Here is a 144,179-nt window from a genome sequence, read left to right on the forward strand (position 1 = left end):
GCCATAGGAGACACTGAAGAAACACCCTCAAGACACACAAAGACTTTTCACAACACCATTGGCCGATGGGAGAGCCCCAGATGAGTATCTCTCCAATCAGTTTTATTGCCTGCTTTTATTTGCCAAGCTCATACATAATTTATTACAGGGTGTTACAACAGGCGTGTTTAGTGTTTTCCTGCCTTTTTGCCTAGTAACTTTCCACTTCTTTTCTTCTCAAAACCCCTCACCATAAAGCCAAACCATCCAACTCCCATCATCCAGCTTACCTTAAACTGAACTCGCTCCAGGTAAGGCAGCACCATCAGCCTTTTATGACATGCTACAGGTGATTTGAAAATTTCAATTAATAGGTAAATCTTTATGCAGGTACTCCTGAGATGTCTACTGGTTCATATGGTGGATTGTGACAAATTAAATGTACTCTAGAATCACGTCTGCTTCCAAATCTCTTCTTCTGTTGATGTAATGCACTCACAGCATTTTTCTCTTTCCACTTTGCAGAAAAACATCTGCTGAATGAATAAATGTAAATGTAAATCTAAATGTCATTGGAAGGAAAGGTGTAAAAAACAATTATGGAGACATCAAAGCATTTTCCAAATGTCACAACCATGCCCACACATCAACCAGCAGGACCTGGCTTTAATTGGAGCACTTTGCTATAAAGAGCACCATTCCACCACTGCCCAGGTGCATAATCTCACTCGAAACAACCATCCTGCCTGCACTCTCCAACTTGCCTTGCCTTGCTTTTTGCCCAAGTCTTTTACCTCATTGTTCCCAGTCCTGCTCCACATTCCTTGGGAAAACAACCGCCCGCCTTGTCTCCCGGCCACGACTTCTATTCTGATCCTCACCTCTTTCCTGTTCATCGATTGACCTACTCTTCACCCAACCCCGACAACCACAGCATGTCTGATACCTTGGTTCTAAACAAACGATTCTGCATGTGGGTCCAGCCTTCCCCACGTCTTCTATTCTCCATGACACCAAAAGGAATACAAAAGCATGTTACACACACACACACACACACACACACACACACACATTTTCTGAACTGCTTGTCCCATACGGGGTCGCGGGGAACCGGAGCCTAACCCGGCAACACATGGTGCCAGGCTGGAGGGGCAGGGAACACACCCAGGACGGGACGCTAGTCCGTTGCAAGGCGCCCAAAGCAGGACTTGAACCCCACACCCACCCAAGCCCAGTGCACCACCGCACCGCACTGCAAGCACGTTACAAAGATTATTAAATTCCCATGATAATAAACATCACACAAACACACACACACACACACACACACACACACACACACACCATCTGAAACCACTTGTCCCATACGGGGTTGCAGAGAGCTGGAGCCTAACCCAGCAACACAGGGCGCAAGGATGGAGGGGGAGGGGACCCGGGAGGGGCCCACCCAGGACAGGATGCCAGTCGATCACAAGGCACCCCAAGCAGGACTCAAACCCCAGACCCACTAGAAAGCAGAACCCAGTCAAACCCGCTGTGCCACCATCTTGGATCCCCAGCTCAGCATGGAACGTTTGTCATGGCAGATGGACATCATCCTCATCAGCATGGGATTCGTCTGTTACCACTGGCTAGCCTCCTCAGGTCTTATGTAGCAAGGTAGTGCTCAACAATAAGATAGAACAGAGTTAGTAATATGTTACTTAAGTTTAATATGCATTTTTATAAAGGTGATAAACAACTAAGGCAGGTGAAATTACATTTCGAGGTGGAATGCCTGAGTGAATATGTAAGTCTTTAGTCGGGATTTGAAAATAGAAACAGACGGGGCATTTCTGACAGTAACCGGTAGACTTCCACAGTTCAGGTGCTCTATAACTAAAGGCATGACCTCCTACTGAGGTCTTATTGATCACAGGTACTTTAAGGTAACCTGCCTCTAATGAATGGCGATATCGTCCTGGGATATAAGAATTAATGATCTCACAAAAGTAAGCTGGAGCAATGCCATGTACTGCCTTATAGGTCAAAAGAGGGTTTTATAATCAACTCTGTAAGTGACCAGTAGCCAATACAATGACTTAAGTACAGATGTTATATGGTCAAACTTCCTAATTCTAGTGACAATTCTCAGAGCAGCATTTTGTACCAACTGTAGCCTGGATACAGTCTGGTATGGACACCCCTACAATAAAGCATTACAGTAATCCAGCCTCCTGGAAACAAAAGCATGAACCAGTTTCTCAGAATCCTGTCTACATAGGAATCACCGCAATTTAACTATGTTTCTTAACTGAAGGAAGCACAACTTAGTCAAAGCATTTACATGTGATACAAATGACAGTTTTTCATCTAGCAGGACACCCAAATCCTTGACACAATCACTACGCTTGAAGGTAATACCATTTATTGTAAAGATTGGCGTGATTATGTCAAAAGTTTTGGCATCACCACCCACCACAAGTACCTCTGTTTTACTGGCATTTAGAGTTAAAAAACATGTACTCATCCATAAGTTTATACAGGTAAAACAATTAGCTAACGACACCATATGTGATGGATCATCAAGCTTAAACGATACATAAAGCTGTGTGTCATCGGCATACGAATGGAAATTCACATTGTTCTTCTTCAACTTTATTTGGTAAAGTTATCAATAATACACAACCAAAACAGCACATTAAAATCCACAATCCAACAAACCCAATACCATTTTCCTACAGTTGGTCAACAAAGTTGCTAAGCAACCATTATATAAAACACATTGTCAAGACAAAGTCTTTCCCATGACAATCCCTTTCTGACATCAAAAAATATAAGTGACCCATGTCTTCCCCACACCAACATACCCAAATGGACTGTCCCCCAGTAGCAGCTCAGCTGAAGTCATCATCTTAATACATGCTTCCTTCAAAACACATAAAATACTTCTAAATTACAACATAAAACTTGGTCATACCCCTAAAACTAGACAAATAAATACAAAACAAACATACACATAAATAATCAATATAAAACTCAGTGCACAAAAACACATAGTAAAACAAAGCCATTAAAATCTATGAGTAACACTTATACAAATAACCCATATAAGTTAAAAATATTAGTTAAAAGTGCACAAACCCAAACCACTAAAATCTGTGAATAAATACTACACAACTAAAAAACCACACAAACAAATATAAAAAAATAAATATACAAAGGGGTAAGATACAAGAAAGTACAATATGTTTTAAAAGAATGCAGTTCCATAAAGCAAACGTCCATCCTCAGAGCTTCAGACGCATTTATCCACGAGGTCTTTCCATCTGTCTTTTGCCTCGTGGTAGCCCCAGGCAATCCGATCCCGCTTTATTCTGAACTTCAGTTCAGCTCGAATCTTCAAAAAAGCACCATAAGCTCCCATTTTCAACCCCTTTCGGACAAGGTTAATACGTGCATTCCACAATTCTTTCTTTGTCAAACTCACAATCAACCAAATCCTACCAGAGGTTGCCTTACTTGCCTTGGGGGACAGTCTCTTCATGATATTATCAAAAGTCAATGTTATCTCACCGTCTAACTCTCTGCACAAGGGCTCAACCAAAGACCAGACCGTCCCGGCATAACCGCAATCCCAAAAAACGTGCTTAATCGTTTCCGCACCCAAACACTGGGGTCGCAGGCAGTCGGGACGTCCGGTCAACTCGTACCTGTAAAGTTTCTCCATCACGGGTAATCTGTCGTGAAGACACTGCCAGTTTAAGTCCTGCAGCCTATTGTCAAGCCCTTTTGGCTGAATTTGTGCCCAAATATCTTCCCCAAGGCCTAACATCACTCGCGTTCACCTCCCCTCCAACAAGGCATTATATAACACCCTGTGCTTAAGGAGGGTATTTGTGTCAGTGTCTCTCGGAATGATCTTGCTCCATTTCACCATCTGTTTGTAGTGATCCGGCAGGGACTCGGCCTTTGGTCCAGCATTGGACCTGGAATTCACCAAATGACGCAACGAGAAAGACAGCCAGAGGCGAATAAAATGTTGGTACAGGTGCTCCAGGGGAGCTGCCAGACGGAAACAGTGCTGCGCAAAAAAAAGGCAATCAAATTTTAGGGGGAAATCAGGAACCCCCCTTCCTCCCCTGTCCCTCCCTAGATACATCACCTCCCTCCTCACAAACTCATGCCTTCCACCCCATACCAAGCCGAACACATCTTTCACGAATCCTTTCCTTAAATTGCGAGGCATGGGGTAGACATGAGCCAAGTAAAGTAAGGTCGGGAGGACATCAACTTTCAAAATCAATGTTTTACCCAGGAAGGACAGGGACCTTGCCTTCCACAACCCCATCTTCCGCCTAGCTATTGCCAGACGCTCCTCCCAGTTGACCCGGGCTGCTCCTTTTGAGAGAAAACTTACACCCAGCACTCTGAGGGGACCTCTACAAAGCGAAAGGCTGCCAAAAGTGTCTTCTCGCTCTCCCCAGAATCCAAAGTACTTTACCTCTGTCTTCCCGAGGTTGAGCGCCAAACCCGAGGCCCTACCGAACATCTGAGTCAGGCGCAATGCCTGGGTGAGCGAGCGGTCAGAGCACACAAACAGGACTGTATCATCTGCATATTGAGCCAACTTAACAGTCCTGCCACCACCTCCTGGAATATGCAACCCATCTATTCCCGGGTGGGCCCGAATTGCCGCCGCCAACGGCTCCACATACAAAACATAGAGAAGGGGAGACAGCGGGCACCCCTGTCTAACCCCACTCGTCTGGGCAACCACTCCCCGAGAGAGCCGTTAACTATAACCTGGCTACCAACATCATTATAAAGTGTTCGGACCCACCCGAGAAAGGTGGGGCCCAATCCCAATCTGCCCAAAACATTGAACATAAAGGTATGGTCCACACGATCAAACGCCTTCTGCTAGTCCAGACTGACCAGTGCTAGGGGAATATTTCGATCCTCCACCCAGGCGATCGTATCTCTGATAAGATGTAAATTCCAAATTGCAGAGCGCCCGGGAACCCCACACGTCAACTGGAACCCCAGTTGCCCAGGTCGGCTCTATCGCCTTTCTTATGCAACAAGGATAGAACCCCCGACCTCATGCTGTCCGTCAGCTTACCTCGGGTCAGCACTTCTTTGACAACCTCAAAGAAGACAGGGCCCAAGACATCCCAAAATGTGGAATAGAATTCCACCGGCAGTCCGTCCAAGCCTGGGACTTTCCTCCGGTTCATTCTGGAGAGCACGTCGGACAGTTCCCCCAGAGTGATGGGTGCCTCCAGGCAAGCCTGGGACTCAGCCGGGAGGGTCGCTCGCAAATGTTGTAAAAAGGAATCCCCTGTGACAGGGTCAGTTTCCCTTCCCTTAAAAAGAGTTTCATAAAATTCTGTAGCAACCCCAATCATCCCGGCCATATCCTTAACTAGTTCTCCTTGCCCAGTAAGCAGAGAAATAAAACCCCTATCATGTTGAAAGCCCGTCGTTTTATTAAAGAAGAAAGAGGAACATTTTTCACCTTCCTCCAATTCTCTTACTCAGGCTCGTGTGAGGAGCGCGCTAGCTTCCTGGTCATACAGTCGTCTTAATTCTGCCTTTAATTCCGCTTTTCTGTCACTGTTAAAATCCTTTCCATTGTTATGGTGGGCATAGAGCTTTTCCAACTTTTTCTCCACTTTCCGCATTGCTCTGTGAGATCGAGCTCTCCTAAGAACACAGTACTGCCTAGTAATGGTTCGCACCTTCGTTTTGGTGTCTTCCCACCAATCTGAAACCGAGCCACAGAAAGATTTGAGCTCCTGCCATACCTTAAAATGCTTATAAAAAAGGTCCCTATACTCTTTCTCCTTTAAAACATCTACATTCAGTTTCCAATACCCAGGACCATGCAACGGAGCCTCTATGGAAACCGTAGCCTCTACCATCAAGTGGTCCGTCGGCCAATAAGGAGAGAGGTGGACCCGTTTAAAAACAACAGAGTCGGAAGCCAAAATATAATCCAGGCGACTTTGTGCTCCTCTACTATTAGACCAGGTAATGCCTGGATGACTGGGGTTGCATACTTTAAAACCATCAGAAAGACTAAATCTGAGCATAAAATTCTTAAAATGTTTGATGCTGACATCCTCTTTACCTTCCAGATATATATTAAAATCTCCCCCGATTATTAAGTGCCTTCTACAGACACAAAAGGGGGTCAACTCTTCCAAAAGAGATATGCGGGATGCAGCCTCTACCGGAGCATAGACACACATCGCACGGATGTGTTGTCCCCTCCAGGTGGTGTCCACTCCCAATACTCTACCCTGTAGAACTGTGAACGTGCTTACATTCTCAAAACTCCGTTCTCCAAAAAGAATGCCTACACCTGTTGAGTGGACGCCACCCACACTCCAGTATGAGTTACCTTTCCTCCACCCTGAAGAGAAGATGGCCACATCCCGCTGATCTCGAAGGTAAACTTCCTGTAAAAAACATAGCTGGAAGGCAGAGGATGCAAACCTATCAAACATTGCTGCCCTTTTCAAAACGTTCTTCAATCCTCTGACATTTAAGGTTAAAATTCTAAAATCAGCCATAAAAGGGACAAATTAAATAATTAACCAACCATAAGAACAGTAAAATCCTACTAAAATTCATTAAAAACAAATTTAAAAACAAAATCATTCTGCTCCCGACATTTCTGTCATACTCTGGAAATCTACAGCAACATATGGCTGCTCACTGATATCCTCATTCTGGTCTGAATAAAGAGGGGAACTCATCATACTGTAGGGGGGTGCAGTCAAAACCGGCTAATCCATGTGGCTTCCATCCCCTACCAGCAAACATTGATCTCGGTCCTCCTCCATCTTTGCTGCTGGCTTTTCTTCTTTCCTGCTCACCCCGTCCTCTTTTCTGCTCTTCTTGTATTCCTTTGGAGTAGGGCCTTTACTCCTTTTCCTATTTGTATCCTTTGGGGTACTCTGGGCTTTGGTGGGCGTGGTCCTTGGGGTCACAAACGTCAGGTGTTCCTTCTCTACTGCCAACTCTGCATGCACCTGCTCCTCAACAACATCAGGTTGAGCCAACATTTCTCCCTCCCTTTTACCAGACACTCGGCTTCCCGACACGACGTCGGCATAGGTGGGTTTCCTCAGAGAGCAGGCGCGGGCAAGATGGTCTTCTGCCCCGCAGACATTACACCTGCGTGGACCATTACAATCTCTAGCCATGTGACCTTTCTCCAAACAGTTATTGCACCGCATATTGGTGCAATCAGCCCCCGTGTGCCCAAACCCCTGACACGCTCGGCAGAAGAGTGGCTGGTTAGAATAAAATAAATAGCCCTTGCTTGTGCCTAAATTAAAAGCAGCGGGTGGGTGGCAAAACCCATCAAAACCTTGTGGGTCAGGGAGCAAAACCTGAAACTGCCTTTTTCCATTCCAAAAGCCAAGTTCATCCCTCACATCTTTATGACTGGGCAGGACTTCGACATACCTCCGTAAAAATTCTCGTATAGACTCCGCCGTAATAAAAGGGTTAAAAACATGCACAGTCACTATGCGTTGGTTGTTAACCCAACGGTTCTCAACGTCATAAAATTTCAATACAGAATGATCAGCGAGAGTCCTGCAACTCTCAATCATCCTTTTAAAACAAGCTTCTGTAGTCAAAGTGACATCAAAGAACCGCAGCGGGTTATTCCGTTGAATGCAGATAACATCCTCCACAGTAAGGCCCAGGAGACCCAAAATTACCTCTTTTATAAAGGTAAGTCTATCGTGGAAGTCTCTATCTTCCTCCTGGGATCTCCAATAAAAATGGGCTGTGTTTTTCAACGGTCCTCCATCTGCTGCCCACATTCCATTTGGCGGAAAAGAAGTTCTGCCAGTATTCGTTGTTCTCTCCAATGGTCCATCTGCATTCTTCAATGGCGTACCCATCAAAGGTTCCTCCCTTGCAGATGAAATCCTTGGTGAAAGTGTCATATTTCAGCTAACATAAAGCTAAAAGAAGAGATTTAGGAAACAAAAACTCCAGCTCACCCCGTGACAGCAGCGGTCATGCCACCCACTAGACACGCTTTAGGATTGCTGGGCTACCCAAAAGAAAATAAAAGCCTTCCAGAGGATAGAGGCTCACCCCATGCCAGCGGCGGACAAGCCACCTACTGGACATGCACCAGGATCACCCCTATCCTCTCTAAACTACACAGCAGCACCTTGTGGCAAGAATGATCTTAGCCAAAAGGCCGAGAAGCGATACACACAGATACTACACTTGATTTTAGCCAAAAGGCCGAGAAGTGATGAGTGATAGTGAAGTAGGTCCAAAAATATATTTTGAGACTCTTCTTGAATGCTGAAAGGGATCCAGCAGCTCTGAGGGACAGAGGGAGATCATTCCACCACATCACAGCTAAAAAACCAAGAACCTATGGGCTTTTTGATGTTGGACCTCTTGCGCATGAGACCACCAAGGAGCTAGAGGTGGAGGAGTGTAGCAGTCTGGTTGGGGTGTAGTGAGTAATCACATGATGTAGGCATTAGGAAGCTGATCCACTGATGGTTTGTTAGGCCATAACCATAGTCTCGACAGGGACAGCTACAGGAAGCCAATGGAGAGAGACAAGGAGGTATATGCATACAAAAATAGGAATGTTTTGGCATGTCAAACACAACTCATGCAGCGGTATTCTATATCAGCTTGAAAAGGCTGTAATGCAGGACATATCTGCAGGACAGGCTTTGAATTGTTTGGTGAAAAATTCAAAAATATCATCAACTGTAACATATTTAAACCACCTGGATAGGTTCTTGGCAGCATTAATGCACAAAATATTTTATGCTGTAAATTTCATACTCTTTCTCTAATGGCAGATTTTAATTTCCAAGCACTGAACACACCACTATGCTGTCCTTAGGCCATGTCCCCCCCTTTATTGTTTCATCCATTTATAGATATTACCAGATGAATCCATTGAATAAAACCCAGCAATCTGAGAGAGCTGTCCAAGCATGTCTGAGCCAGTGGGTGTTGCTGAGCATCCAAGTTAAATGCAGTCATTGCAGTTGCTGGACCGACGCCAATCCATTCTTCCAAAATTCATCACAAGGGTAGGCCCCAGGTTAGGGAAACTCCAGCCTAGGTTCCTGGCCAGCTGTACCACCGACTATCCTCAAGCATGTGCCCAGATGGAGATTTGCAGAACTTTTCTTCAATGAGGATGGACAGATAAGTCTGAGTTTCTGGCCCTTGAGTTGATGGGCATGAGTCCAGGGCTCCTCCTGCAGCCAGCAAAGGCTGAGCTACTTTCACTCTCTAGAAGATTCACACACCCTCCTTACAGCTGTGTATCATCCAACAGATACAATGGTTTAAAATTTTCTTGTGCTTGGTAAATTTCCACTCTGTTAATTAACCATTTCAGTACTTAATTTAGTAAATATTAACTCTGAGCTCTTCTGTTGAATTATAAGCAGGCATTTCAAGCTGCCTTGAACAAGACTTCAGTTAAATGTATTATTTAAAAATAATTATTATGATCTACTATCAAATCTAAAGGTAGCTACTTGAGTGACATGGATCAGCAAAACAATGGTAAAAGATGAACAAGTGTTTGATAATCCTGTGTCTATAAAGTGTATCTGCTGATCGTGCATTTTTGTTTACTGACTTCTATTTCGTTTTGGAGAAAAATATCTGCTAAATGCATAAATTTAAACAGCAATAATATCAGTAAACTTGTGTGTTACAATGCTACTTAATAAAAATTAATAATAACTTAAATAATTTTGATTTGTGAGATATGGGGATGAAGACATTAGTGTTACTGTTTTTTGACAGAAATTCACATATCTCATTTCTTGAATGTCTGCTATTAACAGACTATTAACGGGGGGCATGGGGGGCAGCTTGGGACCTCTCTCCTGCACATGATGCTCGATACTTCAACTTTTTACACAATGAGGTGAAACCCTCAACTCCTTCATGATCTTTTTTGCTGGTGACATGCAGCACACACAACATTTCAATGTCATCTATTATTTCTTTCAGCTGTGCCTTCGCTCACAAGAGTTTTGAATGTGTTGCTGCAAAAAACATTTAGGATTTTTCCAGTGACTTTAAATGGAAAAAGAGATTTGTCCTCCCACCCTTTTTGTTGAGAGCCCTTATGCTTTGCTTGCTCATGTTTCTGAGCAGAGATGATTGTCAGGACAGGAAGCCATACCAAAGAAGGAAAAAGAGAAAGAGGAAGACATCAAGATTTTCACTGTCCACATGAGGAGGTAGAATGTGTATATCTGCATTTAACGTTGTCATTAAAATAATATCGGAAAAACAGAATAAAGCAGAAAATTGCTTTGAGTTCTCACTTGTGCTGTCATCAGTAAAAAGCCCTGATAGGAGTCCCTATGCAAAGAAGTTTGTGGTCATTTGAGGATGGATCCCCAATGAGACCCTAGAGTCAAGAAAGAAGGGGCTGCAGATTAGTTTTGCACTAAGGTCATGTCTCATGAGTGGAGGTTATTTCTGGGGATTATATCTCAGGCGCAAAGGGGTGCGGTGGCGCAGTGGGTTGGACCACGGTCCTGCTTTCCAGTGGGTCTGGGGTTCGAGTCCCGCTTGGGGTGCCTTGCGATGGACTGGCGTCCCGTCCTGAGTGTGTTCCCTCCGGCCTTACGCCCTGTGTTACCGGGTAGGCTCCGGTTCCCCGTGACCCCGTATGGGACAAGCGGTTCTGAAAATGTGTGTGTGTGTGTATATCTCAGGCAAGGTTGGTAGCCCATATAAAACAGCTACATGATCATCCACAATTTGCCATCCTTACATAGTTCCTCTTGACACACTGAAGAAGTTTAGAAGGCTATAACAGAGTGAGAGCTTTCAAGTCATCATTTACTCACAATTTTTTTCTTGTTGAGCATTGTTTCTCTATGATAAGACCTGAGGAGTCCAGCTGACCATTATACCAGCACCCTATGTTGACTGAAGCTGATGATTGCCTGCCATGATGGACAAGTCATACCTATATGAACTAGGACATCAAGTTAACATCAGGTTAACATCAAATTAAAATATATGCTTTTAGCTTTTACAACTTCATGAATAATGTACTACTCTAGGATATATTTTACTGTCTTATTTGTTTCTTCGTCTTATCCCTTTGTCCAGCACTCAGTGTCACTGTGTGAGAAAAGTGCTCTATGAAAATAAATTGAATTGAATTGAATTGAATAGGCTCCGGTTCCCCCGCGACCCCGTATGAGACAAGCGGTTCTGAAAATGTGTGTGTGTGTGTGTGTGTGTGTGTGTGAATTGAGAGTTTCTTTTGAGCAAGCATGGAGGTGCACCTTTCATATAATAGCTGGCAATTTGCATTGAACTTGAGCAAACAGCTTTTGAAAGTGTAGTGTCTGATGTGAATTGTTACATTGCAAACACAGAAAGACAGAGACACTCCACTTGTAACTGCACCACTACATTTTGTAAGAATAAAATTGCATACCTTTGGGCCCATACATCTTTAATTTGATTTCAACATGTCCAGAACCTGTGAAGTGGGAAGCCTAGGAAGTGCAAGCTTTTCATTTGATGAGTAAACATTCATTGCAGGGTAAAGAGATCAGGGGAGTAAGGAATTCATACCTTATGCACACAAAGCCTTAAGTAAAGCTAGTGCAACTAATTCATGCACAAAGCAATGATACAGGAATGCAAGGCTTTTGAGGCATTTGACTCAAAGGCAAGAAAAGCTTGGGAACGTCATTAATCTTTGTTTGACTGATTTCTTAGTCCAAAACAATTTGCAGTATTAAGTTTTTACACCGGTGCATTGTGATTTGGGCGGTGGTCGGGGCCGAGTGCCCGGCCGACCCAAACCTCGGGCGCCAACTCTGGTTTTTGGTACTTGGAATGTTACCTCACTGGCGGGGAAGGAGCCTGAGCTGGTGCGGGAAGTTGAGAGATACCGTCTACATATAGTTGGGCTCACTTCCACTCACAGCTTGGGTTCTGGAACCACTCTCCTCGATCGAGGGTGGACTCTCCACTATTCTGGCGTTGCCCAAGGTGAGAGGCGGCGGGCTGGTGTGGGCTTATTAATAGCCCCCCAGTTCAGCCGCCATGTGTTGGAGTCTACCCCGGTGAATGAGAGGGTCGTCTCCCTACGCCTTCGGGTCAGGGAACGGTCTCTCACTGTCGTTTGTGCTTACCCTTACACTGAGTACCCGGCCTTTTTAGAGTCCCTGGGGGGCGTGCTGGAAAGCGCTCCCACTGGGGACTCTGTCGTTCTACTGGGGGACTTTAACGCCCACGTGGGCAGCGACAGTGATACCTAGAGGGGCGTGATTGGGAGGAACGGCCTCCCTGATCTGAACCCGAGCGGTGAGTTGTTATTGGATTTCTGTGCTAGTCGCGGTTTATCCATAACGAACACCATGTTCATGCATAAGGGTGTCCATCAGTGCACTTGGCACCAGGACACCCTAGGTCGGTGGTCGATGATCGACTTTGTAGTCGTTTCTTCTGATCTTCGGCCATATGTCTTGGACACTCGGGTGAAGGGAGGGGCTGAGCTGTCAACTGATCACTACCTGGTGGTGAGGTGGATTAGATGGTGGGGGAAAAAGCTGGACAGACCTGGCAGGCCCAAACGCATAGTGAGGGTCTGTTGGGAACGTTTGGCGGAGGCCCCTGTCAGAGAGGTCTTCAACTCCCACCTCCGACAGAGCTTCAACCAGGTCCCGAGGGAGGTGGGGGACATTGAGTCTGAATGGACTATGTTCCGCGCCTCCATTGTCGGGGCGGCGGTTCGGAGCTGCGGCCATAAGGTCTCCGGCGCCTGTCGCGGCGGCAATCCCCGAACACGGTGGTGGACACCGGAAGTAAGGGATGCCGTCAAGCTGAAAAAGGAGTTCTATTGGGCCTGGCTGGCTCATGGGACTCCTGAAGCAGCTGACAGGTACCGACGGGCCAAACGGAGCGCGGCTCTGGCAGTCGCCACGGCAAAAACTCGGGCTTGAGAGGAGTTCGGCGAGGCCATGGAGGAAGACTTTCGGTCGGCCTCAAAGAGATTCTGGCAAACCGTCCGGCGACTCAGAGGGGGGAAGCGGTGTTCCACGAACACTGTTTACAGTGGAAGTGGTGCGCTGCTGACCTCAGCTGAGGATGTTCTCGGGCGGTGGAAGGAGTACTTTGAGGATCTCCTCAATCCCTCTGACACGCCTTCCGTAGAGGAAGCTGAGGCTGGGGACTTGGAAGGGGACTCATCCATTACCCTGGCTGAAGTTGCTGAGGTAGTCAAAAAACTCCTCGGTGGCAAGGCTCCGGGGGTGGATGAGATCCGCCCCGAGTTTCTCAAGTCTCTGGATGTTGTGGGGCTGTCTTGGCTGACACGCCTCTGCAGCATCGCGTGGAGTTCGGGAACGGTGCCTCTGGACTGGAAGACCGGGGTGGTGGTCCCTCTTTTTAAGAAGGGGGACCGGAGATTGTGTTCCAACTACAGGGGGATCACACTCCTTAGCCTCCCTGGGAAAGTCTATGCCAGGGTACTGGAAAGGAGAATCCGACCGATAGTCGAACCTCGGATTCAGGAGGAGCAATGCGGTTTTCGCCCTGGCCGTGGAACACTGGACCAGCTCTATACCCTCACTAGGGTGCTGGAGGGTTCGTGGGAGTTTGCCCAACCAGTCCATATGTGTTTTGTGGACCTGGAGAAGGCATTTGACCGTGTCCCTCGTGGCATCCTGTGGGGGGTACTTCGGGATTATGGGGTTCGGGGCTCTCTGCTACGGGCTGTTCGTTCCCTGTATGACCGGAGCAGGAGCTTGGTTCGCATTGCCGACAGTAAGTCAGACCTGTTCCCGGTGCATGTTGGACTCCGCCAGGGCTGCCCTTTGTCACCGATTCTGTTCATTATCTTTATGGACAGAATTTCTAGGCGCAGTCAGGGAACGGAGGGTGTCTGTTTTGGTGGCCGCGAGATCTCGTCTCTGCATTTTGCGGACGATGTGGTCCTGTTGGCTTCATCAAGTCAAGACTTGCAGCGTGCACTGGGGAGGTTTGCAGCCGAGTGCGAAGCGGCGGGGATGAGAATCAGCACCTCCAAATCCGAGGCCATGGTTCTCAGTCGGAAAAAGGTGGATTGCCCCCTCCGGGTTAGTGGGGAGTTGCTCCCTCAAGTGGAGGAGTTTAAGTATCTCGGGGTCTTGTTCACGAGTGAGGGAAAAATGGAGCGGCAGGTTGACAGACGGATCGGTGCGGCGTCCGCAGTAATGCGGTCATTGTACCGGTCTGTTGTGGTGAAGAGGGAGCTGAGTCGTAAGGCGAAGCTCTCAATTTACCGGTCGATCTACGTTCCTACCCTCACCTATGGTCATGAACTCTGGATCATGACCGAAAGAATGAGATCGCGGATACAAGTGGCAGAAATGAGTTTCCTCCGCAGAGTGGCTGGGCGCACCCTTAGGGATAGGGTGAGGAGCTCGGTCACCCGGGAGGAGCTCGGAGTAGAGCCGCTGCTCCTCCGCATCGAGAGGAGTCAGTTGAGGTGGCTCGGGCATCTGTTCCGGATGCTTCCTGGACGCCTCCCTGGGGAGGTGTTCCGGGCTTGTCCCACTGGGAGGAGGCCTCGGGGCAGACCCAGGACACGTTGGAGAGACTATGTCTCCCGGCTGGCCTGGGAACGCCTTGGGGTTCCCCCAGAGGAACTGGAAGAGGTGTGCGGGGAGAGGGAAGTCTGGAGGACTCTGCTCGGACTGCTGCCCCCGCGACCCGGCCCCGGATAAAAGCGGAGGAAGATGGATGGATGGAAGTTTTTACACTAAGCTACTTTACAGTTTTACACTGCTGGATAATTTTTACTTTATCAATCCATAATAAGTACCTTGATCAAGGGCATTGCAGCAGGAACAGGATTCAAATCAGGACCTTTCGGACTGCAATGTAAGACCCAACTCTTACATAACTCGCTGCCTTTGCTACCTTTTTCCAATGCCTTTTGCCCTTTCTCTTCAGCTTTTTACGAGGCAGTTTGATGATTTGGCTGATGGATGTTTATAGTTAAAAGATATAAAAATCAGTGCCAATGAGATACAAAGCAAACAGGCACTACGCCATCAGAAGCCGTGTATAATTTTACTGACAAATGCTTGATGCTAGATGATCTTCATTTTATTTCTAGACTGAAGCTTTGTTTACACTAGCGGTAAATGTTTTCACAGTAATATAGAGGTTAATACAATAGATTTAGCCGGAAAATAACCAGACACACCACTGAGGGACAAAAAACTTTTGGTTTGAGACACTAAGTGTGTTTCTCGGTTCCAAAATACCTGATACAAGCATTAATCCTGCCGTCCAAAATACAATACTGGTTGCAACAGTAAAAGGGCTTCTTAATCGGTAAAAATGCTGATGTTCAGAATAAAAAGCTTGTATGGAAAAAGGGTGTATGCTTTAATAAGTCCTTACCATGGTTCATTGCTAAATGGAAACGAGTTACAAAAGCATGACTCATAAATAGCAAGTGTACAGTTGTAAAAAAAAGGTTTAAAGGACACATCATTGCACTCTTTAGAGGTCATTGATGTCACACTTCAGAGTCGCTAAGGTTATTTCAGCATAAATGATAAGCAAAGTAGGTCCGTTCAGTTTGGTTGGAGGGGGTGTTTTGATAGGGAGCTGCCTTCATGTCTCTCATCATGGTGAAACAGCAACAGGAAATACTTGACCTTAAGAAGTCTGCTGATAAGGCTGCAATCTTGCAGGCCTGGTTCAGCAGCAAGGAGGAAAACCTGCAGGGTGCTGCTCCACTTTCAGGGACAAAGCCTTTTTGCCTTTGATTTATAGGTCAAAAGACAACACATGAAAGTCATTTAAAAAGAGCTTTGTTTCAAATAGGTCCTGAGCTGCTGAAAGCTCTGTGGGTTCAGCCTTGAATACCACAGTATAGTATTGCTTATTTTTAGTTTTTCCCCAAACTGTATTAGATTTCATAAAGTTAGAAAACAAACAAAAAGAAGATGCTTCATTACATCCACATAATACTTCCATTAAAATCTTTGCCACCTGTACTGTGCACACATAAAATGATTTTTCCAAATACAGACAGTGAATAATATGAGCGGTTAAAAACAACCATCATAAATATAACATTGAGTAAAAACTTGGGAGTTAAAACTCTACAACTGTAAAAGTGTTTTCATAAATGTCACGGCCCATGGGGGTAATGCCCCTCCTGGCCAGAGGCGGCGCCACTCAGTGCCGCTAGTCAACATCCACATACCAGTTCACAGTCTCATAGGCCACAGAGGTATTAAAGGAGCTAGCGGAGCAGGACTGAATGTGAATTCTTAATCAGTGGTTCCATTGTGCTCTCCTGACGATCAGTAGTCTTTTGTTTCCTCAGTTTGTCTCATAGGTGTTTATGTTCCAGTCCCGAGTGCCTGTCCTGTCAGCTCCTGCCTCTTGTTCTCCAGTCCTGGTCCAGTGTTCCAGTCTGGTATTTCGTCACGTCTCTGAGTTCCAGTCATACTCACAGAGTAGCGTTTCACTGTTCACCTTAGTTCGAACATAGTGTGTGTTTCCTTGTCCCGCGTTTCCTGTGTCACTTCCACCGAGTGCTTTCCAGTCTGCATCATGCACTCCTAATATCACTCTGCACGTGGGGTCATTCTACTTTTCGTCTGTGTTTGGACGTAATAGCAACACGCATCCGTGTTGGACTCCCGTCTGGATGCTACAGAAGAGTCTGCCTGCTAACATGACCTATCAGTATGGCGTGAACTGACGGAGCAGATAGAGGCGAACCAAGAACGACTCTCGGTTTGTCAAAATGTCCTTCTCCGCATGACGGATTGCTTGGGATTATTGACATGACTCATCAGTCTCTGTGGTCGTGGTGTCAATCCAACCAGTTCACAAACGCACAGGCAGACATGTCTTCCTGCTGCTGCCTAGTGTCTCAGCACTGAGCATGCAGCTGCCCCGTATGACAGTGAGCTGGCACAAGCATGCAGCACTCTGAACTACGTAACGCTCGAAGAACCATGCGTCAGACAGGGAGCAATCCGGCTCAGTAACAGGCGTTTGACAGAGGAGGAAAGGAGGCACCGTTTCCTGCAACACTTGTGCTTCTACTGTGGAACTGCAGATTACATTCAGGTCTTCTGTCCAGTGCGGCCATCCCGTGGATCCCAACAGACCGACTTACTGGTGAGTGATGTCTCTCTCAGTACCTCCCTGTTGACACTGCCAGTTACATTATCCTGGGGTTCGCAGCTGCAGGAAGTAAGAGCTCTGGTGGACCGTGCTGCTGCGGGGAACTTCATAGATTATGATATTGCTGCATCCTGGGGCTTGCCCTGTGCCCCATGCTCTAAGCCCCTGCCTACTACGGCTATTGATGGAGGTCCAATCAGGTCCAGGCGTGTAGGGCAGCACACAGAACCCGTTACTCTACAGGTAGGCCCACTCCATAGAGAACAGATATGGTTTTATCTGATCAAGTCCCCTGTTTATCCCATTATTCTGGGATATCCGTGGTTAGTCGCCCATGACTAAGGTTATTTCTTGGAGTACTAGGGAACTGCTTTCTTGGGGAAAGCAGTGTCCCAAACACCATCTGGAGATGTCTTGTAGTGCCACATCCATAGAGAGTCCTAATGCAGATCTGGCCCTGCAGATTCTGGGGGAGTATGCAGACCTAGCGGAGGTGTTTAGCAAACGCAAGGCTGTGGAACTGCCCCCTCGTAGACCTTGGGATTGTGCTACAGCTCTTTTGCCTGGAACTACACCCCCTAGGGGGTGGGTTTACCCCTTTTCCCAACCTGAACATCAAGCAATGGAAGTTTATACTGTGGAGGTGCTAGAAGCCGGAATAATCCATCCATCTACTTCTCCAGCTTCTGCTGGCTTTTGCTTTGTTGAAAAAAAAAGGATGGGGGTTTGCGTCCGTGTATTGGTTATTGGGGCTAAATGCAATTACTGTGAAGTACCCTCACCCCTTACCTCTTATCACTTCGGCACTAGAACAGGTCTCAGGAGCTAACATCTTTACAAAACTGGACCTTATGAGCGCGTATAACCTGATTCGTATTAGGGAGGGGGACAAGTGAAAGACTGCCTTTAGTACCACCCTAGGCTATTATGAGTACCTGGTCATGCCATTTGGCCTGGCCAATGCACCTTCTGTGTTCCAGGCTTTTGTTAATGAAGTACTCCGAGAGATGATTAATCAATTGGTGTTGGTTTATTTTGATGATATGCTCCTCATGAAACCGAGAAAAGATGAGGATATTGCGCACATCTGGGTGGTTTTACAAAAGCTGGCAACACATAAGCTCTACGTGAAGGGAGAGAAGTGCCAGTTCCATGTGGAATCTGTGGACTTCCTGGGGTTCATCCTAATACCCAATGGGGTTACAATGGACCCAAAGAAGGTCTCGGCAGTCCTGTCCTGGCCTCAGCCAAAGACCATAAAGGACCCGCAAAGGTTCTTAGGCTTTGCAAATTTCTACAGGCGTTTCATAAGGAACTTCAGTTCCGTTGCAGCTCCTTTGACAGCTTTGTTATAAGGAGCACCCAGGCACCTGACCTGGACTCCTGATGCTATTCAGGCCTTTGAAGACCTGAAGATATGTTTTACCACTGCCCCAATCTTGAAACACCCTGACTCCAAGTTACCCTTCATCGTAGAAGTTGATGTGTCGGAAGTAGGGGTAGGGGTGGTGCTCTCACAGCGCCAGGGAAATCCCCTTAAGGTCTATCCATGTGCCTATTTTTCACACAAATTGTCACCTACGGAAAGGAATTATGATGTGGGAAACAGGGAGCTCTTAGCTATAAAGATGGCCTTGCAGGAGTGGAGACATTGGTTAGAGGGTGCGACTCACCCATTTCTAGTGTTAACTGACCATTGGAACCTGGAGTATCTACAGAAGGCAAAGAGGCTCAACGCCAGACTGGCACGGGGGGCCATGTTATTCACCAGGTTCCGTTTCACGGTGACATATCGCCCCTGCTCCAAGAACGGCAAGGCTGATGCTCTTTCCTGGTTGTTCGAGGTTTCACCTAGGTTCTTGCCACCAGACACCATCTTGCCACCGATGCAGTTTGTAGCTCCCATCCGTTGGGCTTTGTTGGATGACATCAAAGCGGCCCAACTCCAGGAACCCGGTCCCAGCGAGTAGCTACAAGAAAAAGAATATATCCCGTCCATCGTCCAGTCCGAGCTCCTACACTGGGCCCATGATGGTCCTAGTACAGGACACCCTGGAATCAACCGAACGTTGAAACTCCTCTCAGAACGTTTCTGGTGGCAGTCCATGAAACTGGACGTAAGAGATTTCATCCTTGCTTGTACTACATGTGCCCAGGCTAAGGTCCCACGACAACTGCCAGCAGGGCTTCTTGAACCGTTCCCAGTTCCAATCCGTCCATGGTCTCATATGGCAGTTGACTTCATTACTGACTTACCTTGTTCTGACGGAAACACCATCATACTGGTGGTCATAGATCACTTTTCCAAAGCCTGTTGACTGGTCCCACTGAAAGGTCTACCCACAGCCCTGGAAACCGCAGAACTGTTGTTTCAACATATTTTCCGGCTGTACAGCCTGCCAGAGGATATTGCTTCAGACAGAGAACCCCAGTTCACCTCGAGAGTCTGGAAGGCCTTCTTTTCCTGCTTGGGAGTCTTAGTCAGCCTCTCGTCCGGTTATCATCCACAGTCTAATGGGCAAGTGGAGCACCTCAATCAAGAGATCGGACGTTACCTGCGGAGCTACTATAGTCAGAACCAAACCGACTGGAGCAGGTTCCTCCCCTGGGCAGAGTATGCCCAGAACTCCCCTGGTCCATTGTCTGCAGGCCTGACTCCTTTTCAGCGTGTGCTAGGTTACCAGCTTCCACTATTCCTGTAGATGGCAGAAACCAGTGGGCTGCCAGCGGTGGATGACTGGTACAAGAGGAGTGAATCAGTGTGGGAATCTGCACATGTCCATCTCCAGGACACCGTCTCCAGCTAAAAGGAAAAGGCCGACAAGAGACGCAGGATTCTGTTGTACCAACAGGGTCAAAGAGTGTGGCTGTCTACCCAGGACCTCAAACGGCATCTGCCCTCAAGGAAACTCACCCCCCCGTTTCATTGACCCGTTCAAAATACTGAAAAGGATCAGCCCGGTTTCTTACTGCCTACAGTTGCTCCCTCATTACCGTATCTGTTCCACATTTCATGTGTCACGCCTCAAGCCCCACTGTGTTTCCACCCTGGAGAGTCTGGCAGTCTCTTCTCCACCTTTAGATGTGGACGATGCCCCTGCTTACTCCGTCAAGTCCCTCCTAGACTCCAAATGACAAAGGAGCACACTGTACTATCTAGTTGACTGGGAAGGCTATGGGTCAGAGGAGCAATCTTGGGTGCCAGCACGGGACATTTTGGACCCGGCTCTCATTGCAGACTTTCATAGGTGTCACCCGGATCTGTCCGCTCCGCGACAGCGGAAGTGGCCACCTACCTGTCGGCGTCAAGCGGCTGGAGCCGCCCCTGGAGGGGGGGTACTGTCACGGCCCATGGGGGTAATGCCCCTCCTGGCCAGAGGCGGCGCCACTCAGTGCCGCTAGTCAACATCCACATACCAGTTCACAGTCTCATAGGCCACAGAGGTATTAAAGGAGCTAGCGGAGCAGGACCGAATGCGAATTCTTAATCAGCGGTTCCATTGTGCTCTCCTGGTGATCAGTAGTCTTTTGTTTCCTCAGTTTGTCTCATAGGTGTTTATGTTCCAGTCCCGAGTGCCTGTCCTGTCAGCTCCTGCCTCTTGTTCTCCAGTCCTGGTCCAGTGTTCCAGTCTGGTATTTCGTCACGTCTCTGAGTTCCAGTCATACTCACAGAGTAGCGTTTCACTGTTCACCTTAGTTCGAACATAGTGTGTGTTTCCTTGTCCCGCATTTCCTGTGTCACTTCCACCGAATGCTTTCCAGTCTGCACCGTGCACTCTTAATGTCACTCTGCACATGGGGTCATTCTACTTTTCGTCCGTGTTCGGATGTAATAGCAACACGCGTCCGTGTCGGACACCCGTCTGGACGCTACAATCAAAACAATAAAAATGTGTATATAGAAACCCCAAAGGTAAGTACCTAAGCCTAAAACTTAACATTCCAATGTTACTTTATCATTTTATATTTTAAAAACACTGTGGCTACACTGAGGTGCTGTGTAGCATTACTAAGTGAATGTATGAAACCAGATGATCTTCACTTCATTCTAGAATAAGACTTTATCGATGCTAGTGCAGGGGGGTGTGGTAGTGCAGCGGTTTTGGCCGGGTCCCTCTCTCTGGCAGGTCTGGGGTTCAAGTCCCGCTTGGTGTGCCTTGTGACAGACTGGTATTCCGTCCTGGGTGTGTCCCCTCCCCCTCCAGCCTTGTGCCCTGTGTTGCTGGGTTAAGCTCCAGTTTGTCATGACCCCGCTTAAGATAAGCGGTTTCAGCCAGTGTGTGTGTTATGCTAGTGCAAGGATGTTCATGTTATTAACGCTGTTAATATGACTGGAGAGGGGGTGTTTAACCAGGGTCTGGGGTTTGAGCCTTGCTTGAGGTGCCTTGCAATGGACTGGCATCCAGTCCTGGGTGTGTCCCCTCCCCCTTTGGCCTTGCGCCCTGTGTTACCAGGTAAGGTTCTGGCTCACCGCAACCCTGCTTGGGACAAGCAGTTGTTGATAATGGATGGATAAATATGACTCTGGTATTCATGTGCATGAAAAAAGAATACATAAGGAAGGGGGGGGGGGAGCAACTGTGACACACCTTGTACACAATAATGGTAATCATTAACCCTTTATTTAAACTTTTACCAGCAGTAGGTATGTATGCAACCCTGTGAGGGAGACCAGAGAGCATGTCCTTGCCAAAGAGAATCCACTTCCGTGACCAGGTCCTTGCTGTTATCCCTCACTGTTTCTGTAATTACCACAGAATTAACAGCCAAACACAGCCAAAACTTTCATACAAACCTTGAGCCTGTCCTCAGTCCAGCTCCCTAATACAGCCCAGCATGTCAGATTGAATTAAATCATTATCAAGAGTTTATTTTTATAAGAAAAAAGCACCATTTCCTTTACTTAAGCAATGCCCTCACCCAGAACAGCTCCAGTAAAAATTATGACTAATTAACTGTAAGCAGCTTCACACTGTACGTTGCGTTGGAGGGAAACTATTTCAGCTGTAATATGTATTTATATCAATCAGTGGTTGTGTCTGTCTGGGAGTGTTATCTGAACAGAAAGTAGGAAGCAGTTCTTCCATGTACCGTTAGACAAAAAATAATTGTATATGTACAAAAATAAATTTGTTGTGGTACGCCAAGGCGGCTGGGGAAGGGGCGGAGAGAGGGACGGGGTTGCCACAGCTGGGACTAATGAAGCATCCTGTCTTCCCTTGTGCCTGACAGTGAGGGAGAGAGACAAAGAAGGAGAGTGATAGCACGAACATGAGCACAAAGATGGTGTAACAGCGACCAACCCCCGGCCCCCGTCCCGAACAACCCTGGAGAATTCCTACCATATCTGCTCCCAGTTCCCCCTTTTCTTCCCCTTCCTTCCCCGCAACGGGGTAGGGTCGATCCCTGGTGAAACAATCAAATTAAAATAACATACACGAGAGCACCGTACCTGCAGTCTCTGGTATCATCTGTTACAGTGGTGCTGAAACCCGGGATCCTCTCGCACTATGGATGGAGACCATCTGGAGCGCGTCCAGCGGGTGCAGCTCCAGCAGCAGGAGTCGCTTGACACACTGATGATGGCCCAGATGGCAGAGCGCCATGCCTTGGTCGAAGCCCTGGCAGTCCTTGTGGACCGCCCCACCCAGCCAGTGAACATCCCCATCCACCTGTCAAAAATGGCCCTGGAGGATGATCCAGAGACCTTCTTCGAGGTCTTTGAGTGTACCACCCGCGCCTGCCAGTGAGCCCTGTAGGAGTGGGCCCTGTGGCTCACCCCTTTCGTTACGGGCTTGGCCCTGACGGGGACCCTGCAACTCCCTGCAGAGATGGCGGTTGATTATGGAGCCCTCTGGGAGGCCGTCATGGAACGGGTCGGTCTGACGCTGGAGGGACACCGCCAACGCCTGTGGGGCTTGCGGTGGGGTGAGTCAGCCAGGCCATTGCTGTTCGTACAGTGGGTCCTGAATCCCGCCCGGAGGTGGTTACAGGATGGATCGTGGAACAGGTGGCCCTGGAGCAGTTTATGGCAGCCATGCCAGCCTCCACCATGGACTGGCTCCAGTGCCACCGGCCAGAGACCCTCACGGAGATCATCCGCTTGCTGGAAAACCACCTGGCCGCGACCCATGAGGCCCCCCTTGCCGTTGTCCGTCGCGGCCTCTCCTAATACTCTGAAGCTACTCGGGTCCTGGCCCACAGCCCACGCCAGGCCTTCCCCAGCCCCTGGCTGCCCCGCCCCTCTTCTGACACATCTTTCCACTCCCTTGGCCTGCCCCTCCCCGATTGTCCCCCCTCTGTCACGGAAGGCCCCCCCTCTGTCCCTTTAGCCCCTTCTTTTTCCTTTCCCCCGGGGGCCTCCCGGGCGGCCGAAGTGCAGGGACAGGAGTGCTAGCGGTATGGGGAACAAAGCCACCTCCAATGGGAGTTTCCTGTCATGGAAGTCGGCATGGCAGAGGCCGCCAATGACACCCCTGGCACAGACGCTCCCGGTCCAGTTCCTCAATACCGAGTCCCGGTAAGGTTCTGAGGGGGTATCTGCTGGGCATTGTTGGACTCCAGATGCCAGCAAACGATAGTCCATCAAAACCTAGTACCGCTGAGGGCATGACAGACACACTCCACGGTGAAGGTTCAGTGTGTTCACGGGGATGTGCAACATTATCCCACCACGAGGATTACGTTTCAGGTGGGGGGAGCCGAACACATCGTGTCTGGGCCAAGGTCGCACCGCAACCACCCTTTCCGCTAATATTGGGGACCGATTGGGAGGGTTTCAACAGGGCTCTTGTGCAGGCGGAAGCAAAGGAGAACAACTAAGGAGGGGAGGCCCGGTGCCTCCCAGCCATGGCGGGAGCCGGAAATCCGGAGGTTGAAGCGTCGACCCTGGCTGGCACCACACGGTTTGCGGAGGTAAGAGACTTCTCCCTGTAGCTGTTGCGAGATGACACTCTTCAGCATGTGCACAAGCAGGTCGCTAACATTGATGGGGTGCCGGTCTGCCCTCGACAGCTGCTCGCCTATCCATATTTCTGCGTGGTGAATGACCAGTATTACTGCGTAAACCGCGACCTGGATACTATGGAGGAAACCCTCTAGCTGTTAGTTTCCTGTGGCCGCCGGGAAATGTTGTTCCACGCAGCCCATTCAAACCCCATGGCGGGACACATCGGGCAGGATAAAATACTATGGCGATTACAGGCACAGTTTTATTGGCCGGGTATTTGCGGGGATGTTTATCGCTGGTGTGCCGCATGCCCAGAATGTCAGCTGGTGAATCCGCCCGCTGTTCCCCACGCACTGCTGCGTCCACTTTCTCTCATGGAAATCGCATTCGACAAGATAGGGATGGACCTCATTGGCCCCATGGAGCGGAGCGCGCGGGGTTTTTGCTTTGTGCTGGTAATGCCACGTGGTACCCGGAGGCGGTTCCGCTGCAGAATGTGTCGGCTCGCATGGTGGCAGAGGCACTGTTTAAAATATTCACGAGGGTGGGCACCCTGAAGGAAATCCTTATGGATCAGGGCACCACGTTTATGTCACATGCATTTATGAACTTGTACAAACTTTTGGGAGTTCAGCCTGTTAACACCAGCATTTTTCACCCCCAAACAAATGGCTTGGTGGAGTGGTTCAATAAGACATTAAAGATATGATTTCTAAATTCAGTGCTTAAGATCCCAGACACTGGGACCAATTGTTAGACCCCCTGTTATTTGTAGTGCGAGAGGTGCCCCAGACCTCCATAGAGTTCTCCCCTTTTGAGCTACTGCATGGCTGTTGCTCATGGGGCTGTTGGACATCATTAACGAGGCATGGGAGGAGGGGCTCAGCCCCAGTAAAAAAAGAAGTGCAACATGTCCTCGACCTGAGGGCACGCTTACATGCTCTTGGTTGCCTGTCCCAGGAACATCTGCAGTAGGCTCAGGAGAGGCAGGTGCGTGCATACAACAGGGGGACACGGTTACGTCACTTCATCCAGGGTGAAAAGGTACTCGTGTTGCTACTTACGTCGCAGTCTAAATTACTCACCAAGTAGCAAGGGTCCTTTGTGGTCACACGGCGTATAGGAGAGGTCGACTACGAAGTCCTCTGGTCTGACAGATGTGGGACCTGCCAGATATACTACCTTAACCTCCTCAAATGCTGGCAAGACGCGCCAGTCGCCTCCCTAGCCAACACGGTCCCAGGGCGGACAAGTTGGGTCCAGAGCTGCCTGACTTAGGCAGGGACTCCTCCTCCGTCAAATTAGAGCCAGGTCTCTCGGACCTACAGCATAGGGAGGTGACCAGGTGCAGAAGGAGTTTGCCAACATGTTTTCCCCTCTACCGGGTTTGACGACTCTCATATAGTACCACATTCAGCCCCTAGGGGGTGGGGCAGTGTGTAGCTGCCCGTACCGCGTTCCTGTCCATAAGCTCAAAGTGATGCAGGACAAACTTGAAAAAATGCTGTACCTTGGAATAATTGAGGAATCCCACAGCAACTGGAGCAGCCCTGTGGTGTTTGTACCGATGCCAGATGGCTCCATCTGCTTTTGTGTGGATTACCAAAAAGTTAATGCAGTCACAAAGTTCGATGCTCACCCCATGACCCAGGTGGGGTCTGCTCGCTTTAATTCAATCCTGGATCTCACCAAGGGCTACTGGCAGATTCCCTTGTCTCCAGAGTCCAAGGACACCTCGGCTTTCTCCACTCCTTTTGATTTACACCAATTCGTTTCACTCCCGTTTGGTTTGCGTGCGGCCCCAGCCACCTTCCAGAGGCTCATGCACCAGGTCCTCAAGCCCCACGCCAATTATGCCATGGCCTATTTGGATGACGTCATTGTGTACAGCCCTGACTGGCCGTGGCACACAGACCTCTTGAGGGAGGTCCTACAGTTCCTGAGGGAGGCGGGCCTCATAGCCAACCTGGCAAAGTGAGCAACTGGAAGGAGTGAGGTACGGTATCTGGGGTTCCTCTTGGGAGATGGACAGATTCGGCCCCAAATTAACAAAATGGCTGCCATTGCAGCTTGTCCGGTCCCCAAGACCAAAAAAAAAATCACAGGTGCATAGCTTTACTATGCAGCATGTCTTAACGTAGAACTACGTGTGGGTGGTGAGTCTTGACCGACTCAACCAAATATCAGGTTGGTTGCTGCTGAATCCACATACATGGGCTCGTGCTGCACGGCAGTGTTGGGTGTGCAAGAAGTCAATGGTTGAGGCTCCGAGGCTGCCTGAGGCTCCGTGCCGCCTTCTCCTGCGCACACTGCTCACGCTGTCGCTGAGCTGGTGTCTTACTTGGCTGGTATCTGTCGTTTTTCTGCTGGTGCGATACGTGTCCGATAGCGTGGCTCTCTAGCAACGAGCTGACGTGCTGACGTCATCGCTATGACGTGGTTTGAACGTGATGACACGTAGCGCAACGTGAGGCAACTCCATAATAAGCCAAATGAGGGACATTTTCGCAACGTTGCCAGCGAACCAAATGTGGGACATTTTCACAACGGTGCCAGCTCGATCAGGCTGAACCAGTAGCGGCCGTTCATATCTCATTTGATGCGGTGTTCCTTCCTCTGTCCAATGGTATATGCAATATCTCTCTGTGTTTTTTCATTTGCGAGCAGTAGCGACGAGAAGGGTTGCATTTTTTCATGACAGGCAATTCCCAAGTTACCCCTACATATTGAGGAGAAAGATGTAGTTCTACATCAAAACAGGTGAGGTCTCTTTTCTTGGTCAGGGGGCAAATTACTATCATCGGTTTATCATCGGTTTATTCTCCACTTTAACCGCCCCCCTGACGGACCTCACCCGCCAAGGGGCCCCAGATCCGGTCCAGTGGACAGAGCACTGCCAGACTGCTTTCCGAAAAATTAAAGAAATGCTGTGTGGGGGCCCTGTCCTCGACTGTCCTAACTTCTCTTTCCCCTTCCTCCTGCAGACGAACACATTCTATCCTGGCTTGGGGGCGGTCCTCTCCCAGGAGGTAAAGGGGGAGTGGCGGCCCTTACTGTACATTAGCAGCAAATTAGCTCCCCCGGATCACAAATATAGCACAATTGAGAAGGAGTGCCTCGCAATTAAGTGGGTGGTCCACTCCCTCCGCTTTTACCTCCTGGGACAGGAGTTCCAACTGTGCACAGACCACGCACCCTTGCAGTGGCTGTACTCGATGAAGGATTCCAATCCCCTCTTCACCCAGTGGTATTTGGCCTTGGGGCCCTACAGATTCTGGATTGTCTATTGACCAGGTCAGGATCTGGTGGCCAACCTCCTCTCACAGCGGGGGGGGCGTAATGTCCCCGCTGTACCCCCGTGCTGGGAGCCTGGAAGTGGTGGTGGAGGACTGTAGCACGCGGAGGCAGCCAGGGAAGGGGGCAGAGAGAGGGATGGGGTCACTGCAGCTGGGGCTAATGAAGCACCCTATTTATTCCCCTTTGCCTGACAGTGAGGGAGAGAGACGGAGAAGGAGAGCGAGACCATGAGCATGAGCATGTGCACGAGGACGGCGTAGCAGTGACCGACCCCCAGCCCCAGTCTCAAACGACCCTGGAGAATCCCAGCCATACCAGTTCTCAGTTTTTCCTTTTCCTCCCCTTCCTTCCCCGTAAAAGGGGATAGGGTCGATCCCTGGTGAACCAATTGAATAAAATAACCGCACCTGAAGTCTCTAGCATCGTCTGTTATGTTTGTGTTCTGTAACTTTCTCAAATGTTCCTGTTAGTGTTTGTTCCATGTTTACTTTGTGTTGAATGACTGCTTTGAATCAATGACCAGGGATGAGAGCTATGCCAATCACCTACTGTATGTAAGGTTGGCTCCGTGCATGTGGAGTTGGGACAGCTGTTGTATATTTGTCAGGACTGAATGGAAAGCATGTGCTGACTGCATATTGGGTAGAAATGGTATTGTAACAAACAAGAAGTCCAGTATATGAACAAGAGGTATTTTCATAAGTTGTAGCGATTTTTCATAGTATGGGACTCCATTATGAGCTGAGTGTATGTCGATATTATTTAGCTAACACTTTTTTTTCTAGAAAATGATACACAAAACTACTTACAATGATTTATCTATTTATACATCAGTGTCATTTTTACTGTATCAGTTGAAGCTAAGTACCTTACTCGATGGTGCTACAGCAGGAGTTGGGGAATCAAACCCACAATCTTCATTTGAAAGGCAATGGCTCTAATCACTACACCTCCTGCTGTGGATAAATTAACAAAATACACACACTTTCAGAGCCGCTTGTCCCATACGGGGTCGCAGGGAACCGGAGCCTACCCGGTAACACAGGGCATAAGGCCAGAGGGGGAGGGGACACACCAAGGACGGGGCGCCAGTCCATCGCAAGGCACCCCAAGCAGGACTTGAACCCCAGACCCACTGGAGAGCAGAACTGTGGTCCAACCCACTGCGCCACCGCACCCCCTATACTCTAAATAAGTTATGCTAATGTATTTGAATGAAAGTATCCACTGTCAAGCTTTACTGAATTATATCATTGTGAGCTTAACAGGAAAATGTTGAATGGGTTGCAACTTATGGCTGAAAAAGAAAACTTTTCCCTGGCAATAAAAATGATTCCAAAGGGGTATTTAGAACTCAGCAGCTCCTCTAGCCTCCAGTGTAATCAAAGGATAGACATTTGTCCCATACCTTAAACAACCTGACTAGTGTTGTCCTGACACAAGATACGTACACAGTAACATGAGACATGACAGTAGACCACAGATATCCCAAAGAAGGTTGATTGGTATTTCCCACTGCACAGTATGTCTTCAATGAAGTGATATTAACTCTATTCCATGAGACATGAGCATTGGCTTGTTATCAGGGAGCAAGAATCATATCTCTTCTTTGAAGCCTTGTACTCAATGCATTGCGTGCACATACAGAACTCGAAAAATTCAGCAGATGAGTTAAAAGCTGCAAATGCATGACTAACCTTTATCCCACCTAGTCATACAAAGAATGTCTGCTTTCACTGCACTGTTACATGAAGAGTGGATGTGCACGGAGTGCAATCTACCATATTTTAGGGTCAAATCTGAGGGGCCTTGCTGAGGCAGTGTCTGATGGCTGACTCATGCGAGGTGCAAACATTTACACACTGATATTCTTAGAATGTGTGTAGGTGTGAGCAGCAGGAAGGCCCTTCATTCCAACTTTCGTGAAGATGCAGGAAGCTAGTTACTCAAAGACTTCTTCATGAGTTTCTCAGTCCTGCTTTAATGGGTGCATTTCTAGACCTGGTAATACAGAGCTTCTCAGTTAAGGCACCCCACTGTGTTTGTGTTTTCAAGCCAGCATTTTCCAGTCAGGGAATATGGGTGGTGGGGGAGGACTGTGTCTGATGGTAATACATTTAAATGTATTAATTTTGCTGATACTTTTTCTCCAAAGTAACAGTGCATTTCATAACAAACAAAAAGCTTTAGACAGACACGTTTATCAAAGCAGTTTGATAGCATAGTTTTTCTGGTACACATATGAGTCAAATAGCTGTCTGTAGAAGTGAGAGTCATAAAGGAAATACAAAAATGATCGTGATAGATGGTGTGATACAAATTTATGTAGCTCTTAGAATATGACTAGAGAAGCCGGCTTAAAGGAGATATATTTTCACACCCTTCATGTAGTTCTCAGGGTCAAAGGCAGCTCATTCTACAACATTGGAACCAATTCCAAGAACCTACAAACATTCAGTGTTGGAGCCGTTGTAGGTGTGACAATCAAGCATAAAGGAGTAGAGGCATACAGTTGTCTTGCTGAGGTGTACAGATTGACTAAACACTGTAGGCATCAGGGTGCTAAACTTCTGACCATCTTGTAGGGCATTACCAGTGTCTTGAGCTTCATGCAGCTACAGGAAGCCAAATGAGAGAGAGGAGGGGAGATACATGGGAATGCTTTGACTAGTCAAACTGGTGCCCTAGCATCCTGGATCAGACACAGAGGCTTAATGGTAGAGGCTGGAAGATCAGACTAGAAGAAGCTTCAGTAGCCCAAGTGGTATATCACTATAGCCTGAACCAGGAGCTGTGTCGAGTTTGTTCACAGGCTTTGTCAGGTTCTATGAATGCTGTACAGGAGGTATCAGAATAGGGTTACGGCTTCAGCGTGGTGAGAAAAGCAAAGATTTGTCAGCTGTTACTCTCAGGCTCATGAATTATGTGGATGAGATGAGCAATCATTGCAGTTTGACTGAGAGTTCCTAACAGGTTCATGGACCCGCTAGAAGATGGAGGATATCCACCTTGAAAAGGCAGTTGTAGATGGTGGCCAGTTATCTATAAAAAGATGCTGGAGAAGCAAGCTGCAATGTAAGGGGACACATTTACGGCAAAGAGAGGAAGCACCAAGCATCATTACTGTACCAATGACAGGAGAAGCCATGAGAAGCAATGACAGAGCCAAGAGGAATGGTGCAGATAGATAAAAACAAGGGGTCCAGCACCGAGCACCAAGGAACACCAGTTAAGAGAGACTGAAGGGAAGAACGGTAGCCAGGACAAACCACTAATTAAGATTTACCTGATAGGTAAGACTCCACCAATTTCAATTACCAATTTTTTGATTCCAAGGTGTTCTAGAAAGTAAAACAAGAGCTGGTGGTTAACAGTGTAAAATGCTGAGGAGAGGATACAGCTTTTCAGTGTGATAGGCGTATTATATCTGTGTTACTAATCCAGCAGTTCTGACGCTGGCGGAGACAAAGTTTCTGTGTATTTTTGAGTTTAGCGGCCAATGTGTTGGGGGGAAAAGAGGTGTGAAATAAGCGCCGGGGGTGGTGGCAGTGAGTCACGGGAGAGGTGGTAACTAAGGGAAGTGGAAGGATGCTGTTCATTACTCTTTTTATTCATCAAAAGTACCATGTGCAGGAGGGGAAACTGCAGTGTGTCCAGCATTTTATCAATCTGAAATTAGAAAGAGATAAAACATTTGTGGATCCATAATTTATCAGAGGTTGTTGTTTAACCCCAAGGAAAAAACAGCTTACAGTATATATGGTACATTTTAGTAGCTTAAGACACAAGTGGAGGACAGAACATTCTAGAGTCAGTCTCTATGTGGCCACCGAGCTGATGGTGCCACCATAGTGAAGAGTTGAAACCCAGTGGGAAGAGTAATGGAACTTCCAGTATAACTTAGTGAAGTACAAGACAGACTCCACAAACGCACAGGTAGCCGTCCCTGAAACGCCAATAACCCTTTCCATAATTCCAAAATTTTTAGATTTCACTTCCTGTACAGCCAGCCTTTTATTCTATTGTAATAAAACTCATGGAGGAATCTCCTGAATACAATAGGCTTCTTGGGCTCCTACTGCAGTGTATTTTAGCTGACAAAAAGTAAAAAAAAAAAAAAAATCATAGTTAAAAGAGTTGAAACAAGCATTTTGGTGGTATAGTTCTTTCTGAATTATAAAATTTTACACTAATTTGTGTACAGGTCATAAACTAGTTATCTCCTGTCTGCTACCTGTCTGTATATTTTTCAAAAATATTTGGCTGCAGATAGCAGGAACTCTTAGTTAGAGCTCTTGCCTTGCAATCAAAGGACCTGTCCTTATAATCTCACTCCTGCTATAGAAAAATGGTTACACATGAAAGATCTTCCTAAATTTACTGACAATGGAAAAAAATAATTAGTGGATTCCAGAAATTGGCTATGATTTTTTCCACATTACGAGTCAGGAGCTTTCACATATGCTATTTAAAAAATAATTACTCTTAACAAGAAGCCAGCCTAATTGTTGATGATGCTGTTTCCTGGGCTAAATTTTGCAGCCATAACATATTATTCACTTTTCGTTTTGCCTGGGGGGTGCGGTGGTGCAGTGGGTTGGACCGGGTCCTGCTCTCCGGTGGGTCTGGGGTTCAAGTCCTGCTTGGGGTGCCTTGCGACGGACGGGCGTCCCGTCCTGGGTGTGTCCCCTCCCCCTCCAGCCTTACACCCTGAGTTGCCAGGTTAGGCTCCGGCTCCCCGCGACCCCATCTGGGACAAGTGGTTCAGAAAATGTGTGTGTGTGTGTTTTGCCTGAATGTTTCACTGGTACACTCAGCAAGACCCATTTAGACAAAAGGATTCCAGAGTACTGAAATGTCACACACCGCAGAGGATGAGTTTTATTCCTGTAGGAGTGCCCTCTTCCAGGGTAAAAGCCTGTCACCTTGGGTACAGTTAATAATGCAGTTTCAGTTATAGTTTTCCCACAAGTCATTCCGTGTGTCAGCAACCAAATATGCAATTTACACACAAACAGACATGCAAGAGTGACTCACGCTACCCATTTCTTCATTTTTAGCAGAGGACATAGAGCATCATCTGCATCAGTTCTATGCTCGTTTGATTGCTCACATATGAAATCAGGCTGTGGAAATTTGGAACCCAGACTGGCGCCAGTACCAAGGAATACAACTATCAGTTCACTGCACACAGGTGAAAATTACACGCTGTCAAAGCAGCAGAGCATAAGATCAACTGCAAAGAATAATCTGAGAAAAAATTAAAAATTAAAATATGAAAAATATGACAAATAAATAAATAAATACATATGCACAGTTTCCTGTGAAAACTTTATTAGATGTATATGCAGTATTTGTCCACAATTTGTACAGCAGATTATGTACTGGAAATGACAGACGTGTCTCACTTGTTAGAAACATATCCTTTCCTTTCAGGAAACGAGGGAAGGAAATAAAACAAAAGGAAGGAAAAAAGGAAGGAAGGAAGGAAAGTGCGATTCTAACACTGGTCAACAACACATCTGTCAGTCTGTTTGCCTGGGCAGGTGCACCCACCAAATCACACACTGGGGTGGAGGGTTGGGGGGTATGTCCTGTACAATGCCTTATTTACACCATATTTACACGCATCTGTATAGAAGGAGAGACACATCAACCTTGTCAGCATTCACCAAATAAATTAGAGAAAGGGTGAAGATGCGGTACCTGAGGAGCAAGAGGACCCCTGAACTGGTCGCAGTGCAGCAACCCTGTAATTGGCTATTTCTTGCCTGGGTGGGGAGTGGGGGTCGGACAGACCTGGCAGTCCTTTCTAACCTCAACAGTGAGAGCAGAAGATTGTGAATTCAAGCCCACCCCCAGTGGTGCCATCACACTATTACTCCTGAACTGATGTGTACTGACATGGATAACGGTGTAAAACCCGAGGGTGGGGGGCACCTGGATCTGAGCTTGACCAGGAGGCATGTGGCCAGTGACACGTCCACATGTCCCATTTGAATCTGTGCTCAGAGCTCCCTCCACACACTGCACAGGGCACTGTGACACACACATGATTAGGTGGTTAGTAAGGCGCGATCAATACAGGAGTGATGCTATGGCGTAGCACAGACTTACAGCCATACAGGTGGTGGAATGTCCACGAAACACCCATGCAGAGCAGCAGTGATGTAACACACAAATACTGTGTGTGTGTGAGAGAGAGAGAGAGAGAGAGAGAGAGAGAGAGAGAGAGAGGGAGAGACACTTCAGGGACATACTTGGGTATTTGAGTGTAACTGTTGGTGATGCAGCGCAAGATGACCAACATGCACCGATGTGTATGTGTGATTATACACACAAACAGACACACACACATACGCACACGTTTGAATCCTATGGCCATTTTAAGGTGGTTTGTATTACCCCCCCGAAGCAACAGGTGGCTAAATTAACAACATATTAAGGCTCAGTTCATACCAACTAATGAAACCGACATTACTCCACATTAAAATATATTAAAAAGCAGCCCAGAGAGAACGGTGATTAGAGGACCTCTGCCTTAGTTCGAATTTAGTGCTCAAAAGGTTGTCTGCGGGGCAGTGAAAGCAAGAGCAGCAACAAAATAAAAATCTAAATTAAAACATTCCTAGAAATGTGCAACGTTTAGTCTCAAAATAAAACGAATAAATTAAAAAGGGGAAAAACAAAAGACAGTAAAATTGCAACTGGTAACACTTCTTCCATTTTACTCGAAAACTGAACATGTTTTCTTTGCTCTCAGGATGACTGGTAACGGATTGCAAGGTGAGACCCCCCAGCCCAGTGTCAAAAGTCACATCCAGCAAGGCGAACTTCGGTGCCACTCAGCTCCAGCGCTCAACACTAACCTCTAGAGGCAGAGCGTGAAAATTCCACACTCCACACTCCGCACTCCACACACTCCTTGGGTAATTTTTTTTTTTTTTTTTTTTTTTTCTTTTTTTGTTAAACCTGGAGGAAGGTAAAATTTAGACATTCATAAAAATGGAACTCCGATGCGGCGTGGAAATTTGCACGTGAGTATGTCGTTAGACTTCATTAAATATTTTTTTTTGTTTAAAATCCATTTACATTATTTCCCCACTCAATGTTTATTGCCGTTTTCCCCTTAATTAAAAGTTCAAAGTTCTGAAGTAGACAATCATGGATGAGGGTCCAAAGGAGAAGCAGAGGACATTCTTCTTTCTGCTCCATGTGCGCGATTCACTGTGGAGGGTGAAAGTAGCTCTGCCGTTTATTCATGTGCGTACTCGCAGACCACCCCACCCCAGCGTAGGGCAGGATGATCATAACCCCACTCACTTTTGACCTGCTCATTCCATGAAATTGCTCATGTGCAAACATATCACCTATTCCACTACCCACTGTGTAAGCCTAGCCAGGGCGTGGCCTACGGAGGTGTGCACGAAGAGTGGTTGGGGTTTGTAAAAGGAGCGGGTGTAGTCGACAGGTATGCTATGCCTTGTACATGTTCGCGGGGCTGCTAAGAGCGAGCTGGCCGCTGGGGGCCACCTCACCGCCCTCTCCCTCCAGCAGGCCGGAGACATCTGCATTGGGCAGACTGTCATGGTAGCTGCTGAAGCTGATGTTGTCCTCCTTGAGCTCAATGGTCCAAAAAGGGGCATTCAGCTTGCGGTTCCGGTACTCGCGGTACATGTAGACAGCGGCAGCGACGCCCATGAGCAGCACAACAGCCACGATGATCACAGCCAGGATGATGATGTTGAATTGGGCCCAGGAGATGGCGGCCTCAGCGGCTGTTGTGTTGTCTGTGGGGCTGCCCAGGCTGTTGCTCAAAGTTGTGGTCATGGTTGTGGTTGGGGCTGTGGATGTGGTTACAGTGATGGTCGGGGTTATTGATGTTGATGTAAATACAGTTGGGGTCGTGGAAGGGATCGTGCTTTGGGTCACGGTTACGGTTGTACTCGTGATTAGCGGGGTAGTGGACTCTGTGGAGTTGTTGGGGGTGCTGCTTGCCAAGCTGCTATTAGTGGATGGAGTCACGCTGATAGTCGCCACTGTCATTGCCTCCATAGTGTTTTCTGGAAAGGGGAGGAGCCTCACTTCTGAAAGGCAGAAGGTGTTTGGGTTCAGAATTTGTTCATGTAACAAGATTTAAATCAGCAAAGAAAATCCAACTGTAATCCACCAGTCCACCCAGCACCTGCCTCACCTGTTTGGAAGCAGCCTTTGCCCAGGGCATTGCCAAAGTAGCCGGGGGCACAGTACTCGCACCGGGGGCCAGCTGTGTGGTTGGTGCACCTCAGGCAGTTGCCGGTGACTGGGTCACAAAGACGTGGGAATGACAGGGGGTCTGCATTGTCACTGCAGTTACAAGGTAGGCATACGCCTGCTGACATGTAGAAGCCATCTGCACAGTGGTTGCAGTTGGTGCCGTTGTAGCCTGCTTTACATTTGTCACACACTGGGAGGCCGCTGGCTTCTGTAACGGCAAAGAAACAACTGCTCAGTTATGTGTCGCCAAGATGCTGCAGAAATACGTTCAGTCATGACACACGTGCTGAAACTACACTCCTTAACGCAACAACTGCAGAGCACAAGGTGAAAATATAACTTCGGTCACAAGGTGGTGCTATAGCTTCAGAAAAAAAGGCCTAAACACCTTAACCAGCAGCAGAGAACCAATACGACCATTACAGAAGAAATGAAATTTAAATAAAGTGCTGAGATATTTTTTACCAAGCCAGCCAGCTTGATAGCAGTGAATTATAACTGATCTGGAAAAATCCCGTGAAAAATCAGCAATGACAAAAATGAACGGAAAAGCACAATTTCTACACATTTACCACTAACTAATAACTTATCTGACTCAAACATGAGGCCATTGATGACCATTTCAGCAGTATTTTATACTTAGTCATAAATCTCCACTTTTCACCAGTCACTTTTAATTATTATTTATTGTTTCATTTCAGGGGGTGCGGTGGCGCAGTGGGTTGGACCGGGTCCTGCTCTCCGGTGGGTCTGGGGTTTGAGTCCCACTTGGGGTGCCTTGTGACAGACTGGCATCCTGTCCTGGGTGTGTCCCCTCCAGCCTTATGCCCTGTGTTGCCAGGTTGGGCTCTGGCTCCCCGTGACCCCAAATGGGACAAGCGGTTCAGATTGTGTGTGTGTGTCATTTCATTTATTGTTTCATTTAAGGATTACGGAGCAGGGTTTTGAAACTCTATCTTTCAGTTGCAAGGCAACAGCTCTAAACACTATACCATCTGCTGCCTCAGGGCTGACAATCAAACTCTATGGAAGTGACCGTTCAGACCAGTGTCTGTGAGAGTGGTCATGGCACTTTGGCCTTCGCTGTTGGCCTGCGATTTGGCATGGTTGGTAGGAAAGTAGTGCAGCATTGCTTTGTTTTCAGTGTTCCCATTTGAAGGCCCTTGCCTGGGACAGGTACTCTGGAGATAATCATTTTGACCCTCTTGGAGTGTGTTCCTCAGTCAGCGTGGGAAAGAACATATAAACAGCTTGGACCACATTTAAACACAGGGTTTGATAGAAGCATGTGTAATACCACATTTTTACCCCAAAAATAGGATTATACCCCAACACAATGTAATCGCTTCCAAGAAAATCCGATTAACGACAGAATTTCCTGAAAGGACCATTTGATTTCGGCAGGATTTGGATTACGTTGCCTCCGAAAAGCACAGCGAAACAATGTCCGATGGGGCTAAAAAAGTGGAGTATGAAAGAAATGAGCCCAGTGAAAGAAAGGAAAATAACATGATTGTAGTCAGAGCAGTGGGTCTTACCCAGAGTCTAAGCCAGGTGAACACATACCCAAGGCTTGGAGATCCAAACCAGGATGTGTGTGGTGATGCTCAGTAAGGAAAAACAGAGAAACCAGTAACTGGCACTTCAGATTTGAACCCCCAAGATGAAATATGTACCAGTCCTGCAAATGACTGCACTGGTCCTGATCGGTGTAGTCCCAGTGAGCGTGACACCAACGGGTCAAACATGTAACTTATCACAGAACCTCACAGTTGTATAAGCAAATAGGGCTTAAACTAAAACCCTAACAGTTTAGCCATGCAGTAGTGTAAACCTTCGTCAAAAGGGCCCTGTTTTCCTGCCATTTCACTGGATTTACACTCATAAGGAACGGATTTCAACATTCCATCCTTAGGGGCTCATTCAGTACAGTTTGCATAACATGACTCACGGAGAAAGCAGTTGTGTCACTAAAAAAATCACCTTGAACCAACAACCATTTTCATTTGCATGTTGAGAATAGCCCAGCTGCTGCACTAAGCCTCACGCAAAACTGTATCTACTTCCATACATATCCAGCTGTATCCACGGGCAACTGTAAACAACTGCAGCTGGACATGCTGAGCAGCCGTGTGACACATGGACACAGAGGTTTCCCGGGGTGTTGGGACAGACGAGCAGGAGGTGCAAGGTCAATGGCAGTCTCTCTCTACTCTCTTCCCATGTTAGACCACAGGTTGCTGAACATTCAGCCGAACAACCTGTTCTGATGGACCACTGTTACCATGGAACCAATTCAGCTTAGTTTCAGTGGTCAAAGTCAGGTGTGAGCAGTCCAAGAGCAGTAGAACTTTCCAGATTGCTCTCCTTCACAGCTGGAGTCAGATAAATAAGATAAATAAGTGTGTGCCTGATATTTAAGCAATTTTGAAAATTTGGGTCTAAAGCCTGGATTTAATGGTGTCCAAACCAGTCATTTTGAGCATTGTTTCAAATTAGATTTTTTCAGTGTTAATGAGGCATAAATTTAGCATATTTGGTTATTTTTTTCTGTAATACTCATTGTAATCCTTATAATATCAATTCAGAGCAACCACCTTACTTAAGGTTACAGCAGCAAGTGGCAGGATTTGAATCCAAGTTGTTCACATGCAAGGTGACAGCTCTAACCACTTTCCCATCCACTCATCTTTACTACTTTTAGTACCACAGTGGGACTCTTAATGGCACTTGCACAAGCAACCTTCTGGTTGAACTGCCAGTTCCTTAGCCACCTTGCCACCTGAGGCATCATCTGCTTTAGTTTACAGTGATCAGATGTGTAATGTGTCAGTGGCAGTGGTGGAAATGTGTGCACACAAACACACACGAATGCAATATCCAACAAGGGCTCCTTTACTGGACATGTGCCCATGACCACCATGCCTACCTGTTAGTGGTTATGTAGGAGGTGCGAAAGGGGGAAGAGAGGCAAACATAATCTAAATTTTGCCGGCCATAATCATGTAAATTGCTCTCCAGTACTGTTGGGTGTGGAAAAATAAATGAGTGAAAAATAACGTCTCTTTCCATAACAGCACTGCTTAATGATAGAGATAAAACAGTAAATGGAATAGCACACAGCATAAAACACACCTTACTGCATGTGTCCATTCCAATGAGTGCTGACATGTTTCTGTCCATATCAGCAAATCTGCAAATGAGTTATTTCTTTATTCCAGAGTTTCCACAGTAGAGGATAATCCAGCCCAGGCGAGGCGGTGCATGAACACCCTCATGGCTCAGACTCAGTTATGCAACAATATGGAGAGGTGGCAGAACATGTGGGATTTGCATTAGAGAATGTTCCAGAGGTTAGGCGGTGAGCGGTGCGTTGAAAAGCAAGGTGGGGAGCTGGAACCATTTCAGAAGAAATGCTAACAGACTGTGAATGAGGAAACTTGTTTTTTTTTGGACCTGGTCGGCATGTCAACACAGGCCTCACACATTGGTTCTGGGTGCACAGAGACAGAAACCATCTGTTGTATAGGCAGCAGGTGGAGTAGTGGTGAGAGCCATTGTCTTCCCATTGAAGGACCCAAATTTGAATCCCATCACCTGCTATAGTGCCCTTGATCAAGGTATTTACCCTAAATTCAAACACTTAAAATTACTCAGCTGTATAAATGGGTACATCATTGCATGTACTTTAGTGTAAAAAACAGGATAATGCATCTTGAAGACAAGCATCACATAGAGATAAATGTATCTCAGCTTTCAGGGCAGCTTTGTACAAAAGTAACTACGTGGGAAAAAAGTAGCACAGTCAGTAAGTTCTGGCCACTGTTTGCCGCTGCTTTACAGGAATGCCACATGGCAGTCTGTCATACAACTTATTGATTGTACCACATGCAAATACAGCAACAGTCAACAGTACTGAAATGCAGAGACACATAGCCAGCCAATATTCTCTTACATTTCAAAACATTTTATAAAAAGCATCATTTTCCATTTTGACATATATTTTTGTTCGATAAAGACTGACGGACCACACAGAGTGACGTTTCTCACATGCGGGTGAGAAATGCTGCTCATTCCAAGGTAAAACAGATTATTATTATTACTATTATTATTATTATTATTATTATTATTATTATTATTATTATTCATTTCAGTATGTCTCTCTAACATGGCACATTAGCAGATGTTGTCTGGGTGGTCTGTTATACTCACATTTCGCTGACTCTGTAGTGGGAAACCAGGCAAATTTATATTCCACAAAGTCACAGAAGACAGTTTTGTGAATGAACTGTAGGCCATCATGTGGACACTATATCTTTCTGGCTGACAGGTGATTTACCGGTCATGTAGCCAGAAAGTGATGCAGGTTTGAAGAATGCTGTTTTCCATTTCTAGACTGTGACAATACACCTTCCCCTCTACAGACCAAACTGGTGTAACCAAACTAACCTGCACCAGCATGTACTAGTCTTAACCTGATTTGTACTGTCCTGTACTGTCTGGTACTGTCTGGTACTGACCTGTACTCTCCTGTACTGACAGTTTATACCAACCCATATCAGTCTATATGAACCTGTTACAACCTTGACCAACCTGTCCCAAAAGCCCCACTCTCTCTTCACAAGATTGTTAAGAACGAATAACTTAATCACTTGGGGCTTAAACCGACTCTAGACTTTTTGCCATCTTCTCATCCCTTCTGTGTCCTCCACCACTTCCTCCTCCTTCTTCTCTCATTGCTGATGACTCTGCTTTGTTTTTCAGAGACAAAGTCAAAGCAATCACTCAGCAAGTTCTCAGCATCACCCTGCCTGGCTCATGCTGGACCTCCCTGCGAAGCTATGCTCTCCAAATTCAAGCCGCCCTCCGAATCTGAAATCTCCGACCTGATATCGCACAGAGCCACCACCTGCTTGCTTGATCCGATCCCATCATCACTCCTACAGAACACTTCCTTGCAACTCTCCACCTTCATCTGTAAAATTATCAACTCCTCGCTGTCCTCTGGCTGTTTCCCAGCTGCCTTCACTGCTCTCATTTCATCTCTGTTAAAGAAACCCTCCCTGGATCCCAATTTGGTCCAAAACTACAGACCAGTCTCCTTCCTCTCCTTCCTGTCTAAAACTCTAGAGCGGTGGCCTGTGATCAACTGTCTAATTTCTTCATCCGGAACCATCTCCTCGATGGTTATCAGTCTGGTTTCAAAGTTAGTCACTCCACTGAGATGGCCCTTCTGGTAGTGTCTGATGCTCTCCAGTCGACTAGAGCTGCCTCCCTCTCCTCTGTCCTCATCCTCCTCAATCTGTCTGCAGCATTTGACACTGTCATCCACCGGATTCTCCTCTCCTCTCTTTGTCACCTTGGGATCAATCAAAGGAGCAGCACTAAAATGGTTTGAGTCCTACGTATCTGAGAGTTCCTATCAAGTGGTCTGGTGGAGCTCCCATTCTTCTCTTCTGCCTCTCTCAATCGGTGTCCCATAGGGCTCAGTACTAGGTCCTCTTCTCAATCTACACCTCCTCTCTCGACCCAGTCATAGCCTCCCATAGATTCAGATACCACTGCTATGCTGATGATACGCAGCTCTTCCTTTCCTTTCCACCTGGAGCATGAGACATTTCTGCATACATTGCTGCCTGCCTGTCAGACATCTCTGTATGGACGTCTGATCACCACCTCCAACTCAATCTCTCCAAAACAGAGATTCTTCACCTCCCAGCTGGCCTGTCCTGCTGTCACGATCTATCGATCAAACTGGACAACTCACTCATTTTGCCTAGCTCCTTGGCTAAGAGTCTGGGAGTGACATAGACCTGAGTCAATCTTTCTCTCAGCACATTGAAGCCACAACCCGGACCTGCAGATACATCCTGCATAATATCCGCAGGATCTGTCCTTAATCACAACTGACTCTGCCCAACTACTTGTCCAGGCCATGGTGACATCCTGTCTAGACTACTGCAACTCCCTTGTGTGGCCTTCCCGCTACTGCCATCAAACCTCTGCAGCTGATATAGAACGCTGCTGCACAAGTTGTGTTTGATTTGTCAAAGTGTTCCCATGTCTCTCCTCTACTTGTTTCTATGCATTGGCTTCCTATAGCTGCCCGGATCAAATGTAAGACCCTGGTTATTGTCTACAGATGCATCAATAGAACTGCTCCCAGCTATTTACAAGACTTGATCAACCGCTACACCCCAGCCAGACCCCCTCTCTCGTCTACTTCTGCTTGCTTGGTGGTCCCGCGCACGAAAAGTAGAGCACAGAGATTCTCGGTTCTGGCTCCGTTGTGGTGGAACGACCTTCCCCTCTCACTCAGAACTGCAGAAACTCTGTCTGCATTCCAGAAGGATCTGAAAACTCACCTCTTCCGGACTCACTTTGCCCAAGATCCCTCCAGCTCATGTATGGTGTAAATGTTCATGCACCGTAACTGCCACACCCACGCCGCCGAGCCAACGCGGAACACCTGGGGCATGGCAGAGACTGATGCATAAAAGGCAGTGTCAGTCCTGGAGCTGACGTGGAACCTTGTTCAGCCTTGTAGCTTGTGACCTCCTTACCGATACTCTACTCCTCCCTGATCCCTGAGTCCTTTCCCTGTCCCGTAATCCCAGTCCTTAGTCCTCGTACCTCCTTATGATCATCAACCTCTTGCCTGTGTACCGACCTTGCCTTTTGGATTGTCCCTGTAACAACGTTTGAAGACCTCTTTCCTGTCATGTGACAAAGTCTCTCAGATTTCCCTGAATAAAACACGAATTCCACTCTGCACTTGGGTCCGCCACTTCCTTCCGGAACCAGCCATGACAGTAACTTTATGATCATCCCCAGATAAGCCTTTACACAGCTGCTACTCCTGCATTGTATGTAAATGTTTGTGTACCTTAGAAAAAAAAAAAATTCTGCACTTTATGTACCTACTCAAGCGATGAACATCAGTGCATCAAGTGGAAAGTAACAAACTAGGTTTACTTAAGAATCACATGTCTGCAGCTATGTCTCTTTCTCTTAATGTAATGCACAAATTCTATTTTTGTTGAGATGTACGTCGCTTTGGAGAAAAACATCTGCTAAATGAATAAACGCAAATGTAATGTAGATGTAAATTAATAAGTGAAAACTGTTTTTTGTTAAAAAACCATTAATGCATAAAAGAAGAGCAACCCCAAGAGACCATTAAGAAGAACAACAGAAAATGTAATTAAAGACCCAAGAACCTCAGTCAGTTGCCTTAGTGAGATGACTTGGCAAGAGAGGACTGGCAGCTCTCTTAAAAGAGCCACTCATTTCTGTCTGGGATGTTTAACAGACAAAAGCAGAAGACCCCAGAGCCTTAAACCAGGCTTGGTGGGGGGTCTCCACACGATTCTGCCTAGGGTGGTCTTATTTGGACCTTCTTTTCTCTGGGCCTGCTGTCAGGATCCCAACGGTCCTGGCTACCAAGAGATAGAAAGAAAAATGAATTAATTTAACACCTCTCAGAGGCCCTCCGTATGCAAATTAGCATTTTTTTTTTTAGGCTGTGCCCATGTCTCAGTTAATAAATGAGCAACTAAGAGAGGCATCAGGACTTCTTGGTACATCAGAGGTGTGTCAGGATGACCGTGGGATGGTTGATGTTGAGATACCTCAGGTATGGAGCCCTAACCAGCTCCATCGGCCTGGTAACCCATACCATACGGCATACCTGAAGAGAAGATGCAGATCCATTTCTTTGAGCATATATTTGTCACCGTGGAAACGATGCATAGAGCCAAGGAGCGATTTAGTGTGCTATAAATCTGGCAGTGTGAGAGTGAAGGAACACAAACCGGAAGTGGACCTGTGTTCTCTTTGACCTGTGATATGTGCGTGTTAAATTGTGCATGTGTGGTGTGTGTGGAGGGTGCGTGTGGTCAACCACATTACCCACAATCCACCAGGTTCCAAGCAACACCGGCTCTGATGTCTTTCCCTCACTTATCACCGTTGCCAGGGCAACCTCTCCCTCAAGATTATATCTCCACCCCCAACCTCTCCATCTCTCTCCGTTCTATTTTTCTGCCACTTAGCCACTACACACACATACACGCGCACACATGCATACCCCTGGCTGCTCTGGTATGATTCTTTTTTTCTAACTTTCATTTGCTTTCCAACATTTATACAACCCGGAGCCTGCATCCATTGCCTGCTGGTCATCTGATCAAATGGTCACCTGCCTGTGGGAATCTTTCTAACCTTTCACTGAACAAAAAGGGGCAGTGCAGAACTCTAACCCACTCTCTTTCTGATAATCTAACATTTCATATGAGCTCCAAGGAGTCATTCATTTTCAGTGATCAGTGATCAATGATCTTCAGTTATTGAATGACTGATATTTGTGATCTAAAACATGCAAAGGCATCATTTAGTCAGTCTCATTCATGTCCAGCCAATCACTTTTTCCAGTTTTGAACTTTAAGGTCAGCAGGTGACATAGCAATTACAGCAGACACCGTGCAATCAAAGGACCCAGGTTTAAATCCACACTCCTGTTATAGTATTATTGATGAAGGTGCTTACCGTGAATTGGCACAGTAAAAATTAGCCAGTTGTATCAATGGATAAGTACTAATAAATAAATGCTCTGACACAATGTCACTTCAATAGGATTCAATTAAAGATAACTATTTGCCCTTAACAACAACTTTGAGTCACTCTGACAGTAATGCCATTATGCAGATGAAGCCTGAGTCTCCCTACACACCTCTGGGTGTGTTTCCATGACAATGACCTCTAACCCCTCCCACTCTAACAGCTGGATGCCCAACAGGTGTACCAGTACAGAGGGCCAATCATAATCTTACAACACATGGGTACCCTGATTGGTTGTTCATGTCTCAAACACCAGAGAAGAAAAGTCTGTACAAAAACACTCTTTAAATCATAGCACTTAGTAAAGCTGAAGTACAGTGTTGAATTAAAAAAAGGGAAAAAAACTTCGGCAGCAGGTGGCGTAATTGTTAGGGCTGTCACTTTACAACATGAAGATCCTTGACTTCAAGATCCTTGAGTTCAAATCCAGCTCCTGCTGTAGTACCCTTGATGAAAGCACTTACCCTGATTGATACAGTAAAGATACCCTGCTGAATAAGTCCTTTACTCTTCATCAAGGTACTTACTGTAATTAACACAGTGAGAAAATCGCTGTATATCATGGGTTGTAAGTCATGATGGAAAAAGGAGACCTAGGGAAATGACCAGCCCCGGTATCTGACCAACTGAACACAGGATCCCATGCTCCTTGGCTGGCTTTATCATTCACGGATGAGAACTCACCAAAATGGCAGCTGCCTGTGGAGGTGAGGGTCGAGCAGGGACACGGAAGGCAGTTGTTCGTCTGGGCAGCACCAGGTCCGCGGTAGAAACCTGGTTTGCATTCCTCGCAAGCCGGGCCTTGTGTGTTCCCTTGGCACTCCAGGCAGATGCCTGTCAGAAAAGAACAGAAGAGAAAAAAATATAAGAACTCTATATTCAGTATGAAGTTTGCTTCCCGTTCCCTTTAGCAAGAACAAATCCCTTGAATAAAAAGGGTCTGCATCATAAATTAAACATCGAAGAAAAGTGCTTTTTTTCTTTTGTAGGTTAAGAATTTTCAGATGCAAAGCTTTTTATCAGTTTATTTTTTTTTAAATCTGCTTGTCTATTTTCCAAAGATTTGGTTCTCGGCAAGTGATAGCGAGCTGTTTTTGCGTGCTAAGCCAGTGGGTAGCAGTAATGTATACCCCAAACAGAATGGGACTATGGTAGTTTGTCAAGACAAATTACATTTACTTTTAGTCACTATAAATTCGTATAACTTATACTATAGAACTACTATACAATAATTTTAAAATGAATGTAGCTCCATGTTTTAAAAAAGTCAGATTAAAAAGTTTTACAAAGTGTTTCCTACTTATTATAGATTAGCAGAGCTTTTTCAAAGAACATAACAAGTAAATACGTTGAGGTACATCTGTATTATTAAGCTTTTAGTAGTTGTGGCAGGGGATGTGGTGGCACAACAGGTTTGACTAGTGCCTGCTGTGTAGCAGATCTGGGGTTTGAGCCCTGCTTTGTGTGCCTTGCAGCAGACTGGTGTCCAGTCCAGGGTGTGTCCCCTCCACCTTGGGCCTGGTGCTGCTGGGTCAGGCTCCGGCTCGCCATGACCCTGCTTGGGACAAGCGATTGTAGACATTGGGTTGGTTGTGGCTTAACTATAAAAGTGACCCAGGTTGCAGCTGTGTTTCTAAACTAATGAACCACTTTACTGGCAAAGTCACAATGGAAACCAGCTCTCCAACCTACTGGAACTCATGTCATATTCATAGGTAGTTGAATGGAAAAGCTTGAACTGATGGTGTCACACCTCTGTTTTTAACTGATACGCCCTTGACTGAAACATTTTGAACAGTTCAAGTAAAATGATCCAGAGGGGTACATGGGGCATCATGTGGCACAGAGCTGTCACCATCCTGTTAAAAGGAGCTTGGTTCAAATACCAACTCCTTGATCAAGGTACTTACCCTCAACTGGTAGAGTAAAAATTTCCCATTTGCATAAATGAGTAAATCAGAGTAAGTAGATTAACACTGTCAGCTGGTCTGGAGAAAAGTTAGACAAATGAGTAAATGCAACATCACCTCTGAAAAGGAGCAAAAATGGACCTCATTAACACAAATGGTTAACGATGGAGCTGTTGCTCAGTTTTCACAACATACTCATCCTCATTAGCATCAGCAATGAAACGGCACTGGAATAAAGTCGAAATGCCAACGAGAGATCAATATGGAACCATTACTGCAGAGCAAAAGCTTTCTAGGAGATACGGTCCATCGACACTCAATTCATCAGCCAAGCATTAACCGCCTGGCAAAGAAAGGGGGGGAACTAGGAAATCACTGGGAGATGGTAGGCCAGCTGGGGGGGAACTACAGGAGGGGGCCTTTGGGGGCCCTGTGTGTTTGCGTGCGTGTGTGGATGTGCACCCTCTGGCGTGTCCATGGCCACGTCCCACCTATGCTTCCACACAATGAGGAGAGACAGAAGAGGGGTCCTTTGGGGTGGCATGAGCAACCATCTGTATCTGGCTCCCCATCACCGGACAACTGAAAACAGTGCCCTTTGTCTCCTGCTCACCAGGACACATCCATCAAAAACAAGCACAAGTCACATGGTATAACACTACACACCACACCCTGTCACGAGCCCAATAACAGGTGTCTTCGCCTGTTCTGCAGACACACAACTGTGCACCTGTTTGACGAATTTGTAGATTTCATACCAAGACATTAGCATTTCAACACAAAGCAGAGCTTTAATCGTTCTGTGGAAGGACCACAATCAATGCACGCTGACGGACAGGCCATTGCTTCAAAATGAACTATTTAAAAGTGACCAGCCAGTGGTGGTGGGGTTAGAGTCATTACTTTGCCACTGAAGAAACTTAGTTGGAATCCCTGGTCCTGAACCGATACAGTCAAATCTACCCTGCTGTATAAATGGGTAAATCACTATGCCTCAGTATACAAAGCTACCATTGTAAGTTGCTTTAGAAAAAGCAAATGAGTCAAATGACCAGTGCATCGCAGTATTAGTTTAATATGGCACGGTGACACAGTGAGTAGCGCTGCTGTCTCACAGTGCCTGGATGGTGCAAGAGAACATGGGTTCAATCCTATCGCAGTCTGTGTGCAGTTTGCATGTTCTCCCCGTGTCTACCTGGGTGCTCTGGTTTCCTCCCACAGTTCAAAGATATGCTGTTCAGGTTCACTCATAATGTGTGAATGTGTTCCACTGATATATAGATGAGTGACCCATTGTAAGTAGTGTATCTAGCAGTGTAAGTCACCTTGGTGAATAAGGTGTGTGGGCTGATAACACTACATAGAGTTCACTGGAAGTCCTTTGGAGAAAAGTGTCTGATAAATAAATGTAAATATATTTTGAAGAATTTTGTAAAAAATTCAGAAGAGAAAACATGGTTAATCAGTGAAATGACACCTAAATAGTAAAAAAAAAAAAAAAACATCACTTAATTATATTTAAAGTGATCTTCGGACACCCAACTCTAAATACGTAATTTTTTTTTTCACATGCAGAACTGGCAGCATATTCTTGGCAGCACCATTCTCCTTCTCAATAGCATCATCTGTCCTTCTCCCGAGCAGTAGGATATTGAACAATAAGACATTTTATTCACGTATAACAAGATTACTGATATCTCTAAATGATTTTTAAAAAACCTCATGTATGATAAATTGGAATGAGTGGTCAGTGACATGACTGGACTACCCTCCCCCATTAGTCTGGACATACAAGAAGGAGCTGTAAATACAGGTAGTCTTATAATAGAGTTCCATTCTAATGACCTTGTTGTCAACTTCATCATTACACTGCAAACCCACTCATACTGTATTATACTGTCTGCATCTAAGTCTCTGTTTCTGCTGATGTAATGCAGACATTGTATTTTCTGTGAGATGTACGTTGCTTTGGAGAAAAGCGTCTGCTAAATGAATAACTGTAAATGTAAATGTAATGAGTGGGGGTGCGGTGGCGCAGTGGGTTGGACCGCAGTCCTACTCTCCGGTGGGTCTGGGGTTCGAGTCCCGCTTGGGGTGCCTTGCGACGGACTGGCGTCCCGTCCTGGGTGTGTCCCCTTCCCCCACCGGCCTTACGCCCTGTGTTACCGGGTAGGCTCCGGTTCCCCGTGACCCCGTATGGGACAAGCGGTTCTGAAAATGTGTGTGTGTGTGTGTGTGTGTGTGTGTAAATGTAATTATATAAACAGTATAAGGATATACAAGCAATTAACATGTGTGAATGCTACATTGTGAAATAGGGCTTTGGTACATTTTTTCACAGATTCCATTATTCAGGCTAAAATAATACTAAAACAAAATAATAACATAAATACAGTAATTATATTTCTATGCTGCACTATTATTTTAATTCCTAAATCTGCATTCTTTTGCTTTTTCTTTTCTGCACCACCAGAACAATCACATTTTTTCCATTTGCTAGCCAGTTTAAATTAAAAGTAACTTGACAACAATCACAAAAACAAAACATCCTGAAAATAAAAACTGTTTTTGAAAATAAAATGAATTTTGAAAAAAATGAAAACAAATCACTGATAAACACACTGACCGAGTCAACAACAAATACGGTGCCTTATCACAAAACAGATGGAGTGGTCCTTTGCAGATATTACAACCAAACACTGGGACTCGAAAATGATATAATAACGTTAATTGGAGGGGTATCGTGGGTCCAGGTGGTTCTAAGTTGTGTATATCATAAGCGGAAGATCACCTGTAATAATAAAAGGAGATCAGCCATCCTTTACTGTAATTTTCAGCCACCTGCCTGTTTCCACATCCCTCTGATGTCCTTGGCTCCACAGGCTGCCTTCCTATATCCTGAAAAATGCACAGGTTCTGTATGTTGTCCAGGTACCCTGGGAAGGCACCAGACAGCCTGCACATGGGAAGACTTCTCCTAACATCATCGGACCCGCCTGAGGAATAATTAAGCCGCTAACAAGTTGAGGAAGTGGGGAATAATTAGAATGCTGTGCACCGCCACTTAGGATTCACCCGCAGCCTACACTGACAACAGCGACACAGAAACGAGAAACAAAGGCGCATATTACCGCGGTTAATAAGATAACTGAACCGTTAGTCAGACATTTAGGTGCCATTAGGATACCGTGGTGCAAAGCTGATCTTTCGCCTGTGCTGCACTGTCATTGCGCCCCCTGGGAGAAGAGGCGGAGAACTGAATGCTGAATGGAGAGCAAGCAGCTGTGGCCAGAGAGACAGTGGAGAAGGAAAAGCTCAGGGGAGGAAGTTCTTCCTCCTTCTGAAAACAGGTACATGTATCTGCAGTAGCACAGGGACGATGCTGTTCGGTCAGTGGACTGAAGATGGCAGTAGTTAGAGAGTTCAATACAATGTGAGGTAGGGAGCGGGAAGTAGTTGGAATGACTGGGATGAGTATGGTGCAGTATTTGGAGTGGTTAAAGCACTGTGGGGTAGGTAGGGGGCAGTAGTTGGAAAGGCTAGGATGAGTAGAGGGAAGTATTTGGAAAATCTAGGATGGGTAGGGTGCAGTATTTGGAGTGGTTAATGCATTGTGGGGTAGGTAGGGGGCAACAGTTGGAAAGATTATGATGAGTGGGGGGTAGTCGCTGGAGTGGTTAATGCAGTGTGTTGCAGGGAGCGTGCAGGAGTTGGAAAGGCTAGGATGGGTAGAGGGAAGTATTTGAAAAGGGTAGGATGGGTAGGGTGCAGTAGTTGGAGTGGTTAATGCATTGTGGGGTAGGTAAGGAGCAGGAGTTGGAAATGCTAGAATGGGTAGAGGGAAGTATTTGAAAAGGCTAGGATGGCTAAAGGGCAGTTTTTGAAGTGGTTCTATCACTGCAGGGGTAGGTGCTGTTTACTCACCAGACTGCGGGTGGCAGTAGCTCGAGTGGTTGTGACACTGGCAGGGCTGGCACCCCGTGCTACTGAAGCGGAAATAACCCGGCTGGCAGTCATCGCACTGTGGTCCATACACTCCCATCTTACACGTGCACATCCCTGAGCTGCAAAGCGGAGGAGAAGACATGGTAAAGCAACAGTGATGACAAAAATCAGTAATAATCAATCGGTGTCCGAACCCGGAAAAAATCAGTTTGGAAACTTGGTAATAATCAGTGTTTGATCCCAATCACAATTGATCAGAATTTGATCACGGTAATAAACTATCAGCGTTCAAACCCAGGAAAAATCATTGAATGACTGAAATCAGTAATAGTCAATCAGGATTCCAACAAGGCAATAATTGATCAGTGTTTGAACCCAGTAATTATCAATCAGTATTCAACCTGGTAATAATCAGTGTTCAAACCCCCCCCCCACACACACACACACTTTCTGAACCGCTTGTCCCATACAGGGTCACGGGGAACTGGAGCCTAACCCAGCAACTCAGGGTGTAGGGCTAGAGGGGGAGGGGACACACCCAGGACGGGACACCAGTCCATCACAAGGCACCCCAAGCAGGACTTGAACCCCAGACCCACTGGAGAGCAGGACCCGGTCCAACCCACTGCGCCACCGCACCCCCCATTCAAACCCCAGTAATAATCAGTTTTGGAATCCAATAATTATCAATCAGTATTCAAACCCAGGAATAACGGATCAGTGTTTGAACCAAGTAATTATTGATCGGTATTCAAACCTGGTAATCTGACACACTAATTCCCCTAAACACTGGACTGGTCCACCTGAAGGCCGAACACCAGGAACTCCAGAACCCGAACGTGGTGATGGGCAGGGCACCAGGTCTGGGCAGCAACTGCTGCATTCTGGCAAGTTTACACACAGTGCCTCCCACTACCCTCCAGATGCCACACCATGAATTATTCATCAGGGCCACAAACGCAGCACGTGACTGGGGGAGGAGCCAAATCTTCCATTCAAGAAAAAGGAGTGGGCGTGGGGGTACACGGGTATTACCGAGTGACACTGCTCAGCACAGCAAGGGTAACGCCTCAACAAGGGCCTTGCAGTATGGCTTCAGCAGGGCTACAAAAGGGGAGACCATCTTTTTTTGAAAAGTTCAGCATGGAATTTATTATTCTAAAATTAACTATTACTACTTTCATTTATTTGACCCTTTTCTCCAAAATAACTTGCACTGTGAGGTTTGTACATTAAGCCTCTTACAGTGAATAACCCATTTATAGAGCTGAGTGATTTTTGCTGTATCAGTTTAGGGTAAGTATTTTGATCAAGAGTAGTACAGCAAGAACAGGGATTTAAACCTGGCTCCTTCAAGTGCAAGGCTGTAACTACTACATCACCCACTTCTATTTAATTTAGTTTATTTTTACCTGTACAATTAGTTGCATTTTTTGAGTGAGGGCTATACCGTGGTAAAACTGAGGTGAGAGATTTGTGGCTATGCACAGTTTGCTCTTCCTTACACTGTTCACAGCACATTCAAGGCAACTACTCATACACACCCACACATCCAGCAGTTTCCATGGAAACACCCATGAGCATTCTCAACTGGCAGTTATTGGGACAGAAGGGCTAGCAGTATGCAGCATGCATACAAGAACACGCTCGATGGTACTAGTATTGTGTAAAAGATTTCTGTCAGTGTAAAAGATTTTTATGGCTGGAATTGTTGGACTGCTTGGATTTGTCACATTGACACAAAGAACATCATTGTTATTATTATTTATTAATTTAGTGGACACTTTCTCCAAAGCAACTTACAATGTTAAAGTACTTAGAATTATTGACTCATTTACACAGCTGGGTAATTTTTACTGGCACAATTTTAGGATTAAAGCTTTGCTCAAGGGTACTACAGCCAGAGGTGGGAATCAAACCTCTGACCTTAACATCTGAAGCCAGTAGCTCTTACTACTACACTACCAGCTGTCCCCATACATTCATCTAGCTGACACTCTATCTATCGAACAAATAAGTTATGATGGTAGGTTTGTACATTTAAACCCCTTACAGTGACTTACCCTTTTAAACTTCAGGGTAATTTTTTGATCATGAGTCTTTGAGCTGGAGATGGGTTTTAAACCCAAGCCCTTCAATCATCAGACAACAGTTCAAACCACTGCACCATCTGCTGGTGTCTCTTGAAGCCTGGATTGTAGCAGTAACCTCTGGGTATTCAGTTTGGCCTGAAAAATTCATGTAGCCAAAGAGAAAGACAAGACCGGTCGATAACCAAGATCAGGTGCTTTAAACTGAAAGCAGAGAATTACTTGAGATGGGAGATGCAGGCTGCAATCCCGAGGAGAATGTATCTCTGCTATGCTGTAACCAAGCCCCTAAACAGATCCAGTGAGATTATTCATCCACAAAGTGAGTCAGTGGGTTCGTTTCCTTTTATCAAAAGGTGGCTGAGAGAGGAAGCAAGAACAGAAGCGAGAACAACTACTTCCCAGGATGGCAAGGATTGGGACCATTGGATAATGGCCCTATTGCCACAAATTATACCTCTGAGCAGCTAATCTGCGGTTCCGTCCAAAGTCACAGGTTAGCAATGTGAAAAGCTAAGACAGACAGGGAGGGGTGAGAGGCATGGTTCCTTGCAAAGGTATTTTAGCATTTTTACAAGATTGATTAGGGTCACTGTGTGAGGTGAGGCTTCTTGAGAGGTCAGGAGCAAAGCAAGGATGAATCATGGTGAGGAAGGATCTTCAAACCCTGAACAACTTCTGTTGCAAACCTTAGCAGGATCCACTAGAATCCCTAGCAGCTCTTTTGAAGGAGGGCCAGACACAGAGCAGTACATGACGTTGTGGTTAGAGGTGTCACCTGAACTTACTCTGAGCTGCTGCAGTAAAAATCACGCAGTTGTATAAATGGGAAATTCACAAGTATCTTATGTAGAAACTAAACATTTTCCCATTCCACTGCTATAGAAATTCAGACACCATGCAAGTCAATTGACAAGGCATTAGATAAAAAATGTCACAAAATAACGCACAGTCCGAAACTGCTTGTCCCAAGCGGGGTCGCAGCGAACCGGAGCCTAACCCAGCAACACAGGGTGCAAGACTGGGGGGGGGGGGGGGGGGGTATACACACCCAGGACAGGATGCCAGTCTGCTGCAAGGCACCCCAAGCAGGGCTCGAACTCTAGACCCACCAGAGAGCGGGACCTGGCCAAGCCCACCGCACCCCTTCCACAAAGTAATGACAATTTAAAAAGATATATAATAATAATAATAATAATAATAATAATACAATTACATCTATTAATTTAGCAGATACTCTTATCCAAAGCAACTTGCCTTGCTGTAATTACGATGTAGTATGAAGCTGAGAAGTTTACAATATCCAAGGTTACAATATTAGCTACACAGACACCCCATCACTTAGCAGAGGGTGTTGTGGTTAAGAACATGTGACCAAGTTCAAATCCCAGAATCTGGAAATTCAAGTTCTTGGAGTGTGAGTATTGTTGTCGCTTTAAACATGTCAATGTGAGCTCAAGCTGGACCGACACAGCAAAACACCAAGATACACAAACAGAGGAGTCATGTGACTGTCACGTCTGTACATTTTATATATCAACATTAACAGCGATCATATAGAAATAGTCAACAATCACATAGAAAAAGAAAATCCAACCACAGTCAAACATACAGGAGAGCGTAAAACCACCCTGGGAGGGTGGGGTGTTAGTGATGTGTAAACTGAAAAGGGTTAATCAAACCCCCTGTTTATGCCGGTATTTGTTCCAGCTGACCTATCAATTCATCACGCTGATTTGAGCTGCTGGTTGCATTTTAACCACAACTGGACATCATGTCATTCATTTACTGAATATGTGTTTAATGCTGTCTGCTGACCTCTGAAACAATCAAGGCATTAAAATGGTCATCCTTAAAACATGCAAGGTGACTGTAAATAGATGTAAATAGATGCTAGTTCTATAACAGCCTAACTGCACTCAATTGTGAGGAATGAAAACAAGCACCCATGGTGTGCTTCCAGAACAATGGCTCTGGACCATGCTCTTGAGTGTGAAAGAGAAGAAGGCATTGTATTTTTTCTCTCAGATGTATGTTGCTTTGGAGAAAAGCATCTGCTAAATGAATAAATGTAAAGGTAAGACAGTAAGGCAAACGAAAACAACTGTGCTTCAGCAGTTTTTGCCTTGGGATTTGTATTTGCGAACCACCAGATTTCCCACGTTGGACTAGATTGGTACATGGTTAGTACTGAGTTAGCACAAGGCTAGTCCCAAGCCTCCACCATGATGAGTAGGTAACGTGAAGGCCAAGCGATGCAGAAAACAGAGAAAGCGTAACATTGCACAACTTCAGGACATTTCATTGCCGAACAGATCCTGGGGACAATCCCGACAATCAGACTTGGAATTTTATTCTCAGATTTCCTGCACTTCACTTCATCTGTACATAATTTTTAGTCAATTCATCTGCTTTCTATAAAGAGCTCTTATAAAAAGAGTAAGATGACACAGAACAACAAAGCAGACACATAAGTGAAAGTCCTGACAGCAAAGTCAGAACAAAACAGAAGGAAGTTTAATGTACTGATTTAAAACACTCCGTCTTACAACTGAGGAGAGGAAAACAAAAACTTCCAACGTAAAGAAAATGGGAGTAAAACCAACCTCCTGTAGCTGAAAGGAAATGTACCTGCCTATGCTCCAGGGGAAAAAAAATTCCTCTCCCCTTCAAAACAATCTACCCAGATGATAAGCATTTTTCCATAATTTCTGCCACTCTGGGAAGTAGTACTGGAAGTCTTCATTGGTGATGTAAGTTCTGCCATTATATTATTATGGATGCTTGGAATAATTTTTATTCTTGGCAAAAGGAATACAAGACACACGGTACGGGTTGGGTGAAGAGGGAGGGTGTGGAATCTGGAATATTTTATTCCGGTATGAGCTACAGGAAAAGAGTTGATGGGTTCGGTACCATGACAACACTCCTTCACACGCTGCTGGTCCTATTCAAGAATTTTTGGCGGAGAATAAAAAGCTTTAAAAAAAAGGAAATTAAGCTGAAAGGAAGGAGATTTGATAATATTCCAAGTACACTTGGGAAAATTATGTCTGTACCCTTCAAAATAAATGATGTCTTAGAACTTTTTGATCACACCTCAAACATTTGAGGTCCTTGAGCCCACAGTGCCGAGTACAGGCAGTGCACACCATGGTACAGCTGGATCCAGCGCAGGCGCTTCCTCCTCGCTTCCTCATCTCCAGCTGGCTACCAGCTCTGATCACCAGGGACTCCACAAAGAGCAATGGGGGGTGGGGGCACTCCTCCATACTCCTAGCTCCATGACAGATGGGATTCTAATCACTTCCCTTTCCTTTTTTTCCTTTAACTTGGTATGGAGAAAATATACACATCGCAATCTGGCCGGAGTCGTTGCCTAGCAACGGGATGCAGCGCAACGTAGTTCAGCAGAAAATACGACTGCACAGTAAGCTCCTACAAACAAGATATATCCGTGTTTGTGTGTTTATGCTGGGAAGCAAAGAAGGGTGGGTTAGCAATAATCCCCACGTAGTACTTTGTAAAGAGCTTGTGTTGGTACCATCTCATACGAACATGATGTGCAGGCTGTCAAAGTCATAAGAAGGAAAAAGGCACTCTGCTAGACACCCTTCACCCCTCCTGGAATCAATTCTTCAACACAGGGGCAGCTGGTTGAACCTAGACGACCCCAACAAACATGTTTAACCAAAGCAGTCTTTAAAGGCAAAGACCTCCAGAAGTAGGTCTTGCAGAGTCTTATTTGGGACACACTCGCAAACAGATCCTCTGGAGATTCGTCTCAGACTGGAGTGTTCACATGTAACCATGTTTACCCTTTGCTCCCGAAATGCAAGCAACAGCCATGCAGATCATGCAAACTCTCTCCCTCAGGGCTGCTGAATCCCCTTCAAAAGAGATCTCTTTCGGAACCCACTTCTGTTCTGATCTCCTGACAGCTACATTAGTTAGGACTACCCCACCCATCCATTTTTATTTCATATCAATTTGTATACAGCTACTCGTGTGATGGGCACTGGCAAAAACGGTGGTATTTGAGCAACAGAATCTGCTTCCAGAATCACGTTTTCATCTGTACCTCTTTGTCTGTTGGTAAACTGCAAATTTGTTTCTCCTAAATCCTACATTGCTTTTGAGAAAAGAATCTGCTAAATGCAAACAGGCTGGTTTCCCCACCCTCATCTCCAATGCTAACAAGGGCCATGTGATCAGGTGGCATCTCCAGAGCGAGTCACACCCCAACTGTGATCTGCTCCGTGTTTCTCGCAAAGCACACTGGGAGGCCCCTGAGGGTGTGTGGTGGAAAAGGTCGCCGTGGATCAGCAATAGGGTAGTAAGAGCATGCTGGCAGTTCTCCAAGGAATCTTAATTTACAACTCACTTACACTCTTCCAGTTACACCAAGATTTCCAGGCTTGACACTGGGTGACAGTTTGTCCCAGTGTCATGAGGAAGAGATGCAGCCATAAGCTGTGTTTTAGGCTTTGGTTTCTGCAAGATCTTCGAAACAATGCCAGGACGTCTAATGTTTTCTCTGCTGTGCTGTAGACACACCAAATTGCCAACGCGGTCTGCTGACACGTGAGGGTCTACGTATCACAGTGCGTCAGAGGTAAATTGGTACACATGGAGGTGAGGTAATGAGAAACATTTTCACAACAAAGAAATCAAAATCTGGAAGCTGTTAGAGATGTCTGGATCTGCTCCAACCAGCTTAGACATGGAGCCAGACTTAACCAGTCCTGGACCTCACATTGGACTGCTCATGAAATCCACGGGGATGGGATTAGGCAGACTCAAGTGCAATGCTGGCACACCCTCTGCTCACCGGCCATGGAACCAAGGGGCTGGCCTGCCTCACTGCTGAGCCCCCTCCAAACATACTCTCCTCCCTTAACACTGCCTGGTAAGAGGCACCCCGGGCAGACTTGTGATCAGGCACCAGAGGGAGGGGGTCAGGTCATATGACCACATACCAGTGACCTGGAGAGGCAAGGGGCACTCACCAAAAACATGAAGGAATCAGTGGGACCTAGTGACTAGATCCAGAGGCAGAATATGGTGTAACTATTTTACCTATACTACAATAACAGCTTATTAACTAATGTGCATCCTCTAGGTTATTATTTATTGTTATTGCATTAGGGCAGCAGGTAATGTATTGGTTAGAACTGTTGTTTTTGGATCCACAGGTTCGAAACCCAGCTTCAGTACTTTTGAGGAAGGTACGTATCCTAAATTGCTCCAGTAAAACTGCCCAGCTGTATAAACGGGTAAATGATTGTAAATAGTTTTGGAGAAAAGTGTCAAGTAAATGTATTGTGTTACTTATCATAATTTGGAAAAGAGAAAACAAAAACTATAGACCAAGCATTTGCAGTCACCCACAATTATTTATATGTATGTGTTTGTGTGTATTGGATTCAAAGGGATGCTGAATAAAAGCATTGTTGCCAGCTTTTATTATTTCTCCTACAATTCCATATACAGTACATTCACATTTATTTGCTTAGCAGACACTTTTCTCCAAAGCAACTTACAACAAACACTATGTAGTGTTACTAGTCCACACACCTTATTCACCAAGGTGACTTACACTGGGGGGTGCGGTGGCGCAGTGGGTTGGACCACAGTCCTACTCTCCAGTGGGTCTGGGGTTTGAATCCCGCTTGGGGTGCCTTGCGGCGGACTGGCGTCCTGTCCTGGGTGTGTCCCCTCCCCCTCCGGCCTTACGCCCTGTGTTGCCGGGTTAGGCTCCGGTTCCCCGTGACCCCGTAAGGGACAAGCGGTTCTGAAAATGTGTGTGTGTGTGTGTGTGTGACTTACACTGCTAGATATACTACTTACAATGGGTCACTCATCCATACATCAGTGAAACACGCTCTCTCTGTGACACTCACACACTATGGGGGAACCTGAACAGCATGTCATTGGACTGTGGGTGGAAACCGGAGCACCCAGAGGAAACACACGCAGACACAGGGAGAACATGCAAACTCCACACAGACTGAGCGGGGATCAAGATCATGTTCTCTTGCACCACCCAGGCGCTGTGAGACAGCAGCGCTACTTGCTGTGCCACCGTGCCACCCCCAGTATATGTATGTATATATGGATTAAGTCATTTTAAGAAGTATCCACACATTTAATTTAGATGAACTTCTAGTCTGAACTTGTGATTTTTCATTTGTTTAGCAAATACACTGGAAATAATATTAATATACTGGGGACACTGCTTAATCTGAAGCTGTAACCTCCACAAAGGTGCTGACCATACTGTCATAATAACAATATATTTAATATTGACATTTGTCTTCCTAACAACACACAACCCCAATAAGGCAAAACACATCCACCCTACTATCCATGGAAGTACTGCAGCCCCCTTTCCTTAGGCTAACTTTGGTTGCTTCATACTTACAAGCAGACAGGATATAGTCGCTGACCTGTCAATCAGTTCATCTGTCCAACCCCGAAACATCACTCTGATCTACCTCGGGGTTCATTTTTTTTATTTATATATTTCCACTGCCGACGAAACGCCAGACACCTGCCGCCAAACCAAGAGAATCCTGAGTGAATAATGAGGTACTATAATCCTGTTTCACGCCGTCTTGGCATCAAATATTTATGCACTAATGAAACCACGGCAACAGCATCCTTTGACACTTGGCTGTCCTAAGCGTGATGTGCCGTCTACCATCTCTCTGTCCCCTGGGCTTCCATCGCTGCTGCCATGCAGGTTTTCTCTTTCCAGCCCGGCTTCAGGATGCGAACATGACTTGGCCATGGCCAAATCACTCATATGCCAACATTTTTTTTTTAAATTACACACTCAGTTTTTACACTTTTTACACTTTGAAAAACCATGTGAAAGCATTTACACTGAACGACACTGAGGAGCTGCTGAAGAAACAAGGCGTTCACTGACTGCTTCCTACATGTCCACATAAGTATTCTTCTCTATATCTTGTGGGTTTGCTAAACCATTTAACTAACACCTTGCTGTCCTGGGGTTAGGATGGGGTGACAGACAAGAAGGGGGTAGCACGCCACTACAGGGACCTGTCACCACTCCGTGTATCGTTCTACGTGTTTTGAGGTGTATAGCTTGTGGACATGCTATGATGATGGCCAACTCCTACTCCCGGGGTGGAGAATCAGTTTCTTCCCTGGTCATTTCTACGGCCACTTAACCACAGAAATGGCTTCGTTACTTAAAAAAGTGTTAATGAAAAACTAATTTTCATTAGATTTTATGTAGCTTATTACATCTGCTTACTACCGATGTGCAATACAGGTGTACATTTTTATGCATCAGCTTGAAATGCTATGGCAAAGATGACATAAATAATAAAAAGAAAAAACTTCAAAACAGCAATAAATGGGTAAGTGAGAAGCTTGTGGCTAGAGTGTGCCGTCTGCAGTGCTGACATTTAGCTTCACACCAACCTGTCAGATGGCAGTACTCTCCAACACAGACTTCTTGCGATGAAAAATAAACTTTTTTCAACCCTTTTAAATGAATAGTCCAATAAACAATTTTACCACAATGTGTACTCATACAGCAAAAAAATTCCAAAATGTTTACAGCATTATAATTTGACTCATCCAAATAAAAATTGGAAATTAATTTTTAATGAAATGGACCCTTGTAGCCACTGGCCAAAGGGTTGTCCCCCACTGCCCCCTTCCTTGGCATCTCCCTCCTTACGCATACATTCCTTCTACAGCCTTTATGTCAATAATCTCAGTGCTCTTCACTCGAAACAAGTGTGTATGTTAATAGTCTCTAGTGTGTGCTGCTTGGCACTCAGCAATCAGTGTATGTTCTCTGTGCGGTCTGATGCCATGAGTCCGAGGCCCATGGGCTGGGGTCTGTGGGACTGGTCTTCTCCCTCCTCTATGAAAGAGGCCCTCAGAGACGTGACATTCACCAGCACACAAGAAGGGCCCTGTCGTCGGGGTGCAGCTGCACCAGGCTCCAAAGCACTGTGGGAGGGAGTGGGTGACATCAGTGGGACTGCTGGGGCATCAGCAGCACCACAAGGGCCGTCTTTTAGGAGCACTCGAGTGCTGGCCCCTAGGGCAGGAGCGAGGATAAAGAACCGCTAGAGAGTTGATTTGGGTCCAGACTCCCAATGACATTACATCTGAACAACAAGAAGGCGCTGTCCAGCGCTGGACAAGAGGGAGGAGGAGGCGGTCTCCTTGCCGACTGTATAACGTCACAGCGTCCCACAGCCAAGTTAATGGTTTCTTTGTCCTGAGAGACGAAGAGGGTTCGGATCAGCGATGTCTCGGCACACAACGCTGTCTGTCTGACAGAATATTCAGGGTTTTACTGGATCCTGAAGCCCAAACAGGCAGAATCACGCTCTACTCAGAGCAGAACATGGATGTTGGTCTCTGTGCCTGGAGATGTTGTTTCTGAGCTACTTTTCTCTGATGAACCCTGTGAACATCAAAGCTCGGGGCAATTCCACAACCTCCAACAGCACCCTGCTTTTCTTAGTGCCTCGCAGAATCCTGGTCTACCTCCATGGGCCTTTTCCCTTTCTTATTTAAAAATTAACTGAAATGGAGAATCCACACACTGGGATGCTGGGGGCTGAACAAGGCATTGTCCCCATGACAGCGGAGGTGATTAATGGTGGCATGGATGTCCACATGCATGTGCTATGTGAGATTGCTCCTGAACCCAAGACCTCATTCACTGCAGGATCGATCAGGACGTCAGGGACTTACTAGACTGATTAAAAAAAAGGACTTCATCTTCAGCAGGTCTAGATATAGGAGAAACTGAGCAAGAATGAGATGTTTTCCTGTATAAGGCAGTTTCAGGCCCATCCACACACGTTAGGAGCAGTAATATCAGCGGCTAGACCCTGAACTGTCTTATATAACACGGGTTATACAGTACATAGCGTAGTTCTGTGTCAGAGCTCTATTTGTCATTCTTGTCCTATATTCTTTAAAACCAGCCAGCGCTCCCCCCCTCCACCGCACCACCTCAAGGCTAAAGGAAAGTAACTCTTCTTCATTTATTCTGCAATTGCAAGAGTGGACATATGGGGATATAGAGATGGACAGAGGGTTGAAAGAACACAGAACTGCTGTTGTACCTTGGAGAGTGCAAGAAAGTATAAACCTAAAATGGGCAAGATTGGCAGCTTCATAAATAATGTATTTAATGGACAGATCAAGGTCAAGAGCCCAAAGCACTGCTCAGCATGACCGATGAACACAAACAGCACCAGGCTCTTTTCTGGTTTATTAATGAGCAGAACAATTAAAAGGTAGGGACCTCGATGGAGACGGTGCTAGAGGAGACACTCATTAATGTTTCATTGACCTGCAGGCGCTGACCACTGAGATGCAATGTGTAACCACCGCAGAACCATGAGCTGTCTAAGAGGACGGATGACCCATGTTTAGGGCTAACCCTTGGCATGCTTGGAGATCTACATTGAATGAGAGAGCAAGATGATGAACATAACAACCACTAGGCTGATGAAATCATTATGCAATTCTACAATCTCACATTCAACCATACAACACTGGTTAATCAGTATTTATTATTAAAGATCACATTGACAGCATATTGTATTTGGATTAATGGATGGCCATTAGTTGCACTGGATAAATGTGTCAGCACTTATTATTATTATTATTATTATTATTATTATTATTATTATTACAACTCAAGGCTATCGGAATCTGCAGTAAAAGTTTTGCTGGTGAGATGAGGTTGGTTAATGGTGGAAGTTTGATGTAATCAAGATAAAGACGTTCATTTTCAAACGACATCTGGATTCCACAGGAGGTCTTGTTACATGAATTGGATGTTCCTTGCCAATGACTGATGTTTATGTGGCACATCTCTACTAATGGCAGAAGAGTCACTCTTGGTCACATTCACCTCTCGGAGCCCTTTGGCCAAGGAGCAGTTTAATAACACCAGCGAACATGGCTGTACTCTGTACTGAGCCAAAATTTCTCGTTGCGGTGGTTTTACAAAAGCGTTACACAAAAAATCCTGCATTTAAAACTAAATTAAACTAAAACTAAACACACTGTTTGAGTAGAACATAAATCCAAAGCATGGCCTGGTACACACAAAACACAGAAAACACAGAAAACACAGCTAAGCCCTTGTGCCTCAGTTTCTCGCCACACATCCCCCTCAACACACAAGATAAGGAAAAAAGATTTGGCCAAGCTCATATACACATAACTTGACTTTCTGCGAGACACTTACCAGCTAGACAGTGATAAGCTTCTGAGTATTAACTGGTCATTTCTTACTTTGGACCCTCCGCTCCTTGACAAAAAATCCTTGCATGCCTTCTCCAGAAGACAGAGAAGTTGCCATCCCACTTCCATCCTTCCAGAAGCCTGGTATTCGGAATGTCAGCCTGACACTGCAGATGAACATCCTGATACAGCACAGCAGCACAGACAAGTGCCAACAAGTCAGCAGCGTGACTCATCTTTTTCTTAAGGTTTAACTGAAGCTGATTAACCTGGATAAAATGAAGCTGGACAAAACAAAACTATCAAGGAACTTGGAGACAACCAGCATCTACAGGTTTTACTAAATGATGGCCTACTCTGTGAATTTAAGACTTTGTTACAATGCAAATGAAAAAAAAAAGAAGTTTGGGTCAATCAATATTCTAATCATGGGATTGCTCCTAGCTTCACTTTTCAAATGCAAATTAATGGGATGACCAGCAGGCTAAGACTGCCTGAGTGTGAAAGGTAAGCATTTCTACAAAGTCATCAGAATTTTGAAGAGGCAACCTGGAGGACTCCCAGACCCATTCTATTTTTTCACATGTCAACTTCATTTAAGTAGCAGAAGTGTTAAGGTTGAGGCTTGCTGTTGGATGCACCCTTCATCATCATCATCATATTTAATACATCTATGATCTACCAATGTTGGCCTGTAAGTGCTTCCTCAGTTTTAGGATATCTTTTTATGACACCCCAAGAGGCGAGAATCCAATCTATCTCTGTTATATGTAGTCAAACAGGTCCATCACGGCAAATAAATGTAGTAACACTTTATGTTTCCATCTGACTGAAGCTCCCTGCTTCACAGTAAATGTTCTACTTTCAGTGTAGCTCTCTCAAACAGTAGACCAGAAAGCTGCTCACAGTGTGCTTTATACTTTTATATAACAATCTGCACTTGTTTAGATGAGAGCTAGTGTAATCAGCTGAGCTAGAGACCTTCATGTCACCAGCTTCTGGTAGGTGGGGCTAAAGTAGACAGCATGCTAGGAGGTAGAATGTCTGCTTGACAGAATGTAGAGGGTCTAAGGGTTTGGAATTGCCTCCAGGGAAATATGCTACATGTTAAAGTATTTCAACAGCCATGCTCCTTGGCTGACTCATAGCAGCACCTGGTGTGAACAGCCTGTCCACATGTCAGACTCACTGCTTCATTACTCTACAGGGCAAATAGTAAGCACAAATGACAATGTTGCAGGCATAGACTACTGAAGGTCACCCATTCTTGGACTGCTGACCAGGGACATCCATTCCTGAACTACTGAAAATGTAGAAAATTCCAGAAATGCAGATGAAAGACCGGTGACAATGATATTTATTTATTTAGCAGACGCTTTTCTCCAAAGCGACTTCCAATGAACTCTATGTAGTGTTATCAGTCCTCACACCTTATTCACCAAGGTCGCTTACACTGGTAGATACACTACTTACAATGGATCACTCATCCTTACATCAGTGGAATACACTCTCTCTGTCACTCACACGCTATGGGTGAACCTGAACTGCATGTCCTTGGACTGTGGGAAAAAACTAGAGCACACGAAGGAAACCCACAGAGAGAACATGCAAACTCCACACAGACTGAGCGTGGATCAAACTCATATCCTCACGCACTACCCAGCTGCTGTGAGACAGCAGCTCTACTTACTGTGCCACCTGACAGTTCCAGAACCTGTGACAATGGACATCCATTTCAGCACTACTGACCAATGATACCCATTCCAAAACCCCTGACCAAGGACACAGATTCCAGAACTCTGAACTAAGGACACCCATTCAAGAACCCCTGATCAATGATACCTATTCCAGAACCATTTACCAAAGACATCCACTCCAGAAGTGCAGAGGGATAACCTTATAGGCTAGAACCTCTAAAACTCTCAGAAAGGACTGAGAAGTAATTAATCTTCTCCTTCCCTGAGTTCATGTCAAAGCATTTGAAAGCCTTATCTCACAGCAGTCCTTATGTGGCAATGATGCAGCAGAATGCTCTGAAAACCTGTGGTAATTAGGCTACTTCACAGCCAAATGAGAAGTCTACAAATAACTCATTCATAGTACATGGGTTCACTCCACTGTGACTGTCACTGCTCTGAGGAGGTCAGGAGAGACTGCAGGCTAGAACTGTGAATTCAGGAGCACACCATCACCTGGGATACAACAAGCAGTAATTGCTTTAAAAGACATGCTACAGGAAAGACATCTTTTCCAGATGCTACATTCAAAGGTGGGAATGTGTCCAAGATGGGTGCCAACCAAAAGCCTTTCAGTCTGTTTCTTGACCTTAAGGTCTACCTGCTACCATGAACTCAGTTTTTGCATTTCTCAGCCTGCAAATGTCAACCAGCAGACATTTCATACGGAACAGTAGGGATCTCATATGGACCAGAGGGGGTCTTATCTGGATTAGCAAGGGTCTCATGTGACCCACAGGTATCACATACAGACCCCTGAGGTTTTTTGATGACCTGTAGACCTCGCCCCCAGGCAGCCTCACCATTTCTAGCACTGTCACATGTACAAGTCCACATTCACACTCAAACAGAGGAAACTTCAACAACACATTTTGCTTTATTACAACTTATTTTAAACTTTAAAGGGTTCCAATATGTGCCTCTATATTAGCTTTGTAAGCATATTCTTTCTGCTAGCCTTTTGCTCCCTTCCAGCGCTGACAACCCCTCCAGCCCAAGACCCATTATCTACAACAATTCCCTCAAAGCCCCCAAATCCTTCCACCCTCGACCACCCTCCACCCCCACTCCCACCCGTCCAACAATCACTCCTGCCCTCATTTCTTAATTTGCCACCGGCTCTTGTCTCAGTGTTTCCACAGGGGCTACGCACTAGTGTTGCCTAGCAACCACTCCCCTCCGTGCTGTATGTGGATGCCTTCCGCTCCATTCACGCTTTCTCTGCCCTGGTCGAGGAAGCCCCGGAGGAGTCATCAATAGGGATGCTATGTTTCAGCTTACTGTTTCACCCAGACCGTGTTATCCTACTTTTGAACGCCGAAACGAGACGGGCTCATCTGTGAGGCGTGTGCACCCCTCTCCCCAGACACCACACATAAGCCCCTTGTGACAGCAGGGCTTCCCATGACTTCCAAGCCCCCTCCCTATGATAAGATCACGTTAGAGGTTTCCGCTTTATGGACAAAACAGCTGAATGACTGGTAATCCCAGTGACACACATTAGTGGGACACCCAGTTCAAACAGATTGTGTAATTTACTTCATGGGTTCATCTGCTCTGGTTTTGGAATCCATCCAATAAACTCACCGAGATATGGATTGTGTGCATGTTTGTGTGTATGTTATTATGTGAGTGAAAGAAAGTAACGGGATAAGAAACATAAATTTTCTCATTGAATTCATTATTCCATCTAGTACTCAGTGGTGCTCTCAACAGTAGATTTAATAGCTTTAATAGATTTAATACCATGGTGTGGGGTGTGATTCTGGGGAGGACATTGCTGGGCCTTCTTTTGGAGGCCCACTGTAACATTGGACTGACCTCCATTCTGGGAAGGAGACACAACAGAATGACATGAAGGAAATGTGCCAGGAAAGTATATTGGCTGGTGAAGGTCTACAGTTCTCAGTGGTGCAATAAGCAACTGGGTGTTGTGGGGTTCTTCCTCAGACCACAATTTGCAGTCATGAAAGATAGGTCAGATGCTTCAGGTGGGACATTATAGCTCTGATTCATAGCCTGTGATGTGATTCCTCTGAGGAACTGCTGTCGCTGTGCATCATACCCACAGACAAACACCACTGGGGTGGTTATGTGAGAAAGGCTGAGCATTCAGCAGTAACTAAACAGACTGGTATAACCAGAGGGGCTCTGACCTTGTGGGGGAACAATGGGAGCAACGTCTTCACGAGAATGAGGTTGAAGTTTTCTGTGTGCGTGTCTTTGTGACTGTGTGTGAGCTTTTGCTTGTAATTGGGAGTGTCAACCTCTAAAGAATGATTAAAAACCAAAATGGCATTTGTCCTCACATAGAGACATTGTTCAGGTCCAACAGGAAAGGCACAGGGACAAGGCAAAGGTGCAGGTGACCAACAATCTGACACACCTGCCTCATATGGTTCAGAATTGACATGCAGGGGTCCCAAGTCAAAAGAAGCTCCACAAGGAACCTTTTTAAGGGCAACATATATTTCGAGCCTTTCACACAGTGAAATAAAAAACTGCTCAGAATTCTAGCCACACTTTTCTCCTGCTAAACTTGTTCTTCAAAGGATGCGCTGTGCTAAGCACAGTTTACAAGTATTTCTGCTGCGTTAGACATTCAAACAGAGATGGGTTTAGATAGAAACATTTTTAGAGGATTGTTTTGCAAATGGAAGCCCCAGCACCACCATTCCGTGGCCACCTTTTTGGCACCCTGGAGTGTAATTATGGACTAGGGCTTGACTTCTGCTTGGCTTAATTGCCATTCTTTAACACTGCGGGTGGAGCAGGAATGCAGCAGGCTTCCACATCTCCTCAAAACTCTCCTTCACAATCAGCATCAAATTAGTAAACCTTTGTTTATTCCATGGGACACAGCTAGCTTTTTTGGAGAATACCTTTAAATAGTGAAAAGGTGTTGACCACAGACCTTCAAGTATACATTAAACAATTCCTTTTAGGAGATCATCTATGAGAATACTTTTTACGGTTTTCATCATGGAAACATGACAATAAATCTCTCCAGACTGGTAACTGGGAATTCACATTTAAAAAAAAAAAAAAAGAAAAATCAAGAAATTGCCTCCACAGCTTACAAACACAACTGGGACCAGAAGTCTGTTTGTAATTTGTTTGGTTGCAAAGTTACTTTTACTACTAAGTCACAATCAATAAAAGGTTAATAATGCAGGCATCCTTCGATTTATTTGCTAGTAAGGTTCTTTAAAAAACTTAATATATAGAAATAATAAATTTTAAAAACTATGTTAGCTGTTTTGTTAAAGATTTGTATGAATTTTGAGATAGAGTATTAAAACTAATTTAAATGACTGAAAACGAGAGGGAAACTTCTTTCCACAAACCACGGTTTAATGCTCACTGGTCTCATCACGAATGATCTCATTGCAAATATGCAATGTTCATTATCTTGTTTTTGATCACCAACACTCAGAAATGCCAGACATAAGTTCAATTAATTAGGTCTCCACATCCTATTCCGTCTGAGTGCTTGAATCTTTGTAAATCGTAACTCGACTGTTACACGAGGAGCCATTGTACACCGTAACAGAAATTTGTGAGTAATGCAGCATTGACTAAATTTGACAAGGGCTACTCTTTACCCTCAGTCAAGTCAATATCCCATCAAGAGCCCAGACAGAACAGTCCAGACACCAGCTCTTTGACCAGTCCCATGAGCTCTCCTCTCCAGTAACAAATCTCTGTTGGTCTCACCTCCATGCACATTGGACAGGATGAAGTGGATCTGGACTAGAACGCCTACAGTAATCGTCCTGTTGATCATTCCATCAACAGGAAGCCACCAGCATTTGCTGCCAAGCCAGTTCATGATGTAGGATGCAGAAGCTCTTGCAGATGAAACTATCCAGTTTCCACAGCTGCCTCCTCACAAACCAACAAGCTATAATTAGTTTCTCAGGGTACTGATTCAGTTGTGGGGGCGGGACAGTGCTGTCAAACACAAAAACACATGTACAATGTAGTCGTCCTCTCCTCTCTTGTCCCCCTCCAGGCTCTCATTACCCACACAGTAAAACCAAATGTGTCCAGAATGAAAAAGGACTCCCATCGGGAAGTGACCGAAATCACACCACCAACAATGATGGATGAAAATGTTAGATGGTGTGTTCAAAGAGGCCACTTCAGCAGCAAAATCTTTCTGAAATTGAGGATTTATATTTTACCTTCACTTGTGATGTTATGACAGATTGGACTAAATGTGCTTTGCTTTTTACAGTTGAAGTCAGTATAAGCAGCGTGACACTAGTAACCTGCAGTATGAACAATCTTTTCTATAGTCATGGATAGCACACACAAACACACACATTGTCTGAAACCACTTGTCCCAAGTAGCGTCACAGCAAACCGGAGCCTAACCCGGCAACACAGGGAGCAAGGCTGGAGGGGGAGGGGGAGGGGAACACATCAGGACAGGACACTAGTCTGTTGCAAGGCACCCCATGCGGGACTTGAACCCCAGACCCACCAGAGAGCAGGGACAGGCCAAACCCGCTGCGCCATCACACTCCCCTTCTGTCATGAATAGCCTAATAAATAAATAAATGTACAGCCATTCTAACAAATTCAGCATCCCAAGCTGCCAGCTCAAGCAGACTCATACAAAATCTATGAGACAACTTCATTTTAAACTAACTCTTGAGTGAAACACTTTAATCTTTGCTTTACTCCTCCATTAGCAACATCATCACAGGAAGGTGATAACTGACATTTCAGTCATAACCTGGGGGAACTGTGGTTTAAATCCACACAAGGTAGCCAAGTTTAAACATCAGAGGATAGTCCCACAAGGATTCCCTTGTAGGTTCTCAGTGGCAGGAACAGGAACATCCCCCAGACCCCCAGGGATCCCAACCCCCACTGAGCATGCACAGTGAAGGGGATCTTCCCCCTAATCTGTGTAAGCCAGCAGGTCCCCCGTCTGGTGGAGAGAGCCCAGAAGAGCTCAGACAGTCTGAGCAGGAAAGGCCACAGTGGTCGAGGTCGCGAGGTGAGTCTTGCGACCTCTCCCTTCAGCCTATACTGAGTATTGTGGGAGCAAAGGGGAGGAGTGACTTCAGGGTATGAGGCTTAGCTGATTAACTAATTTCTCAATATGCTTAATTGTGCATGAATTAATTTAAGATCAATTAGAGAGCAAGTGTGGGAAACCTGTGTGTTTGCATAGGAATGCACTGGTGTAAAGAATGCATTCTGAATAAGGCACATCCAGAGGTCCCCCTCTGCCTCCTTTAGCTCATGACACCTCATTCTACATGGTTATAGTGCATTCAGTACAGATCAGAATGCAAACATTGAGTGCTAAACCACATCAATATCCCCTGGGGAGCAACATATTGCAGGTCATTCATTTCAAAATCGTGATGGTATCTGGTTTGAGCCTGGGTCACTTTACATCAGATATTTAGAATACCTCACCCACAGCAATTAAGTACAAAATTTCATAAAGATGCTTATTAAAGCTGAATGCGCAGTAAAGCTTTTAGGTGTTAACCTGCGTGTTGTTTTTAACATGAAGACAGTGACTGCTGGCCACATGAATACTTTAAAACAAATGTTCATTTTATTCCATTATTCCTCTTTGCACAATAACAACATTACAATTTATTGTGAAACAACATGCATGAACTGCTCTCCAGATAAAGGCTTTAAGGTAAATTCAGTATTATTATAATCCCAATTACAATGCAAAACATGACTGTAATCGGTACTAAAGGGATGACTCATTGAGTGGTTATACTTCTTTCTTTAACTCTCCCACATTCCATTCACAAACAATTCCTTCAAATGTCCCTGTGAATGTACGCTTGGAATCAGCATTCCCCAAGGACTTAAAAGACTTCAACTGTATTAAAAAATTTACTGACAAACTAACACACTTCTGAGATTTGCTGAAGATGGCCAGACTCATTTCCAAGATCCGCTAAGAGAGCCAGTCTCTTCTCTGAAATTTTCCCAAAAGTTGACTGGACTCATTTCTAAGACTCACTGAGATGACTGGACGTGTTTCTGAGATCCATCAAAGATGACAAGGATTGTTTCTGAGATTTGCCAAAGACGGTACTTTTTTTTGTCAGATTCTCCAAAGACAGCCAGGTTTATTTCTGAGATTCCCCAAAGATGGCTACATTTGTTTCCAAGTTTCAGCAAAGATGGTCAGGATCATTTCTGAGATGTGTCAAAGGTGGAACAGAGCAAAAAGAGGAAATATCTTGTGTGGGAGGGGCAGAGTAACATGTTGAGTCCACATGAGCAGAACAGCGTGAAGGAAAATGCTGGATGTGTGGAATGATGGTCTGGATGTATCTGGGCTCCCAAAATAAAGTGTTCCCCAAATCATAGTGTCTCACATCTAGTCTGTTTTCTACCAAGCAATGGGGAAGAATAGGGATTAAAGTGGAAGGTGGTAAATGAAAACAGGCAAAGCCCATTCAACCCACAGATTTATGACAATGACCAAACTCAATTTCAATATCTGCTCAAGACGGCCATATTCAAGATGCTTCTCAGCTGATGAGTTCAATTCAATTTCTTCATTGTTTATTTCCATTGAAAAGTTTAAGATGACTGTTGATGCATGGAGTTACAAACAGAGGAAGTGGAACATCACAGACTGATCAAATGTTTAGGGAACGCTGCACATGAACTGCATGACTATTATTTTGGGGTGATTCTGGATAGTCTCTACTGTGTCCATCTAGATTCTTCTTGACTGCAAGGCATTGAAACCCTGCAGGTCTTTTTTAACATGAGTTTAATCCTCCCCTCTGCCCTCCCTCTCTCCATTTCCACCATTTGCCATCTCCATCCCTGCTGTTCTGTTGTGCACCAAAAGCTGGTAAAGCAGCAGGATGTCTCTTGACTCAGGGCATTCATAATGTCATCAAAGTAACACTCCCTCTGCTCATTTCCCTTAATGGTCTGCTCTGTCTGTGTCAGGTCAACTGTTAACTGGTGGTCATTAGGAGAAGCACTTGTTTAAGTTCACAAAGATTACTGATGTGTGAACATCAAGGGTATGTAAGATGACTAAGATCAATGTTCACTGCTTTAGTGGAGCTGTGCTGACAGCACTTCCTGCTGGTCCTTCATATGGCCTTAGAGCACCTGGTAACCAGTAAGTCTTTGTTCAATTTTCTAACTCAAACTTCAAACATGTACAGGCACACACTGACACAGAAAGGAACACATCCTGGAAAGTGGGTAACAGAATACAGTTACCTTCCAGCAAAACAGATAACAATTACAATGTCTCCCCTTTTCATTGCTGTTTTTCCTCCTTTTTGTTTTCTATTTATAAGTCCAAACTGTCCCAGCAGAGCTGTGACACACCGCCTGGGGACACAGTGTCACTCCCATCTGGAGAAAAGAGGTGACTACAGGTAAAACAGGTGCACGGAATGGTGCAGGGGATCTGGTTTTGTCGGTGAGACAAAAGGCACTCGTCTGTGAACAGGTGCTATCAAAAGCACGCTTGTTACTGTTGACTCGCACAGCCGAAGGCATACCTTGTTACACCCTGGACTGCCACACAGGAGGACGGTACTGAGTCTAATAGGTCTTCTAAGGGAATAAAAAAATCAAAAGGCGCTGACAGCTGGGAAAGTAGCCAAAGACCAGCAGATGTTGTAGGAAGTGCTCCATCTCAAAACCAGAGACAGATATGGAACAACTCTGGAGAATTACCCAGTCGTGCACTGAACTACAACACAATGTGTTGAATACAGCTTCAAGTCACCAAAGAGGCCCTACTGTTGCACCCTGGCTAATTATCCCATGGAGTAAAGTAATGATCATGTGATCGGCATATGTGGGCCAAATGGACAATGGGTGGCTCTCACCTGTTGCACAAGTGGTCCACGGCACCAAATGAGTCACAGCCACAAGGCAGGCAGCCGGTGGAGCCGTTGTTGAAATAGCCATCCTCGCAGGTGTCACACTGCAGGCCGATGTAGCCTGGCAGGCAGGAGCACTGGCCGGTTGTCCCATCACAGTCCTCGGGGTCCAGAGCTCCCTCACTGCTACAGTTGCAGGGGAATTCAACTGAAACAAGGAAGGAGGCAGGGAGAATGAACATATGGCAACAGCCCAACAAGCAGGTTCACATGTATAAAATCATAGCTATTACAGTTAGGCAGGATGTCAGTCAACAAACAAACTCTTCTTCATTTAACCTGAAGAAAAATAAAATGTGGAAAGTTGTAGAACACACACAGACAGAAACCACTTGTCCCAAGTGCGGTCGCGGCAAACCAGAGCCTAACCCAACAACACAGGGGGTAAGGGACACACCCAGGATGGGATGCCAGTCCGTCAGAAGGCACCCCCAGCGGGACTTGAACCCCAGACACACCAGAGAGCAGGACCCGGTCAAACCTGTTGTGCCACTAGTTGTAGAATGAATGAAATAAAAACATAACTTTAACAGATTCCGTATTAGTCTCAGCCAGAGTGACGCATGCAAGATCTGATATTTGTGGCACTGAGAGGAATTAAACTGAGCTTCAGTCGTTCAATAAATTCATGTATTCCTTTTATCTTGGTGTTGAATATTTCATAGCAGCAAACATTTATGGACAAGTGCACAAAATGGGGCACACAGTCATCACATACTGTTCACACATTTACTTTGCTTCATTTAGCAGACCCTTTTCTCCAAAGCATCTCCCAGTGAAAGCTTTGTAGTATTATTAACCCATCAACCCACACCGTATTCACCCAAGGTGACTTACACTGCTAGATACACTAATTGCAATGAGTCATTCATCCATAAACCAGTGACACACACTCTTTCTATCACTCACACCCTATTGGTGATTTAGAGTCCCCAGTCCACTTGAACAGCATGTAACTGGACTGTGAGAGGAAACCCACAGAGAAACAGGGAGAATGCACAGACTGAGCGGTGAGCGGTGAGTCCTCTCACACCACCCAGGTGCTGTCCCAACGCTACTTGCTGTGCCACTATGCCACTCCATTTCCATATTTATGCATATTAATAGAAATAATTGAACAAATGTAATGAAAAAACGCACATTCACTCTCAGTGGATGTGAAGTACGAATCTTGCATGGATACCCATGGAAACATATCGTTAAAGGCAGGGAGGTCAAATGGCTTTATCCACAGCATTACATGTGGGTGAAATTCCACTGATTTACTTACAGACATTTTTCCCTGCCTAACTGGCTTGAGCAAATCTGCAAAATCACCGTTTAGCAGGGAACTGTTATACAGTTGTCAAATTATCATTAATGGAAAAAAACGTTCACGAACCCAAAGTTGCTGTTGAAAATGAATTAATCAGGAAAATAAATATATAATAGAAATAAAAAGTGCATGTTTTATTATATATATGCATAGTAACAATTTATTTGTATTTTTAAAGAGTACAGCTAACGCACAGCATGCTGAGGTCTGAGCTGAGTTTAAGTTGCTGCTTAATATCTCGTAACACCTCAGTATATTGGTAAAAACAGCTCATATAACAGGGAACAGTACAACCAGACAGCCTTTTAGCCCCAGAGATTAGATCCTTAATCAGAACCGCATGTGGCTTATCTCCTATCTCATGGTTACCTGTGATGGGCACTCTTAGAAATGTTTCCAATGCAGAAGATGCGCTTCTGTCATTCAGTTGCAAATCAGTTTCCCCTGATTTTAATTAGAGTAGTAAATCTCGACAGCAAACATGACACCAGCAGAGACGCCTATCAGAGCATGCTGGGCTTCTTAATTGCTTATTAAATATTAAAAGCATTCAGTGCCATCATCCTGCTTTGTTATAATCACTGACCTTGAAGTGGTGGTGAACTGGGTAACATCACCAATTGGGTCTATTTACCCCGCAGCTCAAAATATCAAGGAAAACATTGTTATGAAGCATTAACTGTTCCTCAGAAGCAAAGGACGCTTTCTTTTTTATTAGTTCCTCATATGATTTGGGATCAGCGTAAGGCAGTTGGAGAAGGAGCAGATTAACCAAGACAGAACCAATTTTGCTGCAAGCTCAGAAACACAACGTTTGAAGTCCACCAATCTTGGTTGTAATCTATTTTCTGGTTCTTGATAAAAAAAACTGAATATGGTCACAAGGACAAAGGATATCTGAGGCTTTGGCATAGAATGTAGAGAGCTCATCTCCACTGGCCCATGGGCAGGTAGTATTTGGCCCCACATTGTACTCAGGATCCTCCTCTCCTCGCTGGTCTCGAGTCTCTAGAGTCATAGCTGAACAGTCCCAGCTTACTGTTCAGCATCTGTACTCACCTAGGTAGCAGCAGAAAGATTCCATTCATACAGTTTCAGGATATATTCGTGAGACTGCATCAGACTGTAGATAGATAGATAGATAGATAGATAGATAGATAGATAGATAGATAGATAGATAGATAGATAGATACTTTTTAAGCAGATTTAGTAATTTATTTCACAGAGGAAATTTCACAAAGAACTGCAGCGGATGACTGGTATCAGTATATCACTGAGTGAAACAACAGTGGAACAGCGTTCTTGTGAAAACCTGGTTTCTCCCCTCCGAGCTCAAGATGACCGGACTTTTCCAAAACACAAGAAGAGAAGGATGAAAATATGATTATCATCACTGCATGAGCAGAAGCAACAAAGGCAACAGCAATCTTCTGCTTGCTTTATACTTGCATGACCTCTGACAGGGGAGGCTGCTGCAGAAGTATCATCTCAAACAGCTTCCCAGCTGCAACAAGACGGAAGGACATAACGCAATGATGGCAAAAAAAAAAAACAATCAGTTTATAGGATTGCCCATCTTACTGTGATGGCAGGTGACTCAGGGAGCTTTTTTCAGCTTTAAATTAACAGATGACATGTGCCAATAATGTTAGTTTGCTGTCTATGTCCAGGGACCTCATGATGACCCATACATACACATAAAAACAATTCTTAAATATCCATAAAATAAGATCACAAAAAGCAGTATGGGGTGATGTGAAAGCTACAACAGACTTTGGAATGTACAAGCTGTAGTGGTGTATGCTGGAGTTGAAATTATTCTTCTCACAATGACTGCAGTCCAGCTCCAGATGAGGTTACTTAAAATAGCACTTACTTTAACTAGGAGAGCCTCAAAGAATTGGGCCAGGCATCCCCTCTCTAAGGAGCCCTGTAGTACTTCTCACATGTACCTGTACCACTTAAAGGCTTAACAGAAGAAGAATCAGCCCACTTCCCCTCTTAGACCTAAGTCAACACCACAACTTAAAAAGACAAAACATTTTGAGGCCCTGTGGTCAACCACCATACAAGACTATGACTGGTTGAAGTGATCCGTTGACATAACTCAACAAAAGGCATTTATTATACACCAATGAGAAGAAAAATGGGACACAATGGGTATAATTAGCACCAGTGGATCAGCCCTTGTCATTCACACCAGTGATCTGGGAAAATGACTTCACCTTGCCAGCCATTATGTTACACTGCAGTGAACCCAAAAAAATCCACCTAAATTGTGATGCCCAATTGTGTTAACTCCAGTACTGACAAACGAGTTAAGTACAGTAATACCTCGCTCTACGTCGTTAATTGGTTCCAAAGGGCGCGACTTAAGTCGAAAAACAACGGAAAACGAAATTACCCCTAAAAAACTGATTTAGACCCCCTCTAAACCCCTAATAAGCATTCCCCTTAAGTGTATACACTTAAATTAATGCTAAAGTAAAGAAAAAACAAATAACACGGCAGAACTCTACATTACTGGTATCGGATGGCAGGTAAAAAAGACAATTTCCATCCATCCATCTTCCTCCGCTTATCCAGGACTGGGTCGCGGGGGCAGTAGTCCAAGCAGAGCCCCCCAGACTTCCCTCTCCCCGCACACCTCCTCCATCTCCTCTGGGGGAACCCCAAGGCGTTCCCAGGCCAGCTGGGAGACGTAATCTCTCCAACGTGTCCTGGGTCTGCCCCGAGGCCTCCTCCCAGTGGGACATGCCCGGAACACCTCCCCCAGGGAGGCGTCCAGGAGGCATCCGGAACAGATGCCTGAGCCACCTCAACTGGCTCCTCTCCATGCGGAGGAGCAGCGGCTCTACTCCAAGCTTCTCCCGGGTGACTGAGCTCCTCACCCTATACCTAAGGGTGCGCCCAGCCACTCCACGGAGGAAACTCATTTCTGCCGCTTGTATCCGCAATCTCATTCTTTCGGTCAAGATCCAGAGTTCATGACCATAGGTGAGGGTAGGAACGTAGATCGACCGGTAAATTGAGAGCTTCGCCTTACGACTCAGCTCCTTCTTCACCACAACAGACCGGTACAATGACCGCATTACTGCAGATGCCGCATCGATCCGTCTGTCAACCTGTCGCTCCATTTTTCCCTCACTCGTGAACAAGACCCCAAGATACTTAAACTCCTCCACTTGAGGGAGCAACTCCCCACTAACCCGGAGGGGGCAATCCACCTTTTTCTGACTGAGAACCATGGCCTCGGATTTGGAGGTGCTGATTCTCATCCCTGCCGCTTCGCACTCGGCTGCAAACCTCTTCAGTGCACACTGTAAGTCTTGATTCGATGAAGGCAACAGGACCACATCGTCCACAAAAAGCAGAGAGGAGATCCTGCGGCCACCAAAACAGACACCCTCCGTTCCCTGGTTGCGCCTAGAAATTCTGTCCATGAAGATAATGAACAGAATCGATGACAAAGGGCAGCCCTGGCGGAGTCCAACATGCACCAGGAACAGGTTTGACTTACTGCTGGCAATGCGAACCAAGCTCCTGCTCCGGTCATACAGGGAATGAACAGCCCGTAGCAGCGAGCCCCGAACCCCATAATCCCAAAGTACCCCGCACAGGATGCCACGAGGGACACGGTCAAATGCCTTCTCCAGGTCCACAAAACACATATGGACTGGTTGGGCAAACTCCCATGAACCCTCCAACACCCTAGTGAGGGTATAGAGCTGGTCCAGTGTTCCATGGCCAGGGCGAAAACCGCATTGCTCCTCCTGAATCCGAGGTTTGACTGTCAGTCGGATTCTCCTCTCCAGTACCCCGGCATAGACTTTCCCAGGGAGGCTAAGGAGTGTGATCCCCTTATAGTTGGAACACAATCACCGGTCCCCCTTCTTAAAAAGAGGGACCACCACCCGGTCTGCCAGTCCAGAGGCACTGTTCCCGAGCTCCACGCGATGCTGCAGAGGCGTGTCAGCCAAGACAGTCCCACAACATCCAGAGACTTGAGAAATTCGGGGCGGATCTCATCCACCCCCGGAGCCTTGCCACCGAGGGGTTGTTTGACTACCTCAGCAACTTCAGCCAGGGTAATGGATGAGTCCCCCTCCGAGTCCCCAGCCTCAGCTTCCTCTACGGAAGGCGTGTCAGAGGGATTGAGGAGATCCTCAAAGTACTCCTTCCACCGCCCGAGGACATCCTCAGTTGAAGTCAGCAGTGCACCACTTCCACTGTAAACAGTGTTTGCGGAACACTGCTTCCCCCTTCCGAGTCGCTAGACTGTTTGCCAGAATCTCTCTGAGGCCGACGGAAAGTCTTCCTCCATGGCCTCACCGAACTCCTCCCAGGCCCGAGTTTTTGCCGCGGCGACTGCCAGAGCCATGTTCCGTCTGGCCCGCCGGTACCCGTCAGCTGCTTCAGGAGTCCCATGAGCCAGCCAGGCCCGATAGAACTCCTTCTTTAGCTTGACGGCATCCCTTACCTCCGGTGTCCACCACCGTGTTCGGGGATTGCCGCCGCGACAGGCGCCGGAGACTTTATGGCCGCAGCTCCGAACCGCCGCCCCGACAATGGAGGTGTGGAACATAGTCCATTTGGACTCAATGTCCCCAGTCTCCCTCGGGACCTGGTTGAAGCTCTGTCGGAGGTGGGAGTTGAAGACCTCTCTGACAGGGGCCTCCGCCAAACGCTCCCAACAGACCCTCACTATGCGTTTGGGCCTGCCAGGTCTGTCCAGCTTTTTCCCCCGCCATCGAATCCAACTCACCACCAGGTGGTGATCAGTTGACAGCTCGGCCCCTCTCTTCACCCGAGTGTCCAAGACATATGGCCGAAGGTCAGAAGAAACGACTACAAAGTCGATCATCGACCTCCGACCTAGGGTGTCCTGGTGCCAAGTGCACTGATGGACACCCTTATGCATGAACATGGTGTTTGTTATGGACAAACCGTGACTAGCACAGAAATCCAATAACAACTCACCACTCGGGTTCAGATCAGGGAGGCCGTTCCTTCCAATCACGCCCCTCCAGGTGTCACTGTCGCTGCCCACGTGGGCGTTAAAGTCCCCCAGTAGAACGACAGAGTCCCCAGTGGGAGCGCTTTCCAGCACGCCCCCCCAGGGACTCTAAGAAGGCCGGGTACTCTGCGCTGCCGCCAGGCGCATAAGTACAAACGACAGTGAGAGACCGTTCCCTGACCTGAAGGCGCAGGGAGATGACCCTCTCATTCACCGGGGTAGACTCCAACACATGGCGGCTGAACTGGGGGGCTATTAATAAGCCCACACCCGCCCGCCGCCTCTCACCCTGGGCAACGCCAGAATAGTGGAGAGTCCACCCCTGGTCGAGAAGAGTGATTTCAGAACCCAAGCTGTGAATGGAAGTGAGCCCGACTATATCTAGACGGTATCTCTCAACCTCCTGCACTAGCTCAGGCTCCTTCCCGCCAGTGAGGTGACATTCCAAGTCCCAAAAGCCAGAGTTGGCGCCCGAGGTTTGGGTTGGCTGGGCACTCGGCCCCGACTACCGCCCAAATCACAATGTACCGGCCCCTTACGGCCTCTCCGGCAGGTGGTGAGCCCACCAAAGAGTGGCTCCACATCTTGACTTCAGGCTGAGCCCGGCCAGGCCCCGTGGGCATAGACCTGGCCACCACGCGCTCGCATGCTCGTGGCTCCAGGGTGGGGCCCCGGTGATCCCATACCGGGCGGGGTAAACGAGAACCTTGATTTTATGGTCATAAGGGGGTTTTGAACTGCGCTTTGTCTCATCTGTCACCCAGGACCTGTTTGCCATAGGAGACCCTACCAGGGGCGTATAGCCCCAGGCAATATAGCTCCTGAGATCATTCAGGCACTCAAACCCCTCCACCACATTAAGGTGGCGGTAAATAAGACAATTTTTTTTTTTTTTTAAGCTTTCAAATGATTTTAAAGATTACAGTATATTCTTTTATATATTTTAACGTTTATTTTTTTGATTTTACACTTTTTTATTGTTTTTAAGTGATTTTTAAGTTTTTAACAATTTTTAATATTTTCGGCTGACCGACGTAAAGCTGCGTCAGCCGACTGAAGATGAAAAGTATTTTTCTATATAAATTTTATAGAAAAATCGAAATAAAGTCGAAATCGATGCAACACAAAACGACGTAGGGCGAGCTGTTACTGTATTATGAACTTCATGAGCGGGCAGCTAACATGAAACTGGAATATGTAACCTGATAACAAAGCAGGAGCGTCATTGCCTCTGCCACCCTGTGCACTTAAAAAGAGAACAAATGCGTGAGATAGTGGTATGTAGAAAAACAAGTTCATGTCACTTCTAAAACACTTGAGAATGGTAATTGTCATGGTCCAAAGGTGAACCGTGATCTGTGCCGCACAAGTCTGGCTAGCACCTGCAGAAAGTGCCTACAACAAGTCGAACGCTTGAGAATTTAACATAGCAAGTCATGCCTGCTAAAAGAAGCATCCCAGGCCAAAGGGCGGTATGGGGCCAGAGGAACTGAATCTACCCTTGTCCTGAGAGGGTGGTTTAACGGTGCCCAGGACCTCTGTGGACATTTATAATTTATTGTTACCTGAGAACTAGACACAGCTGAGTATGAGCTTCTGCACAGGACATTACTGATCCTACCAAATACTTCTCACAGTGTTTATATTTCACAGCAGTTGACATTAATTTTGCCTTAACATTTTTGTTAAACTGCTCTGTGTTAGAAAATGGACCGAATAGACAAAAAATAACCATTATTTAACATGGGGGGGGGGGGGGGGGGGGGGGGGGGGGGGGGGGGGGGGGGGCGCAGTGGGTTGGACCAGGTCCTGCTCTCCAGTGGGTCTGGGGTTCAAGTCCCACTTGGGGTGCCTTGTGACGGACTGGCGTCCCGTCCTGGGTGTGTTCCCTCCCCCTCCGGCCTTACGCCCTGTGTTGCCAGGTAGGCTCCGGTTCCCCGTGACCCCGTATGGGACAAGCGGTTCTGAAAATGTGTGTGTGTGTGTATTTAATATGGAAGGTCAGTTGGCAATTCATTCTCCAATTTCCCTTATTGAAGTCAGTTTTGTTCTGTTTAAAGTTGAAATATTTTGTTTTTTTCCCCACACAATGATCAAGGGCAGGACTGGGCTGCATGCTGTATACAGTGGGCCTCACAGGTTTACATTTACTCATTTAGCTGACACTCCTTCACCAAAGCAACTTGCAGTGTTAGGCTACTAACAGTTATTTACCCATTGATACAACTAGATAATTTTACTGGAGCAACTTAGAGCAAGTACATTAATCAAGAGTACTACAGCTGGAGGTGGGATTCGAATCTGCAACCTCTAACACCAAAGGCAGTCGTTCCAATATTACCAAGTCTCATTTACTAGATGAAGGTGTTGAAAGTGCTTCACTGAAAACACAGGTGAACAGAAACGCCTCCAGCAGACCTCCCATACCACTTCTGCCCTCACTGTCCAATTGCATTTCACCAAGTTGATCCAGTGGCCAGCCCTGATGGGTCTCTGGTCTAGCCAACCTAGTCTACACACACAGACACACACACACACACACACGCACACACACACACGCATACACACGCACGCACACACGCACACACTGTCTGAAACCGCTTATCCCAAGCAGGGTCACAGCAACCCGGAGCCTAACCCAGCAACATAGGTAGCAAGGCTGGAGGGGAGGGGACACACCCCGGACTGGATGCCAGTCCATCGCAAGGCACCCCAAGCAGGACTCGAACCCCAGACCCACCAGAGAGCAGAACCCAGCCAAGCTTGGCGCATCACCATGCCATCTCAACCTAGTCTAATTAAGTCCAATTAAATTCCCCTGTATCCACAAAGCAACCAGTGGCCAATCAAGATATATCTCTTCTGAGGGCTTTCAAAGATAATATTACATTCTTCTGACTATTTCTAGTGAACGTCTCACTCTTGAAAAATACCTTTCTGTAGCTCCAGGTTCGTCATTCAGAAGTATTATCATATTGCTTTGGGGCTCGATGACCGTGTTTTGCAGCGTCTGCTATTAAAAAGGCCCCATGCTGTTATTGCATTACTGATAACAGTGTGCAGTTCAGGTCAGAGTGTCATAAAAAGAAAGTTTTATTTATCACCTCATGCATTTCAAAGGCCTTTTAGAAAAGGAGCACTTTCTTTCTGAATGAGATGCCACAGTCTCAGATAAATCAGTCAGGTTTAATGATTTTTCAGCTATAAAATGGAGCCATTATAATGATACACTCAATTACATGGTCAAATATAAGATAGTTTGCACCATTCTGAAGAAACCTTGACAGAAAATCATGATTATCCAGTGAAATTAAGAGGAAAGAAGCTAAATTTCAAAGAGGACTTCATGGAGTCTTCATGCTGTGGTAATGAAGCCTAACTGGTGCTTTAGGGGCAGTAGGGCGTTGGATCCAGTCTGACTCATCACACACTCCCTTTGTCAAATGAGATTCACTGCATGCTTTTACACCTGATCTTTTATTACATTAAAATATTTTCTTACCAGTCACTTCCAAAGACAACGTCTTGTACAGGTCACAGCTTTACATGGTAATGAAATTTATGAGTTAGATATTTTACCAAAGTAATAGATCATTGTTATTATAGCCATGGGGGGGTGCGGTGGCGCAGTGGGTTGGACCACAGTCCTGCTTTGCAGTGGGTCTGGGGTTCAAGTCCAGCTTGGGGTGCCTTGTGACGGACTGGCGTCCTGTCCTGGGTGTGTCCCCTCCCCCTCCGGCCTTACGCCCTGTGTTGCCAGGTAGGCTCCGGTTCCCCATGACCCCGTATGGGACAAGCGGTTCTGAAAATGTGTGTGTGTGTGTGTATTATAGCCATTATTTATCTGACTCTTTTCTTCAATATGACTTATAATGCTTGCTTAGTATACTAATCTACTTTACAGTGAACTACTTATTTATACTGCTAGGTCATTGTCACTGTACCATTTCACTGTAATTACCTTTATCAAGGGTATTGCAGTAAGAGTGGTGATTTGATTCTGGGTCCTTTGATTGTAAGATGTCAGTTCAAACATCTTTGCTACCCAGTGCCCCACTGATGTCAACTAACATTAAGTACCACAGCAGGACTGTTAGTGGCACTTGAACTGTCAACCTTGCAGTTGAAAATCCAGTTCTCTTACTGCCATGCTACCTGAGATATCACCTGCTTTAGTTTGCAATGATCAGCTTGGTGTGTTGTCACTCATGCTCAGATCACTTGGGTCTCAACACCGGTCTGAAAGCTCCGGATCACAGAAAGAACATTACATAACTTCAATTAAGCAACCGTTACAAAATCTTTTGCGAGTGCTGACTTGCTATCACCCAGGGCTGCAAGATGGTCCACACCCATCAGTGTTCTAAGGCACCGTATGTATACACGTATACAGACACGCACGCACACACGCACGCAAGTATGCACGCACATACACTTTACCTGTTGGCTTAAAGGGGCAAATGGACATGGCTTGAGACTAAAGACCTTACAGCCAGACAGAAAGAAATATGCTTTTTTCTAAGTGATGACCTCCATCACAGAAGGCCAGCCTACATAACTCTGCTGTAATTTAGCCCCACCAATCTCCCATAATGCACTTACACAATGTATCAGCAATGAGTACACAGGCCTCAGATGGTAACCACAACAGTGTTGTTGTTGAAAACATGCAAGCTCACAAAATTAGTATCTATAGATACAAATAGAGGTGAGATGACTGAGGAAGAAGACTCAGGTCTTCACAAACCTGTCAAACTGCAAGCAGATATTCCCTACCATGGAAACAGTTTTGAAATAATCAAATTCCTTCAGGATTTTGACTTCCACCTTCCTTCACCGAATACCTCAGGAAAACTGACAGCAGTTGCCAGAAGGCTTCAATTCCCTCTCCCAAAGCTTGGACATGCCGAGGCCTGATGGGACACACAGAAATGCAATGGTTATCTACACTGATGTGAAAGTTTATCTCCTGTACAGACTATCTACGGATCACTAGGTTCATGGGGCATCAAGCCATGTTTTCACCATTGTGGTCACCTCCCTGATGGTTCACTGAGGCTTTAAGTGCAGCATCATCAATAACAACAGGAACAACCAGCAGCACCAAAGCCAACAAAACAACAGCAAGATCTACAACATAGATCACAACCAGATGAAGTATCAAACCAACAACTCTCAGTCTTTATTAGAGAATAATAAATAGGTCTGGAGTGTTTCTAAAGCTTTCATTCATTTTTATCGAAACATTCATAATTTTGCACTCAGTTTACCAATGAATACATTCTTTCTTTCCATGTCCTAAAAGTAATTTGATTTAATGATTGCGTGCCTTTCAAACCTTCAAGAAATGAGCCTGTCCCTGCTTTCCAATCTTACCTGCCCTGACCTTCCCAGACCTGCTGCTCATAGGTTAAGAGTGCATAGGAATGTAGAGCTTATGCATCACCCAGCTTGGAGTCATACGACTGAATGCTAAAGAGCTCTTATCTCATTAGTCATCACAGCAAGAATGCCTGGCCCACTGACACAGCAACAGCCTGCGTCCATTCAGCTCCAGTGGCTGCAATCCATCCTGAACCAGGTTGTGTTACTCCAGGCTCTGCAAACGTCATTCTTTCTCCTTTTGTCATTATTCTTTCCGCCATCACCCTGCCCATCCCACCTTCCCTGCAGGGAAATCCACCCCAGAATGTGGTTAGGTTGTCCCCCTTCTCTACTGTGCTTCTAGCCACACCCACTTGGCAGGGAGCTTGGCATGGAACAGCTCTGCCCTCAAACCAGGCGTTCTCTGCATTCAGTATATAACAAGTAGGGTGGCTAAGCCAGTCTTTCTCTGTTTTTGTCCATTGATCATTTACATTTATTCATTTAGCTAATGTTTTTGTCCAACAGGACTTACCACAATTTACCCATTTATACAGCTGTATAATTTCTTTTCTGGATCAATGCAGGGCAAAAACTGTGCTGAAGGGCACTACAAACAGGAAGAGGAAATAAAACCTGCAACCTTAGGATCTAAAGGTGGTGACTCACCTGCTACCTGCTGCCCCCGAGTAAAGGAACCTTTCAAATCTGGCACAGCAGGCTAATCCCTAACTAGTCTTCAACACCCCCGTTTAACCACATTGTGCCATCACCTCAAGAAACATTTTCATCTCCTATCCCTTCAGAAGAAACCAGCTCAGTCGCAATATTAGACTTCCAAGCCTGGAGGTGTCCAGCCTGAGGTGGAGTTCTATGCTGCAGGTCTCTCAGGTATTGAGTGTGACTAATGTGTTTGTCAGTGTATCATTGCACAATTGAGTAAAAGATACACTGTGTACACTGTGTCCTTTACTGTAACCACTCAGAGTGCTGTCTGGAAACAAAAGAGCACAACTTGTAATGTACATGGGTAGGAATACAGAATGCTGGAAAATCCCACTATTAACCCAGGATTGGTCATATTTTTTCGCATGATGAACCTGAAGGACAGAGTGAAGGACTTTGGTCTCCACTCTGTTTGTCCCAGTATCCAGCAGTGCACATTGGTGCAAAAGAGGTCAAATGTCTGGGAAGATGTAGATGGTAACTGATGTATAAATGGTAGCTTGCAGTTGTATTTTTGCACTCAAATGTGTTCATATTCCACCTCCTGCTATAGTACACTTGATCTACTCATTTAGTACCCCTGAAATGATACAGGAGTACTATAAATATTAGCCAGCCATAAATGCATAAATCAGTGTAAGTAACTTAGTGTACAGATGTACTGCAGAAATTTATGAGCTAAATGAATTAAAAAAAAAACAAGATTACTGATTTCAGACAAACAGGAAAGGCTCATACTGATGGATATTTCTGTTGTGATGAATGCAACGTGGAAAAAGTACCTTCTTTCTCTGTGCTCCAGGCCAAAAGGAAAAATAAAACAAAGTTAAATCTTAAGTTATTGCTACAATCCTTGCCACAGGGCCAAGCACCCCAGGTGACTTCTGGACGCAACAAAGTAAGTCAAAAGTGTTCAACGAGAGATGACGGACGATAGCAGACCTGTGTTGCGCAGGTTATTTCCTAGCATCCTTTTCACTTTTTTTGTACCGCCAGTAGGAATAGGGTGGAGACCTGTCATTTTCAAGGCGCCATCACCATCAACAGCATAAACCACCAAGCCAGTCTACAGAGAGGTGAAGTGTCTCGTGGAGACACGTGCCTGTGAAACCCATGCGAATGAATCAATGCTAATGGTGTGACCAAAACCCAGCTAGGGTGTCTTCAGAGACAGCATTTACTCCCTCTATTATAGCCATTAGCAGTCTAACATGCTCAGTGTGGAGCGCTGGGGGGGTCCACAATCCTTTCAACACATTGAAGGATAGTCAGGTCGATCACTGAGAAAATGCCCTAGTTGAGGGACATGTTCAGACAGGGGAGGACGGAGCTGGACCAGCTGCAGTGATGCCTCCTCAGGACCAACGTGGTCGATTTCACTGGGGGAAAAGTTAATTACTGAAAAGGGCATCCAGTAGCCTAGTGTTTGCCCAGAAAGAATATGCCACTGTGGTAAGTAGGATTTTGGCCATGCCCACTTCTGGGATGGCCACACCTGATTGGTGAGGGTCAGTGTGGGGATTCTACAAAACTCTCTGGTATGGATGCAGATACTGCTTAATGCTCCTTTTTACATTTTATTTATGTATTTGTTTCATGGCTTGTTTTTATATTTTTAATAAAATCTTGTTAAGACCACCTCATACCATCACATGCCTGGTCACACCACCTCCTCGATCCTGCTAAAATTGGATGGGCTTCTCTAGAGCTTATGAGGAGGGGAATGGTGGTTTCTGTGTCACAAAAATGCAGGGTTTCACTGAGGTTAAAGGGCACAGCGGCTGTATACTCGTTGCCATTGGCGACAAGAGAAACTCGACAGACGCAACATTCCCCATTGCACTTAACAAGTCTCTTCATCACCTCCACCTGCCCTTCACAGGGACAAGTTTGCATGTTAATCCCACTGATCTTCATTAAACTGAGAGAGCAGCAAGAAGGCAGATGAAGCCCTTCCCTGCTGAACCGGGATGAGGAGGAGGAGGAGAAAACGAAGAACAAAAGGCCAACAGTGGTAAACAGCCAATCAGCACTCCTCCATCCGAAATATTTTCCAGGCTACGAAAGAACACTGAAATAATGGGTATCTCGGAGAGCGAAGACCAAAGACAAACAGGGCAACTTTCCCGGCTGTCATGCCCATCTTGTGGGGGTCGGGGGGAGAGGGGAGTGGCTGTGGCCCGAGACCTCAAAGCCAGGCCTGTGAGTCTGCAATCGTTCCCATCCCAGAAGTCTTTGCAGCATGAAAACTTGGCAGATGTGTGGTGAACAAGCTGCTGAGGGGGCACCATTATCAGTTCTGTGGAGGAGGAGCAGTTGATGTGCTAAATGTTAAATCCCTCACACTCCCATGCAGTGTTTAATTAGATTTGAAATGCTTGTGAGCCATTGGATGCCAGTGTAGTTTCAATGAACACCGTTCCTCCTCCTCCTCAATGATGAAAACTGCATAAAAAATATCAGGTGCAGTTATCACAGGTGGGATATGAAACTCAGGCATGTGCCGAGACTCCACCCGCAATCTTTCGGTCACACTTCTACTGCCTTAACCAGAAGGCCAGTTCCTTAACCACTGTGCTTAGCAGCAGTGGCCACAAGCCAAACTGCTCCAAAGAACAGCAGGGTTGCCCAGGGCAACCACTTTGCAGGAGGGGTGACCCTTAGATCCTCTGCTGGCTGCTTCACTACTCTTTAAACTTGTGTTTTAATATCTGTATATTTATTTACTTTGTGTATGAATGCTGTTTTGATGTTTTTAGAGTGGCTTTTGAAAATGATGACAAGCTGTATGAGAAATGCAAAGTGTTTCCAGAGCCTAGCAGGGTGAAGATCAGACACATCTAATATTTACACCCATTAGCCAAAATGACTTAAAAAGTTATTTACAATGATTTATCCATTTATTCATCGGTAGTTTCACTGTAATAATTCAGGGTAAACAGCTGAATCAAAAGTACTACAGTGGGAGGTGGGATTTGAACAACTTTTTTTCTGCAAGGTGTGAACTCAAACCACTATGCCACCTGTAGGTTGAGAACAGACTGGATTTTAATCACTTATCTTCTGGATCTTTTGAAACCCTATGTTATATTTGTTACATTTTCTTATAATTTTATATTTTCTGTCAGATGTGATTGATGGGTTTTGGATTTTGGTTTAGGCTTGTTTGCAATGAAGATCTCTAGTCATCACTAAAACTATCACTAGCATCTGTCATAATTTCTGAACGTTTATAACGTGAGTTGGAGTTTGTTTGATGTGCTTAGAGTTTTATTATGTTTGGAGATTTATTTCTGTTACTGCTCACTGTTTATTGTTCATTCATAGCTGAGGTAACTTTAATGATATTCAATAAAAGATTGGTGTTGGGGGAATGAAATGTTCTCACATGTTCTCTCCCATCATTGAGAAAGGGGAAGATACCATGTACCTTCCCTGACCAGAAAGGAGAACCTAAAACAAGAAGAGAACTTTGCTTTTTGTCACTTTGTTTTGGTTTTGCTTTGCCCATCATTATGAATAAACAGCTCTGCGTGGGGTCATCTGCCTTGAGCTGAAGGAACAACGCTGTGCCATGCAGTGAAGAGTGGCTCAAGATGGACAGTTGCACTAACCCTTGGGGGTTGCGGGTGGCATAGTGGTTACAGCTGCCACCTTCCAGTCAAAGGATATGGGTTTGAGTCATTACTCCTGCTGTAGTACCCTTGATCAAGGTACTTATCCTGAACTGGTAGCATGGTAGCACAGTGAGCAGCACTGCTGTTTCATAGTGCCTCTGTGATGTGAGAGGACATGGGTTCAATCCCTGCTCAGTCTGTGTGGAGTTTGCATGTTCTCCCTGTGTCTGTGTGAGTTTCCTCTGGGTGCTCTGGTTTCCTCCCACAGTCCAAAGACATGCTGTTCAGGTTCACCCGAAGTGTGTGAGTGACAGAGAGAGTGTGTTCCACTGATGTATGGATGAGTAATGTAGTGTATCTAGCAGTGTAAGTCACCATGGTGAATAAGGTGTGTGGGCTGATAACACTACATAGAATTCATCTGAAGCATCTTTGATGAAAAGTGTCTGTTAAATAAATATAACTGACACAGTAAAAATTACCCTGCTGCATATGAGGACTAATCACTGTAAGCAGTTTGAGCCACTTTGAATACAAGCATTATATAAAATAGATTTCAGAAAGTAACCTCTGACTTGCACATCCCTGGTCAAAGTGAATGGCACAGGGTCCTCACCAGTTGCTAAACCTTCAGTGCAACAGGCCCTGACTCCAGGAGACAAATGTGTGTGCAGGCTTTCCAGTCCAGCCCCAGAAGAATTAAATAAAAAAGAAATATTGGTGCTGTGCATGAGGAATATTACCATAATGTTGTCATAAAGCAGAGGTTCCTTCACACACTTTCCCAGGGGACTCAGAGATGGGTCAAAATCTGATTCCCTGGGCAGATACCAGCCAGCTGTTGAGTATAACCCTTTCAGATTAATGCCACACAAATTCAAACAAGCAAAATAACAGCTGCTCTCAGTGGGATGTTCTTGGATTAATTTAGAGAAGCCAGAACCATAAGTATATTCTAATGCAGCTGTAAAGAATCAGTAAAATTAATTAACTGATTTCCTGCTATCCTGACTTGGGTAAAGGATATTTGTATTTACTTTTAATCATTTATCTGATTTGACACTGATTTACCCATTTATACAGCTGAGTAATTTTTGCTGTATTAGTTCAATGAAAGTACCTTGATTACAGGTTCAGCTGCAGGAGAGGGGATTTGAGCCTGGTTCTTCTGAGTGCACGACAGTAGCTCTAGCCACTGCACCACCTGCTGCTTTAATATAAAAACACACATAGAAAAACCTACGATAACTTCCCTCCGGACCTCATCGTACACGACTTCGAGTGGCACTGCAAATGGTGTTGTGCAATCATTGTGACCTGGTGATATTAACTGTGACAGGCAAAGACATTTAAACTGGCAAAAAAAATTCCACTTAGGAGCAACACAAAACCTGTCTCAGTGGTGCACAAACACACCCTCCCAGCACATTACGTGAGGATTGGTGTATATGTGTGTGTGCACAGGGGGGGGTGCGGGGGCGCAGTGGGTTGGACCGGGTCCTGCTCTCCAGTGGGTCTGGGGTTTGAGTCCCGCTTGGGGTGCCTTGTGACGGACTGGCGTCCCGTCCTGGGTTTGTCCTCTCCCCCTCCAGCCTTATGCCCTTTGTTGCCAGGTTAGACTCCGGTTCCCCGTGACCCCGTATGGGACAAGCGGTTCAGAAAGTGCGCGCGTGTGTGTGCGCGCGCACATGCATTCTGAGGAATAACACTGGTTAAAAACGAGGGAAGGGTTAGGGTAAGTGCCATTGAGTCGAAGTCCACCACTGACATGGTTTTCATGGTACAGGGGGGTACAGCAGAGGTTTATCGTGGTCTTCTTCCATACATATCTTTGTATTGTGGGTGGAAACCCACATAAACAAACATGGTTAGAACACCTAAACTACACAGAGACTGAGCCAGACATACACCAGCTTTTGAACTATAAGTGAAAACCTGGAAATAAATACTGTGGTCCTGCAACAGAAAAATCATGATGGCTAAGTCCAGGGTGATGCGGACTTCACAGAGACTCATGGGACAAGTCAGAGGAACACATAAGCATAAGGCGTATCGATGACTGTGGGTGCGGCCTGCTGGAACGGCTTGTTGCCTTCCAGTAACTCTGCAAACACAGTCAGATCTGCTGAGCGGTTGGAGCAGAAACCGGGCCTGGCTGAGTTGAACGGAAAGCCTCTTTCTCTTGATGCAATGCACTCATTGTATTCTTCTGCAAGATGTAGGAGCGAGGCAGGCCGGGCAGCAGAGGGAGAGGAAAGAAGCAGGGATGCGAGCCGGGCTACGTGCTCGGCTAAAGGCTATCCCGTACAGACAGCACTTCCAAGCCTGTTCCTCGACACCTCCAGGACCATTACCAACAACATGGAGGAAATTAGAAGCGGATCGGACAAAGGACTCCGGGAAGAGCAGAGGAGAAGGATTGAGTGTATCTGTGAACAACAGTTGGTGCAGCAGGCTATACATTCCCCCACAAGCCGAGGTTATGTTAGCATCAGAAAAGCTACATGAAAAGACTTCAAAGTTTCAATCTAATTCTTATTTATTTATTTACTTACTTACTTAAGTGTTCTGCAACACAAAATTTTGTTGTATTGCATTGCATAAAATGACAATAAAGTATCTCACATATCATATCAGAGAGGCACCCACCCACACGGAAACACACCTAACATTTAGCATTGTGTACTAATTCCCAGATGCCTTTCCACTTGGCCTTTGTTTCCACTTTCCAGCAAACTGTCAACGGTTTGAGGGTTTTACCAGAACCCAGCCCAGCCTGTCACCTGTTAGGAACAGAGCACATATGTCCCAACATGCTGAGGGATCTGCTGCCTGTAGCTCCCGCCGGCACTAATTACGACTCCCGCCTATGGTGCAGTCTAACGGTTATGTTTACCTTCCTTTCACTGTATCACTGCACAGGAGCCAAACACGCTGACAGCTCATGCTAAAAACACAAATGCTTGATTATGTACCAATCGCTCAATGGAAAATATCATACCCATCGATGGCACCCCCTCTGGACGGGAGCACTCATCACATGACTTTGGGCACTGTAATTTTTCTTTTTCATACCACTGGAAAATAGCACTGGTGTGCAGGAGGCTTCCATCAACTTTCTGTGTGAGACATCAACTTGGGCTTTCCAAACATTTCACTGAAGTCCAATTTAGAAGTTCAAATGAGTAGAAGTTCAGCTTGGCTGTTCAGTAGTTGGTTGTTTGGAGATTGATTTATCCAGAAAGACCTATACAACCCAGACTTTATCACTTCACCCATTTGCAAAGCTGGTTAATTACATCAAAGCAGCTAAGACTAAGCAGCTTCATCAAGGCTTCATCAATGACACCATAGATGCTCTTCTCCTTGAGGGCCTGCTGTTGTACCTTGGACTCAGTAAAACAGCTTGAGATTTTTGAGCAGTGGTAGCAGGTAGCGTGTCTTGTCACTGTCATCCTGTCTGTGCTGTGGAAGTTTCTGTCACCTAGACAAATTCCTTGTATGTGTGAACATACTTGGCAATAAAGCTCATTCTGATTCTGATTCTGATTCTAATACAGGATCACCTTATAACTAAACCTCCTGGGTACGAATCCCTGCTGCAGTCTTGATAAAGGTACTTACCCTGAACTAACACAGTGAAATTAGCCTTATAAATGGGTTAATGAACACAAGGACTGCCAACCGGTAGTTCAGTGGTTAGAGCTACTGCCTTTAGACCCAAAGGTTGCAGGTTCAAATCTAACTGCATTATCCTCATACAGTATAAATACCCTAAAATGCTTTAGTAAAATTACCCACCTGTAGAAACGGATAAATAATTATAAGTCACTTCAGGGAAAAGTATCAGCTAAATGAATAAATGTGACTAGCTTAGTGCACAAATCTATACTGTAATCCAGTAATGGCATTTGGTGAATAATACTTGTCCAAAAGTAGCAACAGTATATTCTCAAAGAGGGTTTGAGTTCAACAGAAAGGTACAGTTTCAGTTTGTGCAATGACAGAGTACACAATTCATATTTACATCGAACTGGTGCTTCCTGCAAAGCAGACACATGTGAATCATGTTCTTATGGATCTGAAATCAGAAAGGTTATGGGTTAAGTCCAATCAAACATGTGTGACACCCCCCCAAGAGAAAATGCATCTGTGACCTCCAGCCGACCTTTCCCCTTGCACCCACGCAAACATCGTACTGCAAACAAACTAAAGCGAAAGATAAAGTCGCTGAGGGCCAGCAAGTAAGAAGAGTGAGTCAGGTGTGTTTGAGACAGGACAGGTTGCGCCAAGGGGAAGGACCTACATGTTAATTGTGTGTCAGCGGGAATCTGGATGGGGGATGGGTGTAGGAGAAAAGCATGTGAATAATGTGAACATGGGAGGAGCAGAGAGGAAGAACAAGAGGCAGGTGTTGGGGGAAGGGCCAGCTGTTAAGGAGCACTAGAGAAAGAACATAACCAGCAGCAGAGAATCTCCAGCCCGGATGGAGACCAAAAAGACCTCCACACCTGAACCAATTTCCATACACTCCACAAGGTTTTAAAAAAAAGTCCAGCAACACTTACTGTGACCACTGCCACTCTGAGAGGGGTTTGCGAAAATGTGTGGGGTATGTGTCTAAAACAGATATGGCACGTGACTATAACTCATATGAATGCTGCAAACGAGCAGTCAGCCCCCGAGTACTCTTCTGCTGAGCGTTCTGGCTAAACAGCCACCGAGACTACACTAACTGTAGAAAAAGGCAGAAACATTAATCAGCACAATCGCTGTCATTCCCAATATCTTTTTACGGTCAAAATTAATAAAGGCAGTAAAATGAAAGGTTGACTCATTACTAATATGCTTAGCCCCCCTGACAACGTGGCCATTTAAATTCCAGAGCACAACTTAATGCGCGTTGATATTTTAAAGAGCATGGATGGAGCAAATATGAGAAGCACGACGTCGACGACGACCAGAACGTGGCCGAGCGCATCTGGAGATCAGTGAGCTGGACCCCCCGCAATCCCGCGAGACGCCGCGACCGGAGCGGAGACCGGAGGCGTGGGGGGTAAGGAGGGACGGGGGGATGGGGGGGGTGCAGACAAAGGCGCACCGTCTGCGGCGCCGCGGAGAAACCGGTCCTCGAGTCACCGGCGTGGACACTCCTGATCTCCTTAGCAATAATAATAATAATAATAATAATAATAATAATAATGCATTACATTAACCGCTGCATTAAAATAACAAAACGATCGCGCTGCAAAAATGGACATCATATGTAAGGGATATTAAAATACAAAGAAGGGATTATACGATTATTATTATAGCGCTCAGCTGGAAAACGGTTGACATCCACGTACATTTATATTTGAGAGGCGCAGCAAATTTTCGGTGGGATTTGTAGTCGAACACACAACAGTTGTGTTGAATGTCAGCAGCACCAGCAACAAAACCAACAGCAACATCATCAACACCAAAGTCGACACCACTTGCACTCTGGTCGCACTGAGGTGTGTGTGTGTGTGTGTGTGTGTGTGTGTGTGTGTGTGTGTGTGTGTGAGACTATGGACAGTTGTTTTATTCTGTTTCTGGACGCACAAGCAAGGCCACCTTTTCACACCCCACTGATCCGCCAACCGACTCGGTTACCGAGTGACCGGGGTGTGACATGATGAACCGAGGGCTGAGCTGCGAGCGCGCGGACAAAACGTGACATGTGAATAAAAAATGAAAAGCTACTTAACGTCGACCTGAAGATCCCCCCAGGGAGGAGGTGGTGCCTCTCACCTGGTTGGCTTTTCGTGGTGAGGGTCGCCTTAACCGCCGCGCTCGATGAAGACTCCCCCCACTGACTCGTGCTCCGGGGGAGCGCCGGTGCAGCCGTGACGTTCACAGCTGGACCGCCGGGCGCGCGCGACGCAACAGTTGCCGCATTCAGCACATACGTGCCATTTAAACCGGTCACGTTGACAGCCGCTGCGCGGTCCGCCGCTGCGATCGCGGGCTCGGCAGGTGCAACCGGCTTCTCCTCCAGCAGGTGATTGGGAAGCGATTCGTTCGACGGCCCCGTGGTGGTCCCAGGGGCCTCGCGGGGGTGCCTCCTGGCCGTCCAGGCGCTGCTGCTGTCACCTCCCCGCGGTGCAGCGTGCGCGACCCCCGCGGCACACAAGAACAAACCCAATTCCACAGCCAGGGCCGCGATCATCATCGCTAACGATCGCCGCTTCATGGTGCTCCGTGGAGTCCCTGTGCAAAGCCCATCGGACGCCGACCGTGACGGTGAAGCTCCGGCCGCCAGTTCCGCTGTCCGGTTCCCTCCGCGGTGGAAAGCGACGTCCCGCGTTCCGCCGTCCGCTCCACACAGCCGCCCGACGGCGAGTGACAGCCGAGCATCCCCTGCTCCCTGCGCTCGCTCCAAGCACAATCATTTCAATTGGTTGTCCTCGTGAGTGATGTGAGAACTGACCAATAGTAAGAGAGAAGGCGGGACAAATGTATAGAACTTGTCCTGCCGCCATCGAATGAAACGTGAGCCATAGGACTATAATGTGGTCTGAATAAATTCCCCTCAATAATTAAAGATGAATCGAAAGTGAATAATTAAAATCTGCAACAAACACACGTTTACTTATTTTGTGCTTAATATAAATATTTGCATGTATTTTAATTTTAAAAGGTTTACCCAGAATAAATAGTTACTTAAGAATAAAAACGTTAAATAGCCTCACACTGTTTCCGATAAATTTCCGTGACTCACTGTGTTTTTTTATATTTTAAATCTGTTTTAGATTCCTTCAGTGAGTCATTGTAGGTCATTAAACGTTGAGAAATGTGTAACCCGGTCATTGCAAGATTAAAAGCTTTATTAAAGTATTTAATATGTTCTCATGTGGTGCAGATTAGAAAAAAAATCTCATCGATAAGAGGTACCAGACCGTGAATATCTCACATGTATCTAACTCGGGTTATTTTTTATTTATTTATTGTGATAAAACACCATACGTCACCTTATCAAATGAGCATGCTTCTAGGTGTGAAGGCGTTTTCTGGAGCCAAATACTGAGTTACAATCTAGGTGTAAATAAATAAAGTGTAATCATATATCATCATATAATTCACTGTGCGTAAAACTACAGCTATCAAACTCTGTTCAATCACCTCAAGTATGAAAAGATAATTATATAGGACATTTTTAAATTATATTATTTATTATATTATTGGAAGGGGGTGCGGTGGCGCAGTGGGTTGGGCCGCAGTCCTACTCTCCGGTGGGTCTGGGGTTCGAGTCCCGCTTGGGGTGCCTTGCGACGGACTGGCGTCCCGTCCTGGGTGTGTCCCCTCCCCCTCCGGCCTTACGCCCTGTGTTACCGGGTAGGCTCCGGTTCCCCGTGACCCCGTATGGGACAAGCGGTTCTGAAAATGTGTGTGTGTGTGTGTGTATTATATTATTGTACGGGGGCACGGTGGCGCAGTGGGTTGGACCAGGTCCTGCTCTCCGGTGGGTCTGGGTTTCAAGTCCTGCTTGGGGTGCCTTGCGATGGCCTGGTGCCCCGTCCTGGGTGTGTCCCCTCCCCCTCCAGCCTTACGCCCTGAGTTGCCGAGTTAGGCTCCGGCTCCCCACGACCCTGTATGGGACAAGCGGTTCAGAAAGTGTGTGTGTGTGTATTATTGCAGTTATATAGGAGAAATATACAGCGGACAGTTTGCTTAGAGCTTCTGCCTTTAAACCCAAAGGTTGTAGGTTCGAACGCCAGCCATAATACCCTTTAAAAGGTACTTACCCTAAACTGTTCCAGTAAAATTACACAGCTTTATAAATTAGTAAATAACTTTAACTTAAAATTGCTTTGGGGAAGCTGAAGGGCTAAACAAACTCAAACTGTCAAAAACAACTTTATAAGATGCAGTAGTAACTTTTAACAGTATTAAAGCAGTAATAAAGCAGTATTTTTGGGAACCATGAAGGGTCCATGTAGTTTAACGAGTTATGTAAATATATTTAATGTCTATGTATAATACACAGTCGTTCAGTCCTTGTGTTATGAATGTTTCTTTGAATTGAGATTTAAACCTTTCCCACATTACTTACTTGGCCATGCACTAAAAGCTTGTTTGATGCAGGATCCCAGTGGTCCAGAGTTTATTTTGGTAGCATAGGGTGTAATGCAGGGTACATCCACATTGGAGGTAAGTCCAATTTCCTTCATACACATGCTACTGGCAATTTAGACTCATTAATTTACTGTAGAAAGAAACCAGAGAACCTGGAGAAAACCCATACAAGCATGAGGGGAATGTGCAATCTCCACACAGACTGAGCTGGATTTGAACCTACACCCCAAGAATCCAAGTGCTGTGAGGAAACATTGCTACCCGCTGCACTACCATGTTGCCCACCACATTACTTATTTTAAATTCTATTTTCATTACTGAACTGTTTTATAAAACATTCCCTTTGCCTAGTAAAAACAACCTAGGTTTCAATGTCCAGCCATTACTTGGCAGTAAAATGCACTCAAGCAACACAGGAGAGTGTAGGACTTTCTTAATTCAACCCACTGTGGGAGTGGAGTTAAGGGATGAACAGGTCAACAATTTGCATTTAGTTTGTGGAGAGAAAGTACTTTTATTCTCAGTAATGTTAAGCTAGTCATGAATTTAATGTTGCTCAAAATTACACAAATCTCACAATTTCACAGTCACAAATGTGTCAATATGTACAGTGTTTTCTCCTTTTGATGTAACCTCACGTATGACATGTATGAAACAGCGCAATCGTTGATTTGGTTTATATGGTGGAAAGTAGTAACTGTACTTACGAATCACACATCTGCAACTACGTCTCTCTTTCTCTTAATGTAATGCACACATTGTATTTTCTATATGATGTACGTCGCTTTGGAGAAAAGCGTCTGTTAAATGAATCAATGTAAATGTGCAGTAAATGTGATTATTCTGTACAGTGTCACATTTGTGTTAAGCAACAGCGCCACCGCACGGTAGACATAAGAACTAAGGTTTTAAGTAAACGCCACAGTACAATACAGTGTACAGTAGTTGCTCCGAAAGAGTGGCGATGACAGACCGTTTCGCAACGTAACACAGAATCTCACCTAAATTTGTTTTATAGCATCTTAAATAAATTGTGAACGTGGATAAAACTGCCTTTAACTGATATTTTAGATTTTGGATAGATTTGTAACTGTAAAAGTAAACTACAAGTAGAACTAGCTGCAGAGAGTTTCCACTCATGCAGTTTCAGGATGTATTGTGAGATCGCATAAGACTAGATTAGACAGATAGATAGATAGATAGATAGATATCACTTATGACAATTCAATATTGGAAAATGATAACAGTAGCAGTAAAATAATGGACAAACAGTAAACAAACACCAACACTTTTTAACCTAACACAAGTTAAACCAAAACCTTCCCCAATAATATGTGCAAAATTTCAAATGCGCTGTATGTGTAATTGGCTGTAACTGTCTTCATGGATGGGGGTGCCGTGGTGCAGTGGCGCAGCGGGTTGAACCGGGTCCTGCTCTCCGGTGGGTCTGGGGTTTGAGTCCTGCTTGGGGTGCCTTGCGGCAGACTGGCATCCTGTCTTGGGTGTGTCCCCTCCCCCTCCAGCACCCTGTGTTGCCAGGTTAGGTTCTGGCTCCCCATGACCGTGTTTGTGTGTGTGTGTGTGTGTGTGTGTGTGTGTGTGTGTGTGTGTGTATCTTCATGGACATATTTAACACCACCTTAAAAAGCTCAGCTGTACCCACCTGTTTCAAAAACACCACCATTATCCCCATTCCTAAGAAAAACAAAGTGAGCTGCCTTAATGACTATCGCCCAGTGGCACTAACCCCCATTGCAATGAAATGCTTTGAGAGGCTGGTGCTGGGACACATTAAGGACACCATCCCAGACACTTTGGACCCACTGCAGTTTGCCTACTGACACAACAGATCCTCTGAAGACAAAATATCACACGCACTTCACACCATTCTGGCTCATCTGGGCAATAAAAACTGCTATGCAAGGCTATTATTTGTAGACTATAGCTCAGCATTTAACACTGTCATCCCAACCAAGATGATCCACAAACTACTAGGGCTGGGACTGAGTGCCACATTGTGCAACTGGATCCTGGATTTCCTCACCAACAAACCCCAGCGTGTGCGGATTGGCAGTAATACCTCCTCCCCACTGACCCTCAACACTGGCACTCCACAGGGAAGTGTCCTGAGCCCGGTCCTCTACTCCTTGTTCACACATAACTGTGTGGCCAGTCACAGCTCCAACACCATCATAAAGTTTGCTGACGATACCACCATTGTGGGTCTGATCACCAACAACGATGAGACGGCCTACAGAGAGGAGGTGAGGCTCCTGGGAGAGTGGTGCCAGGACAACAACCTGTCTCTCAATGTCAGTAAAACTAAGGAACTGGTGATTGACTTCAGGAAACAGGATACGGTTCATGCACCCATCTACATAGGAGGGGACATTGTAGAGAGGGTCAACGGCTTCAGATTCCTAGGGGTCACCCTCACTGCTGAACTCACATGGATTGAGCACAGCATCAACCATTACGGTACTTGTACTTATCACAATAACCTTGAAGTTGAAATGGTAAGGTTCTTGATTCTTGCAAATCAAAGGTTTTTGCAAATGGGATTGTTAACCTGTTATATACGTGATGGTATCAATGTAACAATAATCATGCATGTTTTCTTAATGCCGGCGGCGTAATTGATAATTATATTTGATAAGACTAAATACCCACGCTTTGGAAAATACTATAGGTATACTATAATCGCGCCTTAATGTTCTTTTTAGGTGTTGTTGTGCAAAGAAATGTAGTATTAACAGTCTCTATGAGTTGCTATTGTTTTCTGTTAGTAATGTTTTGTGTTTTGTAACTCACTGACAGCGCATTCAACTCAAGCCTTGGTCAAGGTGCTACACACGGAAACGCTGTACTGACCTTCCCTTCCTTGTTTGTGTCACAAAGCGGAAGTGACATCAGAGCCACGCCCACAGTCTCCTGTAACAGTTGTTCTTAAAATGGCGCCGTTGGATTTGGACAAGTATGTGGAAATTGCGAAGCAGTGCAAATACCTTCCCGAAAACGACTTGAAGGTGAGAGTCAGGTGATTCTTCCGTCAACTGCCAAGTGTTTGTGTGCTTTGAAGTGACGTCTTCTCATGTAGTATGCCTATAAACGTATAAATCAGCTGGAGGCTATCACAAAGCGGAACAAGAAGAAGAACTGTTAGCAGTAGGCTAACAAGCTAGCTGACTAGCCGGCCCGGCTTTTTTGACATTACTCAGACTACTTCTCCAGTCGCTGCCCTAAGAAAACTCAGGCTTCTCTGTCTATGTATGTATGAAGGTTGAAGTCATTCGGGTTTTTTTTTTCCGGCCGTTCTCGGTTGCCAAGCGCCGGTACTTGAGTTGTCGGAAGAGTCAAAACTGCTTCAACTTACTATGACTTGCGAGAGGGGAATTACAAATACAAGTTCTCTTGTTAACGTTCACCAATGGTCATTCATGTTATCCCGTATTCATGTTATCATGCAGTTGTCGAGTAGCTGGGCTAGAGCCTCCCAGGTTTAGTTACGATAACTTCTTCTTGCCACTCACTGTGTGTCTGTCAGAGAGTAATATTAGGCTGCTGGGTCGTATCATACGTATGCTGGGCGTGTGACATTCATTTAGTTAGTTTTTCTAGTATTTCTGACATTTATATGACAGTTTTCCCCAAAGCAATTTACTTAGTTGGTACACTAAGTTACTTACAAATGATTTACCCAATATACAGCAGGGATTTTTTTTTGTATCAATTCAGGGTAAGTTCCCTTGATCAGTGGTAGCAAAGCAGGAGGTGGGATTAAACCAGCAACCCTGAGCCTGCAAGGTCCTTGGGGGTTTTTTTTTTTTTTTTTTTTTTTGTTTTAAATGTAGAGTTTTGCTTGCAAGGGGGGTTGCGGTGGTGCAGTGGGTTGGACCGGGTCCTGCTCTCCGGTGGGTCTGGGGTTCAAGTCTTGCTTGGGGTGCCTTGTGATGGACTGGTGTCCCGTCTTGGGTGTGTTCCCCTCCAGCCTTACACCCTTTGTTGCCGGGTTAGACTCCGGCTCCCCGCAACCCCGTGTGGGACAAGCGGTTCAGAAAATATGTGTGTGTCTGTGAGTTTTGCTTGCTATGTGTTTATGTTGCGTGGTTCTACTTTGAGTTAACCTGCCTGCTGTGTCCTTCCTGCAGAGACTGTGCGATTATGTGTGTGACCTGTTGCTGGAGGAGTCCAACGTCCAGCCTGTGTCCACCCCTGTCACAGTATGTGGGGACATTCACGGCCAGGTAGCATGCTCTGCCAGCACCTTGGTCTGACATGACCTCATGCGCTTTGCTAACATCTTCTGAACAACAATTTCATCTCTCCGATTCGCTGAAATCACCTAGCTAGGGAACAGTTACATGGGGGTCTATGTATGAGCAAATGAATAAATGAAAACTTTAGTAATCCTGACAAAAATAGATTGCTGTAGCCTCACACAACATAATGACAGCAATGTAGTCTTTTTTTTCTTATTTCCCATTTGGGGGGGGGGGGGGCTACTTATGGTGTTCATAGACCCACAAAGTTGCATGGAAAATCACAGTGACAAAGGTGTTTGCACACAATAAAATGATCACACCAGCATGCTTTATCATTTTTGCTGGTTACTTCATAGTAAACCTTATTTCACTTGCAGAAGTACAACTGACATCCAACATCTTGGTGTTGAGTTTATGAAGTGGGTTGATGTCTCCAGCACTTATTCATTTATCTGATAATTTACCTAATACTGTACAGTACAGCAGCACTAGGTGGGGGTTTGAACCTGGAACCTTCAATGTCAAAGGCAGCAGTGATACCTGCTAGCTACCTGTCTCATCAGTACAATGGTAAAAAGACCATGTAACAGGCAAAAATCCAAGGACCTGTTAAGTGACACAAGGGGACCTGTTTTCATATCTGCAGCAATTGAGTGTGCTGTTTCATAGCTCTTCTGAATCTGGCTCTAACATACCAGGTCCTGTGTTCCTGCAGTTTTACGACCTGTGTGAACTCTTCAGAACCGGGGGCCAGGTTCCCGACACCAACTACATTTTCATGGTGAGTACAGACTGCTCGGCTCTGAGCGAAGCGTGTTAAATTTGCTTGTTTCTCATGGTGAAAGGCCGTGCTGTCAAAGATTAAGTATGTTAAACATTAAGTAATTTGGCTTGGTGTCTGTATTTATTCTTCATTTAAGTGAGGGGGAAATTTGCAGAGCAAGACTTGCGTAGTTTTGGAATTAATTTTAGATGAAATTGAGTAGGATAGTTGGTATAACTATCCTTCCCCTTCAGTCTGATTGCCCAGTTAATTTACATGTATTAAATGGTAAGGCACCTACAGCTTTTACTCTTTAATACAACTGGGTAATCTTTACTGGAGAAATTTAGGGCAAGTGCCTTGCTCAAGGTTACTGCAATAGTAGGTGGGTTTTGAGCAGAGTCAAGTGCGTGCTATCATTTAGCCGTTTAAGATAATCCTTGTTTGATACTGCAGGACCTGGATTAGACAGGCAGTTGTGGATTTCAGTTCCAAAAGAGGACCCCAAAGAATCTTTACCATGTGTTAGATGGAACTCTGTGCCCCTGGGGTAGGACAGCTGTGGCTGGGTGGTTGATGTTTCCTTAAAGCTCCTGACTTAGTGCTGATACCTCACATCTGTGTGCACCCCCACAGGGTGATTTCGTGGACCGGGGCTACTACAGCCTGGAGACCTTCACGTACCTCCTAGCGTTAAAAGCGAAGTGGCCGGATCGCATTACGTTGCTGCGGGGGAACCACGAAAGCCGACAGATCACACAGGTGTATGGGTTTTATGGTGAGTGTTCGGAACATTGACCTTGCTCCATGGTGCCTCGTTCATAACCCCCGTGCTTTAGAAATTAATTTAAAAAGTGTCAGGTGTGACTTTTTTGTGCTGCTTTGATGGACCTATGTTTAACGATGAAACGTGGAAGTGTTCAGCTCAGGTAAGCCAACAATCTGTTCACCATGTTTGTATTCTGTTTTACGTGTGCCATGAAGCTGCTTGCTAAAATGGGTAATGACTGCTGGTTTTCCATAGCCCTTTGTTTATCTTGCAGATGAGTGCCAGACGAAATACGGGAACGCAAATGCCTGGCGGTACTGTACGAAAGTGTTTGACATGCTGACAGTAGCTGCTGTGAGTCTCACTTGTCTTACTTGTACAAAGCAGCTGCAGTATCATCATTGCAGAGCAATGCATGTTTACAGCTCTGACAACTAGATGTGGGTCAGCTGTAAAATGAATGATCCAAATTACTAAACAGATTGCATGATCAAAAAGGTCTTTTGTGCTGCTAAGTAGAATAAGAGGTTCTCAACTATGTAATTATGAGAACTTAAAGCTTTTTGAGCATTATATTATGTAAGCAGTGTTTATCTCAGTTTGCATTTGTTGCTACAGTCTGCAATACTCAGTATGTTGCTGTTTGTTTTGTATGCATACTCTATTTGCAGAAACTGAATTTTTTTGTTGTGGTTGCATAATGAAAATGATTTTCATATATGTCAGTTAATGTCTAGTGGGATTTTTCCCTGTGCAGTTGATTGATGAGCAGATCCTGTGCGTGCACGGCGGACTCTCCCCAGACATCAAGACCCTGGACCAGATCCGCACGATCGAGCGTAACCAGGAGATCCCCCACAAGGGGGCTTTCTGTGACCTGGTGTGGTCAGACCCTGAGGATGTGGACACATGGGCCATCAGTCCAAGAGGTGCCGGTTGGCTCTTTGGTGCCAAAGTCACAAATGAGGTCAGTGAGGAGCACCGTGTGCCATCAGGCTGTGCTTTCAAATATTTTCAATATTTTAAAAAAAAAAGTTTGTTCCTAAAGTTACAAATTTATGAAGATGCATTTTTCAAGTTTCTAACTTTCCATTTGCGGTTTATTCGCCAATCTGTTTCCTTAAATTGTTTTTACAGACCTAGCTCTTAGGTATCAGTAAAGAACATCCAGACAGAAGTGTTAAACTCATTGTCATGGTGTTGACATCTAAATTTATTTAATGGATTTCTTATGTGACTTAAATAAGCTACTTATGGTGACTTACCCATTTATACAGCTGGATAATTCTTACTGGAGCAGTTTTTGGGTAATAGTGTATCAAAGGAACTAGAGTAGGAGTTGTATGAAGTAATACCTGTAAAGCTGTAAACACTGCGCCCCCTGCTCTCGCAGCTTATGTATAGTGTTTGAGTGTCAATGATCAGTAACAGGATGAGAAATTTTGCACATGTCAATGGAATGAATCAACAGTCAACATTTTAATGTCGTCTTTAATCCTCTTTGCTCCAATCGGAGCATAGGGCCTTCACTGTCTGTCTCCATTGGTTTCTGTCCTGGGCTGCTCGCTTTGCCTTTCCCCAGGACATGCAACATCTTAATGTAGCGCAAGCTTATTAAAAGTGTTATTTCAAATATTTTCTTGTATAGCTATATCAGATTTTTACAAAACCTGGTCTGCAAATAATTTGAGGTGTGTGTTTCAGCTTTCATTAATTGACATTGGAGTTACAAAAAATGTCATGAACAGTCTTGTGGTTCTAGATCTGTTCATAACTTAAAGAGCCAATGTACTTGTTTATACTGACACTGTTTCGCATTTTCACTGACTTCTGCACACTGAATGTAAGTTTTCTACATTTGTGCTGCAGAAGACTGCAAATGTTAAAAGCCTTCAGCTCTGTAGTCTACTTTCCTATTTCCATGATGTGTTCCTGTTCAGTTGTTTGGTATAGTTACCATGGGATGCTTTCTTGAGTCCATAGCTTGATCACTTTCTGTACTGAACCTGTATGCTGAGGTGGTACAGATAAGGGTTTTTTTTTTTTTTTTTTTTTTTTTTTTTTTTTTTTTTTTTGCTCGCTCCTGGAATCCTTACCTTGTTTGTTTCTGCTCCCTCTCTGTCCCTCTCCAGTTTGTCCATATCAACAACCTAAAGCTGATTTGCCGGGCGCACCAGCTTGTCCACGAGGGCTACAAGTTCATGTTTGACGAGAAGCTGGTGACAGTATGGTCAGCACCCAACTACTGCTACCGCTGCGGGAACATCGCATCCATCATGGTGTTCAAGGATGCGAACACACGGGAGCCCAAGCTGTTCCGTGCTGTGCCGGACTCAGAGCGGGTCATTCCCCCTAGAACGACAACGCCCTACTTCCTCTGAATGTGGGGCCGACTTGCCTTCCTTTTCTGTCTACTTATATGTTCATTTTTCCCCCTCTTTCTTAAATTTTTAATTGTACAATGCTTTTTTTTTTTTAAAAATACTCCAACTTATATTTTTAGTCCTTCCCTTAAAGATTTCATTTGTTGCAGAGATCTTTATTTATTTTTATGGTTTTATTTTTCTGATGCCATTCTCCACCAAAAACCTTGGCAAGCTAAGAAAGGCGTAACATTTTTATGAGTGTACTGCCCTTGATGTCACACAATGGTCTGTCCCCTCCTTGTGCTTTTCGGTGTAAAGGTCTTACCTCGGGCCATAGCTGCTCCTCGTGGAACCACTATCTCCTTTGTGGCGCTTTGCTTTAAGGTCTCAGCCTGGATTGCTGTGACCGGGGCAGTCAAGACTGTGGAAGGGAGAATCTGCCCACAGTGTAACTAGAACTCAACTTTTCATGTTGCCTTCAGTCCCTGTCCTGTCTTAGCAGAGTAGCAGGGCTTATGTGCTGCTGCAGAAGGGCAGTGTGATGATGTTTTTAAAGTGGCAAAATTATTCCTTCTCTGAGGTGTTTAAGGAGGTTGGACAGGTTGCTTTATAAATGGAATTTTGCGAAGCCAGTGAAATGCAGATGATTCATTCCCCGCTCTTTTGAAAGACAGTGCTGTGAGTCAGTCTGTAGTGTCCAGTTGCTGCTTTTAAAATAGACCAGGGCAGGTGGAATGTGGTTCAGTGTGGGAAGGAACTGGTTGGGTTGTGATGTATTTGTACTTTTTATTTTTTTTTTCCCCTCCCCCCTTCTTGACTGTTGTAGAGACTGCAGCCCAAATATCAGTTAAATATTGAAAATAAAACGCCTTTATTATTAACTTTAAATCTTTGTCAGTATTTTCGCCAGTTCTTTTTCGTTTTGGTAAAATTTGGGGGGTGTTCAGTCCTTGCGAAGACCAGACAATAGTATTAATTGATTTATTAATCATAATCATCTGTCCACACAGATTAAGTGTGAATCAATAGCAAAGCTACTCATTTGACCACGAGGTGGCGCTAGGTTCCGTCGACCGGGCTTTGTTTCGGTATTCACCCAGCTGTCCAATAGGATCGCTTACCGTAGCGTAAGCTCGCCCTTTTTCTTACGCTCCCAGTGACTGACGGAGGAGACCGCCAATGAGGAATCGCCTGTGTACGTCACTACAGGCCCAGTTGCAGAAAGTATTCGTAAACGTTCGCCGCCAGCCACGCCGCTCGCGCGCGTTTCTTGCAGCTTGTGAATGGGCGCGCGGCGCGGCGCTGTGCGGCACGCTCAGGGTCCGTTCCTGTGACATATTTGCGCGCACTGCAGCCGGACCTTGGTCCTCCGGAGAGAGGAGCGGGACTCGGACACCAGGTACTGGTAGCTATGCGGGTAGCTGCTGGCTTATAGCGTTGCCCTGCGCCTGGGCGGGCGGACGCGCGCGCGCACGCACAGTTTTTTGCTTGTATGTATCATGATCATGTGTGTCGTCAGGCTCTGATTAGTACAGCTACACTAACCAGTTCAGCTGCTCTTGCATTTGCAGCAGGCTGCATCCAAACATTAGCCCGCGTTCCGCGCGCCACTGGGAAGATGGGGATATTCTATGAGCAGTTGATCGCGGTAGTGATTGTTGGAGTGCATGACAGTCACCCCCCGCAATGAGTGCCCGGTCTTACTGAGAAACTGCTGGAGCGATCCTCTCTCTCACTGATCCGTGCCGTTCTGCGCTAGTGACAGCGGGGTGTCGCGCGGCTCTGATTTGGGGAGAGGTGCGCGCGCGCCTCATCTTCACCACCTCCCTGTCCTTCCTGGTCCTTTCATCCCCCATTCTCCTCCTCGCGACTCCGATCGCTGTCTGACTGTCATTCCAGCGAGAGTCCTACCGACGGCACGCGTTTCCCCAATCGGGGTCTGTGGGGGGGAAAAACGCGGAATATTTATTAAAAAAAATCGTGGTAAGTGTGACATTCAATTCATGAGTGCATGATTATGCTCGCGGGAATGGAGGGAAGGCTGTTTTTTTTTTCCTGAGTTGCTGGTGGTGTGGTGCCGGCGTGTAAGGCTCTCCAGATGGACAGGGATGATGAGCTCCAGCAGGCAGGTGAGTCCCTCAGCTCCTGCCTTTCTACACCCGCAGAGGTGAACAATGATGCTGACGATGTTGATGCAGATGGTGGTGGCCACCTGGACCAGTAGTGTGTCGCTATGTCCTTCTAGACAGGTGACAGCCGGAGTCTTGATGACTCTATCCCGGAGGGGGTTTACATTCGTGGACGCCATTACATGCGTGGAAACACACCGCCGTGTGTCAGGACACATTGCATAACATGTGTTTTTGGAGGAGTGTTTTCATACAAGTCAAAGCTGTGGATGATGGTGCAGTGAGTGGTTGCTGTGTGAGGGGGTGTGTGCATGCGTATCTGGATATGTGAAGCTCTATGTACACAGGTGCATTTAAATCCTGTTTTTTTTTTTTTTTTTTTTCTTCTTCCCCCGTAGCTCTGTAACGGAAGGGTATGTGTTTCACACCTGGACATGTCCAGCCTCAACCCTGAACGTCAGTAGTTAGCATAGTGTATCTTTGCATGCCCCTGTGGTGTGAGGTGTGTGTGTCTCCCCATCTCTGAGGCTCTTGGCTTTAACATGTGGTGTGTGGGGTTGGATGGGTCTGTCAGTGATGTGAATTCTGCCTGATTGGTGCCCTGTGGATGTCCCATCGCCTTGGAACAAGGACGTGGACTCCTCTGGACAACTGCTCCAGTGATGATATCTATGACGTTTTGCCATGACAATCGAGACGTTCCTTGCCGAGCCGGGGATCCAAGATGCCATTTACCAACATTTTAATTACTTGTTAAACACTGGCTTACAAATTTACTTTCTAGATTGCCCAGGATGGGTGGGCAACCACTGGCCCGTGGACCCCCAGAGGGTTTTTTTTTTTTTTTTTTTTTCCTTCTCCTTCCCCCCTCCCTCAACCTTCACTTGGGAGTTTTTGTTCCTTTCCCTGGTGGCCAGTAGGTATACTTATAGCTCTATAATAAGTTCTTCATTATGGTAGCCATTAGTTGACTGACTGTCTTTGTTTGTATCAATTTTTCTTGCTGTATGCCTGTGTTAAAGCGCTCTGTGTCACTGCGTGAGAAGAGCGCTCTATAAAAATAAGAATATCCTGATGACATGCATCAAACAAAATGAGTGGTAGGTGGCATTGTGTTTAGAGGTGTCACTCTGCAATGGGAGGACCTGGGTTTGAATTCTACCTCTTGCGGTAGTACCCTTGGCTCTAACCCTGAATTAATAGAGTAAAAATTACCCAGCACTATAAATGGGTAAATCAGTGTAAGTAGCTTAATTCACAAATCTAAGAGCAACTGATTGCATAGTGGTTAGAGCTGTTGGATCTGAAGGTTGCAGGTTCAAATCCCACCTCCTGCTGCAGTACCTTTGGTCAAGGTACTTAACTGGAACTAAGACAGTAAAAATTACCCAGTTTCATAAATGGGTTATAATTGTGTCGCTTAACATTGTAAGTGGCTTTGGAGGAAAGCGTCAGCTAAATGAATAAATGGAAACCTGGCATTAAGTATTAGAAAAAGTATGGCTTTGTCCTTTATTCAGCACTCCTTTGGTACAGTATGCTTTGCACAAGTGCATTATTGTAGTAGCTGTTTTGATCCTCTTTAGTTAAGTCACCTGGGTTCGTAATGCATCCTGGTCTCATTTTGAAAAGCACTCATAGGGTCTGACCTCTGCTGCCTAAGGACCCATGGCCACCAGGTCACACCTACTTCCTGACATCTGTCCCTCGAACCTGCCCATGCGGCTCAGGCACCCCTTGGGCCTCCTCTGCTCAGTATCCAGTTTAGTCATGGTGTGGGGGCCAGAGTTTGCATCCAGTGTGAGGACAAAACTTCTAATTGCCGCACAGCTTGCCTTTGTCTGACTGGTGCCGCCACTTGTTTTCCCATTGGGCTTTGTACTCGGAGGTTCCACTCCGTGCCAGCTGGTAACTGTAGAACCTTTAGAAGTGGCTCCCCTTGGCTCTCTCAGCTGCTGGTATCCCCCTTTCCAGGGCTGTACCAAATCCCACCTAATTTAACTGTGCCATTGGGTCAAAAACCGCATACGCTGGCTCGTTCGTGCATCAGCATGACGGACTGAAAGTCTGTTTTTAGTTAGTTTTTGTTCGTAACTCCAAAGTCACGATCAGTAACTCCTTAATATAGCTGCTCCTCAATTTAATTGACTTATTAATGAGACTAAAACACAGGAGGGATTACGTTACTTTGTCTCGACAAACCCCTATTTAATGCAAATTGTTTACCGATTCTTCCCATAAACATGCTTTGTTTCTCATTTTGTCATTGATCACTGACACTCGGGAAAACCTAGAGAGAGATGTAAACACTGTGGAAGTGAGCTGAATAATTGCAGACATATAAATCACAATTCAGCATATATTCTGTTGGGATGCATTTTATCGCCACCTATTGGCCAGGCGTGTAAAAACGGGTCGCTTTCATTGCATAGTGCGTACATGCACACCCAGTGTCTGAAACTACTTGTCCCAAGCGGGGTCGCGGAGAACCGGAGCCTAACCCGGCAACACAGGGTGCAGGGCTGGAGGGGGAGGGGACACACCCAGGACAGGACGCCAGTCCATCGCAAAGCACCCCAAGCATGACTTCAACCCTACACCCACCAGAGAGCAGGCCCTGGCTAAACCCACTGTGCCACCGCGCCCCCTATCGCTGTCAATAATCAAATGGTAATGAATTTTAAAAAAAATCCCAAAGCCTGCAATTCATTATGTATTGCTTCTTTTTGGTGGCAAAGAAGCATTCTGTCCACTGCCTTGATGCTACCACAAGTCGTTCTCGGAAGTAGAAAAGAGTTTACTTCAGACTGTTAGAACATAAATAAGTGAAGGAAATTCTGTTAAAAAAGAACCCTAAAGCAGTCTGAATCTTAAAAAGTAGTAACTGAGCTGTTTGTAGGAGAATAAAAAAGAGTGAAAATTGTGTGTATGATGCTTTCTGAAATTACGCACATTCCCATTGAGGTTTACTTGTCATTGGACCTGGTATTTTTATGAAACCTGGTACTCAGTTTATAAGGCTGGCAGTTGAGGCTCCTCATCTCAGCGTTTTGGGGATGAAGGACTGTGGTCCTGTAAGAAAATACTGGCATCTTTGCTCGAAGGAAGGATTTCTTGTCTGATGCTCCCCTAGATGAAACGAGACAGCTGCCCTACTTTCCTCCTCTCCTTTTTCATCTCTCCTCATTATGGAGTCAGTTAATGCTGCTGATTTTTCTGATGTTTCCCTCTCCTTCCTCCCCAAATTGTGGCCCCGGAAGGAAGTCAATAAAAATGCTCAAGAAAAGGCAGCTGTGTGATTGCTGTTTACACCTCCGGTGCTTTCGTGTTCTGGGGTTTCCAGAGGGACAGTGGAAGAGGAATCTTTGCCGTAATGTTAATTATTCCTGTAATGACCGAGCAAGTGAGAGAGCCGCATTGAAGCATCCATCCCAAGAGCACGCGCAAGGAATGAATATACTACTTCACTCATAGTTTTTCAGGAGAGTAAGCCATGCCCACAAGTTCATGGCTAACCCATGGCATCATGGCTTTGTGGTATATTTTAAATATTTCCTGATTTTACCCAGTTAGTGGCCAACTGTGCTCTCTGTTCCTGTGTTTGGCACTGAACCCCTTTCCTGCACCCATCTGTCCAAGGTTATGATCTTTGTATCATAAGATCAAGGAATGATCTTTCTGCTTCACTCATGTTTTTTGGCATGGAAGCCACACCCACAAGCCAGTGGCATCATAGCTCTATATATATGTTTTCTGATTTTACCAGAGCAGTGGCTAACTACACTCTCTCCACCCACCTTTGACACTTATCCCCTTTCTTACACCACGTTGGACAGCCGGTTTAGGCTTTCCGTTTCTTTCTAAACATGATTCACCACAGTTGTCTAGTGGGGGCGTATCAGTAAGCGTTTGTGCATCATCCATGGTCCCTGGATTGGCTGCACTATCGGAAGAATCCTTTTGCTGAGGGAGACCAGGAACTGTTGCAGGATGGTGTTATTAGACCACCGCGGAGATGTAACAAGCTTTAAGCTAACGGTGATGTGAAATGAGGGTGGAGGGCTGGCCCAGTTCCCATCATGCACAGCAGGTCTGTGCTCTTTATGTACATGTATAATATCTAATTCATTGGGCAGAAACACAATGACTCAATGCAGAAGAAGTGAAACTTTGAGGATCTTGGATGTTTTAGGGTGGATGTACACTTCTTTAATAACTGTGCTCCCTGCTGCCTGAAAATTGTTTCTAATAAACTTAAGGTACTCATTCAAGTGTATGACAATCACTTGGGACTGACAGCCAGTCCCCAGAGGGTTCTGGGTACAGCATTGAGCAAAATTGTTAAAAAGCTTAAAAAAAAAAAAAAACAACAAACAAACTTTGCTATTTTTTTTTCTTTATAGTATTGCCAAGTATCTCTTTTCTTCTGGCATATTTCTAACAGAGGAAGTTGACAACATCAGTAGTATCGGCTAGATGTGTCTAAAGCTTTTAAAAGAGAAGCCTTCATGCAAAGATGCTTTTACAGACACAAATCGATGCATACTTGGTCAGACATCTGTTTACTCTTAATTTGAACACTTCACATTAAATCTTGTGCGCCGATTAATATATTCTTGGATTGCAGCCCACAGTGAGGATGGACAGCATCCCTTTCCACTGAAGGAAGATGATGTGTTTGCAGTGCTCTCACCTCCCTTGCTTACCCTTTCCTTTCATCAATGGAGTTCATGAAGTCTAGACTGTCCTGAAGGGACCAGCATTACCTCCTCCTGCTTTTGCAGTCGGCAAATGGTGCAGTGGTTAGAGCTGTCACTTTGCAGTTAAAGAACCTGTGTTCAAATCCCTGCTTGCACTGTAGTACTAGTCTACGATCTTGACTTTGTTGGCGACATCCTAATTTTGTAATCGTTGTATGCAATGTACCATGGTGATTGGCCAGACTATGGGGGGGGTGGTTCATTGTTATATAACTTTCAGGAGAGACCACTGATAATGAACAGGGTCTTTGACCAGAACTGTATCATGCTGAATAGCTGCAGGTGGTGTTGGGGTTCAGAAACGCAAAAGCAAAGAGGTAATGGATTTAGCCCTCTGGTGAGGAGTTGCTGTTACACCATTTGAAAAAGTCTCCATGTAAACTGAACAGATAAATCACTGTAATGAGTTTGATTTGCTGACTAAGTCAGGTAATAATTGGGTGAAAAGATGGCACCTTGTCGGTTACTTTTATAGATCTTTTCAGTGTGCAGTTTCTGATTGCTCTTGATGTTTCCAGTGTGTAGTTTATTTTAAATATTAATGTAACAGTGCCATAAAAGTGTACAAAACTATTAATCAATACAGAATAAGCCTGCAATCAGGAGAGGGCAGGGTTTTCCAGGTGGTTGAGGAGGAGCAGGGAGGTCACTTGCCAATCAATGATCTGTGGAGGCGGGCTTATAATATGCAAATAATATGCATTTTTCTTAAAGGGCTCATCAGCCTTTGAAAATCATGCTGAGGCTGTGGTCTTTTCAGGCCAAGTGTGTGCATAAATCACCAGTCTAAAGCACAGTCCTGGGGCTGAATGTAAACTTAATCAGTTCAGTGTTTTTGTTTCCTTCAGGGTGTCCGGTACATGTGGGATTTCGTAATTGCACGGGCTGTAAATCATGATTGTTGAAGCTGTAAGCCTCTCGGAGGGAGAAGGGGCCTCTCTTTGTGCCGTGTGTGTGAGAGCAGTACGTCATTGCAGATTTCATCCTGTTTTCTTGCCTTCTAGAAAGGGTACATTTTAAAGAAAAACACCATGTTCTCACCAAGCATCTGGTTTTAGGCTTGAAAGGCCCATTTGTGCTGACCTATATTCCTAGAGGCAGGGGCCGCTGGAGGTGATTTACCTACCGCCTGCCCGCAGCCGTGTGTGACGGCACAACCCACACACTGGGGGAGTGAGGTTGTGTGTGTGTGTGTGTGTGTGTGTGTGTGTGTGTGTGTGTGTGTGTTTTCTGTGGCTGCCTTTCCACTGCGCAGCGCTCATGCATTTTTATAGATGGAGGAACTGGGTCAGATATGGAAGCCATCGGACCACACGATGCAAGCTGCACCGCGGTTCTGCGTTTACTGTGTGTGTGCTTGTGTCTATGTCTGTGTGCTTCCGTCATTCATTATGTCTAATTTGTGTGCATTTGTTTGTGTTAGTATTAATGTGTCTATACATATTGTTTGAACTAGTTTTTTCAGTCCTTAGAATTGTATTCCATTAATATTAATATGTTGCTTTTGGCTTTCCTGTGACCTGTTAGTAATACTGGGTATTTATTTGTTTCTTTATTAGCATTAGTGGGTCCTTTTAGCATTACTGTGTTTCTCTTAGTGTGTGTGTGTGTGTGTGTGTGTGTGTGTGTGTGTGTGTGTGTGTCTCTTGGTATTGCTGTAATGTTAGTATTATTGTGTTTCTACTGGTGTTCCTGTATTTTTTTTTTGCTGTTCTGTTGGTATTAGTTCTGTTAGACAAACGAATATTAATAGACACTTTTAGAATTACTGGGTTTTTATTAGTCTTCATCTAGTGCCGTTAGTGTGTTCCTCCTGTTTTTTTATTTTATTTAAAAGTGTGTGCATGCTACTGTAACTGAGCGTGTGTATTACTGGAGTGATGAAGGTGTCTCACATGTGCCAGCACCTCCGGGGCTTTTTTTTTTTTAAAAAGAATTACCACGTCAAAGCCTGAAGGAAATTAGTTTAAATTCACTTAATGATATTGAGCTCCCTCGTGGTCGGTAAACCCGTTTAGAGGTCTAGGATCTCTGGCCCTCAGGGATTCCACTAGGGGACGGAGCGTTTTCAGAGAGCCGTCGTTTCAGTAACCCTGGCCAGTGACCTGACCTTTGACCCCTTCTGCCAAATACACACTCTGGGTCAAGGCCAGCAGTCCAGTAAACTCAATTTAAAAATGTCAAGAATTTGACTTGTAATTTAAAGACTCTGAGGCAGATCTACTCAATCATGTAAAATTTGTTTTCTTAACCACATAGCCATATTAATATTTTTATCATTTGTTTTTATCCAACTCCTTTCTACAAAGTGACTTACATTGTGAGGTCTGGACACCAAGATATTTACAGTAAACGGCTGGGTAATTTTTACTGTATCAGTTCAGGGTGCGTACTTTAATCAAGGGTACTACAGCAGGAGTAGAAAGTTGAACCCGGGTCCTTTGATTGCATTAACCACTATGCAGCCTGCTTTAGTTTTCTAATGTGCAGGGCCTCCATCCATTTCTCGCTGCAGTCGGACTTTCATTGCTTGTTGGGTCTGTGGGTGGGGGGGTTGTCCTCAGTGATAGACATGGGTCTGTGGTTGTGATCCGAGAGAGCCTGGTGTTGGCGTGCACAGGGCGCGCAGCAGAAACACTTCTTATTTACGCAACATTCTTTTCAGTCCCACCCCTGAGCTGCTGCTCTGCATAACAGTCTGAGTTTGAACCCCCCCCTCCCCACCCCATGAAGTTCCAACAGCTTTGAACCTGATGACCATTGTGCTCCTTTGGTTAGTTGGTGACTTTATTGGCTGTGGTTGAGATCTGCTATATAAGGCTGACTTCCTGTGATGCTCCCAACTGCGTGTGTGTGTGTGTGTGTGTGTGTGTGTGTGTGTGGGTGGCGTCGAGCCGTCTGCAGCATCTCCTCCTGGCTGTCCTCAGCTGGACTCCTCTGACAGCTGAACAGTGTCTGCTGAGCCCTAGGCCTCCCTGTCCTTGTCTCGCTCCCCCCCCCCACGTCTCTCATGCTTTCATTCTCTCCCTCATCTCCTCACTTAATTTACACACACACACACACACACACACACAGAGGAGCAAGTGTCCAGTGATCAGTATAGGAGTTGAAGTCTGGCTAATGCTGACTCCACCCAGCTCCCTCCCCATGCAATTGGTGGCAGTGTCATGTGGGTACATTCTATAGGGAATCATGGGAAAGGACCTCTTCCGTGCTCCACGCCCACTCCCTCAGGCAGTGGTAGCACCCTAGGCTGGCTGTTACCGATTGAGCTGGCTGGCGTAGCTGTCCCTCCGCCCCAAAAGGAGGTAGGAAGGTGCTGGAGGGAGGAAGTGACAGACTGCAGCTCCGGTGGAGGGCTGCCGTGTGGCTGGGTTGGAGCCACACACACGCACAAAATGTAGAAGACTCCAAGGTATGGCAGTACTCTCAGTAAATAGAATAATGGAACAAAGCAGATTTTGGCAGTTTTCCTCCATTTCAGTATTGTTCTTATTATTGTTTTGCTGCAATAATAATAAATGGTAGTAGTTGTTAGCATTGTCTTATGCAGTTTTTTCATTTACTGATTTCTATCTGGGGTCCACATTTGTTGAAGAGCCCTAAATGTGCTGATGGATTGTTCTCCATAGGTCTCATGCTTACTATTGATCACAGTTGCAGCGACATAGCAGGATTACTGCCTGCTGATGTTTAACCCCCATCGGTCTGGGTGCCGTGGTAGCTCAGCAGATAGCGCTGGTGCCTCTCAGTTCCTGGGCTGTGGATTCAGATGGATGTTTGACTCTGATTCAATCTGTGTGGAGTTTGCATTTTCTGTCCGCGTTCACGTGGGTTTCCTCCAACAGTCGAAAGACGTGTTTCAGAAGAATTGGCCACTAAATTGCCTGTAGTGTGTGTTTCTGCGTGTGAATGAGTGTGTTGCATCGCTCTAGTATATAGATCTGTGAATGATTGTAGGCAGTTTACTATAGCATGACACTGAGTCACCTTGGAAAAAAGGTGTCCGCTAAATACTGGCAAACTATTGTATGTCGCTTTGCAGAAAAGTGTGTTATAAATTAATAAAGCATCTGTGCATTACTAAACAGTCACTTTTTAACTAATTTTAGGGTTTTTCGCTTTTTTTAATGTTTAGTTTTCATGCTTTCTGGTATACCCTGGCTACTCAACTTATGAACACACCGGAACAAGGATATTTTTCGTAAATCGTAATTTGCAACTTTTTTACCACATAATACAGATGTATCTCAGTTTATTCACTGGTTACATCCTGTAAAATTCTTGACTATATCTATTATAAACACTTTCTAATTTTGTTTTACTTTAAGATTCCTTAAAACAGTAACTAATTTAAAATTGGCAATTTCAAGTTCAATGCCGGTTTATTTACTGATTCAACCCCTAAATAGGGTGCAGTTTGTCTTATAACTGGCACTCAGGAGCACCCGACATGAACTGGAAATAGGCAAATGGAGAAAATGAAACTAAAATAAACAAACCTGGAAATGTTCATATGTTTGAAAATTCATAACTTGATGGTAATAAAAGGAGCTAGTGTATTATAGGGGAGCCCTTCTTTTTAAGTACCTTGCTTACGGGGCTTTGGAGTAGCGATCACCAGAGTAAGTGTGTGTCCTTCACCACTGTGCTGTCTCAGAAAAGGAGCATTTTGAGTGTTCTCACCTGCAGTGCCGCAAGGACATGTTTGTTTACTGTTTTCATGAGCGCATCCCCCAGGGAACAGCCCACAGTCGATGGCAATCAGTGACACTTATGACTGTTTTGTGGACTGTGTTCCTATTGACAAAAGTGATGACTAAACAGTTATCTTTAGTGAGCTTCAGCATCGCCCCAGTCTCTGGGCAAAGCGTTGACTTCGTTTCAGTGAAACTGCTTTCCGTGGCACGTGTTCGTTCGACGCAGACAAGTACAAAGATGGAGAAGATAAGGATTCTGTGCTTATGACACTCGTGCCTTCAGAGAAGAATGAATTTCTGCTGTCTTCCATTCTTGACCATGATGCTTCATATTGATTTTTTCCCCTGATCCTTTGGGTGTTTGGGCTTCACAGGGTACAGTACAGGATGAGGGGTGCTCCTGGAGACCACATTCCTGAAAGATCTCTCTGGACCATTCATCCAATAGAGAACGTGGTTCTGTGTGAACACTGTCAGGTTTGGGTTCCAGAAGTGGTTCAACAAGCCTAGTGTCGAGTCTGGGTTCCACAAGCCCATTGAAGGAACAGAGTTCCACAAGTCCAATTCCAAACAAGGCTTCTGCAAGTCCCGTTCCAGCAAGACTTTCAGAAACCCAATTCCAGAATAGGGTTCCACAAGTCTGGTTCCAAACTCAGATTTCTCCCTGTGCATACACATTTACCCTCATTGAACATGCCTGTCTGTCCACACTGGACTTTAACTGACTCAGTGCACACAGCCATTTTTGCTCATTGGACACATCTAACTGCACACATCCACTTACCCTCATTGGATACATCCTCTTCACTTGAAATCCTCCTTAGTCCACATTTTTGACCCTTACCATTACTGTCCTAAGTCTCTTCTCCTAGGTGTATTTTGCTTTGCTGCTATTCCATTTTTGTGACTCGTACTCGTCCACTGCTCTGTCCCTGTGTGTCCCAGGTACGAGCAGAGAGCACCTGGGGCCATGACCGGGGTGGGGACCGAGGATGACATCCCACTGGGTGAGAGGAAGACTGTCACAGACTTCTGCTACCTGCTGGACAAGTCCAAGCAGCTCTTCAACGGCCTGAGGTTAGAGTATGCCCCACCCTGCCGTCTCACCTTAGCCATCTGTCTCACTTTCCCACAATTTCTTTGTCCTGCTTTGCTGTCACATCACTTCTTGTCTGTTATTGACTTTAGTTAATGTCCGCTCTCTGTGACTAGTTGTCTAACGTCCTTCTGTCTCTGCCTGCCTCACTTGCCCTGTGTCTTTTAGCCTCACTTTGTCTTTCTGTCTCATTGTTTTTTCATGTCCCATCTCTTTTGTCATCCATTGTCATTTTCTCCCATTAAAGTCAGTTGCATATTTTTTGAGTGATTTTTCCCATCTTTGCCCCTGTGTCATCTTTCTTTATCCCCTTCTCTGTCGTTCTCCTTCCATTTTATTATGACCCCATGAGTCTCTCTTGACTTGACGGTCCACATATTGAAATTGAGTTGTCCTGCAGTCGAAGCTATTGAGTCAAATCCAAGAGCCCACAAATAACAAAGAGAACTTCTATTCATAGTTATTCACATTCATTTAATTAGTCTGGAGCTACATGCTCCTTTCTCATTCCACCGCCAAACACCTACTTCACGTCAGCGTGTGTGTTCTTCATTGTAAAATCAACGAAGGGAAGGAATCGCGTGTCTTGGTGTGTCACTGTTCCTCCGGGGTTGATCGTTCATTTTTTTGCAGTGGTCTATTAATAGCACTGGTCTGACACCACCCCAGGGGCAGTGTCTTCTCCCTCTCTCGCTCCCCTCCCCCACACCATGTACATACACTTCACATCTGCAAAGATGTGTGTCTGCATTCGCCCTCTTTCCACCCAGGTATGGCTTCCGATGACTCACAGGGATGAGGAGGGAATAACAGCGTTCGCATTCATGGCAGGCTGAGCATGTTCTCTAAGCACTTTCTCTCACGTGCCTTCGCTCTTGATGGATACGTGAACATGGTCACACATGTGCTAGGGTTTTTTGTGCATCTGTGCTGTTAGCTCAGCAGACAGCAGGGGGTCTCAGATACTGCATGGCAATTTACCATAATCATATGCAACTAAAGGAAAACAGTTATTTGAAGAGGACTTGAATATACAGTGCTGCTTTGAAGTGAACCCTATAGGGATGGTCATTATTCTTGCGTAAAGTATTAAATGCATGAAGTCTGAATCTAAAGTCTTAAAGTTATGAAATGCATAAATAACTTATACACCTGATTATACTTGCATCTTGGGGTTCACTTATTTTTGCACTTACAATACTTCCAATTTTTTTAAAAACTACACGCATGATTTATTCTAAAGCAACATATGGACTTGGTCATTACACATCCATTATGTCAGATGAGAAAGACTAGTTCTCATTGAATAAAATAACCATTTCGTGCTAAAGCTACGGGACAGAAGGGGTTCACATACCTTTAAGCAACACTGTAAACATATTTGAATATAAATACTGTATATACTTGATAAGGGAACCTCCAGGTGCATTAGCAGTGATTAAAATCTGGGTCTTTCTGCATATCTGTGAGAGAAACAGAGAGGAACTGGTGTGTTATAGCACAGAGGTTTCTGTGTATGTGTGAGACGGGTGCACGATGACATTGGCTGCTGGCAGCATGCGCTGATTAGCGGAGTCACACGGCGTAATCACAGTTTATCAATTAGCCTCATTGTGTGTGATTATGGCGCTCCTCAACCTCGCACGCGCCTGCTGATGAGGCACTTCTCTTTTTTCATTCTGAAAATATATTTGTATTCTGTCATTTGATGAGCAGGTTATCTGTCGGGTTCCAGTTAGGGGTTTAAAGGAAAGGAGGAGGTGAGGGGTTTGTCCTCTATACCCGAGGCTCACAGCACCACCCTGCTTTGACCCCTCGGATGCCATTTCGAGGGTAGTTTCTAAGCTGTGAAGGTGGGTGAACCGCACTTTGGAGAAATCTTAGTTTGTCTTTGTTAAAGAATTCCCCAAATTATTAGAGAACAGTATTCACCGCAAATTATTGGTCATTTTAATATGATCATTACTTTATCACCCTCATCTTATTTATGTATACATATGTATATACTGTGTGTGTGTGTGTGTGTGTATGTATGTACAGTATGTGAGCTAGTGTAATTATCATTTCCTATTATATATTTCTATATATATATATATACTTCTCTGTATAGGGAGCAGCGCGTGGCATAGTGGTTGGAGCTACCACCTTCCTCTCGAAAGTGCTTGTTTCAGCTCCTGCTGTTGTACCCTTGATCAAAGTGCTTGAAGTGGTATAGTAAAAAGTGCTGTACTGTAAAAAAAAAAAAAATGGGGAAATCTGTGTAAGTAGCTTAGTGTACACACTTCAGTGTAAGTCACTTTGATGCAAAAGCATCAGATTATTATTATTTTATTATTATTAATAATAATAATAATAATAATTCTTATTAGCAGTAGCAAGAGTAATAATACTAATCAGCAGCCCAGCTGAAAGTGTGAGCTAAATGCTGAGGGTGTCAGATGGGGATGGGTTCACCTTTTCCATCACCTTTTTTGGTGTCTATTGAGCATACTGGGCCACAACCGTGGTTCAACTGAACACGCCCCCCCAGCTAACAAGCCACACACCTCTCTTCCCCGCACTCATCCAGAAACACAAACCTGGCTCACTGACAGACACGTGGAGATGCTGCAGCCAACCCCCCGCATCTGTATGGCTGGCGATAAGATTTATCTGTCACCTCAGTGCCCTTGCCAGCCGTAGGGGGGGGATGGTGGGGAGGAGTATGGGAACAATCATCGTGCGGGATCTAATTTCATTCCTTGGACCATTAATTTCCCATCCCCGCTGACAGAATTAATACCCACAAGATGTATTCACTGGAAGAACAGAAAACGGAATGAAGCTATAAATTAGGGAATGCGGGGTTGGGGTGGGGGGTGTCCGCAGTTCATGTCTTCGTTAGTAAATCTGATTTATGGTGCCCCTCATAGGCTGGTGAACCAGTGGTTATGTCCTCATCCTCTCCTGTGGTCACTGTAGAAGTCAGTAGGACAGAGAGAGGGACGTGTGTGTGTGTGTGTGTGTGTGTGTCACATGGATTTAGTTTCATATTCCCCTTTGAAGTAATGTCTGTGCCTCACTGAATTACTGTAGCCTGACATGAAGCTTGTGGGAGTTTGAAGATGCAGAAGACATTTACATTTATTCATTTCAGCTATGCTTTTCTTCAAACTGAGTAAACAAAAGTGCACCAACACCAGATGAAGAGTTATAGACACAGACATGCACTTCTCTAAGTATAGTCAATTTGTCCAATACCGCCAGTTTTGCTGACACACTTTACATGAGCAGCTGCATGTAGAATTGATGGGAAGTACAAAGATGTCAGTGACAGATGGTGTGATGCAAATTTATGTCACTGTAGGAAGGATATGGGTCTCAAAGTTGGTTTTGAGACCCTTTTTGAATGCTGGGAGGGATTCAGCTGCTCTGAGGGTTAGCAGGAGCTCATTCCACTAAACCATATGTTGAAACAATCAGGTATGATCATCAACATGAACTACAGGTGGTGACTAATAGGCTGCAGTGGGTGGCCCTACAAGGCCTTTGTGTGCCTATGGCTACACGTCTGTATGTGTGGCCACAGTAGCGCTGCCTACCCAGGTTGGGTTACCAATCCTGTGAAAGACACCTTCTACAAGGTGAAGGCTAAACTGGAGCAGCGGGCGTGTGCAGCTACCATATTAGCCTGCCCTCCAGCCCTCTTGCTGCGATGCACCCTGGCAAAGCCTCAGTGAAAGCAGTATTTGTGAAAGGAGCCTTTATTTTAAAAGGGGGGAGAAAAAAAAAGGTTAAAAAAAATTGCAAGTGTGTCATTCCTCTGGTCTTCGTCATTCTTGTGGTTTTTTTTTTTTTTTTTTTTTTTTTTTTTTGCGGTCTCCGGATGGATCGCCATGGCAACACTTTGACGATAACAACGGGGCCTGAAGCCCTGTTGAAGGAGGAAAAAAAAGAATAGGTTTTTTTAAAAAGGGAGAAGAAGCCAGCCGTGTTGCACTGCCATTCCGATGGGCATGCGCGATGTGTCGGATCCCATCTCATCATCGCCCCGTGACTCACGGCGGACAGCCGCTTTCGCCCAGCCGAGCGCTCGCATGCCATGCCAGCGCACATCTCGACCCTTCTTGCTCACGAGTCAGTCACGAAAAATTAAGAAAAAAAAAACTGTTTCCGAGGGCTCCTGTAAGTGCACTTGAGCGATTTGTCGCGCTCTATTTTAGTGGATGTTGGAGCTTCTATCAAGCTAGAGAATAAACTAAACTGCTGCTGACGATGGATCTGCATCCATGAATTTCTGATGGGTGGTAAACCTCAGGCTTGGCTTTTTTTTTTTTTTTTTTTTTTTTTTTTTTTTTTTTTTTTTGTGTGTAACATTTTCAGATTTGCTTTTCCTCTGCTTTGAACGTTCAGTGGTGACGTCACATCACTTTTTCATTACTGCACAGCCTTTTCCAGCTTCACAGGACCCCAGTTTGCAAGAATTTAGCTCAAGTTCTGTTTAAAAGCTGCAGTTTCCTCTAGGGTCAATAAAAGTATCTTTCTGTCCGTTGGTCTGTCTGTCTGCACAATTACAAGATATCATGGTCTTTCTTGACATGGAGGAACGTAAAGTCTGAGTCCATCTGCTGTAAACTAGTTTATTCGTTGAACAAGTCTGGTCAGGAAATGAGGTTGTGTGTGTGTGTATGTTTTCCCAGAGATATAGGGCACTTGTGTCTCACTTGGCTTTCTCTCTTCCTTCCAGTTTGTCCCATGGGGTGTTGCTCTGGCTGTACCAGGTGGACTTGCGCTTGTCACTGGTGCTGTGTGAAGAGTGCGAGCCAAATGTTCACTACATCAGCCTCGCTTAACAGAGAAATTTGTTTATTCAAAAATTAAACATTAAAATATTCCATGGCCGGTTATATGTAAAGTTTTTGTTAATTCCGTTTTTCTCATGTTTGTCTTTTTCTCTGTTAAGGAATAGATCATCCGCAGCAAGCTTTAAACGTTAGTCCAAGAGAACTGTCTTGTTAGCTTGTGCTTTGATAAAAGTGTGTTTGCCCTTAATTATATAAGTGTGTGTGTGTATGTATGTATATCTGTAGTAATTTTGCCATGTTTGGGGTAAAAAATTAGTGTTTCAGTATAGACTCGGGACCACATAATCTTACCGTTTACATTAATAGCAGTTTAGTGCCTAATTTATGGAATTTAATTAATGAGCAGTTCTCAGGACTGCAGTAAACTTGAACACTGGGGTAATGCTCTATTTTTTTTGATACATATTGGAAAGTATTTAAATTTTGATGCATGTACTAAAATGGAGCAGCTTGTAGCATAGTGGTTAGAAGTGCTGCCTCTGGACCTCAGGGTCTTAGGTTTGAATCCCAACTCAGACTGTAGTGCTCTTGAGCAAGGTACTTAACCTAAAATTAGGTGTATAAATGGGCAAATAACTGTAAGTAGCTTAACATTCTAAGTCGCTTTGGAGAAAAGCATCATTTTACTAAATAATTGTGAAATCATGCCATTTCATATCTAAAGAGCATCAGATGGTGTAGTAGTTGAATTGTGATTGAAAGAGCTGGGTTCGAGTCCCTCCTGCTGCTGAGATACCCTTGATTAAAGTACTTACCCTGAGTTTATACTGGAGAAAGGTGCCAGATAAATGAACAACCAGTAATATTTAAACCACTGGAAACCTCCTCTTACTGAAGTAATTAGCTGTAAGAATAGTGACTTTGGTGCCTCTCCTGGGCTCTCACCCTGCACTGTTCTGGTTTGCGCACCCCCCACCCTCCGTTTTGCTATCACTCTCAGCTTCCCTCTTATTACTTTATTTCAGTCTGTCATATATCATATACACTGTAGACTCGATAAATCGCAGCTCTGTACAATGCAGGAATTTGAGTCGGACCCCCTGATTTTTAATCGATTCCTTTCTGCGTGTTTCAAATATGGGTGGTTCCAAAACATTTCTGAAAGCTAAACTGGAGTGTTATGCAATATAGTTACTGGCCAGCAATTCGTACAACACAAACCTACAGTGGGAAATTAAAAAAAAAAAAAAAAAAATGTTGACATTTTTTTTGGGGGGGGGGGGGCCTTTTGAAGGATACCTAGTAGATCTATGTTGTTTTTGTCACTTGTATCGGAAAGCCTTTTATGGCCGCAATCTTTCGGCGTAACTTTGCTCTATTGCTCCAAAGCAGTACAGCTTTAAATTGTTCAGATGTTGGGGTGCTACTTTGCAAATAAGAATTCTTGAATTGCACTTTATTAGTCATTACAAAGTATGTGCACTGTGATGTATCACGTATTTTCCCCTCACACACGTACAGAAGGTTACTTTTACTTACGTTAATCTTCTCTCGGCCGCAAAGTGGAATGAAACTTTTCTTTTCTTTGCCTTCGTCAAAACTGGAGACTTGGTACAATACTGACTCACTTATAACGTGACATGAAAGTTTGCACCCCGCCGTCTGCCTTATATTGGGTTTACAGTGTATTCAAATACCTTTCCCAGTCTTTCTTCTCTTTTTGTCTTTTCCACGGACAACCACTCCTTTCTTTCCAGTTCAGCTCCTCACCGATATTCCCTCCCCAGCACAGACAAATGTTCTAAATATTTCTCTCGCCTCTCACCTTTCCGCAGAGACCTGCCCCAGTATGGACACAAGCAGTGGCAGTCGTACTTCGGCCGCACCTTCGACGTCTACACCAAGCTGTGGAAGTTCCAACAGCAGCACAGGTAGCGTCTCCTCACTCGACAAAACTTCCTTTCCCCCTTCCAACATGCATACACCAGTTATCACAGGTAGTATTAAAATTTTAGAATATTAGCATATTTCAATCCACCTTTAGAGTCTCTTGGGGTGCCCATGACTTGTCAATGGTGAGATTGAGCTCAGCATCGAAAGCTAACCTCCTAATCCCAACCACAGAAAACTAGCTCTAACTCTCTGATCTTAAACTGAACCCTAACCACTGAATGCTAATCTTAATCATAAACCCTAACCCTCTCCACTGAAAGCTAACCTTAATCCCAACCGCTGAAAAACAACCCGCATCTTAACCTTAATCCTCCTTGAAAGGATGTTATGACTTTTATGATTTGAGACGGGGACCAGTTATAAATGCTTGTGTCATAACTCCTTGTATCTGCTTGTGTGTAGATACTGTCTTTGTCACTGTCTTAAATTATATGATAGTGCTGCATATTTTACCTGTATGCTCAAGACATGCCTGTGTCTCTGGATCTCCTTCATCAAACCCTTGTTTCAACCCCCTGTAAATTGTACAGCTGTTAAATGCATGAATGACCATTTTAACATTGCTGTCCCCTCCCACCTAGCACGAGTGAATTTTGCACCTCGTCAAACGGTATTTTTAGGTGGACCTTACGCTACGCTTCGATTTCTCCTACCTCCATGTTAGGTGAAATATTTATTGCAGGGCGTCTTTAGAAGCAATGCCTGGCCTGAGCTCACTGGCTATGAGGTGGGAGTTCAAGCAGAGAAGCAGGACTGGCGCAAGTTTGATGAATTAATGATGGGGAGGAAGGGACTGCCAGCAATGTCCATGTCAGGGGTATATTTAGCCCCGGTGCTCGGCACTGGAAAAGGTCTTTAAGGAGTCGGCGAGGCGTGAAGAAGTTGCTTGGCTCTAAAATTAGCATGGAGAGTGCCGAAGGATCGGAGTGCGGCGGTAGGATAGGAGGGCGACAAAGGGTTCCTAGAGTGGGGTGGTGTTCCTGTGTCTATAGTAGAAAACCTGCCCTGGAGATAAGACCTCTCCGGTAATCCCTCTTTTGTGTGTTAACAGACAGGTGCTGGACAACCGGTACGGCCTGAAGAGATGGCAGATTGGGGAGGTGGCCTCCAAGATTGGCCAGCTCTACTACCATTACTAGTAAGGAAACTCGAACCGGAGCAATTCAAAGTCCAGACCACATTCTCCTGGTGGCGTGCGTGCGTGCGTGCCTTCTCAAGGTCTTCAACCTAGCAGCTACAGCTTTGTGCTCTTATCAGTACAATAGCAGGTGGCATAGTGGTTGAAGAAAAGCACCCAAAACTTGCAGGTCTGAGTACCTGCTATTGATTGACTCCTGCTATTGAACCATTGAGCACAGTGCTTTACTTGAAATACTGTAGTAAATATCCAACAGTGTGAACTCTTGAATATGTTTAGAGTTGCAAGCTACCCAAGTAATTTTCAGGTAGAAGTTTTTAACTGTTTCTAGGCTTCGGACCCATTTATGAGTCTAATGAAAGCTAGTAATCGAACAGAAATTTTCGAGTTCTTTTTGGAGTTAGACAATATTATTTTCAAAGCAGGCCCCAAGTTGAGAACCTCAGCTCCACAGCATGTCAGACATGATAAAAATTGCACTTACATGCGATTGTTTTGTCTTCGCATGCACAACGCTGCAGCCTCCGCACCTCTGAGACCAGTTACCTGAACGAGGCTTTCTCTTTCTACTCGGCCATTCGTCAGAGAAGCTATTACTACCAGGTCAATAAGGAGGACAGGTGAGGGCAGGGTGTGGCCTATCTGTTCCCGTGGAGCCAGGTGCAGAACCAGAAGACATCTGGGATTAGACTGCAGGCCAAAATGTGAACAGCAGTACATATGTCACTCCTGATAGACTGGCCAGCTCAGAAGTTTACTTGAAGATTCTTATCGGTCTGTTATTTGTTGTCCCTCGGGTTTCGCCCACATGACCTCCTCCGTCTCCCAGACCAGAGCTGGTGGTGAAGAAGCTGCGCTACTACGCCCGCTATATTGTCGTCTGTCTGCTACTGAACAAGATGGATCTGGTCAAGGTGCTGGTCAAGGTCAGTGGGGAAATACGCTTCCTGACTTGTCTTGTAGGTGGCGACAATCTAAACCATTTTTTTCCTCAAGATGCTAGGGTGCAAGGCCTTGGCATGAGTGTCATGGCTTTGTGTTTGTGGGGCACAACTTTTGTACCTTTTAGTACATTCTCACACACACATACACACTATGGGCAGTTTTAGAATCCCCAGTTCACCTGAAGCATTTCTTTTGACTGGGAAATTCAGGACTTTCCCATGGAAATACAGGGAGGACATAGGAAGCAGACTGAGCAGGGATTGAACCTACATCCTCTTGCAGCACCCATGTACCTCAACATACCTGAGTCAATTTGATACAAGTTCTATTGATTATAGCATGAAAGTAAACTTGTTCCAAGATACCAATGGGAAGTGATTCTGTACTGTTTTCCTAGCATTTGCGTGTATTTTTCCACGTGTCTGCAGGAGCTCTCAGAAGAGATCGAAGACTATACCCAACGCTTCAACACAGAGGACCAACTGGAGTGGAACCTTGTCCTGCAGGAGGTGGCAGCTTTCATTGAGGTCAGTAACAGGCACTGCGTCCACCAATCACTGGTCCTCACTGCATTCTTCAGGCGATAGGCCCTCAGGTCACGAGTCTTGAGTGCCACCTGAATTACAGTAAATATTCTAAAATTTCTTTAGATGTCCCGCTTATCCAAGGTGATTTAGAACTTCCACATAACACTCCTGTGAACAGTCTACTTTTATGAGACCGACGTGTGTTGTTTTGACCTGGGAGCGGCTGTTTCAAGAATGTATCCCTAATCACTGGTTTATTAAGCCATGCTGGAGATTTTTATTTTTAGTACAGGTACTGTGTTAAATATGAATTAATGCCAGAAAAAAATATTTTGCTGAGAATATTTACATTTATTTATTTAGCAGACACTTTTCATCAAAGCTACTTCAAATGAATTCTATGTAGTGTTATCAGCCCACACACCTTAGTCACCATGGTGACTTACACTGCTAGATACACTACTTACACCAGGTCACTCATCCATACGTCACTGGCACACACTTTCTCTACCACTGGCACACACTATGGGTGAACCTGAACAGCATGTCTTTGGACTATGGGAGGAAACCAGAACACTGGGAGAAGCACACGCAGACACAAGGAGAACATACAGACTGAGCGGGGATTGACCCCACATCCTCTCGCACCACCCAGGCACTGTGAGACAGCAGTGCTACTCACTGTGCCACTGTGCTGAAATAATAAAACACAGTATTGACTCAGGCTAACTGGTGTCCTGTCCTAGATGTACCTTCCCTCAGACTTGTGCCCAGTGATTTCAGGATTGATTTCAGTTCACTGCAACCCCACTCAGGACAAATAGTTATTGAAATTGGATGGCTAGACAGATGGATGTCTCAATCTATACATAACTAAGAAAAAACTATTTATTATAAATAATAATCTGGTTAGCAAGGTCCATTCTGGAAGATTAGATTAACTCCAAGAGGTGGATCTTGAAATGGTAGGTTTTGAAGAGGTAAGTCATGAGTTTGTGAGTTTTGAAGGCATAGGTCTTTAAATTTTTAAGAAGTGGTTCTTGACAAGAGTCTTGAAGAGGTGGCTCTTGAAAGCTTCAGGCTGAAGAGCTGAATCTTTAAGAGGTGCATCCTGAATAGGCAAAGAGGTTTTATAACGTGGATTATTAAGAGGTGGGTTCTTTTAAGTAGGTCTTGAGGTAATGGGGTTATGAAGAGCTGGGTGTTGGCGAAGTGGTGGTTTTTGAAGCAGAGGGTCTTAAAGTTGTGGGTGCTTGAGCAGTGGGTTTAGAAGTAATGTGTCTTGGAGAAGTAGATCATGAAAAGGTGGGGTTTTGGAACATTTCTGTAAGTGGTGCTTCTTGAAGAAATGCACGTTAGAACAGTGAGACTTCAGCTGTTAGGTCTTTGAAGAGGTGGTTGAAGTGATGGCTTTTGTGAAGGGCTATTGGAGTGTTGGCTTCTGAAGATTGGGGTCTTGAAAGGCTAGGTCTTGAGTTTGCTTCTGTTTTGCTCCCTATTTGCATTTCTTTTTTCCTGTACATGCATGCATTTTTACATACTTTTTTATATTTGTGCATGGATCATACTTGTTTATACATAGATGTACCATGTTTTTGCACGTGCTGGCCGACCACCTTATAGTCCTATAATATTAATCTGTCTGGATGAGCATTTCTCAGATAAACCATGTAAAAGCAGAGGTGTGTGTGCTTGTGTAGGCCGACCCAGTGATGGTGCTGAACGATGACAATGCCGTGGTGATCACCTCGAACCGGCTGTCTGAGGGGGGTGTGCCTCAGCTGGAGCAGGGCATGGTGGTGGGGCAGCTCACACTTGCGGACGCCCTCATCATCGGCAACTGCAACAACCAGGTACGGACCTGCAGCTGGTACCAGGGTTCGGTAGTAGAGCAGATGACAGTTGTCTGTACAATAGCTGTAAGGTGTATATAGGTGCATTATGGGAGCTAAGGTGGCACTACAGCTAACAGCACCCTCCCCTCTTGCCCCCTACAGGTCAAGTTCAGTGAGCTGACCATCGACATGTTCCGCATGCTGCAGGCTTTGGAACGGGAGCCAGTCAACTTGGCCACACAGATGAATAAGCCGGGGACACTGGTGAGACAGGGTGGCAGTACGCTCACACATCCACACACCCACATGGACACAAACATTCAGAAACTGTCTAACCCCTACTCTTGCTGTCCTTATCATCTAGCAGCAGGAGCCCAGCGAGAAGCCTGCCAAGAGGGAGAATCCACACAAGTACCTTCTGTACAAGCCCACATTCAGCCAACTGTATACCTTCCTGTCTGCTTCCTTCAAGGTCTGCCTCCTTCCCAGCATACACCTTTCTGCCTTGTGTAGGGTGGCATTCAGCCAGGCGAAACCTGGCTGCTGCTGCTTTGAGTTTTTTTTTTTTTTTATGTTGCTTGCACTTACAGTCACGCTCTACAGTCCGTGGTGTTGCACAGAGCTCGTGGGACTCCCCACCTCAGACCAAAGGGTAGCTCAGGAGAGGGTCCAGGGTGTCAACGACAGCTACAGTGCTCCTGGGATATCATAGCGCAGTTGTGCATGTGTCTTTAAGATGTGACCATACACTGATACTGACCACTAATGCAGTACAGTACTATACAGACATTATTGCACCCTGATATCATTCACTAATGCAGTACAATACCATATAGACGTGACCACATCCTGATCGTAGAGTGACGTATAGACATGACCGCACCCTGATATCTTTAAAATTATAGTGCTACAGGGCATAATGTGGACATAATCTCATCCATACCATCAACATAAAGGAACACAGTATGCTAACATGCCTGCATAGCTGAGTTAAATACATCCATACCAGAACTCCAAAAAAGATTGAGGCCTCTCAAGATTGTGTTGCTGAACTGGGACGTAACACACATACACCACGCCACAACCTAAATACAAAGGAGTCCCATTTCACATCAGTTCTCTTGGTGTGACCGAATCGCAACCCAGATACTGGAGTACCACCGCAGAGACTCCTTAGCGGGGAGCCCTAAATATCATTGCGCTTGAAAAACCGGAACACTGTCAGAATGTCCGCATCTAAATGGAAGGCAATAATCCGATTTATTTTAGGGTTATGTAGATGTTTACTTTAGTCATGTTCTTGGTCAAATGCTTCTGGAAGTTACCTTCGCAGGTGATGCCTGATTTTTTTTTTTTTTTTTTTTGGTGTGTGTGCAGTTTTAATGGTGTGCTAGGCTCATTTCACTGGGGCTCTTACATGGGGCTTAAATACATTTGTTAAACAGAATGAAGATGAAAAGAAAAACTTGTCTCAAACATTAACTAATTTGTTAGTAACTATATAGTCATATTTACCATTAAGCTACAATGAAATGAAGCTCCTAATGCAGAAATTCCTCTTTACAGGATAGGTCCACTAAAAATCTTGGCTTTAGCTATAATGTCCTAAAATACTCTTGAAAACAAATTTTATTGAGAATAATAAGTGCAGTTAATGCTACAGTAAATACAAATTTCGAAATAAATTAATACTTTGCCTCCTCATACTCACCTTCAATGCAGATTACTGACTGATTGATCCCACAAACAGCAGTAGGGAACTAGTTCAAGGTTTATTGTCATAAGTACAAGTACCATGCACGAAGTACTATGAAATTCTTGCTTGAGTGCTTCTTCACAGATTATGTATGGACATCACAATGTAGTACTACACATGTAAAAAAAAAAAAACAATGAATAATGCCAATAACAATAAATAGCCAGAATATTTAAAAGTGACAGGGCAAGTGATGTGCTTGGAGGGATCAGTGCAGACTACCTGCTGTAGTAGGTGATCGAGGTATCTGAATTTCATCAGTAATAGTTGTCCGGTTATCTTTCTCCATTATTTATAACACATTGTGGTTGAACACCAGACACAAGCTGTAAACACTGTGGAAGTGAGCTGTCCCACACAAGTCCTCCCACACTCCTATTCTATTTGGCTGCTCTTTATTGCCCTTTAGTGTCCATTCAGCATCCTGCTTGGCAGGTGAAAAACAGGTGGTGTTCACTTTGAACCAAGCAACCAATGTCTACAACTGCTTGTCTCGAGCAAGGTCGTGGCGAGTAGGAACCTTGCCCAACAACACAGGGCACAAGACCGAAGGGGGAGGGGACACACCCTGGATGGGACACCAGCCTGCCGCAAGGCACCCTAAGCAGGGCTCGAATCCAGATCTGCCACACAGCGGGCCCTGGCCAAACAAATTTTACAAAAAATACACACACACATTTTCAGAACTGCTTGTCCTATACGGGGTCACGGGGAACCGGAGCCTACCCGGTAACACAGGGCGTAAGGCCGGAGGGGGAGGGGACACACCCAGGACGGGACGCCAGTCCCTCGCAAGGCACCCCAAGCGGGACTCGAACCCCAGACCCACTGGAGAGCAGGACCGTGGTCCAACCTACTGCGCCACCGCGCCCCCCACTTTACAAAAAATAGATAAGAAAATGTAATTAAAAATAAACTTCAAAAAGTTTGCATCTTGGAACATTTATATCTCGAATTGTTCGTAGTGTGAAGAGCCAGTGTGTTATCAGGAGGGACAAGACTCCAATGGCTTCACAGCTGTCTGCCACACATTCTGTATCCGCCAGCACCACAGCAAATGCGAAAACGCAGCGCTACGCTGTGACTTTTTTTCTTTTTTTTTCCTTTGCAGTCGTCGTCTCGCAGCCAAATGAGATGGTAGCACATTAGTGAAGCGCGAGGAGCGCCGCGAAGAGTAAATGGCTTTCTGCGGCAGGAGCCGGCACATACGGGAGAGATTATGGCGGGCAGAGAGAACAGATTCTCTGCTCCCCCGACTCCCAGAGTATCACTTCCTCTCGGCCCTCATGCCAGGGCCTTGGCTGTTACTATGGTTACATAATCACGGCAAGCTGTTTGAGCACAGTCCAGTACAACACTGCATTTGTTAAATTTAATTTCTTCCCTGTTGTTGCAGCATCTCATGTTTCATACTTACCTAGTGCTGTAAAGTTTGGTGGTAAAAATGCAGTGGGTTTAATTAAATACCATATATACTACACTTACTGATTTATTCACTCATGAAAACAGGCCAAATATTGAAAAGAAGGATAATGAAATAACTCATTCCATTATTTCTATGTGGAAAATTTTCAACAAATGTTGTACAATACCATACAGACATGACCACAACATAATATCCAAGCCCATCCCAAGTTCACGCAAAGATTACTGTGTTGAACCTAATATAATAAGAAAAAGTAATGCACATCAAAAATTAAGCAGTTTTAGTTTTTCATGGTTTGTTCCCACAAAATACAAAAAAAAAAAATATATATATTCCACCCCTTCCACAAAGCTTTTTTGCATCACACAATTCTATGACCGAGAGCTTTTTCAAAGTGTACATTTGCATTAGTGGTAAGAACAGTTGTTTTCTTTTTATTTCATTGTATTTTGTGTTTAACTTGTCTTTCTTCCACTTTAAATTATAAATAGACTGAAAAACCAAAGATTTGTTTGGTTTTTAAATGCAACCTCAGTTTATCGCATTGGTTTGAGTGTTGTGGCCTTGGCCTGATGTGGCACACCCACGTATTTGACAGTCTGGACCTATTAACGATAAAAGCTTTTAATAATCTGACATGAAAAACTGGATATTGAGAGACCTAATAATGCAGGATGAGTGTAAATGTATGCAGTATAGATTCCTCTGTTTGTTTGTGATTGGCCCATGTATGGTCCAAGTTATGCACATATGTGCAATCCACTGTGTGACCAGCTGTTACATGTGTCACGGCAGGAGCTGCCAGCGAATAGCGTGCTGCTGGTTTACCTCTCGGCCACTGGGGTCTTCCCAACTGGACACTCTGATTATGAAGGTATGCTGTCCCATCATCATCATCTAAGTACTGAGAAAAAATAACGGCCATATTCTTAATATTTATAAATCCTATTCACTAGATTTGGTCCCTTTCCATTGTTGTTCCTGTCTGGTGTCTATTGGCTGTCAAAGATGCTTATTGGAGAATGCAGTGAAACATTCACTGGGACTACCGCCTTTTGCCACCAGAGGCAGCACTGATCCAGGTGCAGACGGAGGCAACGAGTCCCACACTTAATCTTCTGAGGGACCAATCATTAGGCTCGGCCCTTGGGCAAGATGAATCAGCCTAATTCTGCCGCTTCACGTAGCAGGAAAAGAAGTCATCCTCCCTTTACCTGCTCTTTCGCCCGCATCAAATCCCCCAGCAGCGCTCTCCGTCAAGATGGTTTAGCGCTCAGCTTTAATCGCTGCGGTGCTGTAGACGAACGGGGTAGAAATTTCACCCTTCCCACTACCCACATTACCTCGCTCCTTAAAAATCAATACCTCCCCCCTGCTAACGCTAGATAAACAGCTCTGTGGCTCAACTCCCATTGATCTGGTCTGATGCGTAAAGGTCCATTGATTTTTTTTTTTTTTTTTTTTTTAATTTTTTTTTTTTTTTTTCCCCTCCTCCCCTCTTTCTTTTATGAAATAATGAGGTTCTGGACTCCAGAAGGGGAGAAGGAGGTCCAAGCTGTTGCCCGGCTGAGTCTATCCTGGCTCTAGCCTGCTTCCAGTGTTAATCCAGACAGAGTTGATACTGTCTGCTGGCGGCATGGAGAGCTCAGAAACAACTCCATCACTTTTACTATTTGTATATTTGTGATGGATGTTTTTCCCAAAGGAAACATATTAGTTGCAGTTCCAGTTCTTGTTTGTACTGATTGCGGTTCTCACTTGTTTGTACTGATTGAATCTTTAGATGGATGATCTGGTTCCAAATTTAGTCTTTCACAGGTAAGTGATGATAGCTGTGGAACTGGCCAGGTGTCCACAACCCTGGACATCAGACAAACTGCCCAAGAGGCTCAGTCTCCCATTAACCTCCTTCAACATCCAACATATTTTGAGGAATCCGTATTCCAGATTTTTTAAAATGAATTTGTGACGCTTGTTTATTGTAGAGCAGTTAATAAGTCAGAATGTTATCTGCAGGTCCTTATGACTTTGGAGGTGTGCTGACCAACAGCAACCGTGATGTGGTGAACGGAGAAACGGTGCAGAAGAGGAACCAGGCGCAGAAAGAGATGCACTGGTGAGTCGGGCTGGAACAAGAACCCACAGGGAGCCAGTTTCAGCCACACAGAATTAGCTTCAAGCGCAATGCATCAGCCGCAAGCAGGAATAATATACCAGCTTCAGTAGTAATACGCCAAATTCAGCAGCAATACACCACCATTCACTTGATGTTCACCAGCCTCAGCCACAAAGCTGTCTCTTCAGCCATAATAACCAGCTTCAGTACTAATGCACCAAATTCAGTAACAATTCTCCACCCTTCAACTGCAGTACACCAGCTGCAATCACAACACTGCACTTTCAGACATAATAACCAGCTTCAGCAATAAAACTGTCCTTTGAAGCTGCTATACAGTAGCAGCAAGAGTACATTAGCTTTGGCAGTAGAACGTTATAATAGCAGTATTCCAGGTTCAGTCATGCAAGAGTTTGCAGTTGCAGTATGTCAGCTTTTGCCCTAGAATACCAACTTCTGCTGCAGAATGCCAGCTTAAGCAGTTATATACCACTCTTCAACTGCAGTAAACCAACTTCATTCTCAAGATTGCCCTGTCAGCTATAATAACCAGCTTCAGCAATAACAAAAAGCACCCTTCAACTGTAGTACACCAGCTTCAGCTACAATATTACATCAGCAATAATAATGAGTTTCAGCAGTAAAATGCCAGCTCTCACAGTAACAACATTTTCACAGTAAAAACAGACTACAGCTGGAATATGCTGTCTTCAGCAGCAGATCACAAGCTTCACCAGGTATGCACCAATTTTAGGACTTAATACACCATTTGGCAAAAATGCATCATACTATTAACAGCAGTATTCTTGTTTCAGACAGAATATTGCATCTTCAGTCACAATAACCAGCTTCAGCAGAAAGTGTCCTTCAAGTGCAGCGTACCATCTCAGCAGCAATACACCACACTAACAGCAGTATTCCAGCTTCAGCCAGAATATTACATTTTCATCTGTAATAACAGCAGTAATACACTGTCCTTCAACTCTAGTGCACAGCAATAGCAACTTCTTCCATAATACATAAGTTCTGACGGTAATACATCAGCATTTACCTACTCAGTACTCGAGCACAAAGCCCTACCATCTACAGTCATTAATATGCCAACCTTTAGTAGCTGTTCAGAACCTCAGCCAAAGTACACCAAGTTCAGACGCATGGCTCAGTAATATAACATGAGCCACAAGACTGCACATCTGGCCCAGTATTTTGCATTTGAATGAAAGTGGAAATTATAGTGCTCTGTGTTATGACTATAGTGCTGTGTGTTAGGATCCAGAAGTCTCAGTACTGACCTGTCACCCTCTGTCCCCCATATCCATGTCTTAGTCTTCACCCCGGGGACCTGTTCCCCTTCACCAGGAAACCCCTGTTCATCATTGTGGATTCCTCCAACAGCACGGCCTACAAGGTGAGCAGCACACTACCTTCACACACTCCACCCCCAGTCCTTCAGTCCCCCAATGTCTTTGTTCCACTGCTTGCCCCATGAAATGTGACCTTTTCCAGTGGTTGCGGAGAAGAGAAATTAATAGTTGAACCTCGCTTTTTTTTTTTTTTTTTTTTTTTTTTTTGCGTTCTGGTCAAACATCTGGATTGTATCAGCCTATTTTGATACACCTCCAACTTCTCTATGAAGAGCTTTTTGTGTGCTTCAGTGCCCTCTGATGGCAGACCTTATGTAGACGCCACGTTGTCCACAGCCACTGCTGTTGATACATGTACCAAAATATTTTTTTTTCTATTTATAAATGCTCAGTTAAGAAAACATATTGTATCGTAGACACAGACCAGCTTAAAAATGTGGTTTATTTATTTATTTTTTGTTCTTGATCATGTTGCCAGATGACTTCATTCTATGTTTGCAAACTGCTGTCTCTCTTTAATTTGCTTTGTTTGTTTTAAAAACAGCATGCAATCTTTTGTTGAGTGCTTCATGTCACTTTGTTGAGAAGAGCACAAAATAGAAATCAAACTGAAATTGACCTCATGCGGGATGCTTTTCTCCCTGTAGAATTTCTCGAACCTCTTTGGACAGCCGGTGGTGTGTCTTCTCTCTCCCACAGTGTATCCCAAGAGCATGCAAGGTTGGTGTGTCATCTGTCATTGACATTGTACTAAACTGTTGTTAGCCCAAATGCCGTGGTTTAGTTACCAGATTTTTGACCAGAAGTTAAGTAAGGCAGCCAATAGACCGTAACATGAATGTCTAAAACCTGAAGCATGTGTGTTTTGAGTAATATTTTCAGTAGTGTTGTTGAAGAAAGACCGTAACTGCAGGTTATTATTGTGTGCAAAGGAGTTTGATTCATATACTTGTTCTGCATTGCGTCCTTTTTGTTTTCCACTTTAGTCCCCGTCAGCTGTGATATCCCCAAAAGTGTCTGATCAGTAGATGTAGTTTAACAATTTTAAGAAATATACTGTATATAAAAAAGTTTGAGCTACATTAAATTTGAAAGTAATTCAGAGTAGCTTAGAATAAAGTATTGTGTCCAGAAACTCATATTTAATACCCATTAGTTCATCCCGTGAACATGTGCAACCTTCCTCATGTTGCTATTGATCACTGAAACTCGGAATCACAAGACACAAGCTGTAAACACTATGCAATTGAGTTGAATTAAGTTTGTCCATCACCATCGGACATTTATTATCTGCATATTTCCCTATTCATATCACTTCACTAGAGAGCTCCTGGAATATGTGTGGTATGGCATTGGCTATATCCACACCAAAGAAGCAGTGCTTTGTATCTAAGCAATCTGTCAGCTGCTGTGTGCATTGGAGAAAAGTGTCTGCTAAAAGCATAAATGACCCAGGAAGGGTGGACAGCCTCTGGACCCCAGAGGTTTCTTTATCCCTCCCTTGCCTTTCAGTTGGGGGTTTTTGTTCCTTTCCTTTGTGGCCAGTACTTAAAGTTTTAATAATTGATATTGTAGTAATTTAATGTATAGCCAACCTTTTATTTGTATTATGCCTCTGATCCTTTGTGCAGTGCTCCATGTCACTGTGTAAATAAATAAATGAAATTGAACTGGACTGAATAAATCCTAATGTATGTGAATTAATTCTGATCTCATACTCCTATTCTGTTTTGGTGCGTTTTGCTGCCATCTATTGATGTGGTAGTTAAACACAGGTCATGTCATGGCCACTAAAAAGAGAAATTAGAGAAGTAGAAGTGTAAGGAATGCAAGTAAAAATAAACTGGGAAATATTTGTATCTCTGAATTTTTATGTGGAAGAGCCGGTGTGCAATTTGTTGTCTCACAATTCCACTTTTGCCATGGAAACAGTGCCTACTGGATAATAGTATTGACCTACCTGTCGTGCACCTGTGCACACAAGGCTCACAAGTGTTTCTTTTGCTGATAAAGTTGTTTTCCTCATCCTGCCACTCTGTGTCCCTCACTTTGCTGCTTTGTCCACATCATGGCATGTGTTCGATGTAAAGTTCCTATGTGTCATTCTGCTCTCCCCCCGTTTCCCCCCAGACCAGTCGCAGCGTGGCAGCCTGTTCACACTCTTCTTGTACAGCCCACTGATGGCCTTCTTGTACGTGTGTGGCCTGAGCAGCTTGCGGCAGGGCATGTGGGAGAAAGGCCAGGAGCTCCTGCGCAAGGCATATCGCGACATCGGCCAGATGCTCACCCGCTCACGTGCCATAGGTAATGGGGGGGTTGGCCGTCACAGGTCTAACGGGGCCACACTGTCTAAAGGGTTACACATTGCCTTTCACTTCGTTTTACCCAGGCGGTTATATATGATTAAATCACAATTAAGTAACTTAACACTGTAAGTCGCAACGCACCCTGCAGTTTTTCAGGTCATGATGTTCTCAGCTTTTCTTCATGTCAATTTCTTTTATTTTCCTTTAACAGCTCATACGGAGAACCATAATTAGAGCAGCCTTAAAAAAAAAAAAAAAACCTGTAGTATCTTCCAAGATATAAATAAAATCAGGGTATTGTAACAAGAGATTTTGTAGTAACAGACAAAAGAGGGTTTGTTTACTGTTTACAATCTTCGTAAGATCTGTCCCTACCTCACAATTGACTCTGCCCAGCTACTTGTCCAGGCCATGGTGACTTCCCATCTGGACTACTCCAACTCTCTCCTGGTTGGCCTTCCTGCTACTGCCATCAAACCTCTGCAGGTGATACAGAATGCTGCTGCACGAGTTGTGTTTGATTTTCCAAAGTGTTCCCACGTATCTCCTCTTCTCATTTCTCTGCACTGGCTTCCTATAGCTGCCCAAATCAAATTCAAGACCCTGGTTATTGTCTACAAATGCCTCAATAGAACCACTCCCAGCTATTTACAAGTCTTGATCAACTGCTACACCCCAACTAGACCCCTTCCGTCGTCTACTTCTGCTCACTTGGTGGTTCCGCACACGAAAGGTAAAGCACGGAGGTTCTCGGTTCTGGCTCCGTTGTGGTGGAACGACCTTCTCCTCTCACTCAGAACTGCGGAAACTCTGTCTACATTCAAGCTTGCTTGTGTATCTTAAAAAAAAAAAAATACAGTAGGAGGGTATCAGGATTTGTCTATCCTGTGTTTCATGCACCTACTTGGTTGATGAACTTTGGTGCAGTAAGTGGTAGGCAAATTAGGTTTACTTGAGTGACATGTCTGCAGCTGTGTCTCTCTCTTTTAGTATAATGCATAAATTTGTACTTTTGCTGAGATGTATGCCGCTTTGGACAAAAGCGTCTGCTAATGAATAAATGTAAACTGAGACAGTCATGATCTGATTACTGTGAAATTTACATTTTTATATTCATTTAGCAGATGCTTTTCTCCACAGTCATGATCTGATTACTGTGAAATTTACATTTTTATATTCATTTAGCAGATGCTTTTCTCCAAAGCGATGTACATCTCATAGAAAATAGTTTGTGCATTACATTAGGAGAAAGAGACATAGCTGCAGACATGTGATTCTTAAGTACAGTTAGTTTCTTTCCACTATATGCACCAATGTTCATCGCACCAGCAGCTGCATAAAACTCAGAATATCGACGATTCCTGATCACCTTCCTACTTTCTTTTTTTTTTTACTTTGAGATACATAAAAATGTACGTGCATTACAGGAGTAGCTGTGTAAAGGCTTATCTGGGCATGCTCATAAATTTATGGTGGATGAACATTTACACCTTATATGAGCTTACAAGATCATGGGCGAAGTGAGTCTGGAAGAGGGGAGTTTTCAGACTCTTTTTAAATGTGGAAAGAGTTTCAGCAGTTCTGAGTGAGAGGGGGAGGTCATTTCACCACAATGGAGCCAGAACCAAGAACCTCTGTGGTTTACTTTTCATACATGGGACCACCAAGCAGGCAGATGTAGAAGAGCATAGTGGTTTGCTTGGGGTGTGGCAGTTGATCAAGTCTTTTAGACGGCTGGGAGCAGTTCTATTGATGCATTTGTAGGCAATAACCAGGGTCTTAAATTTGATTCGGACAGCTATAGGAAGCCAGTGTAGAGAAACAAGTAGAGGACATATACATGGGAACACTTTGGCAAGTCAAACACAACTTGGTCAGCAGCATTCTGTATCAGCTGTAGGGGTTTGATGGCAGTAGCAGGAAGGCCAGACAAAAGAGAGTTGCAGTAGTCCAGATGGGATGTCACCATGGCCTGGACAAGTAGTTAGGCAAAGTCGGTAGTGAGGTAAGGACAGATCCTGCGGATATTATGCAGGATATATCTGCAGGTCTGGTTGTGCCTTTGGTGTCCTGAGAGAAAGATAGACTTGAGTCAATCATCACTCCCAGATTCTTAGCCAAGGAGGTAGGCCAAAATGAGTGATTTGTCCAGTTTGGTCGAGAGGTTATGACAGGAAGAGAGGCCACTTAGGAGGTGTAGGATCTATGTTTTGGAGAGATTGAGTTGGAGGTGGTGATCAGACATCCATGCAGAAATGTCAGGCAGGCAGCAATGCGCGTGGAAATGTGATGCTCTAGGTGGGGGGGGGGGGGGGAAATCTTGCGTATTTTTTACCCAGAAATGTATTTGAAGTCTTGGTGTGCAGTATACATAGGATAAAGTTTTCCAGAGTTGTTTTCAGGCTATGGTTTGGCCGGAGACGACAGCAAGTCATTTACCACATGAACATCATATTACCGCAGCATGGGGGCAGGTCAGAAACAACACTTTTAGTATCATATTTATAGCGTGATTGTATTCAAACAATCATATAACAATGAACATTTGAAAAATACATTTATAAATTAATATTTATAATTGATATTTACAAAAATAAAAACAAAACATTGTACAGGAAGTACTTTCAGTGGAATATTTGTTAGTGTTACTGAGCCCAATTTAGCTGGCTGACCTTGAAGTAAAACACACATTATGCATTGGTGTTTAGATTTTTACATTGACAAGACTTGAGATCATGGGTGTGCATTGTAACTGAGATTTTACAGTAATTACAATAAGATGCTGGAGAGCAACGTTTCCATCAAGAAGAATGATGAAGTTGAATTTAGACAGCTACACCAAAGCAGTTCTAAGATATTTTGTATCCGTCTTGACCATGTCGGCTCTTTGGTCACTAATGGTATGCAAGGTTTTCTAGTGAGCTCCCTTCTCTCTCCGCAGACCAGGCCTTCCTGCAGTTCTATGGGGATGAGTTCCTGAGGCTGTTGCTCATCCGTTTCGTGTTCTGCTCAGCCACGCTCAGGATGCACAAGCTCTTCCGGGTAACGTAGCTTTGTTGCCATCAACCAACATTGAGACTTCCTGGCTGTGATCCCAGTTTTTCTTTTTTTTTTTTTTTTTTTTTTAATTAGGAAGAATGGAAGAGCACAATTGAGCTTACAGAATAGTTCTGTTTTTCTTAACACAACAGATGCATTTAGGCAGAATGGCTTCATCAGTGTGACTGTGATCCTGCCGAAACGCGACCATCGTGTTCCGAGAAATAAAACTGTTTCGGTGTACGCTTCCTTTTTTCCCCCAGTTTATTTTCCCAAGTAGTTCTGAACACCCAAGCTGCCGACTTGATCTATATACTAAGTTGATTGCATCTTCTGTTCTTTTATTATAAGGTTCTATTGAAAGCTATTTCTCAGTGGAGAAAGTATACTAGGGGTGCTGTGGTTTTATAGGGTTCTGGGCAGAGATGGGGTGTTTCCCATCATGCAGTGTGTGACTTCCCAGGCTGACACTGTTCTTGTCCTCAGCAGGAGTCACGGAGCTTTCCAGAGTCGTACCCACAGCTGCCTAAGCAGGACACAGTGGAGAGCAACCTGCTGCAGAAGCACATTCTGGAGCTGGCAGCCATGTTGGATGTGCAGGGCCTCTTCTATGACGGCACGCTGGACAGCTACTGAGCACTGGTGCTGAGATGCACTCGCATGGGCGCGCGCGCGCACACACACACACACACAAAATGCTGCTCTGCTAAATGTGCGTGCAGATACAGACACATGGGCAATCAGACAAAAACAGAGCAGTTCAACAAAAACCAGTTAACACCCTTACAATCATCAAGCACTTTTTTAAAAAAACAGCAAAAATACAGAGACAACACTGCCTGAAGATGATTGCAAAAGTTTCCTCCTGACATTCGGATATGTATGAATTTAGGATTTCATGTGTGCTATTTGTTGGTCAAAGTGGCTCCGCCCCTTCCTCCATCCCCCTACTGTGATTGGTTGAGTCATGGTTTACCGATTGAGCAGGTAAACTGAATTTGTTGTGTGTGTTCCACTTGGCTGTTTTTACAAGCGCACACACTTGTAGCTGGTCTTTTTTGTTGTTGGGTTTAAAATGTCATTGTCCTGTACATTGCTAAAATTTTTGCCTTTCTCCCAGTAGCTACCCCTGCATGAACAAGTTGTCCTTGCGAAAGTGTGTGGTGGTGGTGGTTTTTTTTACTTTTTTTTTTTTTCTCTTCTTCCCTCCCTGTCAGAGATGGCCGGGGTTTTGGAGGGCCTGGCAAGCACATATTCTCAGTGGCTCACAGAAAGGGTTCGTCTTCCAGGGGTCGATGGACCAATATGTCAGAGGTCATGGGATAGTAAACCTTAGGGGAATCCAGGATTTGGACCGTGAAATGCCCCTGACTGAAGACGTCATACATTCCCAGATCTGAAAATGTGCATGTAGAAGGCTGGGCCCTACAGGGTGCCCAGACATCTGGCTCGGGGGCTCAGCTGAGAACACAGCACGTAATGAACAGTGGTCTTCCATTAGTCCAGTTACCCCCAGGACCTCTTGCCATATCCCTAAGTTTGATTTTTTTTTTTTTTTTTTTTTTTTTTTAAAACCTCATTCCATGTTTGCTGTGCCCAATTTAGGAACAGTGTCCTTATTGGCATTTTGGTGCTTTAAACTAGAAGCTGTTCCATAAACACAGAGCTGAAGGCAAGACCGAGACACACACACACACACACACACACACACACACACACACACACACACACACACACACACACACACACACACACACACACACACACACACACACACACACACACACACACACACACACACACACACACACACACACACACACACACACACAGAGAAGACCGGAAAAGCTGGAGAAAACACCCTTGACCAGGCAGTTCACACCAGAGGCCAGTGAATTGAAGTTGAACCCAGGACTTTGGTGGTGCTAGCCAGGAGCGCTAATTATCACTTAACTCGGTGTAAACATATATAAATATATACACTTACATATGTATATAAATATATAGTTTTTGAAAAATGAGAGGAAAAGATGTATTTGTCTTCAGAATGTTTGGGTTCTTCTTGTAGGAGTCACTGAAAGGCAATGTTCACAGACAGCGCTGTGATTGGACCGTAATGCTGTCTGTGTCTCCGCCTTCGGTTCTGTTAGCCACCTTTGGCCCACCTACATTCCAAGGAAGAGGAATGGAGCATTCCTCTCCTCTTTAATTTGACGAAACTGGACCACTTTTAGATGAACATCAGCTCTGTGTCTGTTCTTGTGACTTTTATTATTTTATTTTACCTGAATAATGATAATAATGGTAATAATGATGATAATAATGCCTTGCACTTTACTGTGTTGAATTATGACCTGATTGTGTTTGTTGTGCTGTTGGTAAAAGGCATGTTTGTAAACCACCCATTCCAATGTCTTTCTCTACCCCAGCCCCAACATCTGGTTGTTTGTTTGACCTTGGACTCTTAGCCTAGTTCACAGTAAGGACAGACCTGGGATTTATGATTGATTCCTCTCTGCACGAGGAAGCTCTTGTGGTGTTTCTGAGAGATTGGTTATATCGCATGACCTGTGGATCCCCCCCCCCCCCCAAGCTCTGTTTATCCATGCACACTGGGAAGCACAAGGGGCAGCACAGCACCTTTGAAGCAGCTGTTCCCTGAGAACCCAAACAGTAATGTTTATTTTGCCATTTAATTTCCTGGCTGTTTTGTTTTTTGAGTTTTTGACTTAAACCAATCTGAAGGAAGGACCCAAACTCAACTCATCACTGCCAGATGAAATGGAGGCTTCCCAGAATGCAGCAACTACAGGAGGATCAGGAGTTGTCCTCAGGTCAGCGAGGTTGACTGTCCTATCATCAGCATTAGCTGCTGAAAGTTCTCCAACAAGATCGTAACATACATGAAGAGAAGAGGAAGAGAAAGTATGAAAGTCATCATCACTTTGTCATGTGTACAGATGAACCGCTATAAACTCTTGAAAAGGACCTTTAACTTAGCTCTGTGTCCCCCTGTATATTTTGCTTTATTCTGTGGTAGCTGTTCTTCCACGTTGTGTTCTGATGAATATGTATCTTACACCTGTTGGGTGTGAATAGCACAGATACCAGATGGTTAAAGAAAGAAGCACAGACATGTACAAATAAATGTTGAGTGTAAGATGCAGGATGATTTGGAATGGATCTGAAACACATGAGCAAAAAAAAAAAAAAATCCCACACATTTCAAGATAATACAAGCATTAACACTTAGCTAAGTGATTGCAAAATGCACATTATAAATGGGTAGTATCCAGATTTTTAACATTAACATATATCTGTTCAAGAAATCATAGCTAATTTTTGGTGAATAAAATCTAGTTTAGCAGAGAATAACTGTATAGACAAGTCAAATGACACATTCAGATCTCCGCTGGAATGTTCTGGGTTATGATGTTTTTGCAAATGTAACTTGTAGGGCCTAATCTAAAGTGTTATATGGTTAGTATGGGTGTTTTTTCTAACGGTTCCTACTGTTGTGGGAGGGATTGATGGAAAGGTGACACAATGGTTAGAATACTCTTTCTTTATAAGTTAAGGGATTCTAGAGTTACTAGTTTAACCGACTTGATTGTCTGTTGGTTTTTATCACCTTTAAAAGTGTTTTGTCCCATTCGTTGCCAAATTATATTTGATGTTGTTGTTCATTATTGAGGGGGGAAAAAAGAAAAATGTGAGCAAACCAAAACATGCAAGTTTTTCTTTTACAAAAAATGTTTTAACTGAATGCTATTTAAGAGTAATAAAAGTTTGACTGTTTTGTTTACTTTGTACAGATTTTTGGTCTGCTTTAGTCTTCTAGATGTTCAAATGCTAGGTATGG

The 144,179-nt window shown here is 45.0% G+C and overlaps 3 protein-coding genes across 7 annotated transcripts; 2 read left to right on the forward strand and 1 right to left on the reverse strand.

Annotated features, from left to right (window-relative positions):
* Positions 1-34,853: 34,853 nt before the first annotated feature.
* Positions 34,854-94,555, reverse strand: LOC108922607 (multiple epidermal growth factor-like domains protein 9). Of its 2 annotated transcripts, none has more exons than XM_018732830.2 (6): positions 93,959-94,555; positions 72,091-72,292; positions 50,122-50,261; positions 44,972-45,121; positions 35,607-35,876; positions 34,854-35,499 (listed from the first exon to the last, which is right to left on the reverse strand). In XM_018732830.2, the coding sequence occupies exons 1-6, from the start codon at positions 94,398-94,400 to the stop codon at positions 34,889-34,891; spliced, it is 1,815 nt and encodes a 604-aa protein (XP_018588346.2). In that variant the 5' UTR covers positions 94,401-94,555; the 3' UTR covers positions 34,854-34,888. The 2 variants fall into 2 exon arrangements, with proteins under 2 accessions (XP_018588346.2, XP_029108876.1); XM_029253043.1 differs by lacking the exon at positions 93,959-94,555 and adding an exon at positions 74,046-74,258.
* A 4,642-nt stretch (positions 94,556-99,197) lies between these two features.
* LOC114910734 (serine/threonine-protein phosphatase 6 catalytic subunit) lies at positions 99,198-104,536 on the forward strand. Its single transcript, XM_029253048.1, has 7 exons — positions 99,198-99,309; positions 100,432-100,527; positions 101,261-101,326; positions 101,945-102,086; positions 102,352-102,431; positions 102,835-103,044; positions 104,210-104,536. The coding sequence occupies exons 1-7, from the start codon at positions 99,235-99,237 to the stop codon at positions 104,456-104,458; spliced, it is 918 nt and encodes a 305-aa protein (XP_029108881.1). The 5' UTR covers positions 99,198-99,234; the 3' UTR covers positions 104,459-104,536.
* Positions 104,537-105,458: 922 nt separating this feature from the next.
* LOC114910733 (protein SCAI) lies at positions 105,459-141,004 on the forward strand. 4 transcript variants are annotated; one of them, XM_029253047.1, is made up of 17 exons: positions 105,459-105,842; positions 116,978-117,109; positions 123,748-123,843; positions 124,917-125,003; positions 125,525-125,623; positions 125,833-125,929; positions 126,377-126,475; positions 128,176-128,328; positions 128,473-128,574; positions 128,675-128,782; positions 132,288-132,366; positions 133,509-133,608; positions 134,935-135,016; positions 135,620-135,692; positions 137,103-137,276; positions 140,220-140,320; positions 140,807-141,004. In XM_029253047.1, the coding sequence occupies exons 2-17, from the start codon at positions 117,003-117,005 to the stop codon at positions 140,951-140,953; spliced, it is 1,704 nt and encodes a 567-aa protein (XP_029108880.1). In that variant the 5' UTR covers positions 105,459-105,842; positions 116,978-117,002; the 3' UTR covers positions 140,954-141,004. The 4 variants fall into 4 exon arrangements, with proteins under 4 accessions (XP_029108880.1, XP_029108879.1, XP_029108878.1 ...); XM_029253046.1 differs by lacking the exon at positions 140,807-141,004 and having other exon boundaries at positions 140,225-140,327; XM_029253045.1 differs by lacking the exons at positions 105,459-105,842; positions 140,220-140,320; positions 140,807-141,004 and adding an exon at positions 105,881-106,426 and having other exon boundaries at positions 137,103-137,634.
* The last annotated feature ends 3,175 nt before the right edge of the window (positions 141,005-144,179 follow it).

This window comes from Scleropages formosus, chromosome 6 (genome assembly GCF_900964775.1).
Source record: "Scleropages formosus chromosome 6, fSclFor1.1, whole genome shotgun sequence".
In the NCBI taxonomy this organism is placed as follows: Eukaryota; Metazoa; Chordata; class Actinopteri; order Osteoglossiformes; family Osteoglossidae; genus Scleropages; species Scleropages formosus.

Coding starts and splice junctions, on each gene's coding strand:
- LOC108922607 (XM_018732830.2), bottom strand. CDS start 94,400: ATGAAGCGGCGATCGTTAGCGATGATGATCGCGGCCCTGGCTGTGGAA. Junction 45,122..50,121: donor CTACTGCCACCCGCAGTCTG/GTGAGTAAACAG, acceptor CTTTTCTGACAG/GCATCTGCCTGGAGTGCCAA. Junction 35,500..35,606: donor CAAAGGCTGCTTCCAAACAG/GTGAGGCAGGTG, acceptor TCTGCCTTTCAG/AAGTGAGGCTCCTCCCCTTT.
- LOC114910734 (XM_029253048.1), top strand. CDS start 99,235: ATGGCGCCGTTGGATTTGGACAAGTATGTGGAAATTGCGAAGCAGTGC. Junction 99,310..100,431: donor TTCCCGAAAACGACTTGAAG/GTGAGAGTCAGG, acceptor TCCTTCCTGCAG/AGACTGTGCGATTATGTGTG. Junction 101,327..101,944: donor ACACCAACTACATTTTCATG/GTGAGTACAGAC, acceptor GCACCCCCACAG/GGTGATTTCGTGGACCGGGG.
- LOC114910733 (XM_029253047.1), top strand. CDS start 117,003: ATGACCGGGGTGGGGACCGAGGATGACATCCCACTGGGTGAGAGGAAG. Junction 125,624..125,832: donor CAGGTCAATAAGGAGGACAG/GTGAGGGCAGGG, acceptor TCCGTCTCCCAG/ACCAGAGCTGGTGGTGAAGA. Junction 128,783..132,287: donor TCCTGTCTGCTTCCTTCAAG/GTCTGCCTCCTT, acceptor GTGTCACGGCAG/GAGCTGCCAGCGAATAGCGT.